This window comes from Typha angustifolia, chromosome 7 (genome assembly GCF_048772165.1).
Source record: "Typha angustifolia cultivar Huaian chromosome 7, ASM4877216v1, whole genome shotgun sequence".
In the NCBI taxonomy this organism is placed as follows: Eukaryota; Viridiplantae; Streptophyta; class Magnoliopsida; order Poales; family Typhaceae; genus Typha; species Typha angustifolia.
In genome coordinates this window covers 6,009,992-6,141,806 of record NC_133245.1, presented here as the reverse complement: position 1 = coordinate 6,141,806, position 131,815 = coordinate 6,009,992, and the positions used below count along the sequence as shown (strand labels likewise).

General features: G+C 36.1%; 6 protein-coding genes across 11 annotated transcripts; 3 read left to right on the top strand and 3 right to left on the bottom strand.

The window, feature by feature from the left end:
* The first annotated feature begins 21,322 nt into the window (after positions 1-21,322).
* On the top strand, positions 21,323-44,518 carry LOC140764003 (uncharacterized). The gene is made up of 13 exons (XM_073102407.1): positions 21,323-21,568; positions 21,654-21,781; positions 25,308-25,428; positions 26,840-26,921; positions 26,993-27,063; positions 28,820-28,861; positions 29,441-29,565; positions 35,478-35,571; positions 39,997-40,175; positions 40,269-40,356; positions 40,445-40,550; positions 42,210-42,296; positions 44,005-44,518. The coding sequence occupies exons 1-13, from the start codon at positions 21,411-21,413 to the stop codon at positions 44,110-44,112; spliced, it is 1,389 nt and encodes a 462-aa protein (XP_072958508.1). The 5' UTR covers positions 21,323-21,410; the 3' UTR covers positions 44,113-44,518.
* Positions 44,519-51,492: 6,974 nt separating this feature from the next.
* On the bottom strand, positions 51,493-56,913 carry LOC140763011 (uncharacterized). Its single transcript, XM_073101032.1, has 5 exons — positions 56,500-56,913; positions 54,502-54,798; positions 53,667-53,885; positions 52,992-53,120; positions 51,493-51,905 (listed from the first exon to the last, which is right to left on the bottom strand). The coding sequence occupies exons 1-5, from the start codon at positions 56,764-56,766 to the stop codon at positions 51,684-51,686; spliced, it is 1,134 nt and encodes a 377-aa protein (XP_072957133.1). The 5' UTR covers positions 56,767-56,913; the 3' UTR covers positions 51,493-51,683.
* A 16,589-nt stretch (positions 56,914-73,502) lies between these two features.
* LOC140763591 (transcription factor E2FB-like) lies at positions 73,503-79,960 on the top strand. 3 transcript variants are annotated; one of them, XM_073101853.1, is made up of 14 exons: positions 73,503-73,831; positions 74,961-75,153; positions 75,343-75,399; positions 75,472-75,557; positions 75,743-75,831; positions 75,912-75,960; positions 78,417-78,469; positions 78,547-78,597; positions 78,684-78,732; positions 78,829-78,894; positions 78,969-79,045; positions 79,138-79,369; positions 79,446-79,512; positions 79,643-79,960. In XM_073101853.1, the coding sequence occupies exons 1-13, from the start codon at positions 73,607-73,609 to the stop codon at positions 79,509-79,511; spliced, it is 1,293 nt and encodes a 430-aa protein (XP_072957954.1). In that variant the 5' UTR covers positions 73,503-73,606; the 3' UTR covers position 79,512; positions 79,643-79,960. The 3 variants fall into 3 exon arrangements, with proteins under 3 accessions (XP_072957954.1, XP_072957951.1, XP_072957953.1); XM_073101850.1 differs by having other exon boundaries at positions 73,504-73,831; positions 74,958-75,153; positions 79,643-79,957; XM_073101852.1 differs by having other exon boundaries at positions 73,504-73,831; positions 74,958-75,153; positions 79,446-79,960.
* A 3,842-nt stretch (positions 79,961-83,802) lies between these two features.
* On the bottom strand, positions 83,803-95,077 carry LOC140763362 (putative HVA22-like protein g). 4 transcript variants are annotated; one of them, XM_073101522.1, is made up of 7 exons: positions 94,958-95,077; positions 94,443-94,493; positions 94,223-94,321; positions 94,057-94,113; positions 93,911-93,974; positions 93,625-93,843; positions 83,803-84,438 (listed from the first exon to the last, which is right to left on the bottom strand). In XM_073101522.1, the coding sequence occupies exons 2-7, from the start codon at positions 94,472-94,474 to the stop codon at positions 84,025-84,027; spliced, it is 885 nt and encodes a 294-aa protein (XP_072957623.1). In that variant the 5' UTR covers positions 94,475-94,493; positions 94,958-95,077; the 3' UTR covers positions 83,803-84,024. The 4 variants fall into 4 exon arrangements, with proteins under 4 accessions (XP_072957623.1, XP_072957620.1, XP_072957621.1 ...); XM_073101519.1 differs by having other exon boundaries at positions 83,803-84,444; positions 94,958-95,066; XM_073101520.1 differs by having other exon boundaries at positions 83,803-84,444; positions 94,939-95,044.
* A 10,617-nt stretch (positions 95,078-105,694) lies between these two features.
* On the top strand, positions 105,695-118,975 carry LOC140762863 (uncharacterized). Its single transcript, XM_073100837.1, has 7 exons — positions 105,695-106,046; positions 108,189-108,589; positions 109,448-109,526; positions 111,059-111,150; positions 111,232-111,407; positions 116,523-116,603; positions 118,660-118,975. The coding sequence occupies exons 1-7, from the start codon at positions 105,878-105,880 to the stop codon at positions 118,706-118,708; spliced, it is 1,047 nt and encodes a 348-aa protein (XP_072956938.1). The 5' UTR covers positions 105,695-105,877; the 3' UTR covers positions 118,709-118,975.
* A 5,420-nt stretch (positions 118,976-124,395) lies between these two features.
* LOC140761982 (protein SPA, chloroplastic) lies at positions 124,396-128,118 on the bottom strand. Its single transcript, XM_073099559.1, has 5 exons — positions 127,855-128,118; positions 127,681-127,764; positions 127,508-127,559; positions 125,530-125,686; positions 124,396-124,634 (listed from the first exon to the last, which is right to left on the bottom strand). The coding sequence occupies exons 1-5, from the start codon at positions 128,014-128,016 to the stop codon at positions 124,613-124,615; spliced, it is 477 nt and encodes a 158-aa protein (XP_072955660.1). The 5' UTR covers positions 128,017-128,118; the 3' UTR covers positions 124,396-124,612.
* Between the last annotated feature and the right edge of the window lie 3,697 nt (positions 128,119-131,815).

The window sequence follows — 131,815 nt, the reverse complement described above, 5'->3', positions numbered from 1 at the left end:
GCTAGAGTCCTCTTTGTTGCCGCCCGAGATGATGGTGGTAAAGAGTAAGATGGCACCGACGATTAGTGCGGCTAAGATCGAGCATAAATTGTGATGTGTTGAATATCCACTTGCTGACGCCCTGGGCAACGTCCTCATGCTCTATCCCGAAGACTTCTCACTTAATCGTCGAATTCAATTTTCATGATTATATCATAAACTATGAAAATTAATCATAAAAATGAAGACATACTTGTATGAGAACAAACTTGGCGGTGATATAATTAAAAAATATAGGAGTCAAATTGCATCTGAAGAGCTTTTCTATGTATACTCCAAGGACTATCTTAGCTGAACTTATAGAAAAATATCATTAGGCTGATATCACGACTTCTAATATATTTTTCGGGAAAGTCATTTATAATTTTTTTTTATAGAAAATAATGATTTATATCTCGGATAGTAATTTGCGTAAGTGATGGATGAGCTACCAGAAAGTGTAGTAGCTTTGGAGTAAGTGAAATTATAGTAGCTTCTTAATATACTTATTTCTGGTACTGGAGATTTTGTGAATTTGGGGAGTGACTTTTCAGGCTCTTCTATTAGGCTTTTATAATTTTTGACTCAATATATCCTTCAGCACAATTTACTATTTTTAAGAGAAATATAATGAAATTGCCCTTACATTAATTGATTCAATAAGTGATGTGAGTAAAATTGATAATTTTATCTCTCAAAGGTGGATTAAAGATTCTGAATTGGGACAATTAAACTCCAAAGATTAAGACTTAACCTTGGTTTAGAATGAGAGGAAAAGGATATGCTTTGCCATTGCATGTTTGCATCCATGACATTTATACACATTTTCAAATAGGTGCATAATTTTATATGTATATATATACATAGGGTTAGTTTGTTTTCAGACAAATAAAGTCTTTCAAAACTCAAGTGGCAAGAACTCGGTGCTGTTAATGATCGCCTCGTCAGAATGACAGTAAATTGGATGCTGATAAGAATTGCATTATGCCTTCGGGAATCTCCAGATGTTTGCCATTTTATCACAAGAGAAACTGTTATTTTATTTCATCTTATATCTCATTATCTGGAGCTTAGACATTCTACAGATGTCTACTAAACTTGAGTGATCCAATAATATCTGGGTAAATTATATATATATATATATATATATATGATATAACATACCAAAAGTACATTTGCACCAAAATTGAAATTTTCTCCCAGCATTAAATGCACAAAGTCTCGTATCGTTTGTAGAATATATATTATTTATTTGTTCTTCTCCTCCAATAACATAGTTGTACTTTATTTTGATTTTTATTTTTTAGATTCAACAAAGAGTGATTCATTAAACTCTCTATTTCTTTTTCACATCTCCTTTGAAAATATTAGCTAAAAAGTTTTACCCTTATTCTGTCATGCTCCAATCCTTTTTTATATAGAGAGTGCTTGGATGAGTATAAAATATATATATATATATATATATATATATATATATATATATATATTTTGTTATAAAGTGGAATTACTCATCTTTTATACACTAAGAATAAGGAATAATTTTGCTTAAAACCCCTAACTATCTATCATCACGCTAAAAGTGAAGATAAAATTTTATAAGTCTCTAAAGTTAATTCTTTTATGAACAAGGTTAAAGAGGAAAATCTCTTATTAACATTTATGGCAAATGTATCAAAAAAATTATATATTTTTTTGATAGTAAAATCTATAACTTAGTGATGGATTAAGATAATATTTATAAATTTCATATATATAATTATAGATTGTATAAATATTCATCTTTAGATTATATAAAATTTCATCTTTGGATTCCATAAATATATTTAATTGCGGATTTTATAATATATTTGTGGATTACTAATACGATTTGATCCATATTTGCTCCACGTGTGACATTAGGTTCATGGAAATGAGCCTATTTTATCTAGTTAAATAAGTAGAAGCAATAAAATCAACTTTTGTCAGGGTGTGATCGAACGTAAAGACCGCGTTCGAACGGGGTGGTTTGAACGCCTGCATTATGTTCGCATCGACAGATGATGGAATTGGCGTGTTCGAATTGAAACGGGCACGTCAAACGCGACCAATCGAATGCCTGCATCATGTTCACATCAACAGAGAACGAAAATTCTACGTTCGAATGCAATCGGATGCGTTTGAATGCACCGCGGTGAAAATGTGGGTTTAGTTAGGAATTGTTATGATTGTTTGGAGTGTTTTTATGTTAATTAAGGAGTTCTTATGGTGAGTCTCTATATATATGTGGAGAAAATCCTAATTGAGATATCATCTTGTTATTCGAATTGGCTTTAGCCTTATCTTCTTCTATCTTGACTCTAGCCATTGGTGCCTTCTCCCACCTCCCTTCTTTCACCATCCAAGTCTTTGGTTGGCCTATTCCAACCTCTAACCTCCCTCTTCCACTTCTCCCCCTTCACCCCAAGAACGAAACCTAGCATCCATCTTGTAACAATCCAATCCCCAAAAAAAAAAAAAAAAATCATGGGCACGACGCGACCGGCCACACTGTGGCCGGCCTCGTGCCCATGCCAGCTGCTCATGCAGCTTGGTGGGGCGCCACGCGCCTGCGGCTAGCTGGCCGCGGTGGGCCCCGGCGGGTCCCGGCGCCGCCACTACTCCTCCTCCACCGCCTTCCCTCTCTCTCTCTCTTTAAATCTCTCTCTATCTCTCTCTCTCGCCGAGGCCGGTCGTCGCCGTCTCCACCTCCACGAGCGTCGGTGAGCTCCTCTCTCTCTCTCTCTCTCTCTCTCTCTCTCTCTCTCTCTCTCTCTTGCCCGAGGGTGGGCTTGTCGGAGCCGAGCCACCGGCGAGAGGCCGGCCGCTGGCTGGCCAGCAGCGGCCGGTGCCCTCCCCGCCGGCCCGGGTCTGCAACCGCCTCCCTCACCTCCCCTTTTTCTTCTATTTCTCTTCTGTTCTTCTTCTTCTTCTTCTTCTTCCTCTTCTTCTTCTTCTTCTTTCTTTCCTTCTTTCTTTCTTTCTTTTTCTCCTCCTTCCTCATCTCCTTCTCTTTCTTTCTGCGCAATGTTGGGCTCGGCCCAGCACTGTAGCAGACAGTGCTGGGCCGAGCCCAACACTGATGGCAGATGTGATTAATTTATTAATTAATTAGTTTATTTATGTTATTTATTTAGGTATTTTTCTTCTTAATTAATGCAAATAGATTATTTAGTTATTAACTATTTTAATAATATTATATATCCTTCAATATAATTTTATTAATGATAATTTTTATAATTAATGATTAATTAGGTATAAATATATGTAATTCTTATAGTTATTTATTTATTTACATATCTATTAGATTAATAGATAGATTTGTAAATTATAATTATTAGATTTATATTCTAATATTCTTATGATCTACATTTTTAGTAATTCTATTAATTTGTTATACATTATTAGTTTGTAACAAATAAGATAATGACTACATAATCCCCAATTAATCAAGATATAATTTAATTATAATTAGGTTTTTATCTATATTTATATTTTATTTATAATAAAAATCTAGCCAATTATAAAATTAAGTAGAAATTCTAAAATCTAATAAATCATCATATTTTACTCGAACGGATTATAATGGGATAAACAACTAACTTTATGTTACTTAAACATTTTCAGATCCCGAACCCCTTATTTGAGACCCCGTTGTCCTTGCTAGCGAGAAGTGTCACACGGTTGATGGGCGGATGTAAGGGATGCGTGGTTTGTATCTTCTGATCAGGGTGAGTAGTCTTATCCCCTAGATCCCTTTCTCAAATTAGGATATATTGTATATTATGTACATGCATGTTTTGGCCTCCAGCATGATTATATGACTTTATATAGAGATGATTTCAGTCGAGCATATTTTATCATGCACTTGATTAGACTGATCTGGGATATGAGTACATTGGTGATATATAGAGATGATTGGAGATGATTATGCTGTTATGGTTTTATGTCGGGATGATTTCTATCATGAGTATGCATGTGTTAGATACATGGTTGGAGTTTGCATTACATCATTTTGCGCTTGATTCCTATTCCACCTAAATTCTTGTTATGCATTGACTTGTTATTGTACTGGATATATGCATATGATCTATCATTTAGAAGGAAAGCATGAAATGTGATTGATAGGATAGTTGATAGAAAGCGTGAGGATACCCGAGTGGGCGCGAGGGTTAGGACGCACTTGGTGGATGATTGATCGCTCGACATGGTCGCGATCCTATTGGCCTTACGTCCGAGGTCGTTAGTCTGTGTGCGCAGCAGACATTCGGACACATGCCGTTCGCCAGGGCATATGTGGCGAGTTATCCTCACGAGATTTCTATCAGCTAGAAGGGTGCCCAGTCTGGATGGATGTTGATACCCTAGCGGATGGCAGGGTATGGTTATATTTGAGATACTCCTTGCGGATGGCAGAGTATACTCTGAGCCTTCGGGCATGATATTGAGACCGGGTACCGGGTGTTGACTGTGTACACTGGTCTAGTATGATGATATTATATCGAGATGTCGGTGATGATTATGATGTTGAGAAATGCATATGATTTCATTATCATTCGGTTACCTGATTATCGAGTAGTCAATATTAATCATATATGATTGCATTTGATTTCATAGTATTGTCATGGTCGGCATGCATCATGTGTCATATTTGAGAGAGAAAGTTATGATGATTATATGATGATTATATGATGTGTTGACCTATTTATTCATTGTCGAGGATTATGTATTCGTATCAGTTATGACATGTTATCTTCTTTTCATTTATGTATTATTGAGGATACATTCATATACTCATTCATGACATGATACTTTTTCTGATTCATATTATCCAGTACATGATTTACTCTCTGTTTGGCATCACTGATTCGGGGTAAGGTCTATTCATTGAGCCTTTTGCTCATGACTCTCTTTATTTCTTTTCTAACCCCTCAGATTTGTGATACGTGATAGCGACTTGAGAAGATATTTTAGAGCGATGATGAGGTGAGCTATAGATGCGAGATGGTATAGATGATAGTTTATATAGAAATTGAGTTGTACCAATATTTGATATTTGTACTCTTTTGTATTAGACGATGATTTGTATAATACAGGTCAAATCATAGTGTACCCTTGTATTAGTTATTTTAGTTGTATCTTGATGGTTTGTTGTGGCCTGTGTGGGTCCTGCCAGATTATGTGACGGTCTAGTGTATATTATTGTAGACTTTGATATTCATATACTAACAGGTTTATTTGGTTAAGAGTATGATTTATTTGGTGATGGATTATGTAATCATGGATATGTTAGCATGTGTTATTTGATGATGTCATGATTGTTTGTGCACAGGAGTGTATCTGTACGTGACGGGCCCCGCCCGACCTGTCGCGTGCGCCGCACGTGCCGTGTGGGCGCGTGTGCGTGCACGTGCCCGTGCCGGGCGGGGGCGTTACACATCTAGCTATTAGAGGGCTATCAAGTTAGGATTTAAGTTTCGGAATACTTGCGGATCGGATTAAACCGGTTCGTAGCAATTACATAGATATATTTTAGGAATTCATAGTTAAAAATTAGCAATCTATAGTTATAATTAGTAACTATAAAAATTCAAAATTAATATATATAGAATCTGAATATATAAACTATAGAAACTGATGTTAAGTATCTACGAAATACGTTATTGGTCACTATATATAAAATTAAATTTAATGAAATGTACAACTATGTTGATGTATATTTATAACAGAGTTTATTTAGAGTTATTTAAAATTTATAATTAGTATCTCGAGAATTCATAACTATAATAATCTAATTTAAAGTTTGTAATTATAGAATTTAGAGTTAGTATATATAAAATTCGAAGATATTAACTAAAAAATTATGAATTTAGGTACACTTCGATATTAACTGAAATAAAAATAAGGATTATATTCACTTTTTTATTAAGAGATACTCCAAGTCTAGAATTATTTCATATATTTTTTTATTGTTCAGTCACTCAAGCATGCACTTAACTAGTTTGTATGTTAGACTTGTGCCGAGTTGTGCACTCCAATATTCTAGTATGGACTTTATAATTAGTAATTATGAAATTTGAAATTGGTTCCTATATAATCTATAATCAGTATATAAAGAATCTAAATACACTAATTATAGATTATATAGATTGTATGTTAAAATATTTTGTTGTTTTACATATATTTGAGAAAATAATATAGGTTGTATGTCAAAATACATCGTTGTTGAACACAAAAAATATATATTGAACTTTATTTCAAATATTCAAGTGTTGTGTATTAAAATAAAATTTTATTATCATGAGATTTTTATCTAAAATGAGAAAAAGAAAAAGAGAGAAAAAGAGTTTGATGAAAATGAAAAAAAAAATTAAAGTTATGCACTTGTAGGAGAAGAATATATAATATATATTCTATCTTCATACAAAAAAAAATGGGTGAAACTGTTAAATAAAATTAGAATGGATAAATATGTAAAAATATAAGTTATATTGATTATGTATTAAATAAGTGAGTTACAAATTTATTTTTTCTAATGTAACTTTTAGTATTCATAAATGTCTTGCAGGTACATCAAAAATAAACATTTGATGAGTGAAAATCGTCAACTTGATGAGTGATTTTAGGTACTTTTAGCAAATTAAAATGCTTAAATAATCACCCATTAGAATATAAAATATTAATGATCTTCTAACTATGGGTACCCAAAATTGCTTAGCATGTAAATATAATCATACATTTGTCATTTAAAATGTAATAAACATCTACTTATTTAACTCAAATACATTTTTAGGCCCATCAAATACATCAACCTAGAAGTGAACAGAAGTATTAGAATATAAAAAATGTATCCTTCTCTAATAACTTAAGGTTTGCACTGAAGGGGTAGAGGCCACTCCATTTACACCATAATTTCCTTAAGAGAGAGATTAGAAAACCTTGAGTTTTGTTTGCCTCCCTATATAACATCCACCTTTCCACTCCTATAGAGAGAGATGAACACATCCCAAGCTAGTCCAATATTTGGACATACTCATACTTCCTCCAGATCTCCCAATAGGCTAACACAGCATCAGGCTTAAAAGTCCAGCCTAAGAGGCCCCTGAGAAGTGATTAAAAAATATCTCAAAGCTTCAATCAATTAAACCAATTGGAAGCTCCAGAGATCCACTATGTCTTCTAACTGGGAACCAATTTGAGCTTTCAGATCGAATCTGAGCCTTCACAAAGACCACCTTAATTTTACAACTCATAAAAAATAAATATTTAGCGATTTTGCATGTGTTCTGTTAATCATTGAGCACACGATCGAGACTATCAAATACATACACGATCAATATATTAGCATACATCTATCAAACCTACTGAAAATTCTCTAACTTAAAAATGACTAAAAGAGAAGAGAAAAGAAGAGAAAAAGAAAAACCACCGCTCTAAATAATTATTGTGGAGAAAATTATTTAGTAGTTTAGTAGAATTTAGCTCTGTTTGGCTGATGACTCGATGGTACGATTGGCTTAGAAGAGGTAGCGTGACAGCTTGAAACAGGTCTTAATGATGTTTAGTTTGAAGCAAATATTCGTCTAAGTATCTCTGTATCTATAAAAAGTTAATCTTTTGTCTAACTCATAATTTAATTATCGGGCTCATAGAAAAAGAAGAAAAAAAAAGAAATCTTACTGCATAACAGAAGGCTAGGAAACTACCAACAGGACCAAATGGCCGGCCAAAGCTGCAACCGACCACAAGAATAAGGTGATGAGTGGGATTCCCTTGTGAACAGAAACATCACAATCTACAGCCACTGCTTTGTTTGGTGATGGTGGGGAATAAATATTTTGTATTGCATGGTCGGCTTATTCACGATATGAATAAGGGGGACATGGGCTTGGCATGAAAGCCATTCAAAGAGCATTAATTGGCCATGCACATGTATCCATGTGAAGATACAAGCACAAGTAAAGGGAGCTCAATACTATAATAATCCCATCTATGCCTCAGCCTCATTACGTCTAATTACCAGCTCCAAACTTCCAAGCCGCATTGCTGAGTCACTGTTTTTCTTTTGATAAAAAAATTGATAAATGTACTGATTTATATATCCATATATTGTTGAGGGGATTAGATTATTAGAATATAATAAAAAAAATTTAAAGTTTTTAGATAAATTAATTAGGTGAGTTAGTATAATATTAGAGCTTAAGCTTTTGAAGAAACTGATATATATATATACGTAATTGTGGTCAGAGATCCAGCAAATGAGGCAGTTCCTGCTCCTTATTTTGGACTTAGCTCTCAATCAATTGCGTTGTAATAAAGATAGGAGAGATTATGTTAATTAATTCTACCCATATATATATATATATATATATATATATATATAGGACTAGAAGGCAGAAACTAAGCGTGATTTGCCGCAATAATAATGTAGGATTCTTTCCATAAAACATGCCCATCAGTCAAAACCAAGCAAGAATGCTCCGAAATCTTCTGATCACCATCCAATAAATTTATGTGTTGACTTGACTGGTAAAGTGTTTTATCCCCAAGAACGATGCGATGATGGCTTTGTGCGAGAATCATGGGAGAGTCTTATGTTCAAATCAAATCTATTGATTCATTAATGGAGGATTTTCCTTTAGGATATGTAACAAAATATATAAATATACATTAGTGGCTTGTCACATAGCAACTTATTTTTTAGTCAACTTAGTTTTTTTTGTTAGATCTTTAAACCTCAATATACCACTTTTATTTCTTATGGTGGCAATTTGCCTATTCACTATAATAGATGATTAATTGTACATCAATATTCTAAGAAATATATGCGAAAACTACATGAGACCAAATTTATGATTCCTAATTACACATTTCCTGGCTTAATTAAACCATGGGGCACATGGGTAAATGAGGCACTAGTCCTTTCAAATTTTAGGTCAACTAGAGGCCCAAAGTACTTAAGTTATGAGACCAGGGCTTCACATGCTAAGATTGTTAGATGGAGGACCACAAATAGATAGAATACTAATACCTAACATAAATGATCTTAAATCTTAATCTCTTAGTTAAGCTAAACCGAATCTAACCAACCACAATTAGTCTTTAGGGCATTATTTTTTTGAAGCTAGCTGCAGCATTTTGTGCCTATTATTACACTATTGCTACATTAGTGATGGTCAAGAATAGTCCAAAGTATCCAATTAACAGCCAATCATTTTGTTGGCTTGGAATAGTGACTAGATTCACTGCAGCCCAGACCACTAAATGTCCATAGATTCCACTACCATAAGCAAATAATGTTCTTATATATATATATATATACTTATATAGCCAAGCCACAAGCCAAGCCAAGCCATTAGCCAAGGCAGGAGCAACCCAAAAATTAAATTAAATTAAATCTGAACACTTAACTAACGGCTATATAATAGTCCAATCCTGAAGGAGGTGGGGAGGGGGGATGTTGTGAGAATGGAGGGGAGAAGCACCAAGACGACTACCACATGCATGCCAAGGCTACGGGGCCGCCGGCCGACCACCGCGGCTGCCGCCTCGCCGATGTCGATGCTGGAGCGGTTCCGCGAGGTGGTTCTCCGGATCATCATGCTGTCCGCGGTCTCAAAGAGCCCGCGGACGCGTCAGGACGGAGCGGAAGCGGCCGCAAGACGCACGCATTGCTGCCCCGACTCCTACCGGAGCGAGGCGGTCGAGGATTGTATAGAGTTCTTGAAGAGATCGGCTGAGGGGGAGGGAGCGAAGGGATCCGGAATTGGTGAGGATGATATGGAGGTGAGCCAGACCTACATGGCTTTGCCCGTTATATGATGATCCGATATAAATATATATATATATATATATATATATATATATATATATATTGATCTAAAGTTCTTTTATTTAATTTTTTTCCTTCTTTTTTGGTTGTAGAAAGAGTGGGTCTGTGTGTGTGTGTAATTAATTTACACGAGTGTAACGTTCAGTAAATCTCCATTGCGTAATGAGAAGCATAAATCGTCTCAGTTAACTAGATTCGTCGTTTCAGCATTTCATCAAACATGGGATAGGCAACATGCGGTCAAACTAACAGCAATATATACAAACATAATTAGCATAACAAAAGAAGAAACAAGAGCAACTCAAACAACGGCTAATAGAGAAAGATTATTCATACGAGTTATAACCTCCTCCCAGTAAGTACAACTCCTTGTCTCCATCGATCTTGTTTAACTCTCAGTTCATCATCTACAAACAAAACTGGCTCCGGTTAGAGTGGCAGGGCTTGAAAGTAAATTTCTTCTCTTTTCTTTTTCTGATTATTTTTATTACTTCTTGAATTTTGAACTTTACTACTATTTTTCTTTTGGGATAATTATACTTTTATTTTTTTCTTTCAGAAAGATAAAATATTATTTTTTGCCCCTTTTTTGAGGAAAAAAATGCATACAGGAGTTAGAAACTCTTTAGAAGCCCAAATTTACCTTGATTCTGATTCATGTTATGTCTGCATATTATATACATATATTACCAAATTTACTTTAATTATGTTTTCTAGCAAAATTAGTTTAATTTAAATTAGGATCAAATGACTGTCTCTAATTATATGGTTAGAATACACTAGGGAGAGGGATTTAGTGAATACTGCAGGAAAGGTTATGTGGAGGGGGATGTCTCAATATGTAGAGTTGACTTAGATTTGGTTTGAAGTCAAGGATATATTGAATATTTTGGGCTGTTGCCAAAGAGAAGCAAAGTCTACCTACAAGCTTCTAGAGGTTGATTTTTACAAATGGGCTAGTGGAGTTGATTTCTGACAAATATGTGATGGAATTGTTTAATGTGTCTAATAATAAAAGATATTAGAGTTATATGTCCATGAATATTATGTTAATTCTAATATTGATAGAAGTGCTTAGGGTGATGATTGTATAACTGATGCTAATATCACAACAACTATTAATTGGTCAAAATACTCATGGATCCATTTGAGGATGATGATATATTGTTGTGAAAGGGAGTGGGATAGTGATGATTGCAGCTTGAGTCACATAAGTTTAGGAGTAAAAACGGTTGTGTCAATTATTTTTACAAAATGACATAATGATCCTTAATATCTAATTATTCTATTTTATATCTTAACGTTATTTTAGTCTTAAAATTTTAAAAATATGTAATATATAACATATTTGTTGTTTTAAATTATTCTTTTTTTTTGCAAATATATTCTATATATTTGCAAAGTCCCTTATTTGTTTGTATATCTATCTAAAGTTCATAATTATATGTATATCTCTTAAAATATAATTTTTTTTGCATCTATACCTTTTGAAATCCTTATTTTTTTTGTGTGAATACTACTTAGAATAAACCACCATAAAATTTAAACAATTTAAATATAAAAAGATAAAAATATTCTTATTCTTTTTTAAGTATTTCTCTTATTTAATTGTATTTTTAACTTCTTATATTAAATAACTTAATTTAAAAAAAAAACTTAAGAGTATCCATATCAACGATGGTCGTGTCGCGGCACTTGCTAGCTGTGCTGTAAGAGGAGGGAAAAAAAAAAAGAGATACCCACCTTTGCCTTCACCTCCGCCGTCACCGATTGCCACTCGTCGATCGCCGCTCGCTAATGGCTGCTTGCCTTCGCTGTCGCCCGAGCACTTCGAGAGCTCTAGCCCGAGGGGGAGAGAGAGAGGAGTTGAAGATGCCATTGTAAAGTGATGACAAGTTTGAGGAGGGGGGAGGCGGATCTTGATAACGATGGGGAGGTGATAGTGGTAGAGAGCCAGAGAGATGATGGCAGTGGAGTCAGAGAGTTGATAGTGATGGAGGAGTTGAAGATGCCAAAAGTGTGGTGATTTTGGGATTTTCAGTGGCGGCTAGATGAGTAGAAGATAGTTTAGATGACTTATGAAGATAAGAAAAATAGGTAGTTGATAGAGTTTAGTTAGTAACGGGTTAGATTTAGGTTACTAGCAGGTAGGATATGTAATCTAAGTATATTATTTAAAAATTAGGATAATAAACGGATATCCGATAATCGTATCTATATTTGAACAATTTTATCCAACCTGTATCCGAATTTGTATCAGAGCTTATTGTCCAGATAGTCTAAATGGCAATTATATTGGCTCGAGCTAGTTGAAGTCTGTCAAAGTGAGACACTTCTTCCATACCAAGTCCATTAATAATCAGCTAAACAAAACAAATATTGTCCTTATTCCTAAGAAAAACTCTTCCACTATTGTGGATGAGTTTTGTCCAATTCACCTCTACAATGTCTTACAAAAACATATCAAAGCTTCTTGCCTCCTAAATGAAACCTTTACTAGACATGATTATCTCACCCTAGCAAAACACCTTTGTTCTAGGTAGACAGATAGTGGATAATCTCATTGTAGCCTATAAAATAGTTAATCATTTGAAACTCTCCAAAAGTAATTTCATATTGAAAGTGAATCTTCCGAAAGCTTTTGATTATATGGAGTGAGATTTTATATAGTTTGATGATGTGTCTATATCCACGGGCGGAGCAATCTTCAATCCACTATACAAATTCAAGTACAATAAGTTTTTTCAACTCTAATCTCACTCAATATAATGGTGGCTTTCTTTCTTTCTAAAAGCCCACTCCAAACCCTAAAAGCCAAAATTTGTATTTATAGAGCTGATTTAAGGCTGAAGAAAACTCGTAGGGGAATCCGAACACCCATGAGCCCATTTGAACGCTTATGGAATGCCAAACTAAAATAAAAGAAGGCGTTTGAATGATTGTGGGGTCGTTCAAACGCTTGTAGAGTGCAAATCTTCTTGGGTTTTGGCCTTCAAAGACCCCTAAGGTCCGTTCGAATGCCTCGGCAGATGAAGCTTGGAATGCTGATCTGCAGCAAGGTTGTTCGAATGGATTCAACCCCGTTCGAACAATTGTCTTGATTCAAGCCAAACTTTAATAATTGTCCATCTCAGTGAGAACACTACAACTTCAAATAAATTCCTCTCCACCACTATAAAGTGATTGCAAATCCCAAATTGCACCACCTACAAATTCTCGTCGAATGACGCCAAATCCAAAACAATCAAATATAGCAAGAATTCCAAAAAACTTCAAATGGTCTTTATCATTGTAAAGTGCGTATGCATCACCCCAAATATAAAAAAAAAACTATGATGAGACTTCAAAGATGCCAAAAAACTGTCTTCACCAATGCAAAATGATGAATGCACCATACTAATTCAAAGTAATCAAATATGTAAATAATTGGTCAAGTTCAAACAATGTTAAACCTTAACCCCAGTCATAACTGTACTGTCACCGTGAAAAACCGAAAATGCATATGTCATCCTGTTAGTATATCGTGCAAACTTCTTAGTCTTTCTTCTCAGCTTACTAACTATAATTGATTTTTCTTTTTGTAAATTTTTTTGAATTGAGGTCTCCTTTTTATGCAAAACTTGAGTCTTCTAAATTCGGATTCTTTGCTTCCATAGACATTAGTGGAGCCACAAGGATTTCAACCTCCACCTACTATGAAAAGTCTTTACTCTTACCATTTTTCAAATGCTCATGATTTAAGTTAGAAGATTCCCTAAGAGTTACAACTCTCCTAGAAACCATATTCTTCAAAACTAGGCTTCGTGATTTATGACCCTGTCTACCTATCACAGTATTGCCCTACAAAAAATACAAATTCTTTTTCCGAAGGCCTTTTATCACAACCAAAGTACCAAATGCAATTTTCAAAACTCTATTTTTCATTGTGATTGTGAAGCCTTTGAATTATAATGCACTCAATAAAATGAGATTCTTCTTCAAATCAAAAACATATTGAACACCTGTCAACTCTCTCACTAATCCATCAAGCAAATGTAAATGAATTATATTAAATCCTCCAATTTTGCAGGTATATTTGTTACCCATGAAAACCATGCTTTTGTTCAATTCTTAAAAAGTGCAAAACTTGTTACAAATCCGATCTGGACTAAACTGGACGTAAAAAAATTATGAAAATTTAGATAGCAGTAGCCTTGAAACTTAAGAGTTCTAATGGTCTTAGTTTCATATATATCGGAGGTCAGGATGAAAAGTTATAAATAAAAGAGTGGAGCAAGGTCAGAATGAGGCAAAACGGTGAATATCAAACATTGTGGCAATCATTACAGGGTAGTGGCCAACCAAGGGTGGTGATGGATGGCTGTATGGTAGGGTGGCTGCTGGTGGAAGGTGGTGGCTAGGATTTGGGTGCTTAGAAGAGTTATCTAGTTACGATCTATTCCTATGAAGATAAAAACGATTTAACGGCTATAACATAAATAATAAATGCGATAATAAGAAAATAACTAAACTCAATTAATACTTAATGCTTGGATGCTTGGATGCTTGGATGATTAAATCAAGAAGCTCAACCCCTCTTATATAGACATCGAGTATAAGAAGTCCTACTTAGACTTAGCGATAAAGTCTTATATGACTCAGATTAGGATTTGCCTTAAAGGCTTACATGACTTAATTAAACTTATCTTAGTGGCTTACATAATTTAAGGGCTAACATAAGTATAAATAAATTAAGATATAAACAGGTTTGATCTATCGAGCCCAATGTCCTTATAATGTGATCCGATCTTACCCGGTTTGCATCAAAATCAATCATGATGAGGACATATATGATAAGTGCAATCCGAATCCAAAATCTACTTATCTGTATGGCATAATACAGATGAATTGGTAAGTGCAATATTTAAATCCAAATTATCAACCTCATATTCAAGATCTGTTATATTTACTATTTCGTTATTCTAATCCCAATCATTCAATGCCGAATAATCTTTTTTCCAATGTCTTTTATTGTGACAATATAAATATTCATCTTTAGTGGGAATGTTTCTACTAGACGATGCACCCCGTTTGTTAAAATTTTTAGTTTTTGATCTATCACCCACTGTCAAAGCTTCAAATAGAGAGTCTATATGAATCTACTTATCTATCTTGCAATATTCATTATTTATCAATGTATTTGCAATATAATCATAACAAATAGATTCTTTTCCATACAGTAAGGTAGTAATCAATTGGTCATATACACCGAGCAAAGAATTCAACACAAGTTTTGTCTTCATCCAATATTTTCACATCCAAAATTTGTAAGTTTGCAAGTAACTTATTGAAGACATTTAAATGCTTAGCATAGGTGTCTTAACCTAGTACTAAAATCGGAAGAATTTTTTCTTCAAACAGAACCGATTCTTAATGCTCTTGGTCACAAACTTGTTATCCAATTTTTTTCCACAAGCTTTTTGCCAAGGTCTCCTTCATCATAAAATACTTTTGATCCTTCGCAAGACAAAGTCGAATTATACTGCAAACTTGTCGATTCATTTTCTCCTAATCCTTATCTGTGATTTCTTCAAGCTTTTTTTTTTCCAATTTAATGTCCAAATCTTGTTAAAATAAGATAACCATTACTTCACATTGCCACATCCCAAAATATTTGTTCCATCAAATTTCTCTACTTTTAATTTTGCATTTGAAATAATTTTTCCTAATTTGGATGATCCCAACATATTTGCAAATTAATACACCAAATCCAAAACTCTTAGTTTGAACCTTCAACTCCGATACCAATTTATGGTGCTAAATGCCAAATGGGTGAAAGATAACGAAAGCGATTTTGAATATCTACAAACAAATCCAATATAATAGCAAAAGATTAGGGTAAACCAAATATTAGCAAAGCTAATATCAATACCAAATGGGAAATCCACAATCAAGATGCTAGATGTAGAGATCTACAAATACTCAAGTTAATCATAAATAAGAACTCCAAAACATGCAAATCACAAAGAGTAAAGAGAGAAAGAGAGAGAGACAAGGTTTACATAATTCGGTGATATACCTATATCCACAGACAGAGCAATCTTTAATTTACCATGCAAATCTAAGTATAAAGAGTTTTCTCAACTCTAATTCTACTCAATACAATGGTTGCTCTTCTCTCTTGCAAAATATCCACTCCAAACCCTAAAAGCCAATATTTATATTTATAGGACTGACTTAAGGCTAAAGAAAACCTGCAAGATGTTTGAATGCCTATGGAATGCCAAATTGGAACATAAGGGTGCATTCGAATGTTTATGGGGCCATTCTAACGCTTACAAAGTATAAATCTTCTCGGATTTTGGCATTCAAATGCCCCAAAGGATCGTTCAAATGTCCTGGCATATAAAGCTTGGAATGCTAATTTGCAGTAAAACCATTCGAATGGATCCAATCTCGTTCAAATAGTTGTCTTGATTCAAGCTAAACTTCAACAAAATCTAAAGGCCATCGTTGATCTTTATTGCAAGATATATGGGCAAGAGCTTAATAAATCTTTAGTGCTTTAGTGCTTTAGTGCTTTAGTGCTAAAACTAGTCAAGACAACAAATTCTTTGCTCTCTCTATTCTTAAGGTCCGACATCAAAGCTTGAATGAAATGTATTTAGGCAATCGTTTATTCACCGCTGGGTCCAAGAGTAACCTTATCTCTTTATTGCAAACAAACTCAAAAGAAAACTTGAAAGTTTGAAAGGAAAGCATCTTTCACATGCGGGAAGGCTTGTGCTAATCAAGTAGATGTTAAGCTCGATTTCTATCTATTACATGCCCTCTTTCATTTTTTTTGCAAAACCTTTTGAAGGATCACTCTAATATTATACGGGACTTCTGGTGGGGTATTGTATCTATCTTAAATCCTAGGACTCTTACGGCAAACTATTGATCACGATGCTCTAGGCATTCACAGATTGGAGGTTGTAAACCAAGCTCTGGTGGCCAAACTAGCTTGGAAGATACTAATTAATCTAGCTTTGCCATGGGCCTTGATTCTTAAAGTCAAGTACTTTCCAAGGGTCTCTTTTTGGTTTGCTAAACCGAAAGCGAATGGGAGTAGGATGTGGAGCTTCTTACTCCAAGTGAAGGAGATTTTGATGAATGATACATGTTGGTCTATAGGAGATGACACTTCTATTTCAAGTAGGGAAGATTCATGAATCCCTTAGCTATAGTTGGATAATCTTTTCATTCCATCAGACTTAACTAGGGTGGACCAACTCTTGCGTGATGGTAACTTGAATTGTGATATGGTCTCCTCGGTCTTCCCCGAGGTGGCCAATATTAATGATATTTATTGGCCTAGCCTCTTACAAAACTCCTAATAAGCTAGCACGGTGCTTCGTGCCATTTAGATGTTTCTCTTCAAAATCAGTCTACAAGGAAATTTTCTATGCTAATTGGGCTTCTTCTTCCTCTTTTTAAAATTACTCTAGTAATAATCTATGAAAATTAGTTTGGAAAAATAATAAGGCTATTCCCCATGTCAAAATTGTCTAGAGGGGCATAGGTGGTGTTCTACTAGTTCTTGATGTTTTGGGAAGGATGATGTCACACTTGGATGGTCTTTGCCTCGTAGAGGGACCAAAAAATAATTATGCATGTATTATTCCGATGCAATTTAGCTAGAACTAGTTTAATTCTATTCCAAGTTGGCCTTGTGAATAAACACCTACTTGTTACAAATCAGAATTGGACTTATACGGATATAAAAAGATTATGAAAATTTAGGTGATGCTAGCTTCATGAGTTAGGGTTCTAATGAATCTAGTTTCATCTAAATCGGAGGTCAGGATGAAAAGTTAAAAATAAAATAGTGAAGATAGGTTAGAATATGGCAGAATGGTAAATATCCGACGTTGCGGCGGTCGTCAGAGAGTGGCGGATGGCAAAGGGTGGTGGTGGACGGCTATAAGATAGGGTGGCTACTGAAGGTGATAGTGGCTATGAGTTGGAGGTAGAATTAGGGTTTCTAACTTATATCTACTCGTAAAAAAATAAAGACGGCCTAACGACTATGATAAAACGATAAATACGATAATAAGAAAAATAACTAAATATAATTAATTTTCAATACTTGGATTCCTAAACAAAGAAGCCCAGCCCTCTATATATAGATGTCGGATATAATGAGTCATACTCGGACTTAGCCCTAAAGGCTTATACGATTCGAAATAGGATTTGTCTTAGAGGCTTACATGACTTAATTGAACTTATCTTAGTGGCTTACATGATTTAATTGAACTTGCCTTAATGGCTTACATGACTTAAGGGCTTACATGACTTAAGGGCTTATATAAGCATGAATTAATTAAAAGATAATAGGCTCGATCTATCAAGCCTAATGTCTTCATGATGTAATTCGATCTGACCCGATTCGCATCACTGCTCCTCTCATTTGAGCTCTTGGATATAGAGATGCATCCTCATATTTTGTCGGAACTACAGCCTTCGCTTTGATGTGGGCTTTATGGAAGGCCAAAAATGATTTTGTCTTCAACAATTCTAGGAAATGCCATTTGGAGGTACTTTGTGAAACTTAAAGATTACTTATCCACTCCCATGGGAATGAGATATGTCCTCTCTCAAACATCCTATTTCTATTTTTAAGAGTCTTTTAACTATTTTGGAAGGATTGAAAGAATTGGCTAAGATTAATAAGAAGCAGCCATCTTGGCCTTACTTAGATTCACAAGTTCTAGACAAGGTGATCGAAACGGGGGATCACAATATCAATTGGAGAATTAGTAATGTACTACTAGAATGCTTCTGATACTCATCCTTGTATCCTCATATAAATATTTGTTACAGCAAGACAAACAACGTCTATGCTTATTCTCTAGCCAAACTGGCTAATCCAAAGTATCCTTGTAAAATCTAGACTGACTCATGTTACGATTCAACCACATGGGTTAAGTTGATCGAGTCGATTGAGTCGAGTCTATGTATATTTTAATTAATTCATGTTTATGTAAGCTACTAAGATAAATCCATTAAGTTAGGAAAACCCTTTAGGCAAGAGTCTTAGTTGCCTTAAGGTAAGAGTCCTAGTTGAATTAGAAAAGCTAATAAGATAAATCCTAATGAAAGTCGGTCTAGGGTTAACCTCTATAAATATGTGCAGTGTAGTTTTAATTATTTATGCTTGGAAGAAATATTGAATTAAGCTAAATTAAATTTATTTATCTTGCATTGCTTTTAATCATAGCTGTCTATTTTTCCTAGGAGTAGATCTAAATTAGAAACCTTATCTCCATCTCCAAACCCTAGCCATCGTCTACCTCCATGAGTCACTCACTCATACAGTTTACCACTACCATTCCACAACGGTCCACCACCCTCCAACAACCTCTGCAATGTCGATTTTTCCTATTTTTGTCCCGTTTTGATCTTGCTCCATTATTTTAGCTATAATTTTTCAAAGTCATTAGATCCGAAACTTTCAAGATTACTATTTATCAAAATCTTAGAATCATCCTACGAACGAATCGTTTTAGATCTAGTTCATAACAACCCACCTCTGGATAAGTTCTGTACTACTCAAGCTTAATGCAATCTTTTATCTACAGACATTTAAATAAAAAAAAAAGTGACAATAATCTAGGTAACATAAGTCCTAGCATTACTTCTAGTGCTGCACATGAATATTTTGCAAGCAATTATGGAAGAAGTATCTTTCATAGTACAAATTTTCATGCAGTATGAGTTGCAAAGAATTTTACTATGCACTAGTTAGGACAGTCAATTGAACTTGTTATTTTGCAAATAAAATTATATTTTGGCTTGAAATCTTACTGTAGATTGAGTTTCAAATATCTGAAACTTATTGAATATGACATGCAATTTTTAGCTTAAATGCAAATGGGTTCAAGTCATAGATATATTAGATCTGTGTAGCCTGATTACTAAATAACTTAAATTTTATATTTTTGTTTAAATTAAACCATTCAAGTTGTTTATCACCCGTATAGTCTGTTTACGACATAACTGACCTAGTTATGACTTGACTGGCTTATACAAACCTGAATCAACAAGTATATTCATTTAAATCTAACATATTTAACCTATTTATTAATAAATCAAAGGATGAGCCATGTGGCCTGTTTAATAAATATAAATGGATCATGTTGATGGTGACTTAAACCCAATCCAACCTAACTCAATCTAACAGAAATCCGATCCAGTTGCCAACCCTAGTTACCACATAAACTCAATATCTATATGTTTTAGCTTTATCTTTGTTCCTACTTGAAGCAAGCCTACCTATTAGAAAGTTGAGTTTTTGACCAAACTAGCTCTCTTTCGAAACTTATTTCTCCAAATAGACTATATCTGAAACTTAACATTAAAATGAGTCTCTGTCATCGTAGCCATACATAAAACGTTAATAAGTTTTGCATTTTATTAAGCCAAAACTAATAATTTAGAAACTCTTCATTAAAAAAAAAACTAAAAGTAAAATTTGGAGGAGCTATAATTTTTCTATTTGATTATAAGCACAATTGGCTGCGATAATGATTATGATATCCAACATATTGATTTTTTTTTCATATCTTTATAATAAAATATTTTAGGACTAAATTAAATAACCGAGCGTAAAGTTACGATGCAACAAACTTTTCTTTATGTTTTTACTTATAACTTTCTCATTTGAGGTTGGATTAAGCTTACAAATAAAATCATTACATTATTTTCTTTTATCTTTATAATGATATATTATATGTCTAAAATAGACTATCGGATAGAAAGTTATAATTTGTGGAAGTGAGTAATTCAATATCTTAATAAGACGATGAATATTTTTTAGTGTTTTTAAAAATAAAACACTTAGCTTTTCAATATTTCTTGTGATCAGTGTTTTGACTAGATAAAATGCTTAACAATTTAGCGTTTTAGTTAGGATAACAGTAAAATAGATATTTTACTATTAAGTTTGGGTATAATCTATTTTAATAAATAAAATTCAAAAGAGATCTAGTTTGGTCAAAAACACTTTGCCTTGTTTACTCGAGTAATAATGTCAATTTTAGAATTTTTTTTATTATTCTCAAAATGAGGTAATTATTCTAAGAATATCTATTTTTATATTCACTTTTAGTTTAGAATAAGGGTGTAGTAATTATCTTGATGCGGTATAAAATAAAAAAAATATGAGAAAAATATTTTTTATTTTTTAATAAATTATTATAAATATTTTTTGATTTGATATAAAGTAGGTCGATTGAATAGATATTAAGAATAAATTAGTAATTGAGTTAATGTATAAGATAAAATATAATTTTAATAAATAATCTTTGTAACATAGAATAATTTTTAAAAGTTATTTAGAGAGTTAAATAAAAAATAAAAATAAAAAATTCCTGAAGTAAAGTGGGGCTTAGAAAGTTCACTTTTTTAAGTAGGAGACCACTCCGTAAACCTCAGCCCGCCCGCCTCCGCGCCAGGGTTTGGCCTCCTCAACCTCCTAAAACCCCACCCAAAGAAATCCTACCAAAAACCTTTCAATCTCATTATGGAGGCAACGGCGGAAGACGGCAGCACCGCCGCTCCCCTTCACTCCGAGACGCCGCGTCCGGCCCCGATTCCCCGCGTGACGTGGGAGGGCTGCAGCGTCCTCCTCGACATCAACGACGGCGACCGCATGGTCTTCGCGCGCCTCTCCCCCAACGCGTTTGTCCTCTCTCATCACAACGCAGTCCTCTTTGTTTGATTTCTTTCTGCATATTCTAACCTTTTGGGTGATTTGGGGGCGTAGGACGCTCAAGATTGGGAACAAGAAGTGCTCGCTCCACTCGCTTCTCGGATGCCCCTTCGGTTCACTGTTCCGTGTTGAAACCGGATCGAGTGGGCCTTATCTGTCTAGATGCGTTCCCTCTTCTCGTGGTAGGATTTGCTTCCTTGTGCTGTCTTGCTTTATTGTTGCATGAATTGATATAAGGAGGGATAGGAACGTTAGTTTATATTCAACAAAGGACATGAAATTAGAAAAAGGTTTAAATTTTTGACTGTTGCATGCTTCAGGGAGGCAATTGGACTGTAGGGTTCCTTTTAGATTCTTCAATAGAGGATGGAACACGAAATTTTTTTCAACTTGTGCTAGTTGAATCCTTGAATATGGTGGGTGATGCTTGTATCTCTTATTGGATTCCATCCAGATCTATTCAGATGGAGAACCAAGAAAGTTATGAACTTGTGATGGTTGAGTACATCATTATGGTGGTGATGCATGAATTCTCTTGCGTTGTCGCATGAATTGATTCGGGTATGCGATAAGATCGATGGGTTTCATTTAGATTGTTGGATAGAGGATGAAAAACTAAGACAGCGGTAAACTTGTGATTGTTTAAATTTGGATACATTTCTATGGTTGATGTTACTTGGATTCCCTTGTTCTGCTGCATGAAATAATTCAGGGAGGCAATAAGAATGTTCGATCATATTCATATATCTGAATGGAGGAAAGAAAAATATTTAAACTTGTGATGGTTAAATAGATCACTATGGTGATACTTGGATTCTCTTATTCTGTTGCATGAGTTGATTTGTGTAGGCAATAGGATTGTTGGGTTTCGGTTAGATTTTTGAATAGAGGATACATTACTATGGTTGGTGATGCTTTGATGTTCTTGTTTTGATGCTTGAATGGAGGAAATAGAACCAAGAAAGATTTAAACTTGTGATGGTTGAATACATAATTATTGTTGGTGATGCTTGGATCCTCTTGTTCTGTTGCATGAATTGATTCAGCGAGGAATATGAATGTTGAGTTTCAGCTTTGTGGATACAGGATATAAAGCAAAGAAACTTTCATAGTTATAACTTATAATGGTCAAACACATCATGATGCTTAGATGCCTCTGCCCACAAGCTTATAATCTCTTTGGTAGCATGTTATATGCTGCATTGTATCCATTTGCCAGCCATTTTTGGTACCAATGATAATGCATTGAAATCAACATATAACAAGCTTCTAGTGCTATATTGTTGCTTTCTCCTTGACAAAAGATCTTCTAGTTCAATTCCCAAGACTATGACTACCTATATTGCTTAGATGCGAGAAACCTGTAGTCTTTTTTAGCTCCTATTCTCAAGTTAGGGGAGCCCCAGAAAATGGATAGGAATCATGGGAGGAAAGGCTTCACATTTCTGTAGGTCATCTTTCTGACCTGTTGCTAGAATATGTTGATAATTCCAATACCTAAACAACCAAATAGTACATTATTAGACTTAGTTTGTAGCACTTATTTTAGACTTTAGAGTATCATGTGACAGTGTAAATAATAAATCAGCACGTAATAGACTGTTATTTCAATTGTTAAAATCATGATTAACTTGAAGGCATATAATATGTAAAAACCACTTCATCAAGACTGCTTTTAGCAGTATAAGATTTGCAAGTTAATCTGAGATTCCAAATGTATTATTGTGGTTTTATTATTGGAGAAAATAAACATATCATATATTGTGACTTATATGTAACTTTGTGCTCTGCCTTTTATTTGGTAATAAATAAAGTTGCTGGCACTGTTTTTTTTTGTGTTTGTCAACGTAAGCTTTTGAACAAAATTGATTGCCTTACAAGGAACCAAAGCAGATTGTCTTGTTTCAAAGCCTTTCTCGGCCTCCAATCTTAGTTGACTTTATCCTACTTAATCTCTAATTTCAACTGCTTTGCTTATCTTCAAATCTGTCAAACTCCATACACTGTCTTGTGTTTATGTCCTCTTACAGATTATTAGAGGTTGAGTATACATTAATATTACCATTTTCTAGCATCTGAAAATTTGGAAATCAGTTATTTAATATTTTTATGTATTCCCTTTTTCTAATTGCAAATTTTATTAAAATTAAATAGAAGCTGCAAGGGAGTTTGGGGAAATATCAGACCAAGGTTGGTGCTGAAGGTTCAATTAGAACTACGAGGAGAAGTGTCCACGGTGCTGGAAATAATCCAAATTCCTATATTAATCCATGTAGACTATAGTATGGAATATTAAGGGATTAAACAAAAAAAGTGACAAAAGAAATGAGGTTGAACGGACTGGACATTGTGTGGACTGTAGAAACTGAAGTTAGTGGTTAAAGCTCACAAGATTAGTGTCATCAATGGATACTTAAGGGTTAGACATTTTCCCTTTATAATTGCACTTTTGGGCAAGGTTCTTAGTATTGAGGTCGAGATCGGCATCATATATATATTGGCCATATTGGTCGCTCATATCAGATTTGACTATTTTTTAATTACGTAAAATTCTAAATATTATTTAAAAATGTAAAATTTTTTTTAAAAATTTAGAAAAAAGATGAGCGGAAAATAAAAATTACTCACATATAAAGCCTAAAAACTTTAAAAATATATTAACTTACTCAAAATTCAAAACTTTGATAAATATCGAGCTCTCTCTCTCTCTTTCTTTTCCCCTCTCAACATTCAAAATTTATTCAAAAATTACTCACATAGATAAGGTTCCCATTTTTCCTTTACTTCTTTCCCTTCTTCTCTCTCTGGCTCTCAGTAATTGGTGCTGCTGTTGTAGGTGTGGCTCAACATTTGTTGCTGCTTCACAGCAGTAGCAACAGTAGAGGTCGTTGGATTCACTCGGTGCAGGAAGAGAGAGGGAATGAGATAGGAATTAAAAGTAAAAAAAGTAATAAAAAACTCACCTGAGGTTGCTGGAGGTCAAAGTCGCCAAAAATCTACTCGGTCGCCGAGGTGAGAAAGAAGAAAAACGAGAAAGAGAAGAGAGAAAGAGTGGCAAGTGGGGGGTGGGGTCCGGGGCGGATCCAACCCGTTTTCTCCCATTTCAAGCAAGATTGGCCTTATCCGAAACGGATCGGGTATCAGTCGAAACCAGCCAATCGGTTGGTTTCGACCAGGTTTGGGATCAGCTAGGGTCGACTCCGATTCGTTTCAACTGATTCCACTCAGGATCGGCTGAAACTAGAAACCTTGCTTTTGGGGGCCTATAGTTTTACATGACAAATTCCTTTTGTTAGTTCCATTTCTCTAAATATATCAGATTCTATGGTAAAGAATAGTCCTATGCCAATTCTATGATATGGATTGAACTTTTGGTCGATCCTAATCTATTTCGGTGAAACAGATGGGCCTATATGGCTGATTTAGCTAATCTCCAATTCGAATCCTCCGAAACGGATGGTTCTCAGTGATATGGCCAATATGTATTATTTTTTTTTTTAAACGGCTAATCCCAAAACCAATACTTAGAACCTACTATGATTTATCATTTCTTTAATTATTGACAGATGCATTTAATCAATAAAGCTTTATTCTTTGTGTTGTCAGCTGAAGTAAAGATATGTGCATATAGCAAAATAATCTTCGTAACATTCACATTTTTTGGCCTTATCGTTGGTGTTGATATTTGATGACTTTTGCTACTTGCAGATGATTGTGCACAAGATGGTGTTGACGGACAAGTGATGGAGGATCTTAGAGACAATAGGTCATTGCTTGACAATAACACAGCCCAAAATCTATCCAGTGATGATATAGATGCAATGCGGAGGTGAGAGCTCAACTTATTTAGTCCTTCAATTCAGGGCAAATGTTTTAAGTCTTCTTTTTTTGGAATTTATGTTTGAACCAATAATGATTGCATAACTATATCTTGTTGTTGATAAATAAGGTTGTACCAATGCACAAGATTCCTACTAATCTGGGATATGAGGAAGGGTAGAATCACATAGCCTTACCTCCATTTGGGTGGTTGTTACCATGGCTTGAACTCATGATCGCTTGTGTGCAAGTGTGCAATGAGACAAACATTACCATCATTTTTATATATTTTTGATCTCAACGATAAATTTTCTGTTCATATTTAATAGACAATTGGTGCGGTTTGCTTGTTTTAAAATTATCATTTAAATTTGTAGTGTTGCTAGTGGCGAGGTTATGTATTCCTATGCTTGGGATGGTAAGAAAGGCTCAATGACAAGAAAGTAAATATAGGTACCTGGTTGATTCGGAAGGAGATTGAGGTTCCATGAAGTCAAAGGATAATTAGTGGTGGTTGAATCTACTAAGTAGTACCTCAATATTTCCACATCTTTACAGTCTTGGCGGAAAATGTCTCATAGGCATCTAAAAATCCTGATGTATTGAAGTAGTGTCCTGAAATGTTTTTATATTTAACATTTCTTGGTTTTAATTGACATCTAACTTGTTACCACTGATTCACTGGTATATAACCATAAAACTCATAGATAAGCTTGAATCTTTTATGATTTTATTGATGTCTTACCTCTCAAAATGTGAAGACTCATGCTTATGCATGATATTTACTGATATTCTTGATCTTTTTGTGCATTTTGTTATACTTGCTTTTCATACATAAAGAAATCTTAACTGCCTTGGCCCGTGAGCTTATTAAATACTTCGAAGGAAAGTTAACTAAGAAACTGAGAAAGCCAAGTTGTGAAAGTTAACTAAGAAACCAAGAAAGCCAAGTTGTACATTTGATTGGAATAACTGACTTGTTGTTCTCCAGAACTAATGTAACAAGGTTTCACTTATTGACTTCCTCAAAGAAAGTTATTCTTGTTTGCGACTCTTAAAGTTCGGGATGACAGATCTGTATCACGGTTGCTGAAATGCCTTTTTGCATTGTAATTTTGATTCTATATATTAGTAATCTGACAAGAACAAAGGGGTTGAGTCAATTATGATACATAGTAGATGTTCTCTGAAATAAGCTTAGGTTTGATGCGCATTGAATTTTTAAGAATGCTTCGGTAAATTTTACTTCTTCTGCCAGAGAAGCTCCTTTAATTTTGTTGAGACTGTTATTTTTGTCAGTTTTCTTACTGGGTAGAATAGGCAAGTGGATTTTCTAACTGTATCAATTACTCATTTATTTGTGATGATTAATATCCTCAACTTGGTCTGCTAGTCCATCTAAGTTTTTTCTCTTGATGCAGGGATGGTGCAACTGGAGATGAAATTGTTGAAGCTCTGATAGCTAATAGCTCAACATTTGGAAAGAAGACTGTGTTTTCACAAGTGAGTGTAATATTTAAATCCTATGCAGCTTTTCAATTTTGATATCCTGCTGATCAAGGAATTGTCATCAGGAGAAATACAAATTAAAGAAACAAAAGAAATATGCCCCTAAAGTACTTTTGCGGCGTCCATCTACACGAAGGTAATATAACTACCTCATCTTCTGTTGTTTTCAGTAGTGATATTTCATTTCTTTCCAGCTGTAAGATATTTACATGATTAGACTTTAGTAGAACCTCGGGATATGCAGTGTTATGGCACTATTAGATGAGAATCTGATATTACTAATACCTATTAAGGATAATAAGTGACGCTGTCATAGATTTTTGTTTTAGTTTATTGAAATTTCTTCCTGATGTTTATAGTTAATAAATTGATGCTTCTTATGGAATTTCAGATGAAGACTTGTAACAATGCTAAGTATACAGAGTTCATAATGCATGATGATATGTTGAATCAAGAAGTCTCAGCAAATTATTTCATTCTATTAATCCTCATTAAGTACCTTTTCGTGATTCGATGTACATGATGTTTCTGTGTTGTTTTATACTAAACTAAGTACAGTTATAGCATAGTTTGTGACGTAACTCTGCCTATGTACATTCATTTGTGTTGTCCTAAATTTTATGGTTCTTCTTAAGCTTAACATGTAATAGTTATTGCATTTATTCTTAAAAAGAGGTCGAAAAGTATTTAAAGGAGATGTAGATAGATTAGGTTGATGATATGCCGAATCAACAAGTCTCTGCAAATCATTTCATTCTATTAATTGGTCTACATTAGTCCAGAACCTGACCCATTTATTATTATGATTGGGAAAGTGTTAGGTCGAGGTACTTGCTACTCAGAATCAATGATTGATGGTATCCATGACAGTGGTGGAGCTAAAATATTATATTCATTTTTAGTTTATGTCACATCAAATAATTATAAAAATCTAGTAAATAAAAAGATATGAAAAGTGACATTCAAGTACAGAAGCACATGGAAATGCATAAAATCTGAATATGTTTACCCAAAATAAAAAACAAAGAATAGAAATATAAAATATGTTTAATCTAGTTAAAGGTGATAGACTCTAAGAGCTAAATAATCTAGGCACACCTTAAATTCAAGTATTACAATGTGCACAGTTCGTGGTTCTTCTCATCTAATGACTACAAAACTTCCCACACAACAGTTAGTTAATTTCTTTAACTTAATCTCTTTTGGTTTACACTATATTACCCATAGAAAACCCCAACTTAAACCTTTAAAAACTTACCAGCAATAGCTACTTATAATGAGTGGAATATGGATGACTTATGTAACATAATTTATCTTGGGTTTTTGGCCATCTAGCTTTATTTTCACTATACTTTGAGATCTCTTTCTCAACTATTTATGATTGTTAGAAGTTGGGCTTTTGTTGGCTTGGGAAGAGAGGCCAAGGAAGCTAGTTTAAAACTCATAATTATATATTTTTTGTGTAAATTAGGTATATCTTTTAGAATCTCAATATTTTGAAGACTTGTTATACAAGATAAATATCCCATCTCTGTTGGAATTTTGAATTCAAAACCTTTAAAATAGTATAGGCCAACTATTCTATAACATAAAATAAAGATTGATGTCTTCATAGGAGGCAACATAACTTTTCTAAGGGCGCAACCACATGATTATCTAAGTGTATTAAATAAAAGTTTCAAATGCAAGGGGGGTTATGGTCCCTTCTGGCTCTTGCTGGCTCCGCCAATGTTTCCATCTGTTTGATTTGGTTTACTGGCTCCACCTATGTTTTCATCTATTTGATTTAGTAAGTCAATTAGATGTAGTTACATTTTTTCTCATTTGTTGTCTTGTGAAGAACTTAATGGAATATATTACTTACTGACTCATTCTCCACTTTCTTTTTGCAGCATATGTGAGACATATTTCAAGAAATATCCGACTCGAATAGGGTAATCTATTTTGAGATCTATAGTTGATTATTCTTGTTATCTGTCTTAATGTTATTCTCAATTACTTTGTGGACATCATAATGCTTTCATTTTCACTATGATATTTCTTGAGTATTCGGAGATTTTGGTGTTGATTAGTTAGAAAAACTTCACCACCATATTGTCATTCACTTCGTTTAGAGTACTTCTTTAATGATCTTTGTACATAGAATTGAGATGTAATTCCATTTGATTAATTCATATATGCTGCTGTTGATAAAGTTGGGTTAGTACATCTGATATGAATTGTGTGTATATAATTTATTAGTAGTTGTGTGATAATAATTAAATCAACCAATGATATATTCTTTTGTTCTTTCAAACTAAAATCTGTTGCCAACATCTTATCCTATTTGTGTCTGTGCATAGGTTTCCCAATGTCTTGTTGGTAGATGCTGACCAGAAAGATTATGATTCATATTATTCTGCATGTGGGAATAGCAAATATTGTTTTTAATAGGCAACTATTCACTGCATATAGGAAATGTTTAATCTATGTAAACTATTTTTTCAATTTTGTTTTTCTCTCATTGTGCCTAGGTTTTTGCGAGTCGACACATTATCTCTCTTGTTGTCTATGGCCAACATCGGCGCATATTCAGATGTTCTTGTGGTTGATATGGTTGGAGGTTTAGTTACTGGGGCCATAGCAGAACGCTTAGGAGGTGAACATTATCTACTTTCAAGTTTCAATATGCTTTTGTTATCTAGAAGCTTCCAAAACTATACAGGATGATCTCCCTTAAACTTTTCTTTAGCCCTTTGTTTGCTTCAAGGATGTGCTTTTACTACTTAGCACTGATGACATTCATGGAGGCTTATTATTTTTGTTTGTTAAACGCATGAAAAATATTGTTTGCCTAACAACTTAACTTTTTGGGTCAATACTCAATAGGTAATCTAATACGCTATCATAGCCAACTTTTCCATGACTTCAAACCTCTACAGAATTCAAGGTACAAGATCATTTCATTTTAGAACTTATAAATGATACTTCAAGAACCATCCCAGGCCTTTTCAATGTGCATAAAACATTGAAAGGAGAACAATATTTCCTAACAAAGCAGGATTAGTTTCTTTTATGATCATTAAGTGCTACATAACCAAAAGATGCAGTGGCCACCTAGTATCCAAATGTAATCTGAATCAGATTAAAGAAAAGTGCAATACAAGATTCTCTATAGAGCATATTGTTGTTTAGTCTTAGGTACACATATGTCAATGTGAATCTTTTATTCGGAATCAATACAAGCTTCCAAATATTAAGCAATCAAGTCCCCCCAACATCAAATAGTCAAACATTGTTAGAATAAGATGTCCAAGCACTTCGTTGAACATCAAACTTTTCACACGACCATTTGTATCACAACTCACAAGTATGCTTAGGAGAACGGGAAGCAAGAAAGAATAGCCCAAGTTGTTATTCATTCTTTCCTATGATAATTCTTGCTACCGAATAACAGAATTCTAAAATTCAATGACCATGAGGAATGGAGGACAAAGAGTCACCTACTAATAACATAACTACATAAGACATATTTATTAACTTTAATCAGTTCACAACAATAGTGTAGATATCTTAATACACAATTCCAGAAAGGTGTAATAAAATGCATCACAGATTTTGAGTAACATGAAACTAAGAGAAACATTTTTAGTTCAAAATCTATTAGGATAAGCTATTCACAAAATGATATATACGTTGAATTCTAACAACATCACCCAAAACTATATACTCAACAATCATGATATTTCATTTGATAAACAAAAAAGTGCAGCTACTTCATAAAATATTCAACAACAAGCAAGCTATAGAACTATCTAAAATGAAAAGAAGAATCACATGTAGGTAACATTTTTTGACCTTATATCTTGATGATCTTAGTAGCTATGATCACATGGTTAGCCCTCGCGATCTCCTCCCTCCATGCAGCCTTGTAGTTAAAGGAACAATCGTGAGTATCAGAGTATCTATGGAGACCGTAGAAGAGATTGTTGCAGTGGAATTGAAATTCGGTAATTTGAGAGGCAAGAGGTGACGGAGATAGGCTAGATATGAGAGGTGGTGAAGATGGGTGGAGATGAGGCAGTTGGCTGGGTAAGTTGATGTGAGAGTGAGGTAGAGAGGCAGCTGGGTGATGTGAGGGTGAGAGATTGTGTGAGACAGTGAGAGGTAAAGTTAGGTTTAGACTTTAGTTTATATAGTCAAGGTTGGCGGTTTGATCCGGTCCGACACGATCTGTATACTTAAACGGGTTAAACGGGACAAAACATGTCAACTATTAAACTTGAACTTAACCCAATTATTAATCGGGTTAGGCGGGTTGATCTATTTATGACCCAAACCCGATTAGATTAAATCCAAATCCGATTAAGAGGCAGGTTATCATGTCGGTTCAAAATTTACCACCCCTAATTACACTATCCTATGACTACGTAGGATTTACTAGCTCGAAGTGTATCTAGCTGCAAATGCTTAATTATCGGGCTCCTCCTATATATTAAGATTCTCCTTGTATGGTAACAAATCTACTATGTTATGAAAGTAATCGAAGCATAAGTATATTTAAATAGTTAAATATGTCACAGATTGCTGTTATGGGGTTCGGGTAGATTCAATAGTCCAAAACTACATAAAAAACCTAAACACAATAAAATAAAAGAAAATAAAATAAGAAATATTTGAGCTGGTATGCGACCCAAATAATTGGGAAAATAGGAAGAAGTGGGTTGGGTCTAAGGGGCCAAACCGAGCTAGCCATTGTTGGCTTATAGCCTAGGGCCCACAAGGACAGGTTGGGCGAACTGAAAGTTTTGCTAATGGTATCATATAGTTGTAATTTTGTAAATGCATCTTATGTGAATCTCAGGTCTCAACGCATAATGAAATCTAGCAATGGTGTTACTCTTCTCTGTTAAATCACACCTAATCATCAGTTCATCAGATTGACTCATGTACTTAATTACTGGCATGTTGCCTTGACACAGAGAAGTCATCTGCTTCATTACCAGTCTGGCCATTTGTCAAGGCCTCGGAAATCTGCTAGACATTTGGTGGATATATGATGCTTGTATGTATCTTTGTTTTAGATATCCTTTCATTTCAATCCTATGCTTAATTGGCTCATGACATGACCTTATTATATATGTCTCCCACACTAAGCCAATATTGTTTAGCTTGTTTCATTAACTTGAATTTCATGAACATAGCCCTATGCTTTCAGACATTATATAAACGAAGGGATTGGTCCATGTTACTGAGCATGTCTTGGAAAGCCTTAGGGTCTAGGCTATTAGAAACTATTGCCTTGTTTGTTTTGAGTTTAGCGGAGGTTCTTTAATTGGGTTAGGAACCCCTAGCCTACTTTAGTAATCAAACATCTTTTTAATTTTTTTTCTAATCAAGTTCAGTCCCCAATCAAATAAATAAATAATAATATATAAATTTAAATACTCTTTTAAATTGTTTTTTAGTTTTACCCTTGACATGACTTAAATATATCAATTTTAGGCCTTGTCAATCTTCTCTCTTCTCTCGATTCTCTCCCTCCTCGCTTTCCTCTCTCATCCAAAAATAAATAATTTTTTATTAGAAAAGACCTCTTTCACCATGGCTCACGAAAAACGACACTAGAAAAAAAAAATTTATACATAGGTGAAAAAAATTATTATTTAATATTATTTACTGATATGCTTAATATTAGTTTAAAATGGCTAACTTATAATTATATTATAAATTTAATAATAATATTTTAGTACTATTTGCATGACACTCAATTTTTCTTAAAAAAATAAATATTTTTTTACTTTTTTATGTCACATCCAAGTAATAATTATGTGCTGATTTCAAATCTACTCTTTATCTATTTATAATTTTCTTCCAAAATAAATATATCTTCCTCTAATATTTTTCTTTAAAATTTACCAAGTCTAGAATAAATTGTAGAGTGGTTTCAGGCTTATGAGCTTTTAAGCCCGCAATAACTCACTTTTTTAATAAAAGTCTGGAATACGAACAACTTAATATTTAAAAGCTAAATTGTTAAAAAAATAAATTATTAATATTATTACAGCCTTACATGTGGGCTTTAAAAAAAGAAAATAAAAAACAGTAATAATATATTATTATTTAAAATATAATATTAACCTTATATTATTTTAGAAAAAAATCAATAATAATAATAATATGTAAGCCTACGTAGTAGTGATTGTGGGCTTACATGCATAAGCTTGCAAAATGGGGCCTATAAGCTCACAAATCATCAATTTAAGAACTTATTATCGCTAAAATGATAATATTTTAAATTTTATCATCAAAGTCATATGGCATTAGTCCATTAACTTTATATATCATTTGTTTTCCTCAAAAACTAATATATTTTTCACATCACATCAAAAGTAATAATTACACTTTAGCTTAATTCATAATTAAACATTATATTTTCTTGAACTAGTTCAAGATATTTAAATAATGATTAAGAAATATGGTTAGCTTATCTAGTTTGGAGCTTAGCCGCAAATCAAACATGGCCTAGGTGGCTTGATACTCACTTCCTTGTACTATATCCTCTAGGTCGTAATAATCACATCCATTTTGCACAGGGACATCAGTATGCGTATCATGCATAATCCTATGAGGTTCAAGATCAACATATCATTGTGCCAGTTCTCTCATATTTAAATGCATGTTTTTGTTGATATTATCTTCTAGTTATCTAGCGTCATGACAATTCCTTTGTGGATCATCCTTAACACTATTCCCTTGGTGGGCAAGTGTCATGGGAAGCTCAGCGGTGTCATGCTCACTTCAATGTGTGATTAGCTTGGAGGGTAGGATTATCTCTAGGTTCAGAGCATGTAACCTAAAGACTATGCTTTAAATTATTGAACCTTTCATTCCAATTCTCTAAGCCATTGAATAATCTTTGAAATGTGCCATCTCTTGATTTATTGGCCATATCACTGTTGTGAGGTTGTCCAAAAGGAGTGGTCTGGTAAACCCAACCTTGGATTGATACCAAAGATGATGTAGGACAACCTAGGAGTCAGACCCATGTTTGACTCAATATGTACACATGTATATGATTCTATGCCATGCAAAGGATAAAGATCTAAAGTCTATATGAAGTGTAATATGTGTAACTGAGATAAAAGGGAAAATAATTTCAGTAATAAAGAATTAAAAACAACACGGTAGTAGATAATTCCAAATGAAATTCAGAAATCAGAATAGTCACCATCTTTTCTAATTAACTCCATACTAAATAGTGCAGAATCCCCTGATTGAACACTTTGTGAGTGCTCGAGATCAGTTACAATCAGAACCAACTCTTAAGGAAAGCTATTAAGGCTTCAATAATTTGAGTTTTAAATAGTTTTCAGGTTATATATGCAGTGGAGTTTGATAAGGTATTTTGAGAAGGTTAAAAGGTGACATTGAGAAGGTTGTCATTTTGCTACCATTTTCTTTTGCTGCCATTATTATTTTCTGCAAAAACTTGAAGCTCATCACACTCTTATTGTCTCAAAGTTCGCATACCATGTCATATGTTTTGCAATTCCAAGACAGCCCCAAGTCCTCTGGTACACCTTAAAGCCTTGACCAAACAACCTCAAGATCTACCTTACTACCTTAGAATTTGAACCCTGAAGCCATTACACAATGGGCTGCAGAAATATCTGCTGCCTAGTATAACCATCCAAAAGTGAAATTTTCTCAAAACAGCCCTATCAAACCCGCTGCAAAATACAAACTGCAATCCAAATAAAAAACCCAACTATTGAAGCCTTAAACCCTTTACTCTTCACAACAGCTGAATTGAATTTCATTGTAATTTATTTTGAGCGCTCACCAATTGTTTGATGCAAGGATTTTGGATTATTCCTTGGAAGTTAATAAAAACGAATAGAAACAATATTCATTGTAACCATTCTGGATTTCTTTTGGAATGATTGATAACTCTACTACTCTCTTTAATTCATTATTGTTTTTTTCTCTTTATCTTAGTTATGTACATATTAAATTTCATATAGGCTACAAATCTTTTTTCCTTTGCATGACGTAACATCATATATCCATGTGTGCATTTTGGGTCAAACAAGGTCCGACTCATATGTTCTCCTACATCACTTTCTTTTTCACCTCTTCTCGTTTTTTTATATGACTCGACCTCAGCAGTCTGCCATTCAGTCTCCTCTCTCTATGGAAGATGTTGTTTGGGTTGATGGGTATTAGTAATTGTCAGGCATATTGGTTACCTATGTCTGAATGCCTCCTTCCACCACAACATCATCTACTGCCTGTCTCTATCTCTCTCTTAATTATATTGCAGGATGACAGAGAATGCAGTGCTGTTTCTCTTCTTACAAAAGTCATGCCGCCCGACATGCACATTGCATAGTTGCACTTGTAACTTGATGTGTAATATTATTCTAGACTTAGTACATGGTTCTTTGAGGCTCTAACATTTTACCAAACTGGACTTCTTCTTCTTCTTCTTCTTCTTCTTCTTCTTCTTTAACTTTTACACTATATTCTGTGCATTATCCAAATGGAACCTTATGTTGCTTATTACAGGGACTGGATATGTTTGTAGCACCTACTTTGGATCAGTACCCAATCCTATAGACATTAGCCGAATGTTCAATTTCAGCAGTGAAGAATGCAGCAGGTATAAATTTGGTTTCCTCTTTGCGTTCCACTTTTTATGTGAGTGCAGTAAATGACAAGAAAGGATTTTCAGTTTAAATTACTCGATATGGTAACCAAATAAAACTCGTGATTTGGTAGGAGTTGGGTCTGATGTTGTTGTCACCATGAATGTTAAACCAAATACTACTATAGTAGAAATATTAACATTAGTATACAATTTTGAGCTTAGCTACAAGAATCCTTTGTAACAATTCCAGGGACACACCCCTTTTCGACATGAAAATCATCTCCTCTTTTTAGTTTTTACTAATTTTGCAAGCTCCATTTGGGTTCTCTTGTCATTGTGTCACTACCAAACTGGATTTAATTCTCCTTAGTGCTTGTGTCTTACGTATGACTTATAGTTGGACCTAGCCAGCCCAAGCTTAGTTTCTGTTATGGCAAAAAGTGAATCAGGCAATTCAGCCCCAAATAGTGCCCCAAATAGTCATCAGTCAAGCTAGTCTAGCATCGATCTTGGTGTTGTTGGGGTATGTTGTCCTATAGACTTTTACAATAGTTGGAAATGTGCTTAGCATGAAACTTGTGAATTTGGCTGCTAGTGTGGTCACAGTGGATTTGTTGAGCCAGGGGGCTGTAGTATCACGTTATCCCATTTTTGGGTCCTATACCTTGTACTTCTAGGTATGAAATTTGTACTTTTTGGTCATCAGGGCAGAGAGCAGGTGGCCATTCAGCCACATAACTCTCCCTCTACGAGCTACATTTTTTCCTTGGGAATTTCTGCATTCAGTTCTCCATTCTCGAAAGTATCATAAGGCAGTCACCATCTCATCCTCTTCTTAGCCATGTTATCCCTCCATCTTTAGTTACAAAAGATAGCTGTAGACATTGATGATTCTGAACACTTTTTGACTTATTCCATTTATATATTTTCTTTTGACAACTTGATTCATTCCTGTACTTAAGCTACTAACTAGAATGCCACGTTTTGACACACTCAACTCATGGACGTTGAACCGTGGTGCCTTGGCATCTAGGACAATTTTTAACAACTATAATTACCTAAACTAATTAGCCGATCACCATGGGTGTCATGAGACTGGTATCTTACAGAATTCATATCTATTATTCTCTCTTTGACACTTGAAATGATAAGAGAGGTGAGCTGATCAATCTTGTAAATGGTCCAATTGTGCATAACATAATAATACAAAGCCAAAGTTTGGAAATGCAGCATGAATATGAATTGATAGCATAACATATCACTACTAAGACTAATGTCAAGGAGCATTACATCTGTGGTGCTAGAAAGATGATCTGGTCAAGATCACTACAAGGTGCTATTTTAATGGCAACTGCAGACTTGAATGATTACCTAGAGTATAGCCACCATGGAGTGTCATTAAGATAATTTATCTCGATTCTCTTTCCCATATGGCTGTTGTCGATACAAATACCTTGGGGTTTTCTTCAAAATTTGTTGACATGTTTTTGATCTAATTTGCACGAGTGATGCATTCTAGTTAGGGCTATCAAAATAATTGAGCTGGCTTGAGTTCGGCTCGAGTTTAGCTTGCTAAGGCTCAATCAAATTTGGCTCAAATTGAGTGATTCAAGCTTGATCAGCTGAACTAGGCTCTAAATTAATTTCGAGCCAAGCTTAATCATGAGTCGGCTCGATCAAGCTCGGCTTGGTATGGCTCAAAAATAATTATTTGATATTTAAAAATTGTATAATATATAGTACATATAATTAAATTGAACCTTTAGATCAAGATCTAAAGGTTCATAATATTAGTTACTCTAGACTATATTTTTTAGCCATGTTATGGCTGCAATAGGAGTAAAGGTTGGTGCACTTGTACTTTATTTATTTTTTTGTTACTTATTAATTTAGGTTTTATAATCTCTATTTTATGTAGTTGAAATTATTTGCATACAGATTGTTGATTCAAGTCTATTTCAAGCCTGATTTAGGTTTCAACTAAATAGGTTTGAATCTGCAATATAGTTGATCAACTTGTTTAGGAGCTCGAGATCGAAATTGGAGCAAATGGAAATTGAATCAGTTCAAGCTTGACTATGAATTCAGGCTCAAAATTAATTTCAAATCAAGCTTGATTAGAGCTTGACTCACTTACACCCCTAGTTTTAGTTAGTAATTACTATATATCAATAGAGTATTCTAAATAAAACATGCTATCTTGTCACAACTTCAACTTTTTTCTCGAAATGTGGAATGTATGAGTGATACATCAAATGATATATGCTGTTTGCTATTAACTATTTATAAACTTTTATGGAATTAATGTATGTAACATTTATATTTGGAAGATAGTTATTAGACCATGTAGAATTATTGTTCTAGGAAGATGTCATCAAGGCGACAATGGCGGCTGGCATGGTTGTTTTTCCCTGCTATCTGTGAGTTTTGCCTTCTTTGGATGATGTCCAAGCTTATGACAGTAGCGATCTTGAGCTAAATGAACTATTGGTGTTGTGTTTCAGACTATGCTAGGCTACAATAATACATGGTAGCTAACGAGTTTGGTTGGTCTTATTTTATAGGTTGGTGTTGCTTCCCCTTGTATTCTCTGATGATTGTACCTTTCTATATAATTTTCTTGCTTAAAGCCTTAAACTATTAGCCACTTCTGCTTATGTTTCTCTCTACTTGTTTAAAACTTAAATTGCTCCATTCTACTCTGATTGGCACATTTAGTGTTTCAAGATTGATGTTGCCTGAGTTATAAGTTATTATTGACTATACTTGCAGAAGATATGATATTAATAATATATTTAATGGGGTTAAAAGGCCTGATTTAGGCTAAAGCCACTCAAAATGGTGCCTACCATCCTTTGTGTTGTAAACTCTATTGGCCACCATGTACTTGTGATATACTTTTTGAAATATTGTGCAGAATGCCCATGACAATAATAGTAATGGATTGAAGTTTTGGCCAATCCGATTTAGATTGGCCGAAATGGATTCGAATTGGCTCCATACCCAAAACTAGTATCGTTATTGGTCTTAGGCTAGAATTGCCCTTATCAGGCGAAATAAGCAGGTTTCAGACCTGTTTCAGCCAAAATGTATACAAATGAGCAGATATAAATGGGTCAGATCTGACCCAGATCTGAACCCATATTAATACCTTTACCTTCTCTCTGCGCTCTCATCTCTTCTCCCATTTCTCTACTCTCTCTTGATCTCTCAATGCACCTCTCTCAATCTGGCGAAGTTGAGTGAGGATGAGTAATTTCCAACAATGTCGACCTCCAACAGGTAGTTCTCCGGCGAGCAAAGGAGTTTTTCTTTCTTTTCTTTGGTTAGGTTTTTTTTTTCCCATTTCTTTCCATTAGGGCTTTTCCCCCTTTTTCCCATTAGGGTTTTTTTGCCCTTTTTCCCATCTCTCTCCTTCTCTCCCTCTCTCCCTCTTTCCCTTTCTCCCTTTCTCCCTTTCTCCCTTTCTCCTTACTGCTGGAACAGTTCTCCTTCGCTGCTACAGTAGCACAGAGAGAGAGAGAGAGAGAGAGAGAGGATGAGTATTTTTTTTTCCTATCATTTTTCAAAATTTTTAGGATTTTTTTGACATTTTATACAATTTTAAGATTTCAATGTAATTAAAAAATATTCTAATCCCTAGATGCTCGGCATGACAGCCAATATAATCAATACCAAGGTTCCAAAAATCGGTATTGGGATCGGGATCGGCCGTCCGAAAAAACGATACGTATCGACTGTATTGGCCGTATCGGTCGTATCGGCTGCCTGTATCGGATCGGATTATTTTAATTAAATAAAATTCTAAATATTATTAAAAATGTTAGAGAAATTTCTAAAAATTTAGAAAAAATTATAAGAAAATAAGAAATAATAATTACTCACATATAAAGCCTAAAAAGTAAAAATATCTTTTTCTCCTTCTCTTCTTTTCTATTCATTCTCTCCCACATTCTTTTTTTTATCTTTTTCTCTCTTTCTTTCTCACCTTTTTTTTAATCTTTCCCTCTCCCACACTCTCTCTTCCATTTTCTCTCTCTCATGCCCCATTTTTTTTAATCTTTCCTTTCTCTCCCTCACTCTCTCTCCCTCTCTCTCTACTGCTGCTGACAACAGCAGCTGGCTACAGCAGGCAGCAGACACCTGCAGTGGTTTCGGCCTGGATCGGGATCGGCCGAAACTCAAATCCTTGATCAATACATATTGCTTTTTTGGGGTGATTGTTTTTGACTCTGAAACCGATACTTAGAACCTTAATAATAGCACTAGAGCAACTCACCCCATTTGAGATAGGGTTTTCTTTAGCTAATTGGAGGCACTGTTTTCATTTCATGGTTTCTGTCATTTGTACTTTTGGTCCCTGAGGAGTGAGGGAGGAGAGTTTGTTCTTTAGCTAATTGGAGGCACAATTTTGATTCTAGGTTTCTATCATTGTAGGATTGTTCAAGCACCTTTTACAGATCTCTGCTCTTCACAGAACTCTGGCGATGAATTCTCAATATTGCAGGAGAACATACCGACTACAAAGATGGAGGCAAGTTTGGCAGACGATTCACTTCTAGCTGAATTTACTTCACCAAATGAGTGTTCTCTTCAGGAAGAAGGTTCTTTGTCAGGTAAGTAATTTGTTAACACTAGAGTGCATCTGCACCCTTTCCATAAATAATGTTCTTAAAGTTCAGGCTATTTATGTTCTGTTATCTTTTTAGAGTGCAGACAGGTCCTCAAGTCAGTTAAACCAGGAAGGAGGCCATCATCAGAAATCATAAAATTTTGGAAGGAAAATGGCTTTACCAAGTAAAATGAATCTCAATGGAGTTATACCATAGCAAGAGCTTATTCAAATTCCATAACAAGAGCTTATTCTCATTAATGTTCTTCGCAGTTTGATAGTTGCTGCATCAGAACTGGACGTGGATCGTTTGCTCATAGATCTGCTTCCCCTTTTGTCATATTCTGCACCATTTGCCGTTTATCACCAATATCTTCAGGTAACTTACTAACTTTAGAATCAGGTGATTCATCTTAACATGTTATGGGCAATCTGCATGAATACATCCAGAATTTTCTTAGCCACAGAAATTCTGCATAATGTTGCGCATATCCTGTTGTACCATGTCACTTTTCAATTTTGTTAATTAGTTTTCACCCATTTACTTAAATATTGTATAACCTCTGAGTTTGTGAAAATGGTGGTTTGATATAGGTGGAAATTGGATAATCTAAATTTTTATGTTTCTTTTATCTAGAGCTAAGATTGGATGATCATTGATAACTATCCTTGAATTAACTAGAAATGGTAGCAACTATAAGGTGGTAACAAGTTTTGAATTTTCTTGGAATCATTGATTTACTGCTGTTCCTTTACCCCAATTACTTAGTGCAGTTAATTTTCTTGGAATCCTTTTTCACAACATATAATCATATCTCTGTGTGCATCTTGAGTTAAACTTAGATCAAACTTGTAGGTTGTTTTCTGTCACAAGATCCTGGGACATGATGAAAGATTAAATAATTGTGAAAGAGTCTCTGCAGAGTCTTTGATCAGTATCTCACATATATCCAACTCTGACTAATAAATGTTCCTTTTAAAAGGACTTCTTTCTGGAGATAAATTTGTCATCAATTGAAATCTGGAAAATCTCCACCGTATGTGAAGATGGAAATATAGAAGATATCTAAATGAATATGAAAATACGTATCTGTGGTAACTTCAGCAGTATTAATACTGAAGGTTTGAACAGTACTAGCACAAAATTAATTTGTTTTGCATTAGAAATGCATGACCAATGATTGAGAAGTTTAAGCTCGTATATCTAGTTATATTCAATTGTGGCACCTCTGAGAAACAAATTGGACTATTCATGGTGATTTTCTATAGCAGGCTAGCAGCACATAAAGCCTAACAGAAAATGAAAGAAATGAATATGGAATATGTAAAGGGTTTATGACTTATCTATGTGGATAAGATGTGATCCAGGAAGTAACATGGTTATATCATCAACTACTGTTCATCAAAGCATCACACCAGTATAGTGATTGATCTAATGTTCAATACTTTCTTTTGTTCCTTACAAAATGTATATTTTGATAAATTTCTTTAACAATTTCTTTTCACCAATTTGAATTACTGATTGGATAATTATATTTGTTTAGCATCACTAATGAATCAGAAGATATGCCAGCAATTATTCTAAAGTTATTAGAACATGGCACGTCTGAATTTTTATTACATAAAATTTATATAGTACTTATTTAGTTAACCTTGCTTCTCCTTGATGCCTGAACCATTTCATTGACCAATGGCAAGGGTTGGCATACTTTTAGAGGTCATTATTTCTCTTGGATTTTAGTATAGATACGCTCATCTTATATGACGCTTTGGCATTTTGCTGGATAATTTTATCTTATATGAAACTTCAGTGTTTTGCTGGATAATTTTGATCAATTAGTTTGCCTTGTCATATTTAAAATTTTCTGTCTGTGTGCTTATAAGTTAAAACCTGTGATTCTATTGCTAAGTATAGTTTTCTTGTCTGACTTGTCATATTTCATTCCTCCAAGCATTGTGTTAATAGTTGGACTATCAGCATGCGATTTACAGATTCTAACTTTCTCTTGCTGATAATTTTGGGTGTTGAAACCTGCAGCCTCTTGCTACATGCATGCACAAGTTACAGGCTTCAAGAATGGCTGTGGGTTTGCAAATTTCTGAGCCTTGGCTTCGTGAATATCAGGTCTGTTGTGTTTATTTAGTTAATGAATTCAACTGTGTTTTGTTCTAATATATACCTGTGTGCGTGTGCGCACGCGCACATTAAGTAGCAACATCACATGCAACAATGTATTCAATATGCATCTGTATTGCAAGGTATCTTTTTCTTTGTTGTGTAGGAAGTAGTGCATCTTTCAGACTGAACTAGTTCAATGGCAAGTTTGTCTTCCTTTTCTTGGTTTTCTTCTTTAATTATTGATGGATCAGTTTGAGTCTAGCTCATTATTTGATGATTTAGCTTCTCCTCATCATGGTGGAGACCTTGTTTTCTTCAACCTCGTTTGTACACTTTTTGATCATAATTATGCTCCAAATCATTTGTTAGTAGTTGCTCATGTGATGTATTTGTATCTCGTAAAGAGATTAATACGTACAAAAAGAAAATTATACCAGAACAGATAACTGGTTGTTCCATCTTAGCTTAAGAAATGACAGGCAAAATTTGGTAAAATCAATGTACATGTGCTTAGGATGCAAATGACATTGTAATGGTTATTATTACATCAAACATTGGATGATTTTGTATGCATAACAATTTCATGATTCAAGACATTACTTAAAAAGTAGCAATGTATACTAAGTGAACTTATCCAAAGCAATATTTTACATTGCATTATTCAATTCAGAGATTCTATATTTCCAAGCTTGATAATCTTTCCGTAGTGAACTTACTTTTTTAGTTACCCAGAACCAAATAATAAATATTCCGGTTTATTTTTTAGAGTGTCAGGTTACCTTTCAGAGCATCCTAACTTGTTTAGAAACCCATAATTTAGGATTTTGGTATATTAGTTCATTAGAGTTAAGTTTACTAGGAAAGGTTTTGGGGATAAATATAATCTGAAAAGGTGTTATTTTGATTGTGATTATTTGAAGAAATTTATGTTATGGAGAGTTCCATGTGTACCTTTTATTTTCCTTCTTGTTTATCTCACAGTGCTAATAAGAGAAACATACTTTGAGGTGGGAAAAAGATCTTTAGATTCACTATCTTTTCTCCTTGGGCATCTTTCATGAATCTCTTTATTGTTTCCTTAAACTAGCATGCTCGTTGATTGCAAATTACATCAGTTCACTTATGAGTTTTAAGGTAGTTAAGACATACTAGAGTTCATTGTGTTTTCAGATGTTCCAGTTCCTTGTTTAGACTACAACTACTATTCATTGATGTATTTTCTATAAATTCTATCAAAAGAAAATTCTTGAACATAATAGAAACAATTAACATATCACTGCTTTCATGAATTGTCTGAGATCACTCGAATATGTGCAACAGAAAGGATACAATGAACCACTATAGAGGGGTGATTTTATTCATGTAGAAGATTTATTGACATGGAGTAGATGACTAAATTCATGTTGGAGGAAGTAGAAAGAAGAAGAGATATTAATACATTATAGTACCTGACTTGATTGAATACCTTGTACTAAATAAAGTTGAATGAAGAAAAATGATCCTTGCTTGCTCCTAATTTAGTTGGAAGTATAAGTAGGGTATTCATTTATAGTTGTTGCACTTCCATTGTATTTAAGATATGGCATTAAAGTCCTATGTGGATTTTCTTTTGAACTTAACCAAGAGATGTCCACTTCTTATTAGATTTAGAAAAGGGTTTGAGGCATGGAGTCTTTAAAAACAATATTGTTAATTGTTTTAATTGCTGATGCAGGTTCTTCCATCCCGGACTCATCCGCATATGCAAATGAATGCGTTTGGTGGTTACATTTTAAGTGGGGTTAGAGTCTGCAGCAATGAAGCGTGTGATGGAAATAAGTGACCATATGATCCATTAACTTTACCTCTGGGATACAGAGAAGTTGAAAGAATGCAACATGGCAAGTATTTCGATGATGGTGCTTGGCTTAAGTAACAATCAGTAATAATCAGCATCACATCCCATCCCCCCCAAGGAGAACTTACAGTTGACTATTACGTGGACAAGTATAAACAACTTTACTGTTTTCCAACCTACATATAGCAGGTTATCATCTCTGGTAATTTATATTTCATCCTGAAATCCCAAAGAAAGTTGTGGTAATATTGTCAATTCAGACCGACCCATATGATATCTAAGCAAGAGTGTAGAGAAGATTTTTGACAATTTGATGATAATTTGATACTTGTTCTTGTCCAAAGATCATCTATTGACTGTTGAGTTTGCTTCATGCTGTTATTTTTATATTATAAAAAAATTTGTTGGTTAGAAGGTTCAGGAGCAAAGTTTCTTTTTTGTTTGACAAATTAGGCTGCAGCCCCTGTTTCATTAGAAACTCAAATCGAGCAAGGTTTCAAGTGGCTATAACTTTAGTCTTGTATCGGAAGGAGCAAAAAATGAAAAGAACTTAGTCATGTATTAGTGACCATTATTTTCTTTAATAAAAGTCTCTAGATAATTCATTCATGAACCAGAAGTACAATCAAAAGTAGAAGTACAATGAGGAATATATAATAATCTGTTCCAGTTAAAAACTTCAAACTTCAAAATGTTATACTAGCAATATTGTGAGCAGAGTTGTTCATTCTGCTAGTGAATGAAACCCTAATATTGGGTAAATTAGTCAACCACCTGATGCAATCTTTAATACCATTAGGGTGTTGTAGCAACTCTCCACATAAAATGCCATACATGCGTGAGAAAAATGAGCATTAATGAGAACGCTCAGCCTTGCAATATTACTCCAAAGCCATGCAACACTTGATCCAGTAGAAAAACCTACACTAGAGAATTATCCTGGCAAGTGGAGCCATAAGAGTGGAAATGCCCAAGATCAAGAGGCTACTTGAATAGCTGCTACAGGTAAAGTATGCTCCTTGTAGATAGGGCTATCTGGCTTGACGAGTAGCTTGGGCTCAGCTTGGGTGAAGCTCGAGTCCGGCTTGGCTCGGTCCTGACCGAGCCCGAGCCATCATAATAGGCTCAAAATTAATATCGAGCCGAGCCTGAGCTGGAGCCGGCTCGCTTAGGCTTGTCTCGATAGGCTCAATAGCCTGACTAGCTATAACTAAGGACACGTGGCATAAAGAAATGTTGCTACGTGTCCCTCACTAACTCATCCTCACCCGTAACCCATTCAATATTCATCACCCTCACCTACCCCACCTTCATCCATCACTTCACCCTGCCCATCACATCACCTTCCCCATCCTCAATTCCCTCACCCACCCCACCCTCACCTTCACCCTCACTCTCACCCTCACCCTCACCTTCATCCACTCGATCACTACTCCTAACCTCACCCCACGCGCCGCCACCTCCTCCCTCCCCGTCGGCCTCCATCGGCAACGACGGCAAGCCACCACCACGGCACCACGCCTTCCTCTCCGTTGGCCTCCTCCTCCTCCTTCTCGTCTACTCCGTCGGCTTCCTCCTCCTCCTCGTCCACTTCATCGGCTTCCTCCTCCTCCTCGTCCACTTCATCGGCTTCCTCCTCCATTCACCATCTCCTCGTCGTCGCCGCCTCCTCCATTCGTCTCCAACTCCTTCGGCAAGCCACTGTCTATGTCGCCACCGCCCATGCTGCCACCACCTCATCCTCTAATCAAGCCCGAACTTTGCTCGGGCTCGGTTAGGCTCAGCTCGAGCTCGGCTCGAGTTGAGCTGAGCTGAGCCTGAGCAACATTATAAGGCTCGAAAGTAATTTCGAGCCGAGCCTGAGCTAGAGTCGGCTCGCTCAGGCTCGACTCGTTTACACCCCTATTTGTAGATGAGGCAATTATTCCTCACCTTTTAGATAGTCTAGAGAAGAGTAAGGGTCAATGGGAAGAGGTTAGTAAAGATAGTTGAATGCTTGTGGAGAAGCTAATCAGCAAACCAAGTGGGCCTAGCAAACTCACAATCGAGAAGGAGATCTCCCCACAGACTCATTGCAAGGCAAGCAAATTGGACATGAGTTCTCCAAATAAGTAAAGCGCCTATTAAGAGGTTTGAGGACCGGAAGAGCACCAATGACGCATCTCCATAAGAAATTTTAAACTCTTGGGATGATATTTTTGCATTTATGAATAAGGTTCCAATGCTTGCCTCTCTTGGGATTGTAGTGAGAGCTAAACCAGTTGCCATTCAATAGAGTATTTAGAGCAGACTTAGTTGAGAAGAGTCCAGTGGACAAAAGAGACTAGACCAGATGATATGGATCAACAATGGAGGTAGGGCTAATAAAGCTGCTATAAATTGCCAATGATACCTCCTTTGGAAAGATGACATTGTTACGAGCCAGACTAAAGATAGTTAGATTGGACATAAAAAGTTTAAGCCAATGTTCCTCGGCCGATGATTAGCACGAGATCGAAGAAGATGAATGAGGAAGGAGCAACTTTAAAGGACAAGGAACTCATCTTTGTTCCTATGGGTGTTTCCCTAAAGTCGCCACCACTGCCAGCAATCGCCGGCGATGAGCCACCGCGTGGGCGAAGACGTTGATAGAGTCAACTAAGAAGAACTTGAGAAGATCGAGAAGGCAATCCAAGCCTTGACGGCTATTCTCCTATCCAAACTCGGCCAAACCACACCGTCTAGCATCACCAGCCATGGCGGAGCAACCCTCCCATGACAAGAAAACCCAAGTCATAAGAGAGGGGATGAGTCGGAACAATTACCACCGCAAGAGTCGAGTTCTCCTTCCTCAGCTACAGTGGAAGCTAGAGTTGAAAACCATAGCTTTTCACCGGCGGCTATCTAACCGCTCTCGGCCCTCGCGCCACATCTGGTCCCTTTCATGGGACTATTTCACCCAAGCCATGCTAGTGGCAGCTGCAGTAGAAGGCTGCAAGAGTGTCATCAATGACCCTTTTTGCTGTAGCCAAATAGTGGGTCGTGGTTGCGAATTCGACGTTCTGACGACCATCGATGGCCATGGTCAGTCTTCTTAGGTTGACTTCCATCTAATAAGGACCACCGCAGCCATCGGAGACGACCACATGGCCAAACCCGACGGCCACGCTCGTAACATTATTGCCCAAGCGAGGCACGTCAAGGTGGCTTCTGCAAGCCTTGCCGTTGCCTCAGCTCCATGATAGTGGGACTACGGCCACCAGTAGCAACAACCGAGGGCCGAGGGACCCATCGACGACGTGCCATGGCAGGCGCTGCATTAACCTTAGACCAAGCTCGATTTTTAGCTATCATAGTGGCTTACCGTCGCAAGGACTTGTTGGACGCCAACTGCCACCACCAGCAATCTTGCCTAATCACCGTCAGTGCTCATGTAGTCCACAGCAGTGCCCCTAGGTCGAAAAATAATTTCAACCATAGGGTTAGGATTTTGGCTATTAAGTGGGAGAAATAAAGTGCACGTATCATGCGTGTTGAATTTTGTGATCCGACTCAACCACCATGTGTGAACTAGTTTGAGACTTATTTGTATGACCTTGAACTTGAGTACAAGTCCAAGAACAACTAGTGGAATGATTTGGTGGACCCATCTTAGCTAATTGAGTTGTATCTGCATGTAGACCCATGGACCTACGAGCCGACGTAAATCGAAAGATCCAGCTCGCATACTAGACACCTTAAGGACAAGGATGGTGTTTGGGAGGATATCTTTATGGATTTCATAAAAGGGTTACCATTGGTACGTGGGTATTCAGTTATCATTGGTACGTGAATACTTTTCAGCCTTGGCACACCCTTTTTCCACCAAATTGGTAGCCGAATGTTTCATCCAAAATGTCATCATACTTCATGGAATGCCTCGCTCAATTATTTCGGATCATGATCGTATATTCATCAGCGAGTTTTGGATTGAATACTTCAAATTGCAGGGCACAAAACTAAATTATAGCTCGGCATACCACCCCTAAACCAATGGGCAAACGGAGGTAGTTAATTAGGGAATTGAGCAATACCTTCGATGTTTCGTCAATGTTCATCCTAAACGCCGATTGGAGTATCTTCCATGGGCTGTGTGGTCCTATAACACTTCTCATCATAGTAGCACCGGCATAACCCCATTCGAGGTAGTATATGGACGGGCGGTACCGACATTACGGGAGTATGATTTGGTGGCTTCATCGTAACGGATTGCGGTTGATATGGCATTGATGGATCGTGATACTACTCTTAGGAGGCTGCAGACGCATATAAGAGTATCCCAGAATTGGATGAAACAAATGTATGATCAACATCATCATGAGAAGGAGTTTAGTGTGGGCAACATGGTGTTTGTACAAGGTCAGCCTTATCATCAAATCACCTTGCGTCCCATTCAGAACCAGAAATTGGCATTCAAATTTTTTGGTCCAGTTCGAGTTTGTTAGCGTATTGGACTAGTCCGCTTACAAGCTTGAGCCATCAGAGGAGTCAAGAGTACACATAGTGTTCCATGTTTTGTTACTGAAAGCGAGGATTGGGCCAAATCAAGTTGCGGGGTTGGTTCTACCTGAACCCGAGGAGGGTTTCCAATAGGTGGAGCCAATACGAGTACTAGCACAAAGGCAACATGGCTTGAGACTAGAGATGGAGATCTTGGTTGAATAGTTAAGCAAACCATCCGATGAGGCATCATGTGAGCTTGAGTCCGAGGTTGTTGATCGATTTCTTAACTTCACACCTTGAGAGCAAGGTGAAGGAAGCGTGATGGGCTGTTACAATTCAGCTAGTTATGACTTTTGTTTATTTTTTATTCTAGAAATACCTTTTATTCGGAAAGAATAGGATTTCTGAAAATCTTGTTAGAGCGTGACTATCAAATGCCCGCATACATTCGCAAAAATAGAGAACGTGTTTAGTGCATTCGAACGCGTTCGACCACGTTTAAATGTCTACACACGTTCGCAACGACAGAGAACGCGAAATCTACGTTCGGCTACATTAATCGGCGAACTGCATTATCTTAGAGTTATCTTTTAATTATTTTGTTGATAGGTTAGCCTCTAAATATATAAAAGTCAACCTAATTGAAAATTATTGATAAAATATTAGAGTTATCCTTCCCCTCTCTCTCTCACTCTCTCTTTCTTTCCTCCAACGGTATCCAATCTTGGATATCGTCTTCTTCCTCCCTCAAACTAACCGTGCCCCCTTGCCTCTCAAGGATCGGTCTACTCTTTCCCCTTTCGTCTAGTTTAATGTTCTACCTCGCAACCATGGCTACCATCTTCCACAAAACCCAATCAATATTTCCTTATTCCATTACCCACATTTCTCACGCCACCATCTGACCTACGGTCACTATTTTCTCTGTAACTTTTGATCTATAAGTCCAATCGACGTGATCTCAGTTGCGTTGGATTTCTTACTTCAAGAGAAATAATCTTTCCTAGTTACAGATCTATTGGATGGTCAGATCTCTCACAGATCTCCTCGAAAGTTCTACCCACCCTAAGAAGAATTTGGACTGATCTTTGGATTGTTGCACCCTGATTATTCTTGAACCTATTAATGAACTCTAATAAACCTTGACCACATAGCAACATCCAGAGGGTCAGTCAGTGGGCGTCGACTCTAGCAACAAAATATTGCCTCATTTCAATTTTCAAGAATTACATCCAAAATTCACTAAAGTTGAAACACCAACATTTCGGTGGAAAATCTGACCGAAAATAGGCTACAGCAAATAGGTCTCTATTGCAGGACCAGTGACTGCCATATTGCGCTTGCCATTTTTCCACTTCTAAGGTGAAGGAGATGAGAAAAATATTCGTGGCAACTTGCAATACCTGACCTTAGACCCACCATATAGAAGGGCTAAGCTTCCCCACAAGACTGCGAGTTGAGTTGGAAATGCTATTCTCCACCTTTGAAAGGTATTATCTCTTTCATAGTAGTCTTTAAGAAGATTTAAAATTAGTTATAGATTTCAAATGATCTTAACAACGCTGAGTAAGTTTTTAAAGGTCGAGAAAAGTAGAAAAATGAACCCATAGGGGTGAAAATGGTTTCACTATCTGCATCTTAATTTAAATCCGAGGAAAATAATAGGGAAAGCTTATTTTTGAGATGATCAGTAGGTTTCATCTACAATAACAAACAACCAAGTAGACATGCCTATTTACTACTTGCTGTATATTTTAGATAAATGAATCATCTCTATGATCATATGCTATCAATAAGATTTGGTATTCTAATTAAGCATCATAATATGTTTTCAAAATATCTTCTCAATATTTACTTAGTTTAATTTGGCCATCTCTCTAGAATCACTAAATGGAGACAAATATGAGAAATCCTCTAATTTTATTGTGTCATAATGAACATGACATATATACATATATATACTCAATAGTCAATGCATGATTTCTTTCTTGAAACATTTGGATTCACCAAGAATCAATAGATACGATGTCTATGCTTTCTATTCATTCCTTCTATATATAATTTCATAACATCTGTATTATATTCCAAACTGGAAGCTCCAAATGGAAAGAAATCCTTAAATTCATCTCGCTCCATAAGAATTTCAATTATATATAATCCTTTCTAACATCTCAAAAATAAAATAAAATAAACAATAAACAAAAGAAAGAAAACAAATTGACCAAGGAGATAAGAAATGTCTCGAGTTGGAGTGTCAATCTTTTTAATCTTATGTTTTATGCTTAGTATAGCAAGTAAGTCAGTTTGAACTCTTTCAAATCCTATTGTTCTTGTTCATTCCCTTTGGAATTATTCAATTTTTGATGTTTATATATCTTATTCTATTTGATGGTCAATTAGATCCAAGTGCTGCTGTGGGATGTTGCAAGGATTATCGTCCCTGGGGTGATAACAATGACATTGATCATTGCTTGGGTGATTCAGATAATCAGACATGCAATTCTTGGTGCTCGCAGTCATGCAGAGGAGGAGAATGCAAGCTCCGAAGTGGATTGCATAAATGTCACTGTTATTGTTGATGTACTTCCATTAACCATTTAAAATAAGACATAAATAATAAAATTATGGGACAAAAATAAGTTTTCTCGGATTATTATAATATATTGCTACTGAAATGTTCATCACTTAATGGTTTCAAACTAATATCCTTTGGAACTCACCATCACCACAAGCAATTTAGCTTCTGTCCTTTTGTATTATTTATTTATATATTTCAACAACCAAACTAGCTTAGAAATCTATCAAGAGAATTATGTGATGATAGACACCCTCAGAACTAAACACCAAACATAGGCCAGCTCTGGCTGCAGTGGGACAAACAAAAAAAAGAAAACATCTTAATTATGAACAAGTAAGCATTTCCTAGTATCTGGCAAATATATCTGCTGGTAGGAGGAAGAACAAATTAAACATCTAGAGAAGCCAACACCAGTACTAAGATCAGATTATAGCCTTCTGAATGCTGGTTCTTGGTCTCTCATTCTTTTGTTCATTATCACTCTCCTACATCTTTTTCTTCTTTTCTTGGGGGTTAATCACTCAGTTGCAGAAGTTGGAGGCAAAGGCAAGAGCGTAGATGGAGAGGCAAGAGGCTCATGAACGACTGAGTTGGATGAGACGAAGATTGGATTGCCCTCCAGCTGAAGCATGATGCTCCCAAGAATCTCAGTCAGCAATTTCTTGAACTCAGCTTCGTCGATTATCTTCCCATCGTCGGCATTCACGATCCTGAAGGCCTCGTTGATGACGGCATCGACCTGCATTTACACAGCACAGATAATTTCATCATTAATTGTTTCAGAGAAAGAGTAAATTTATCCCTTCAATTATTGGGTAAATAACATTTCCTTGTTCACTTACAGTAGCTTATCTGAAACGTTAATATGTATAACATAATTTTACATCTGCAGTTTCCCTTAGGTCTTCATAACATTGAATAGAAGAAAGTGTTGGAGAGTATAATTCATATTGTCAGTAGTTAGGATCAAAAAGAGAGAAAATAATTTCCAGAGAAGGCGGTAGCTAAGCTCTTAATATTGATAAGGAAGCTGTAGTTGTTTCAGTGGCATAAATAGGTTGTAGTCCTATTGTTCTGTATTGTGTTCCCCTTCAGGAATAGTGAGACCATGGTTCATTATTCCATCTTCAGCTTCCTTTGGCTTTAGTTCTGATTCTAGAATAAACGAAAAAACTATACGTAAAAATGATCAGTTTCAGCAGATAGCGGTCAAAACCTAATGTTAAAACCATAAATTTTTGCTGGTTTTGTCCTTGAACACTTTCGCAAAAGTTCCGTTTCATCTGAAACTTCAAAATCGTTCGACAATGAGTGAAATCAAGTTGTATAGGTTTTGAATAAGTTCAGACAAAACTGTTCCATTTCAGCTGAAACCTCAAAGACCTTAGACCATAAGTGGAAAACTGTGACCGCAGTAGGCAAGTAGCTAAACCATACATCTGTATGATTTATTGGTGTCAGTGTATCCAACATAACAAAAGCCTAATTAGCATCAGCGACTTCATGGATATCATGAGAAAGAAAGGTCTAATTTCATGGAGATCTTGAACAAGGAGTAGCTATTTAGTTCTGGAGTCATAGAAAGCCTACCATTAAGTCATGTCTTGATTTATCTTGCTCTGGATAACCTAGATTTTCTGAGAAAGTATGAGCTACATTTACGAATATGTCGAAACAGGGAGGATTTCCACAAGAAGATTAAAATGTAGGAAGTGACACTCCTCTATTTTCTCGTTCATAGATTATCAAACTGCAACATCTCAAGCTCTCAGTAAATAAAAGTAGACCATAACAATAAAATTAAAAGAGTATGAACATGTAGTACCTTGTCAACTGCACCATAAGGAGGTAAATCTGCCGATGCAGCTATCCTGTCTTGTGCAACACGAAGATAGTCCTTTGAGGTTTTATGATTCCGATCCTTTGGTAAATCTCTCCAAACAGAATCCAACAACTGGCATCCAAGAAGAGAATAACAGATGTTACTCTTAAGTTGTTTGGTTCCATGATAACATACTATGGGCATAACATCTCTACTGCAGGAGAGGGTCGATAAGGGAGTTAAGTGGCAACCAAATATGCCCTAAAGAAATGCAGTATATTCTTGTCAAGATAATATTCGAGAATGAGTTGCTTAGATTGCAATTCCTGGTGTCTTCTTATTCAACTGAGTTTCAGAATATGATGCCTTAAAATAAAAAGTTTTCACTAGGCACAACATGGCAATGCATATTCATAATACATAAGCATCTATTAGGCATGCATGATGTTTTTCAAATGCTGAAAATTTCAGATGATATGCAACATTTAGCGGCTTTTATGTACCTATATAATTGCAAAATTGTTCAACGATACGGAAGTATGCATATGAGAATTTGCGACACAGACAAGAGTACTTAACTGCTCACTCAGTGTTTTTTATTTGACACAATGTGGAGAAAAAGAACAACGACGGAAAACAATTTGGATAGAGTGTGAAAGAAAGAATAGAACAACAAACCTTATCCAATTCAAATTTGTTAGTTAGCAATCTTTTGATGCCACTTCCATCAAAAGTGTTCTCATTGTGGGCAACGATAACATGGTGTTCTTGAAGGCGATGAACAATGTTTTCCAGAAAATCCTTAAATTCTTTTAAGAAGCTCTCTTGAGAAGCAGGTTGTTCGAGTGGATCAGTAGGAAATGCTTCCAGAGCAGGTTCTACAATATTGCTCACAACCTGCATTATGAGAGCAGCCATTAATAAACTACGTACCTAAGCATTTGCAGATACATAGGTTCATGTTTCAATTATACCATCTACTAAATCCAGCAGGGATAAACACCCTATCACCAAAACATAGTAATGATACTCAAACATATGATTTCATGCATATATCATCACCTACATTTGATGCTTACCACAGAGACCCTCTGACCTTTCGTTTTGAAATATTTGCAAATTAGCTTCATTTTTCAAGTACATTCGAGAAAAAATATCATCTGTTTACTCATACAAATATGCTTAGAATATTATAATTTCCTGACTAATTTTTTCAAGTAATTTTTCATAAAGAGGGGAAATAAGGAGTGAAGGAAGGAAAGTTTGGTTACGAATTAATTCAACAGGAAAACTCTGCATGATTTTCTTTAACTGCGGAAACGTGAAAGAGGAGGCTTTTCATCAGCAAGGTGAAATGAAGGCAGTGATGTGCATGTTCTAATACGAAATATAAGGACCACTATTTACTAAAAGCTTAAGATTGCCTTTCGTATTAGAAATTTTAACTAATTTTACTTGTTTAATATGTATATATATAAGGATTCATGGTATTATAAGTGTTAATGTTCATTACCCAAGAATCGGAGGAAGGTGGCATTCCATGCTCAACAGTAAGTTGTCCAAGGCCCCTCAACAAGAAGCTTCTTAAGGTGGCATTTTCCGACTCCATTTGCGAGAACATTGCGACTGCCTCCGGCTCAAATCTCGGGCCTTCCACAAATTCTTTGAGATCTTCTCCATCTATCCTTAAGATCACTATCGGATCCCTCTTGAGTCCAGCCGCCATTCCCAACAAGATGTCAGAGAGCACCACTTGGAACTCAGATTTGCTCACCTCTTCTTGCTTGCCATGCGTGAACTCATTCAAAACCTGCAAAGATTAGTACAAGTACATCACAGTAATGCACAGGCTTTGCAGTACATATCAAAGTCATCTTTTCCTGATAGATTCATGCAGTACTAAGTTAAGCGATGTAACAGTTATTGGTCTCCAACTATTGTAAAACACTCTGTATAGTAATACAAATTGTTCTTAAAATTCTAACAGCCTGCCTACGCATATGTTGCTCATGCCATTTAAATAAATGAACATATGTTGTCAATTAACTCTTAAGGTATATGAATGACTAAATTAATGACCACGTCTTACAGATATATAAGAAGGCCCTATTCTCAATTACCTCTCTAGTAATCGAAGATGTCGACAATTCATTTTTAGTGTTGTTCATAAGATTAAGAAGTACATCATAATTAAACTCACCAAGTTTAACCAATCCAAGCATCAAGATTTGTACAACTAAAATTCATAAACTAATCATTAGCTAGACAGAGTTATCCATTCTCATATATATATATATATATATGAGAATGGATTTAATAACTAGACCTTTTTCTTCTCTATATCTCATATTACAGCCTGACGTTATTTTGACTAACAAATATCGATCAAATTACTAAAATACTCTCACCACTATTTTTCTTCCTCTTTGTCGTTCTCTAAAGAAAGCATGGATAATTTAAGTATTTATAAATTATTTTATATTATAACGGAATATTTATTTGCTGATACTATTTAAATTAACGGACGGTATTAATGAGAATTATAAGAAAAAAGTAGAAGTCGGGTATAAAAACCTCAAAGATAGAATGTGAATTATAAAATAGATAAAATATAGGATGTGATTTATAAAATTTTCTATATTTATATATATATGTGTATACACTGAGCTAACTCTCTCAAGAACGAGTCACAAGCCTAAATCGTACATATGAAATTTACTAAACATCAACTTTAACGTCAACAGGGAAATCAAACCCGTAACATTTTTCGTGCACCAGTAAAATCTAACGATCGAGCTACAGTGGTGGCCGGTTCATAAATAAATTTGGTTTCAGATATCACTAAACTGATTCGATTCTCAGGCTATCATGTTAGTGCTGGACGAATGTTAAAAAGATGGGCGTGAGCTTGAAGCCAATCCAAAAGTTGGAAGGTAAAGTGCAAGATTTAGCGACACTTCTTCTCATCAAACATGTAACACGTGCACATATCCAATTACCTACTCCCTCTCCGGTGGGACCCGCACCACAACAACTTGCCACGTCAACCTTTCATGTTGTACACATTTGATGCGAAGGAGACCGTCTAATTAAATCCAAGGGGAGGATGTCATTATCAATCCTGTATCATCCAAGTTGTAGGAATTTTCTAGCATATACGGTGGTCCTCTTATAGCGCACCAATGGAATCTCGCCATGTATTTCCTTTTCTTTTTTAAATAACTTTAATTGACAAAAAAAGCATTTAAATAATACTAAGGGTATTTATGTTTTTTCTATAGTATATTGATGAAATCTTAGCAGTTAATCAGGTTTGAGAGGTATTATTTTAACGAGTATTTATGCAAAAAATTAAAAATCTTAGACGGGTACTTTATACATGAAAACAAAAGAAAACCAAAGGGATTGCTTGAATCAAATTCCTTCATCCATGGATGCAGAGAATCTTGTGCTTCTCCTCGAGGAAGGCTAATTAGAGACCAAGAAAGAATCCCAAGACAGTAAGAGTTACCTCCGAGTAGATGTGGTCGGACTTCGGCGACGACCCTTGTGCCGGGAGGCCGAGGGCGGCGCCGATGTCGGCGACGGCGGGCTGGAGCTCCTTCACCGAGAGCTTTCCGTCACGGTTGGCGTCGAGCTCCCGGAACTTATGCTCCACAAAATTGTCGAACGCCTCCTTGTTCTCCACCAACTCCCTTATCTCACTCCCATCCACCACCACCTTCCCGGAGCTCCCTTCCCCTCCTCCACTCTTCTTTCTCCTAGACCTCTCCTCCATCTGGATCTAAATATATATTATCTTTCTCCAAAAGCTAAGAGAAAAGATACACCAAAGTGTGTGTAACCTGTGATCTCCCTGTGACCCTTCTCTCCTTTTTTCCCCCCTCTCTCTCTCTCTCTCTCTCTCTCTCTCTCTCTCTCTCTCTCTCTCTCTCTCTCTCTCTCCTCTCACTCCTCTATCTTCTCTCACCTCTCTTCGTTATATAGTCTTTATGGTGTGTGTGTGTGTGTGGAAAAAAAGAACCAATTCTTGGGTTCTTTTGCACTGTACTTATAAAAGCATCCAAGATGTCCATATGACAATTATATCCTACCCTTTTTCATATACTTGTGGTTTATATTTTTAATATTCACATCCTATATGTTTATCAAAATATCTACAGAATAAGCCCAGAGTTAGGTTAAGACTAATACAGTTTAGGCAGATTGTATAGAAAAGATAATATTCTATATAGTTTATTCTATTTCTATATTAAAATAACCAAAATGCTCTATTAACTTCTCAAGCATGATGGTATGATGATACTTCTCCTAAAATCTAAAAGCTAAAGAGAAGGAAATTGGGAGCTCTTAACCCTCTCTTCTCCTCTCTTGTTTATTAGAAAGCTACAATGTATTTGAAATTCTCAATTTTATGTTATAAAGGAGATGAAATTCTTATTGTGAATTTGAGTTTTAGATTGGATAATGATATTTTAGTCACATCTTTACTATAATTAAGTTAAACTATGAATTTAGTTAAGTTTAGTTAATAGATGGTATAATATCAAACAATAAGGTAGAGAGATAAACTAACCCCTACAACAACTTGTGAAATATAAGTTACAACATGTAAAAATATGACATTGGCCCCAACAGGAATACAAGAGCAAATATTTATTAAAATGTAAGGTAAATAAAGTATAAATTGTAAATATGTGAAAGATAAGCTGTTTTATATAACAAGATATTATACTCATTCTACATATCTAAATTAGATAAATTTTAAAATTATACCCTTGCGGATTATATTTCTATTAATTTTTTCATCCTAACTTAACGAAAAGGTATAAATTAGGATACTAGTAATCTCATTGTTTAATGAATCTTCTCTTCATATTTTTTTTTAAATTTAGAAAAAAAGGTTATTCATAATTATGTATTTAATATGAGGTATATTATGCTAGTCAGATAATAACTAAGATTTGATGCTTATAATTCTATACAGGAGAAGCTAAGAAGAGGTTAAAAGTGTATTTTTGTGGTAAAATTTTAGGCATAAGAAAATTTGGATAGGAAAATTAATAGCAGAAACACATGGAGTAATTTGTAAAACTTCTGCATACAAGTACTGGTAGCACTACCGGACAAAAATGATTTGAAAGAAAAAAAGGGGCCAGAATGAAAGTTGCAACCGCCGAAGGCTGGCCACAAGAATTATGGGGCGACACGTGGGAGTGGGCGGTGGAGCGAATCGCTTTATTTTTTTCCCTCTGGGGTTGGGAAGGGAGAAGGGTGGGGGTGGAGTTTTTGTCTTGCGGATCTACGCACCTCGTCTCGTTGTCTTTATCCTTTTGCCGGTGTCGTATTCATGGGAGATGTGTACGTGTGTGGGCTGTGGTAGTCGGCGCGTGACGTTGATTATTACGGTAGGGTGTGGACCAAACGATCGAGTTGAGGGGTGATTGATAGACACTTGGATGGTAGAAGGGAAGGGAAGAATCGATTCATTAGTATGGTGTTATTAGTGAATGGTTGTTGCGTATCAATAATCTCAGGCAGAATATTTCTAATACAAGTCACGTGGACGGTGGATCTATCTACATCTCTCTGACACGAAAGAAAAGAAATAGAGTTGATTATACTTTTACCTCACTTTATTTTTTTAGTACTGGGCTTTTTTACACTTTTTTTTTTCTAAATTTAAAAGTTTTTTTATTTAAATTTTAAATTTTGTTACCAGTTTGGATAAATGTTTATTTTACGCTCCTGAATTTTATATTTTGTATCACTAAGTTATCATGATATTTTTCTCTAAATATATATTTGTTTATTAAAAATAGAGTCATTTAAGTAATTTTGTTTAATTATATATGTATGTATGTATGTATTTTACTCAAAAAATGTAAGGAAGCATAGTATTATAAAAATATTCATGATAATATCCTAATTTGGCCAATTAGGATAGATGAATTATGAAAAGTTGCTTTCTAAAAGCGACTATGATATGGTCCAATCCTAAGAGTATATTTATAGTGATGGGGTAGGTGGTTTGGTGATGGTATAGAAGATTGATGGTGTTGAGAGCGAGGATAATGGTAACCTCACGAATAAAGGGAAGAGGAGAGAGAGGAATGGACCAGCCCTACGAGAGTAGGGGGATCAGCAGACAATAGATGGAGGACGTGGCATCGACTTAGTGGAGACATCGGCCTTAGCTTCAGAGAACGTGAAGGAGGGAGATTGAAAAAGATAGGAGGTAGAGAAAGAGGCAAATCCAAATAATCCTTCATGCCCTAGGTTAGGTTGCTCCCCACATATATAGATGTTAATCCTAAACTAAATAAACTCTTATAGTAACCTAAGTCATACTAGGAATCCACATTGGATATTCGAATGCTCAAGCCCGAAACTAGGATGTCTAAAAAAATGACTAAATCGCGGGTTCGACATGGCAAACCCAATGTCCTCTATGAGGTGATTCGATTGTGTCCAAACCATATCATTTCATTATGCTTCAACTTACTTTGCTCTCATTGAGAAATTGAAAAACTGATCCATGAAGTCCCCCTCAAGTTCCCGTCGCTTCGTCTATGGGTTGGCCAAACCATTCCACCAACACTTCTATCACCCATCCACCATCTCATCGAATCCGTCTCATTGCCAAGACCTTCATTGGATTGTATTTGGTTGGATCTAGCTCTATATCAAATAAGATAGTTGCAATCGGCTCAGTCGATCTGACTCGAGCTCTTAGGCTAGAGATATGAAAGAGTGGGTGTATACTCGGCTTCTCGAGCAAGCCTAATCAGTATACTATGCCCAATCCTCTCTAGGATTTGGTATGGCCTGAAGTAACGGTGAGCCAGCTTTTGGCTAGGTACGAGTCATACCAAGACTTGCTGATACAGTTAGAGCTAGATATAAACCCAATCAACTTGAAAGCTTCATTTGGTTTTGAGCCACTGCTAGTGGAGCATGAGCCACTTGAGTAGTTTATCATGGTCCAATAACACCAACAGACTTTGCTGCTATCTGATGAGCTAGACCAGTCATAAACCCTCAATGTTGGTGATGCATGCCCATAAACTGCCTCAAACGTTGTCATACTCGTGGTCGTATGGTGCACCGTGTTATATAGTCTTTTGGTTAATGGAAGATAGCTAAGCTACTACTTGTGTTGGTCCCCCACAAAACAGGCGAAGGTATTGCTCAAGACACCGATTTAGCACCTCCAATTTACCATCCATTTATGGGTGATAGATTGAGCTCATTTGGAATGTGGTTTCTTGGAAGGTGAAGAATTATTGCCAAAATGGATTCACAAAGACTAGATCCCTATCTAAAACAATCAACCTTAGCATCTCGTGCAACTTAGCCACGTCTGACATATAGGTCGAGTTCACTCTGTCGACTGGTACTACCTGATTGTCATGCCCTCTAAGTGAAATGATGTGACCTAGACCTTCTTGTGATCAAGCGTGCCATCGTACATGACTGTTCCACCAGGTATGTCTATTCTAGCAATCTCTTCTAGAGAATTTTGAAAAATTAAACTTGATGGTCCGAACTTGAATTCCCAAATATGGTCCATAATAGTGAATTGGGTGATCTCGTGGTGGATATTGATCACATAGGTCATGTGCCCATAGGTTTGGCTCCAATCAACATCGAGTTGCATGTAGGTTAAGCATAGTTAATTGATGCGGACCTACTAAGATGTTCCATTAGTCATCCTTGGGCTCCAAGTAATGCTTACGAGTCTAGAATTGAGTCGTGCGAGATGGTCAAATCGATTCATGAGAATTCAGCTTAACTCAGAATTTATGCACTTCATATCCCCCATAGAATCATCCTAACCTAAACCTAACCCTAAGGCTGAAAATATGTTTCGATCTAGGGGCGCCAGCACAAACCTCTATAGCTATGATGGCTACTAAGCAGGGTCGCTGGTCAGCAACAAGTCCACATGGTCACGAGTAGTGGTGGAGGAAGAAAATTGGGCTAGGGCTCGACTTGTTGCATGAGCGATCACGGTACATCTCCAACGGTCTCAACAGCCCCTATGGCTACGAATGGTGCCTAAGGCCCCATTGCAATGGAACCACAATAGCGTAAAGCCCCAATGAAATCACTTAGATGAAAGGATAGCTCATAGGGAGATAGATGTCGTGTTTGGGCACTGACGGTTGTCGATAGCTATGGTGGCCACCATTAGCTGGCAGTCGGATAGAGGAAGCTAGTCATATCAGTTGGGTAGAGGAAGCCAGTCATGATCATTGGTTGTTGTGGAAGCGTTCGACCAAAAGCCACTAGCTAAGGATTTACTGTAGCATGACAGACCATCAATAACGGTCTTTAGGCCACCGTTGGTGCAAATGGTGGCCATGACTCGAGTACAATGCAAAGTCCTAAGGGAGAGACTGGCATCAGTGGTTTGGACTAGGAGGGCTTGTATTATGGCCGATGGAAAACTAGGATTTCAAGCCCTAGCTTCCACCATGATCTTTTCATCAAAAAAGTTGTATATACTTCTCATATCGATGAGGATATGGATTACATGCTTCTTTATAATACCTTCCACCTGTAGGGTCTTGGGTGTGATGGTCTCGGAGTAGGCATGTAGTGTGATCTTAGCGTGACCTCAAAATCCTCATCTTGCTACCCCCCGACCACAACGTCTTCAACTTCATTCAACTCCATTGGCTCCTTTTCTAACACTTCATCATCCTCTTCTAGGAAAATGATCATTGCTGGAACCTTCTCGCACTTATGGCCAAATATGTATCGCTCGTCGCAGTTGAAACATAACCCTTTGGAGTGATGCTTCTCCACTTAGGCAGGGGTAAGTCTTTGATGGTTGCTATTGAGGGCATTAGGTAGCTGAGATCCTCTTGGTTCAATAGGGAATAAAATTGGTCTCAATTGAAACCGAGTCTAAGTAGCGCACAGTGTATCGAAAATACTATAGTTCAATAGGGACTAAACCTTTTCGCACTTAGCTTAGAGAACATAGAGGGAGATCGTGTAACATCCCAAAATGAAAAAAAGCGAGCGCGCGTGTTTCTTCCCCTCCATTTCTTTTTTTCTTTTTCTCTCTTCTTCCTTCTTTCCTTCCCTATCTCCCTATAGCAGTTTCCCTCTTTAGCATCTCGCCGGCCTAGTGCGTCGCTAAAGCTATCATTGTCGCTACGGCAGAACGACTCGTTGATAACCCCCCTCCCCCGTCGTGGAGTTTGTAGTCTGGTGAGGTCTCTTTACCGTTGTGGGTGTCGGTCGGTGCACCAACCTCGACTGTCGGCAGTGGCGCACACCGATCCTTGTTGGTCTTCTGTTGGGTGAGAGAAAGGAGGTGGTGGTGAGGGGAGGGAGGGTGTTGTTGGGTTGGGCTACCTAACCCAACTTGGGCTTGGTTAGGCTGTTGTGGTGGTTGGGCCGTAGGCAGCCCAAACCATGTGGTGGGTTGGGCCACTGGTCGCCCAATCCAAGTTGTGTTGTGTTTGGGTTGCAAGTAGCCCAACCCAAGTGTTGGGTTTGGACTGTTGGTAGCCTAGCCTAAGTTTGTTGGTGGGTGGGCTGCGGCCTAGTCCATGAGACCTTTATGCCTAGTTTCCTTAGGGCTTTGGGCCCATTTTCATGGGTTTGTGCTTGGCCTTGAGCTAGCCAAGTTGATTAGTTGCATATTAATTTTTTAAATTTATGCTAGTCATCTTATTCTTTTATTCTTGTCAATCTAAGCCCTAATCATTAATCATTTTTAGCAGATAGTAGTGTTCACTTTATTAATTATTTTATAAATTAATTTTAATGAATTAGATTGTGGCCTAAGAGTGTCGTTATAAATAACACATAATGGAAGCTAATTTTTAATTAGGATTTGGTGTGGTTGTGTATACATGGTTAAATTGATTTTAGCAAATTGAGTCTGTTATTTTGGTGTATCTATATTGATTGCTCCTGCCGAAGAATTAATATAGATTACTGTAGGGAAAGTACATTAAGCAGATTATCTTAATTAGCAAAGCGGAGTAATTTAGTATTGCCCATATGATTTACCTAAGTGATAATAATTAGTGAAACAAAAATTTGAGGTAAATTATTTTAAATTATTTTTAATAAGGCACCAATACAACTATACTAGCTCACCTAATTAATAAATATAAAAATCCATAGATGGACCTACCCTAGCCTATAGTGAACGTCAGTAGAGTTATTTAATTAATCAGTGGAAAGTATTTGTATTTATACTTTTATCAAGAAAGCGGTTCAAGCAAGTGAAACTTCTATAATTTAGGAGTGGTATAAAGAATGAAATAACTTACCTTATAACATCATCTCATTCATAGCATGTATGTGCATACGTTTTCCTTACTTTATGATTGCATGTCATGCATGGTAAGTTTAATTTTGCTATTCGATAAAATTTTATATACCATTTTTCTACGCATATTTATTAGGCTTGAACATGTGTGTTAGCACGTAAATCATGATAATGATGTATGTTTTATTGTGCTTGTTGTACTGTATAATATCATGCCACTTGCCCATATGCATAATCATAAAGGAGACGACTAATATGTCTCGGTAGTACCTAACACTTCCCCAGCCAAAGTTAGGGGCAGGAGATATTATTATACTTATATATATATTATAGCTCATGCCTAAGGTCTCAGTCTGTTGATCCTAGATAATCAGGTCATCATTTCGTTAGGCGATGAGCGATTTACTATCGATCGATGAAAGTCATACTCTTTAGGGTATTTAAGATAGAAAGAAAAGGGAAGGATAACATAGACCTAACGATACCCGATGACGCAGGGTGAAGGCATCCGTGAGTGATGTCTCATGATTTTCGTATAGTGGTACGATAGTGTAGAGCTAAGGGCTTAGATGGTAGTATCAATATGCGATACTAACTTTTGTGATGGGTTTACGACTGCGGTCTTTAATTTGCAACGGCGAACAATCAGTCATGTTGTTCACCAGATAATAGGCTAGCGATTCTAACACTAGGGTCTACCTTCTCTTGGAGGTATGTGAATGGTCGGGTGTGAAGATTGATGTGGCTTACGAGCGTTGCTCTGCATGAGCCTATGTTATAGACTTGGTAGTCTAAGATGATACATATTATATGGTGTAGTATTGACATAGCCTATTGGCGGAGTTTAGTACGACCTCGAGTTTGAAGATTTAATAGTCTGAACTGATGCATTGATTTGATCATGATGTGCATCTTCATATTTACTTATTGTTGCATCATTTATTGCACTACTTTTAGACCATAGAAGTAGAAACATATTGAGCTTTATTCTCACCATCTTTTGGTGGAAATATTTTTAGATTAGTTCGTAACGAAAATAACAAAGAATTATCATTAATTTCTTCTTATTTTATTCTATTCATATAAATTAAGCTAAATGACGTGTAGCTCCTACGTGAGCATTGTCTTATTTTATTATGAATATGTATTTTGAGCTTGTTCTGGCCTTGGTGATATAAGCTCTTTGTTTATATTATTTATGAAAATGTAGGTTTTTCGCTTGTATATTGTGTTGAAACATTGACCAGTAGGTCACGTGGTAATCCATAGGTTCTATCCACGTGAAGGGCACATTTTTGGTGATGGGTGTTACAAATTGAGATACAGAGATGAAAGATAGAGGAATAAGCAAATCCAAATAATCCTTCACATGTCCTAGATTAGGTTGCTCTTCGATATATAAAGGCTCATTCTAAACTAAACACTATAACCTAAGTCACATTGGAAATCTATGTTCAAGCACTTGAACGGCTTGCTGGGTGTTTGAATGCGTCGACAAAGAATGTTCTAGATATTGGGTGCTCGAATGTCATTCAAATGCACCACAATTACGTGCTCTGATTCTATAGCGTCATGAGGTTGTTTGAAGGCTTAAGCCCAAAATTAGAAAGTCTTTCAAAATAATAAAGGACTAAACCAAGATAGGTGGGTTTGACCTAGCAAATCTATCCCTCATGAGGTGATTGAATCAAGTCTGAACCCTAATTTTGTCCAGACTAATATTGTCCACTATTATTCCTCCATAACTGCAGCAAATGTAATCTTCCAAATGATAAAAGACAACACTTACTTCAAATTATTAAAACTCTTGAAAAAAAAATAAAGATATTAGAAACCTCGGAAAAGAAATCAAATTGAGAAATGATTGACAAATTAAATCTAAAATCACTTTTAATTAGATGAACTTCAGGAATGTTAAAAAAAAAATAAAAAAAAATCCTATTATTGAAATTTATATACTTTCAAATAATTTGAAATACGCTCCTAATACAAACATTGAAAGCCAAGCTTTTTAAATATGAAAGTAAACTCCAATATCTATGAAAGATCAACCATAATGTCATGAAGGACATGACCGATAAATTTCCAATCAAAATTTAAAAGATTTGCAATATAGACGTAATTTGAACCAAGTCAAACATGTCAAGCTATGAGACAAACATTTAAGAGAACAGTAGAAATGCCTAAGATGAAAGGAGAAAATCTCTCAAAATAATCAAATTGAGATCGTTTTGGACATCCCCCAAAATTTGGATCAAAATTTCTAGCATAGCCTTCCAAACATCCTAAACATGATGGTTCTCAAAGCCCCAAAAGTGATAAAATGGTCAAACACAATGCCAAAAAACACGTTAATCACAGTATCCAAGTTGTTTAAAGTTTTAAATTTTTATTTTTAAATTTTTAGGATCATTTTAAATTTTTAAATTTTTTATAAATTTCATACCTTTTAAATTTATACTTTAGTTCAAATAAAAACACGTTAAACTTCGATTACTAATATCAAAATCGATCAAAGGATCTGGATCAAACACTTACATATTATGCATGATTTTAAGTGCTAAATTCAAAAAAATTCTATCATGCAGTAATATCTTAACATAGGCCGATATATGATTAATGCTAAAAGTTAAACTAATTATGCATTTTCCTTAAATATTTTCAAAACATGCTTCAAATAATTTTTGCATACTACAGTGAGTCAAGATTTTTCTTCTAAGTTAGTGTTAAGATGGCTTCACTCTCAACCTCAAAGACAGTCATTTCCAATATAATTTTAATGATTCTCTATAACATTATCTTTTTTTGTAAAGGATCTAAAGCAGACCAAATGTAACAACCTTAAAAGAAAATTTTTTAAAAAACATTATATTATGGGCACGACGTGGCCGGCCACAGTGTCGCCGGCCTCGTGTCCATGCGTCTTGCTGGGTGGGGGCGCCACGCGCCGCCGGCCCGGCCAAATGGACCAGGGCAGCTGGCCGCAGCGGGCCCTGCCGCAGCCGCAGTCCTTCCAACCGCCTCTCTCTCTCTCTCTCTCTCTCTCTCTCTCTCTCTCTCTCTCTCGATATCTATCTTTCTCTCTCGCTCTTGCCGACGCCGACCCGCCGCTGCTGCCGCCAAGGTGAACTCTCTCTTCCTCTCTTTCTTTCTCTCGGGTTGGCCTGCCCCTCCTCCTCTCTTCTCTCTTCTTTTTCTCTCTCTTTCTTCCTCCTTCTCTCGGCTTAGTCGGACCCAAGCCGCCGGCTAGAGGCTGAGCCCCTCCCCGCCGGCCAGGCTCCCCTACCTTCTCTTCTCTTCTCTTCTCTTCTCTTTCTTCTTCTCCTTCCTCTTCTTCTTCTTTTCTTCCTCTTCAGTCTTCTTTTTCTCCATGCTGCAACAGTGCTGGGCTCGGCCCAGCACTGCGGCAGTGGAGTTTTTATTTATTTATTTTCTTTTAATTTATGTATTTATTTTTAGTTAATACAACTAGATTATTTAGACATTAATATATATACGTTAATATGATTATTAATAATTATAATAACTCTTTTTATTCTTATTTTATAACTATCATTTTATGATAATATTATATTTATTGTATCAGAATTATATCTATAATATAGGTCTAGTCATTTAATAAAAATAAAAAAAGTAATTCTAAACTTAATAAACAATTAGCTTTTATGAGAATAGAGTTTAATTGGATAAATGACTAACTCTATATCACATAAATATTTTCATATCTCAACCCCCTTATTTGAGATCCTATGGACTCTATTTGCGATGAGTTGATATTTGGTTGCCGAATATGAGGGATACATGATTTATGTCTTCTAAACAGATTATGAGTAGTTTTATCCTGTAGACGCCTTTCTCGAATTAGAATATATTATACATTTATACATATGTATTTTTTTTTAGTATAATTATATGATTCTATATAAAGATGATTATAGTTGAATATGTTTTATCATTAACTTAATTAGTCTAATCTTGGATATGTATATATTGATGATATATAGAGATAATCGAAGATGAATAGATTATCTATATTTTTTGTCAAGTTGATCTCTAGCATGAGTATGCATATATTAAATATATAGTTTAAGACTTCATTGCATCATTTTTCTCTTAACTTCTTTATCACCTAAATTCCTAATATGTATGGCTTGTTATAGTACTAGATATATGCATATGATTTATTATGTATAAGAAAATTATGAAAATATCTGTATATGTGATGTGATGGCTAGAATGGTATCTGGTTCGGATTGGTATCGGATATACCCTTAGTGTATGAAGTATGGTGATAGCTAATGGTTATAGTTTTAGCGTATGACAGAGTATAATTATTATTGATATACCTTTAGCGTATAATAGGGTATGATTATGATTAGCGTATGGCAAGGTATGATTATCTTCAAAGATATACTTAACGTATAGCAGGATATAATTATCTTCATAAATACCCTTAGCATATGGCAAGTTATTTTTGAGCTTATGGCATAATAACTTGATAGATATCAAGTTTGGGAACGAATGCCATGATCCAACATTGTAGAAGATATTTAGAGTTGAAACTATTAACTGTGATAGTGAAAGAGATATATGGATTGTATTTGACTGTAACATATATGATTATCGAGTGGTTGAAATGTATCATGCATCATTACTCATGAGACTATTATCAGTCGATCATAACTGTTATGCATTATATATTATTATATTTGGTGATGTTATATTATGATTTCATCATGAGATATATTTTTGGTCAAGAATATAATATACATATTCATGAAATAATATTGATTACATTTAGATATATATTATTGAGGATACATATAAATAGACTCATATATGACATTATACTCTCTTTTTTATTCATATTATTCAGTATATGATTTCCTCTCTGTTTGACATCATTAATTCGAGATAAAGTCTATTTACTGAGCATTTAGCTCATGACTATTTATTTTTTTTTCTAACCCCTAGATATGAGATACCTGGTAGCAATTTGAGATATCGTGAAAAGATAGTTTAGAACAAAAATGAGACAACTTAGATGTAAGATAATATAGAAGTCAGCTTATTTAAAAATTGAGTTGAGTCGATATATGTTTTTGTGTTCCATTTTATATTAGATCGTGTCTTGTATAATAGGAAATGTTGTACATATTGGATGGTATTGTATTAATTATATGTATTGTATCTTGATGGTTCGTCGTGGCTTATATGGATCCTGCGAAATTATATAATAGTCTAGGATGATTTTTGTGGATTTGGATATTAATCTATTAACATGTTTGTTTGAATGATAACATGATTTATCTTGAGATGAATGATGTGAGCACATTGTGTCCAGTGTGTGACGACCTCATTCATCCTGCTACATGTCGCGCAGCACATGTGAGCGTGCACATGGCCGCCGGACTTTCTATCATTATACTATAGACATCCATCATTCAAAAATCACTCATCTAAAGAAGCTTTAATTTTAGGAGCTTTAACTTTCTATCATTATATGACGAATTATTTAAGTCTAAGTGTTAGTTAATCACCAACTACAACTTGTAGCACATCAACACGTCTAAACCAAAAATTAGAGAAAGGATCCAACTCAAAAGAACTTTAAGTCAAATCATCTACAAGCTTTAGGATTCCTTAAGGAGCATATTCTCTATCAATTGTGAAAAGAGTCATCTCCATATGTCTGAGTTCTTGTACGTAAACAACAGATGGTTCAAAAGCATCAGAGAAGCTAAACCGATGTCATCTACATTGACAATCTATCTAGATACAAGGAGTTCTAAGAGATCAACATGTGGGTTGGTAAAGAAATAAATCGGAGGCTTTCTACATCATAGAGTAGTTAGTCGATAAGGAGTTTGAGCAAGTGGTGGACTTCAATCAATAATTGTTAGTGCGATAATAGTAATTGTAAGTAAAACTTGTTTATACAATGTGAGTAGATCAATTGATTTGGATGGATCTATAATTTTTTTTCTATGCGAAAGAGGTTTTCCACGTTAAAAAATATGTCATGATATGTTTGACATGTTTTATTTTTCTTATTCATTCTCGACTTTTTATTCCCTACTCTTATTTGATTTTTCACTCACTGACTTGAGTTTGATTTTCTTAATTTGAGCAATATTTCAATTTCTATCTTTTACTTAATTTTAGTTTTGAAAATACTATTCATAATCGGTTTTCTAGGGCTACTAGAATTCGACTTTCCTAGCTAGTTGAAATCAGATGTGATCTTTGACTTTGATTAGAATTTTAATTTTCATATCTCTAAATCTAGTTTAATTAGCTATCTAATCTCCCCCAAAATTTAAAGTCTTGTTGTTTAGAAATAGTAGCAATCCATTTAAGTATTTCTTATTACATTCTTTATCATCAATATGATTGTGCCAATTATTAGACCCCGTTTATCCTCTTCAAGGTCGCTTGAGAACATGATGTGGGATGGGTGGCGCTTGTATTTATGACTAGGGTAAAATGATCATCATGGTAAAAATAGAAGATTTTCTTTCTGCATTCCTCCAAATTATTGGGTACAAAATGATGAGATATCTATTGGTAGTTGGGCTAAGCAGTCTATGCAGGCTAAGTTGGAACAAGAAGAGTTGGCTCAAGTGAGTTCTAGGTGTGAGTCGCCTTCCTCTTTTCCTCTTTACGAAGCCAATTGAGTTGGTCAATCTTTAACTCCATTAGTATAGCTAAAGAGAAGACCTCATCAAAAGAATATGTCTAAAAGCCTTGATCTCAATTTGAATGTCAGCCTTGAGCTTATTAATGAAGGTACTCTTCAGGGTCGAGTTCAACTAGTTAATGATTCAGTTGAGATCCATTTGAACTCCTCTCGATAAGCTTGAACTGTTGTTGACTGAGTCAGCTTAGTCAATATAGTCTAGAAGTCCTCATACAAGGTCGAACTAAACCAAGCACAAATCATATCAGTAAAGTCTTGCCAATACTCATATGGTCGAGTCCACTCTACCAACTAGTACCACTTTATCACCACATCTTCTAGGTGAAATGATGTGAGCTAGATCTTCTAATAATTGGGTGTGCTATGGTATGTGAAAAATTACTCCACCTGAAAATTTTGAGAAATTAAGCTTGATGGTCTGAGCTTGGATCTCAAAATTTGTGGTGGCCACCATTAGTCGGCTGTTGATGTGAGGAAGTCAATAGTGATTGTTGGTGGTTGTGGAACCATTGGACCCCATGGCCACCAATCTCGGGTTTGCTATAGTAATAACCATTGTCGGCAATAGTCTTTCGTCCGATGCTGGCACAAACTACAGTTATGGTCAAGTACGACTGATCTGAGGAGGGGAGTGGACATAGCGGTTTAGACTAAGGAAGCCTAGATTACCACAAATGGAAAAATAAGGTTTTACCTTAGTTTCCACCAAGAATGGGGAAGACAACATCGACCGTTGGTTTGGGTCTGCCGTGGTAGGGGCCCACCATCACGGTCGAAGGAGGGGTCAAGATTGCGGTTTGGGCCAACTCATCCTCTCCCTCACATTTTAAATTATTCTCGTTGAGGGGGGCTATTTCGATCGTGGTCGATGATATTGGCAACGTAGGACAATGGCGAGTGACTAATAAATAGGGCCTCTATAAAGGCCTAAATCGAGTTCTTGAGGAAGGTTTACATATCCTTCATTGATTCTCTCAACAAATCCGTAGACTCTACTAATGCCTTCACCAATGTGGATGGTTCATCACCAATGGTTATTGGTGGTGGAGGTGGCATTGGAGAAACTCTCACAAGGATAGAAATGAGTTCCTGATCCTCCATAGTTATTACTTTCTCATTCATCTTCCTTAATTTTGTGTTAACCGTTGGATTAAGACTCTTTTGTGTTCTGTTGGTTTAAATTTTCTTTTGTTTTTTTGTTGCACTATTAGCTCTTTTTGATGCGGTAGTTTTGGTTTATTTGTATAGTAGATGGATGATTTCAACCCCTTCTTTTTTATGGGGTTTGCTTGCTGACCTCTGATATCTTCTAGTGTGGTTTAGATGCTGAGTTAATTTCAGATGATGGATGGAGATTAGTTGTTTTATGTTTCAATGAAATAAGACTTTAGTGGTCTTTTTGTCATAAAAAGATTATATTTTATAACTACATTATTATTCCAAAATATCATCATAGATCTAGACTAAAAAAAAAAAAATTAAGAACACAACAATTTTCATTCGCCAGCACGAAGCATTCCTGCCATTTATGAAACGCTTCCAAAGGAAATTTATTGGTATGTATGAAACTCAACAATTGCCGGCTTTTACGAAATATTATTGGTATTTAGAAATTGCCAACTAAGCGATGTCTATGAAATGACGGCTCTGTAATTGCTGATATCTACAAGCTGCAGGTTAAGGCCATTGCCGACATTTACTATATAATGTCGAGAGAAATATTTGCGCTGGCTTATAAACTGCTAGGTGAACACTTAATGTCGACATTTATGAGCATCGTTATTGCTTTTTCTTATACTTTTTAGCTCCTGAAATTTTATTATTTCTCGCTGAATGATATTGATGTGTTATTATGCTTCACTTTGATACATTTTTAGTAGTTTTTTTTTACATTGTTTTTCTATTATGTAGTATTATGTTATAGATTTAATGTTAAAATTAAGTTGAGCAGATTATATATCTATTGCAATTAATCTTTAGTTAGCATATTTTGTCACATTTTCCATATGCTTCTTTATATTGTTATTAGATTATATATATTTTTCAAATATTTTCTTTATTAAATTTAATAATAATTTGATGTGACATAAATTAAAAATAATTATAATATTATTACACCACTATTTCATAATATAAGTAAACATAAGAATAATTATTCATCTCATTTTAAAAATATTAAATAAAAAATATTTATTTTAAAATTGATCATATTCTTATAGTAAAAGAGGCCTTTAACACAGTGTTTTTTTTATTATCATTATTTTTTTTTATCAAAGGAGCTGGATCCAGCTTAGATTAATGCAGCCCGACTAGTTGTAATCGTCACACTGTCAAAATTGAGGAGATTACATAATTCGAATGGGAGCTCCTCAATAGGCCCTTTCTCAAAAGCTTCTACTACTAATTTACCCCTTTTGGCAACCTAGTCCGCTACCTTATTACCTTCTCGGTAGGTATGCTAGATCTTCGTTGCAGTAAAGCTGGCCAACAGCCACTTGTATTTACTTACTATCCCACGGATTCTCCACGGTCATTCTGTGTTCTTGGAGACCAACTAAACAAGGGTGGTAGAGTCAGTCTCTACCTCAAGCTTATCCCACCACTTGGCCCGCGCCATTTCTAGGCCCATTTGGAGAGCCCATGACATCGAGCCTCCCTGGGTTGGCCCCCAAGTTATGGCTAAGACTCTTCCTGCCGCGTCTTGCAAAACTGCTCCAAAACCTCCTTGACAGCTCTCAAGTGACCACGCCCGATCCACATTAAGCTTGGCCCATCCCAGGGTTTGTGACTTCTACTTGGTGTTACCAACCCTTTGTTGAGTAGGAGCCCTAGGGGCCACCCTTCCATATTCCTCAGCCAATCGAACCGCCCAGCTAGCCACCGTGCGCGGCGGTATGGATTCGCCCCGAAAACCTTGCTGTCCTTTTTCATTATTATTAATATGCTTCCGCTTCTCTCGGTTAAGATCTCACCACACTGCTGAGGAGTAGTACATGAACATCAGTACAGCACACCTTGTGGTTGGGGGTAAAATAGTAAACCAGCCATTATTACTAATCCGACCACCCTCATAAACATTATATAAAATATCAACTTCACCTCTGACCACGTCAGGAGATCCAAGTCAGCAAACACTTGTCTGTACTTGGTGGGGTCACCCTTGGGTCCATCTTAACGTATTGCTGCACCAGAGTTGCACGTGAAACGCGTACCCCTAGGAGGCGGCGCTTAGTTAAAGACTTAATAAAAATCTTAAACGCGGATTCGAACTCGCCGAGTGCCGTCGTTTCCTCCCGTCACCCCCTAACCAAATGTATCAGATCCTCTGCAAAGACAATTGCACATGCTGCTATATTAAATATTTCATCCTGCCAATGATATTTGGCCCAGTAGATAATCGTATAAACTTCCTGTATTCTAATTAGCAGACGATCTTGGAAAGGACGGGAATAAAGTTAATAATAACAGAAATTAAAATAATTAAAAAAAAAGAGTTCTCTTTATATTTTTCCCTCTCTCCTCACCGTCCCTCTTCCTTTCCCTCCCTCTTCTCCCCTTCAAAACCCTACCTTGTCTACCCTTCTCTTCTCCTCTTCTCTCTTCTCTCTCTTCGTCGCGATGTCGCGATTCGAGGGTTCGAGCATCCTCCATATGCCGCATCCCCGCCTTCAATCGCCGCCGGTTCGCCGCGCGCCGGCACATGTCTTCCGCCCCTCCGCCGCCGCATCCACCGAACCAAGCCCTCCCCTCTCCTCCTCCTCATCCAACGTCATCGGGATGCGCTCCTATGCTCCGAGATTCCTTCCCGATGTGGATCGTCCCGCCCCTCCTCTCGAGCCTTTCGTGAGTTCGTGATTTTGTTGCGATATTCTTGATGTTGATTCCTTCTTGCCTATAGTGATGATTTATTTTTTTTTGCTCCTTGCTTAGTGCTTGGTGGTGGTGTTGTCGGTCTCTTGTTGGTAAATTTAAGTTTTGTGATGTGGGGTTTATTATATTCAGGTAGGAAGATTGATAGATATTGGGAAAATTGCAATGTTTTGCTGAATCTGCAATTGAGACACTGGAAATTCATTTGAGATCATCAAAATTTAACTTTGATACTTAGCGTTTTGGTAGTCTATCTGCACCTGTGAGCTCTTGTCAAATTTAGCACATTAAAATGAAAGGGTTTTGATCGACTTTGCAGCCTGGGCGATCGAAGCAAGTGAAAATGGGACCCTTTTTGTTTGTAATTTCTTTCCTCTGATTTGCCGTTCTGGCTATCTTCTTTTTGCTCCATAAGGGCCACTGACTAGCGAAGTTTCCACTATATGGTTGAACCCTTAATGGCTTGATTTCTTCTTGTATATTTGCAACAAAGGATCACACCTCTTTAACATTATTGATTGTCTGAGCTAGATTTTAATGCACATGATTGTTTATTTCTTTTTCTGCCTTGTACTATATTTTTCTAGGAGGAATTTGTATCTTAGCTTAAAGAATCAAATCTCTTACGTATCCACAGGAATATCTGTGTAGGGAACTTTCTACTTTTTCTACTTTCTAGTTTCTAGTATCATGAGACAACTAGATCAGCTTTACATATATATATATATATATATATATATATATATATACAAACATAGATAATTGTGGTCATGCATACACAGTGCACAGTTTTACTAATTCTTATCTGGATCTTTTAATCCGTTCTCAACTGAATCCAGCAGTTTAGTGTCCTATTACCCTATACATATAGTTATATAGTTATATTGTTGGCAATCTTTGAGAGTTTATGCAAGACGTACTGCTTTTTGTTGGCCAATTCAGTAGGACTAGGCATCTAACAGTAGAAGTTTATCTTTGAACACTAGCATTCATGGATTTATAATATGTCTCTTTTGCCATGTACAAGGTATAGGCTTTAATGTTGTTCTATTGGCATATTTATTTTGCTTTTCATTTTTCTTCTGTTTCAAATTTCCAGCAGATAAAGAAGCAGAAGGATGGACCAGAAAAAGTCAAAGTTGAGGGTGGTGAAGGAGCAGGCGAAGAAGGGCATAAAGAGGAATTCAATGTTGAGATGCTTCCAACTCCATCAGAAGCAATTTTTAAACGTTCAAGGAAGCTGAAACCTTCAAAACCTAAAAATTTTATGCCAGAAACACCTGGATTAACTGAAGGTAATTTTTTAGAATATGCCATAATGCACATTTGCATCTATAACAGTCTGTCGGAGTAGTTCTTGCATTTAACATTATTTTCCATATGCATAGAGTTAACAGCTGCTGCTGACCATGAGTATATGTGCTTATTCAACCAAGAGAATGCAATATTTATTTTATTGACCACTGTTTTCCATGTGTTTTCAGGAGACCACAAAAATTCTATTCTGTCAGCTAACAATTGTCGTTATGACAGTTCTCTAGGTAATGGAGAGTTCTTCTAAAAGTCTTCTTATGTATTATTCTTGAATGTCTGATTGTTATCATGCTTTACAGGCTTGTTGACAAAAAAGTTCATCAATCTGCTTCAGCAAGCAGAGGATGGAACTCTTGATTTGAACAGAGCAGCAGATATTTTGGAGGTATGACTCAACTAATCATTAGAAGCTGAGCCCAAATAGTTGGAAGTAAAAACTTGGTTTTTGCTGTTGTTGGCTTAACTAATTTTCCAATATTTCTTATATCTTGCTTTTCTATGTTGTATTCTCATTGTTTAGGAATGAACGATCTTATGTACTCACTACTTTTAAGTCCGGTTCTTTGACAGGTCCAGAAGAGGAGGATATATGATATAACAAATGTTCTTGAAGGAGTAGGGTTAATTGAAAAAACCTTGAAGAATAGGGTCCATTGGAAGTAATTCAATAGACTGTTGTTTTTTTTTCATATTGATTAAGTCAAAATGCTTGAGTTACTAACAAGAAATCTTTGAATAGGGGAATTGATATGTCACGGCCAAAGGATGATCAAACTGCCATGTTGAAGGTGCATTGTACGCTTATTCTGTTAAATACTATGTTGTATTCTGTCTTTCTAGTGTAAATTCCTTTTATGAGTTGTTTCTTGACTAGAAAAATTATTATCACATTATTGTAAACATTTTCTTCCACATCTTTATAGTTATTAAAACAGTGTGTGTACTGCCTGTTCCACTATCTTAATGCAATCTTGATTTTGAAATTAGGAAATGATGAAACTTTGCCTCAATACATCGGAAACTTAATGTCGACATCTTAAAGATCAGAAAATTGTCATTCAATAATCAACTCTTACGGTTACGACTCAGGCATAACTTGAAAATTTACTAATACACTAATCAGTTGTTTATCTCTTAATTGTTAAGCAAGACTTCACAGTGCTGAGGTAGCACAATCATTTCTTATATATATATATTCACTTTTCTAGCGTGTGACTAACTTGGATCCTCATCACAAGACATCCAATTTATTTCAATGTTTCATAATGTTCTGCAAAGAGCACAAAAAGGAACTGTATACAAGAATTCATGTAATAGTAAATAGAGTTAGAGCATCAATTGATTTACTGATTGCTTGATCCACAGATGACATTTCCAAAATGCTTTAGATGATGCATTTGTGCATTTTACATATTCCAGATTACAATGGCCAGTGCAATTCATCAATTTATAGATATGCATATGTTTTGTCTATTAGGAAACTGAATTAGTTGTTCTCTTGAATTACTAAACAAGTATACATCATATGTAATATATATAATTTCTTATTATTTGACTTGCGGAAGAATCAAAGCGTCAACAGAAATTACAGTGTCATGCCTAAGATCTTTATTTTATGTTTACTCTACCTTAGTATATAAGGATTCTTTATAAGGAGAAAAAGGGGCCAGGTTCTTTCTAGAGATGTAGCTGCAAAAATCCTTTGTGAGGAATTTGTATTTTCATAATCAAATGCTCTATGTCAACCCCTAATGAAAGTAGTCGTAGCTAAGATTGTGATCAGGTGAGGTAGGAGGAAGAAGTGAGATCCGGTCCTCAGTCTTGCTTGGACCTACAGAACTTGCGTTTAAAGTTTAAACCATTGAACAGGAAGAAGTTTTGATGCTATTCAGATTGTATTTTGCCTACCTGACCTGTATTAAGTTAAATGAGTCTCGGTACAGTTTAGTTTGTATCTGGGTTTAACTGACCCATATTGAAACTATTTATTTCAAATTAAATTGGTTCGTGTGCTGGTTTAATCAGCTGACCTGACTCAATTTGGTCTTTCCTTTTTCTTTCTCCCTCCTCAGCAGATCTTAACCCTAGCCACCGCCTTTTTGTCTCCTTGAACAACTCTCCTCCTTTGTTCGGTAGGCAGTTCAGTAGGCAGTGCTTAAATTGATAAATATATGTAAAGCAAGTCAAAAATGAATGGAAAAGAGATCTTGAAGAGAAATGCAGAACATAGGCACTTTACTCTAAAACAAGGACTTCTTGTGCATGTCTAGGCATCATTGGGTTTTAAAAGACAAGATACTAAGACTCCAATAAGTCATATATGGGTCCTATGTGTGTCATATTAGGGACCACAAATGCATGTGGAACCTATGCTGGAACATGGATCACAGTTTAGAACAGTGACTGATTGTGCCAACAGTTACCTGCTCTACTGAATCTAAATTAGTGAATCATGAACTTCAATTTCTCAATATCTTATTTTTCAATCCATTCTCACCTTTTCTTTCGTACAACAATTTTAGAGTGAAAAGAGACATCATCCCCAAGACATTCGATCTTACTTTCCTCCTTTTTTGTATTCCTTTTACAAATTCCCACCCTCTATGCAATGTAATTGAATTGACAAGTACATGTGAACGGCAATGATTAAGAATATGATCAGGTGAGAGGGTGAGAAAATGAAAGGAAGTCCAAAAGGAAAGGGTGTTGATGGAAGCATTCTCTTAATGTTGCATATGAAAATACTGTAAGATTTTTGAAGTACAGTAGAGGATAATGGTGGTAGCCAAGAAGTCTTGAACCTGCAAAGATGGGGTGAGGATGAAGGAATAGAAGATAGTTTGAAGAACATAATGTGAAATCAATTGAATTTTGATTGCAATAGATCTCACTTATAGTAGGCATATTGTTGTACGCACCACTGCTTGATCTAGATAATTAGTGGTCAATGATTGTTTTAACTCAATTTGTTAATTTTAACTAACTGGGCCCTTGATCCTGCATTTACAGTGTGACGAGTCAAATTCTTAGAGTTGCAATTATTTTAAATGAGCTTACTATAGCCCACTCTTTAGGTATGGATTCTGCTATTAGTGTCAACCAATATTCACATAATTGTTCGTGCATTTTGTCTATGTAAGCCTGAATTAACCAATATGAGCTTGATACCCAAATGTATAAGTATTTCTACTCTTTGTACATTTTTTCTATATCTCTGTTTTTCATATGAGCAAAATTGTCACAGGCTGAAGTTGAATCTCTTTTTAAAGAAGACTGCAGGCTAGACCAAATGATAAGGTGAGTTCTGAGAAAAGACAAGAAATGATTCTGCAATCCTTTCCTTGCCTTACTCAAACTTTTGCTTGATTTTGTAGAGATTTACAAGAGAATCTACAAGTTTTGACTGCAGATGAGAACACTCGAAAGTAAACTCACCGGACTTTGTTTTTTCATCTTATGCTTAATTATTTCATCTCGTAAATTGAAACCTGATGGGTAGCTATTTGTTTAGATTGCTCTATCTCACTGAGGAAGATATTAACAATACTCCAAGATTTCAGGTTTGGCTTTTCTTGTATTTGCGCACCTAGTTAAATTGCTCCTTATTTGATGATGCTTTGTAATTTTGTGCTTAATCATATCAACATTTATTTCAGGGTGCTACTCTTATTGCAATAAAAGCTCCTCATGGAACCAGTGTTGAAGTTCCTGATCCTGATGAAGTGAGTATGGCAAATAAGCTGGGGAGGTAAGACTATTGGCCAAAAATGGTTACTGACATTACTTTTCTGAATAGGGTATTGACTTTCCACAAAAGCATTACCAAATCCTCTTGAGAAGCTCGATGGGCCCAATAGATTGCTATTTAATCAGGTAATCTCTTGTTTACAGTCATGATAATGGAACCTGAGAGGATTAGGTCTATTTGTTCAAAATTCTAATCCAGGTTGCTCATTTCTTATCAGTAATCATGAAGAAAGAGATGACACTTCAAATCAGAACCAGCAGCCAGCAGCAATGGAGTTGGACGTTGAGAGATGCAATAATAATGCTGCGCTGTTGCAGCCAACAGATTGTGTTACAAATGGGACATCCGAACGAGGACAAGACTATGCTGCGTCCAAGAGCTCTCCAGATTCACCTGTCTCACAAGAATCCATGGCTGGCATTTTGAAAATTGTACCATCTGATCTTGATGTAAGTGTAAAACTGCTGAATGGGAACTTAAAAGTACTCGGAGGTTACTGATAGTTACTCTGCGTTTTCGTTGCAGGTGGACGCTGATTACTGGCTTCTATCGGACATTGGAGTCAGTATGACAGATACATGGGGAAGCTGATGTATCCTTAGCCTGATTTACTTGGATGGTTTTCTAATTCATTTGAGAAGAACTTATCATTTTGCTTGACCCTAAGAAAATGGAAGTGTCATAGAAGAATCAATTGGTTTTTCCTTTATTGCCACTTTCAGAATTACAATGCAGACGGCAGCTCTTGTACATCTCAGCTTGATAGATGAGAATTACACCTACGCTCCAAATTAGTCAGGGTCAACACCTGGAGTTTCATACAATTTCTTGTGTATCCATTCCCTGGGTATGCATTAGCTTGTACAGAGCATAAAGGTTGGATAGTGTAGGAGAAAAAAAATAATAATTGGGGACTGGGGGTTTTTATCTTACCTATCCCTCAAATTTGTCTATTTGTAAATTCTGACAGTTAATTCTTATTATTTCGGAAATAATAAGGCCTTATATTTCTTTTAATGTCTATTTTCTTGTAAACTCTTTTGCTTGTTGCATCATATATATATATATATATATAGGGGTTTTTTGGCCTATATATCCTTCAAAAGAATTCGTATATGCATGTATGCAAAAAGTGATATTTGTACATATATACACCCTCAAAACACATCTTTTACATGTATACTCTTTAAAACTCTTTCTTTTCAGTGAAAATTCATTAAAGTCAACTTACTGCTAAAAAGTTAAATAATTTAAATATAGAAAGATAAAGCTAGTTTTATTTTAGCTTTTAAGTATTCATTTAGTGCAGAGTGTTTTTGTCTTATTTTCTATTAAGTTATTCAAGCTTAATTTGAAAAATACCCATAAGGGTGTATATGCACACAAAAAAAATCCTCTTTACACATTGTGTCATATTTTGTAAAGTAATGTTTCCTTATGATTTCATAATGAATTGTTCATCAATTTTTTTTTGGTGGCTAAATTACAGTTTAACACCTCTTGGTGACTATGACCGAGAATTATTTATACCCCTGAATTTGAGAATCAGAGACGTGGGTCGATTGAAATTAAAGCAATTCAAGACCCCAATTTGTTTGTTGTTTCGCTTTTCGTCTAAGATACTTTTAAGTATGTGATTGTGACGTGAGCAATTGTAACTCTCATATTTTCCTAAGTAGTTTGTTGTTGGAGAAAACTTATACATAGACAACATTACCCTCTAATTTAATTTGAGGGACACTCATTCACTCTCCCCCCTTATCTTGACCTAATTACATATTACAACCCATCCCTACTCATTTTCTCCCATTTCGTTTAACCTTCCTCATCTCATCTGTGGATAATCTTTAACTTCTCACCTTCTTTCCCAAGCAATTTCTCTTTGGATAATTGAAGCCACATCTCTATTGAAAGCATATTTACACTTTTTTTTTTTTAAAAAAAATATTTAGGGGCTGTTTGGTTGGAGATTTTTATAATTGTTGCATTAATAGATATAATGTCTAACTCAACCATTATTTGGTTTGGTGTATCAAATTTGATCTAAGTGGATGCCAAAAGATTACATTTAGCCTAACTTGACCCATCATCTTTTCTCATTTCAATTGAAATTTAATTTTTTATTTCAACTGAAATTTAATTTTCTTTCGATTGAGAATACAGTTGCAATCTTTTGATTCTAAGAAATATAATTAAATACTTAAAATTATAATGTCAAAATAGTATTATAAAATACAACAACTAAATACTTATTTATCAAATACATTATTATAAAATATAACAAACGAGACATGTGTTTAACAAATACAGCATTATAAAATACAATCAACCAAATAATCTATTTGTTTTTCTAGATGCAACATCTAGAGAAACGTGTATTTCAAAATAAAAGGTAACTGAGATCGAAAAGACAGACTTAATGCATATATGTATTTCTAAGTACAAGAAACCAAACAACCCCTTAGGTTGATCCAACTAAAGAAAAAAAAAAATAGATGTAAGCCCCAATAAGGCGATTGGATCCGATCCACTACGGCTCTAATTTTATAAATAGGAGAAATCCTCGGTTATTTTTATGTGTGGAATAAGTACTGAGTTAAGTTATTATTATTTATCTTGTATTTACTATTTATTCGTAGCATTTATATTATTATTTATTTTCCTAGGAGTATATCTTAACTCTAGAAACCTATAAAGCTACTAAGCCCTATCCACCATCTTCTCTTACGAGCCACACTATCCTACGACCAACCTCTACCATTTCACGACAATATCAAATAATCTATTTCAACCAGATTCTAACATTCCTCACCCTTTCGGTTATAACTATTTTATCTGAATTTCAAATACACTCAAATCAGAGCCAAAAAGAACTCTAACTCGTGAGACTATTATCCTTTAATTTTTATAATTTTTATAATTTTTATACTAGCGAATTATTCGATATCTAATTCTAACATCAATACATGCAGTGCCAAGTGAGATGTTTATAGTATATCTTTCATATCCTAGGATATTACAACTCATCCAACAAAATGTATCAAGATCTACATCTTTTAGAAACCTTTCGTCTCACATACCTTTTCTTGTTTAATTTACCTCTATTTACTACAACAATCATAACATAGAGAGACATAGACAATGTGCGTGCATAATATACAATTAGAGAAAACGCCTACATTTCTTTAAGAACAATTTTATCACCGACCCACAATAATAAAGTAAAAGTGTAAAGTAGTACATATTATCTAAACACTAGGAGATAACAACAGACCAACCACATTAATATCATTTGTCTTACAATAATATAGTACACATCAAGAATAGAAATTTATGATTCAGAGAAAAATTGTATGTATTCAAACTCCTTAAACCTAGGGATTATTCAAATAAAAGGTTTGAATATAGAGAATATAAAAATCACATCTTTTGAAAAGATTAACAAAAACAATGCTCACAATATTTAAGGTTTCATTGTTTTACCTTCGTAATCATCCAATCATTATTGTGTAGTGTGGAGTATAGGAGATAACAATTTCAATGTCGTGAAGCCTCACAAATTTCTCTTCCCCTATGCTAAAATGTAGCTATTCTTTTATTATGTTTAGGTTAAGAAATATGACAGAAGAAAAGAGACTGATTTGAGGAAAATTTGTCTTCAACCTAGCTATGGCTATTCTTTTATTATGTTTAGGTTGAGAAATATGACAGAAGAAAAGAGACTGATTTGGGGGGAATTTGTCTTCAACCCAGCTACAACAATGGACAATGTAGTTACTTTCTATTTTACATCTATCAGCCAATACCATCCCACATATTCATCAATATGGGAGGCAATTTAGTAAAATTATTTTCTCGTGGATGTCCACAACGTAAGATAAAATTTCCTATTGTAATATGATAAGTCTTTCTAATTTATCTCTACTTTATTTAAATAACACATAAATCTTCTCTTTATTTCTTTTAAAATAAAAGATAAATACATATCAAGGAATAGTCTTCTCTTTTTCTTTGTGTCTTTAATAAGAATACAGCGTTCGACGTTTTATATTTAGATTAAGCTGATAAACTTTTCAGGGCTTTAGAGTCAAAACTTTTCAGCGCTTTGCAACTTAAGTAAAAAACTGATATATTCAACCTTTTTTTATTTAGGATTATGAGGTAGCAGGTAAGGTGTCTAAAACTGATCTTTTTGTTATTGAGTTTGAGGGGGCAAGCTAATTCAGTAAGTTTGTAGGATGCCCATTTTAGTTTTTGAAAATATATATATATATATATATATATATATATATATATATTCTTTTGATTCCATTTAGAAAACAGTTTCTTCTTTTCAGACCTAACCAGTTAATTTACCTAAGACAAAGGGGAAAGGTGAATGATTTGCAAATTAATTCCACTTTATAATCATATTAACATGTATGGGCCAAAAATGTGCATTGCTGACACAAAATATATTATGTATTTATATATAAAAAGTGCACACTATTTATATAGAACGAGTACGCACGCGCTGTTTATATAAACGTAAGCATTACGCAAAATGAACGCCTGTAAAGCTAATTTTTGCTAGTGTTATTATAGAATGGAATGTCTTGCAAAAACATTCCCTAGAAACGCTAAAATGTCAGAACTTTTGAAAGCATAAACACCACGGAGTAATCCCAGTTATCAACTAACTTCCAATTGTCCCAAGAGCAGCTACTTGCACCCATTATTGTTCGCACGCTACAACAAACTTTTTTACAGCTTCCACTAATTCTCAGCACCAGATATCACAATCAACCATAGCAGCTCAAGTTTCTTTTCGTCACCATCATCAAATCAAGCTCACAAAATCACCAATTTCAGGACCATTACAGGTCCTTCCAGAAACCCAACGGAACAGCAATCACAGTTTCTTGCATTAAGATCATAAAGGTTGCAGCAACTAAGCATCAATCAATCACTGAGATGATTGCGCAATCTAAGCTACTTTTCTACAGCAACCTACACCCAACAATATCCACATATTTCTAATATTTACATTGGCTGAGATAGGTCAAATTGATCTCTGCAAACTAATCATCAGCCATTTCTTTATCCAAACAGATATCAGGTTGAGCTAACTACTTGGAGGAGCAATTGTGCCAGCTCGCTTCCGCATCCTATTTCGGGTCAGACGGATTGCCTCCTCCACTGGTATCTCTTGTCGGGGAGGCCTTGGGTCTTCTTTATCTGCAGTGGTGGTCACACTAACATGCACCATTTCACCCTCAATAGTGGCGGTTGGTGTTGGAAGGACAACAGGTTGAGAGTTCGGTAGACCTGCAGATGCTGTAGGTTGGTCACCTGGTGCAACTGACTTTGTGGGTTCTTGCAGATGGATTAGACGTGTCGATGGACCTGCTTTTACAGATTCCTGCCGCTGGATCTTGGGGCCAGAAGGTTCAGAAGGGGGTGGCTGGAGGTGCTGCGAAACAGCTGGTTGTTGAGTTGTTACCATTGATGATGTTCGGCGAATTTTCTGTAATTGTTGCTGTTGCTGGATCAATAGAAAATAATCAAAATATACATGAGAAACATTTGAACTCTTGTTCGAAAAGCATTGCTAGTTAAAACACAGCCTCAATATGATTAGACGATATCCCTGGGTAACATCAGTGTGTAATGTAAATATGATTCTTCTTTTTGTGTGTATGAAATTCTGCTGCATAAACAATAGCATCAAGATATCCCAGCAACTTGCTCATGTTATTTACTATCACTAACGACATCCTCACATAATCGATACTATTTCAAGTTTTCAACTATCTTTCTCATCTCACTAATTTGCAGCTCCAAACCTCATGTAAGATTGTCACAGACATTCCACAGAGCTCTAAATGAACAAGCAAGAGAATAATTGCAACTCAATACATTGCTTGGCAGCCTATCATTAGAGTTCGCTGCAGAATATGAGGAACTAGCTTTCAGTAACCACTATATGTGCTTTAGTAATGATGAACTTGTAGAAAAATCTCTAAGAGGAGAACCATTCATTTCGTAGTCACAGGGGCTAAACCTGTGTGTTGTTAATCTCAGTACATAGTCCAAAACAGCAAATGATGTTGTAATTTATTCCTGTAGGACTCTTTAGGTAGATCCAAAATATCAAGATAGATTAGTAATTTGTTGGTTTTATTATTCAGAGTTTGAAGTATGTAATGGTCAGTCAATTATGATGATCTAATGTTTTCTCCTTTTTAGTTTCTAACACTAGTTCTATAAAGCCATCTTCTAGACTAGAGTCTTCCCTGCTTCTTAGTGTACCTCTTACACTCTTTGTCAAAATGGTCTAAAAGCAAATCAAGCCCATAAAGCTTACTTAAGTAACACATACAAGTTCAAGTTCAACCACTAATAGTTGGGCAGCATTTGACGTTAACAATAAATTAGGGGTGGCAATCGGGTCGGGTTAAGTGGGTCGAGTCGGATTAGTCAGGTCAACTTTACCTTGACATATACACGATCCGATTAATAAACGGGTTGTATCTGATAAACACAAACACAACCCGATTAATAAATGAGTAACATGATCTGACCCGCCTAACCCGTTTAATAAACGGGTCAGGTTAACACGACCCGTTTAACCCGTATACTTAAATGGGTCATGTTAACCACCTGATACGTTAACACAACCCGTCTAACTTGTTTATTATAAACCTATACAAGAAAAATATGCTTGTATTTAATTTAACCAGAAAGGACAATATTAAAGAGCAGAATAACAAGTGTACAATTAGCACAATGGACAATAGCTATAAGAATTTAGAACGAATAAAAGTACTTAACAATGGCAATCCAATACAATACTCTCTAAAGCAACAAAACTAGATCCAATCAAGTGAATGGATCAAACAAATTATCAGGATACAAACATCAGAATGAGGATGACTTCTAGCGCTTAAAAGCCGATATGCTCTACAAATCAAAGCATTAAACTATCCAACACCAACAAACGAACATATTAGATACATTAGAGAAGGCGACATGATCAATAGAGATTATACTATCGTAGAAGGGGCGTTTGGGGGGGGGGGGGGGGGAGGGGGCGAGGGTGTTCGAGCCGGGGCAACAGCGGTGATGAAGGCAGCAGGCAAAGGCGATGAAGAGATTCGAAGAGGGTGAGAGGGTTGGAGAGATTCAAAGAGAGGTGGGAGGCACCCGGACTGAGGTGGAGACAGAGGTGGGAGCCGAGAGGCACCGCGAACAGAGGTGGTTGGAGAGATTCGGAGGCACCGCAGGCAAACACCATCAAACTCTCGAGGTAGACGGCAGGTGGAGACTAAGTGGGAGGCACTGCGGCAGGCAGCAGACGGCAATCGAAGAGATTGGACAGAGATAAGGGAGAAGAGGACGGTGTAAGTGAGGATTTTGGAGTAAGGAGTAAGGGGCAATCGGCGATGGCTTAAGGACCTCGAGGTAAGGGACGCCGACGCTAGGGGTGAGAGGTAAGGGGCAACGGCCGACGGCAAAGTGCAATCGGGCAATGGGCATGGGTAAGGGGCAACGGCACTTGCCTCTTAGAGTTGGGAAATGGGGATTTAGTCAAATGTGTTGGGTGTAGGGTTAGAAAAAACTTTTATATATATAGCATATTGGCGAGTTAACCCAACCCGTTTACTTAAATGGGTCAAACAGGTTAGAAGTATAAACTCGAACACGATCCAATTAATAATCGGGTCAGGCGAGTTGATCTGTTTATGACCCAAACCCGATTAACAACCGGGTTATCATGTCGAGTTATCGGATCAGATTAATTTTTGTCACCCCTACATGAAATTGACCTATTTAAAGCTAGCTCCTTTCACCTAACATTTCATAGTTGAACATTGGAAAAGGCCACCTAGCAAATATGGAAGAAATTGTATTAGGTTGTTATGACTCTGTCTCAAAAAATGAAGGCCATTTATATCTTTTATCATAGTAGGAAGTACTAGGAAGTACTTAAAACTTAGACTTGCAGAACATGGTTTTAGCTGAGGTGAGAATATAAAAGTCCAATTGGAGGTAAGACACAAATATACAGCTATTAAACCATGGCTTGATGACCTCTGTAATAATTCAAAAATAAAAGTTACTCTTTTCCTAATGGCAGTAATACATCATTCACAAAATATGAGATATTGTACCACTGGTTGCTAGTTTGCTACAAATGTTGGAGATCATATTTGTTCACCAAGAAAGTGATCCAAGGTAAATTTGTACATCCCAACAAAATAGAAAGAAAAAGAAAAAGATGAAATATCAACTCTCTCCTGTCTAATAATAGTAGCAAGTTGATTCATGTTGGGTCACGACACCTAAGGTTTAGGTATTTTAGTGTAGGCACTTCTGAACTTGGACATATGGTACTTGACACAGGATGATAATCCTTACCACACTACCTTAAAGTGTTTTGTGAAAGTGGAAATGACTTATAGTTAAAGGGGTCGACAAGTAGTTATCCCTTTTTAATTCTAGTTGTGGATCATTCTATGAAATCTTCTTTCAATATGATGGTGTTACGATCTGACCACGTGGGTTAAGTTAGTTGAGTCGGTTGAGTCAAAACTATTTATCCTTTAATTGATTCATGTTTATGTAAGTCACTAAGGCAAATTTTATTTAGTTAGGAAAACCGGTAAGGCAAAAGACCTAGTTGAATTAGAAAAGCTAATAAGCAAATCCTAAAGAAAGTCGATCTAGAATTAGCCATTATAAATATATGGAGTGCAACCCTATTTGTTTAGACCTGGAATGAATATTGAGTTAAGCTAAGTTAAGTTTATTTAACTTGTATTACTTTCAATCGTAGCATTTTATTTTTCATAAGAGTAGATCTAAATTAAAAACCCTATCTCCATCTTTAAACCCTAGCCGCCATCTACCTCCACGAGCCACCCACTAATACGGCCAACCACCACCATCCCACAGTCGTCCGTCACCCTCCGATGACCTCCACAACGTCGGTTTTTCCTATTCCTACCCCATTCTGACCTTACTCTACTATTTTAGCTCTAATTTTTCATCCGAATCTCCGATTGATTTCATTCTAAAGCCATTAGATCAATGAATTTCAAGGTTACTACCCATCAAAATCTCAAGATCATCCTACAAATGGATCGTTCCAAATCTGATTCGTAATAGATGGAGTTTGAACACAAGATGAAAACCCAATATTTCATCCTCCAGTAATTTTCCCTATAGTTGCTACACCCAGACAGTCCACAACTAGCAAAAGGAAGCCCACCAAAATTTTGAGCCATTTGAAAAGCAACTTAATAGAAATGAATAAGACGAAATCATAGATACAAGGTGATCTTGAAGATATTAAAATAGTAATTGAGAAAATAATAAATATGATTCAACATATTCTTATCATTAAGAAACGAACAGCATCTCCACGTGTGTACAAGATGTGGCCGAAAGGTAAAAGGCTTCTTTTGGATTAACAACCGAAGCGGAGCTCTGCTGATAATAGGTTAAAGATAGCACTCTACTGGTAGTATGTTGAAGATAGTAGTTAAATATAGGACTGCACTAGATGTTACATCTCCCTAACATCCCAGAGAACGAAAAAAAAAAATCCTACAGAAGCAAAATGAGAAAATTTCGAAATATTTAAAATCATTTATAAGTTTTAGTGATAAAACTAGTTCTCTTTCTACTACTAATTCTTCTATTGTTATGCAAGCTTCTATACACATTCGCATAATGTTGAACTTTTAACACTTTCCAAAAACCGTACTTTTCTCATAATTTGAGAAAAAGAGATCAAAAATTTCTTAAGATGTAGTGCCTTCTAATGCAATTACTATTATTACGAACAGTTGGTTAGTTTGAGAAGAAAAGTTCAATAAAAACAAATACTCTATAAATAGTTTTTGAAGATGAAAACAATTCTATGATGTCGTAGGCAAGATCATGATTATCCTCATATATAGCACTAAATGAGTACATAAGAGCCATTTTCTTCCATTCAAGAATCAAAAACATTCCAAAGCAAATAACATATGCAATTGGCTCAAAATATTTAGAATATCTGGTTTACAATTTTCTCATAACATCAGAAAAAACAATGGGCATCTTGAAAAGCGTTCAAAAAGACTAATAATATTCAGAACATGGATAAGATCTTATCTAATAGCAAGAGCCTAAATAGCATAAAGAGTGGTTGCATCAGGAAAACATTTTCAAAACATCCTCTTTTTTGGACTTTTACCACTCTGCTTATGTAGGACATTTTAATCGTCTAACAAAATTTAAGGAGACACAAGTGTGTTCTTATTCTTAATAACCACATCCAATAAATTTAAGTGGAGTTTTGCCTATTTGTGCATCTAAAGAAAATTATTTACATTTTAGGTAGCATCTTCTATAAACTTGTCAAAAAGCTCCTACTCTTTTCTCACAAGCAATTATATGTCCAATATATGTCTTATTTTCCCGATTACTATTTTAATATCTTCAAAATCAAACCTACCTTGCTCTATAAGATTAAAATCTTATGCAAATGCATCTATTATGAAAGAAATCACCATGCATGATAAGTATGTAAATATTTGAAATCTTGGATAACTACATTAATTGATGCATTGTCTACAGTAATAAAGAAAGTGCTATTTTGAATATTTTAAACTGTAGGTTTTGGTTAATTAGTTCACACTTCACCATAATATTCTCCTTTGGCCTTCTAAAATCAACAATTTGTTCTTGGATTACCCATTTTTATCAATAAAATGTAAAAGTACACAACTAACCAATTGTTTGATAAAATTCAAATAACAAAAGTTAAAAGAAATTTTTTACTTAAAGTTGCAAGACATAAATTGATTTTGCCTCACTCTTCATATAATATTCGATATAGCCTTTTTGATATTTGTATGGTGAGAACCATTTAAAATAGACTCAGAGCTCGCTGCGATATATTTGACAAAATGAATACCATAAATTAGTATAAATAGTAAGGCTTTGACAAGAAGCCAAATTCTTAGCATTTTTAGATCTTTTTATCAAAAAATTTAGATACACTAAGATTATCAACAGACTGGTTGAGTATAGTTTGTCAGATGTCTTAATAATTTAAGGAGTTGGTCCTAAGATACCTATGAAGCTGATTTGTGCCTAACCAAGCTGATGAAATATTAAAATTACAAATTCTACATTAAGCTTTTGTATCTATAATTTCACTTCATTCATTTTAATAAATTGTTTTTTCAAAATTCTTCCACACTTAGAAGGTCTTCCTCTTGATAGTAAAGGGCTATTCAGTGTGGCTGTCCTGGATGAAGCCTCTAAAAGGGAAGAAAAAGCCTAGTAGTTTATAAATATACAAGAGATTATGCGGATAAAATAGAGAATGAGAGAATATGCATGGAATTTGGGATGGAGAATGAATATGATTGGTCACTATTTATAGGAAAACAAGCACCTAATTAACAATTCTATCCTTGAAAGATTAATCATTTTTCAAGGTCAAATGAGACTTTGCTCCCAAATTACAATTTTTCTCTCCAAATTAGCCAGTTTTACTATTGGGTTTGGGGCAAATCTAAATGACCTAATATCTTGTTTTATAGACAAGACAAGACATGTTCGCAACTTAAACCAGCTATTTGGTCCCCTCTCTATCTCGCTAATGTACAAGCGGAGCCAAGATCTAACAGTCACACTTTCAATCATTAATTGGCTTCAAATCAATGCATGTTGCTTGCAGCACTAGAATCTAGGAAGTCAAAAGCGAGGATGTGCCGACTAAGCAAGCTTGTGCTTCAGGCTTTGAGCCGAGCTCTAGGCTATCAAGCTAGAGCTCAACCCCTAGGGTTAGCCAACTTCAGGCCTAGAGTAAAGATCTAAAACAGCTCAAATTGGGCCAAGGCCTTTGTCCTATGAGCTTTTCTAGGATTCCTACTTCAAACTCCCCTTTCCCAACCAAAAACTTAGCATCCCTGACTCATTTCTTCCTCTAGCACCTAACCTTCCCTCCCCATCTCTTGCTCCCAATCCTCCTCCAATTCTGCCCCCATACCAGTCGACAGTAGCTCGCACTACCACTGTGAACCTTGTGATCACTTCATCTGCTCCTTTGTTCAGACATGACGAGCAATGGGGTCAGCTAAGTAGGCAGGCAGCAGTGCGGCAATGGTCAGAGACAGACAGTACAAATGGTGATATAAGGTGGTGAGTATAAATGGTGACATCAGTAAGCAATCTTCTCCCATCAGGAACAATTTTTCATAACCAAAGAAGTTTAAAAAAAAAAAAACTAATATAATTTGTAAACCCTAACCAATGCATATACCCTGACCAAATTCCATATATCTCTCAGATGATAGGCGAGTTCTATTTCCAAAATACGGAGTTCAATCTCAACCCAAAGGGTGGGTAGCTAGCCTGACTGTCTCTAATAGGTTCCAATCTGATTTGGGCATGAAAAACCCCTCTCACACTTATGGACACCCTAGTTAGGCCAAAATCTCAGCTTGTTATTTAAGAGCCAAGGAATAGTTTTAAATAAAAGAAAAGGGGACTTAGAGGAATGCAATAGTGAAAATTGTATAAAAAAGAGCAGAGAATATTAGCTGAAAATTTTAAACGAAGAGCTCACGATGCCAAAACCCTCAGAAGTCAAGAACAATTCTTATTTTATCTTATCCTAAACCTTGATCTGATAGAAAATTCATAGGAGCATAACTGACATGCCCTTGCAAATGTAAACCAAGAATAAAGTCTAGGAAGCCAAGACAAATTGTAGGTGTGGTAGATGGACATTCAATCACAACTCTCAAACATGCCATTAATGGACAATTGAACCCAAGGTCTCAGAATGCTAATGGGCCTCAGGACAAACTCTAATACTATTTTGTGGCCAAATGATCCAACACTTTGGACAGTGCTCAAAAACTTTCTTAAGTCAATAATATCAATAAGATAACAAACTAAGGATCGTTCACTTGTCCTACAGCATATTACAAGTTCTCTCTATCAAATTGCTATAAAGCACAGATACGAATACGGATACGAATACGAGATACAGCTATAATAGGATACGGATATGGATACGAAGATGCAACAAATCCTTAAAAAACAAGAAATAGATATGGCAAAGATATGACTAATAAAAAATATATTTGCAATCTATTGTCAAGCCATACAATATATGGTAAAAAATGCATATCACTCCATCCACAATAAGCAATTCATAGCATAACTATCAAAATCAGACTGGACGTTGACTTGATTAGTGGTCGGATTACTGAGTGGTTCAACATGTGGGTCACCCAATCGGACTGTTGGTTTTACTTAGAGTTATTTTAAATATTTAACTACTATACTTAGAGTTCTAGATAATTATAAAAACTAAAAGCAATCAATAAAAGCAATGTATTAATTACACTTTTAATTATTTTAATTAACTAAATTACTATAATAGTTAATAATAAGGACGACTAGGTAATCTTTTTATATAATAAAAAAGAGCAACTCGGTCAGTTCGCAGAAACATGTTCAAGTTGCACAATTCCAAGTCAACCAATTTTTACTAAGTCAAGTGCATTTCCGGTCTGACGATAAAACCAAACCAACTTGGTAGTTAGTTCACCAATTTGACCACCTAGTCCAGTCCGATTCTAATAACTATGATTCATAGTGTCAAAAGTTCATCAAAAACCTACTTACCAAGTACCAATAATTAGATTATATATATATATATATACATACATACATACATACATACATTGATACATAAATATATATATATATATATATATAGTTCATGCATCATGCTACCAAATAACCAAAATGGTTATATTTAGAACAAAAAAAGTATGAAAAATGTCTCTGTCCTTACGTATCCCTATATTATCAGGACTAAAAGCCATATCCAACAATTAAATTAATAATTTTAATTTGGATACTCTTTTTGGCATATTTCAATGGTCTAAAAGTATCTCTCTACTATTTATAAATTTTTCTCCGACTTACAGAAATAAACTTCTAGACTTAAAGAAGTGGACATCACAAAATGAGTAACCTTAATAAATATAGAATAGCTTTTTTCACAATTATATTAACTCATATATAGCAAAACATGTAGTGTCAATAGGTTTAGCCATGAGAAGTAATTGGATGCATAGACCGAACAGAACTAGTGTATGATTTCACTACCATTTGACAAACTAGAAGTAGAAGTATTGGTGCCTTCTTGGTACACAAGAAGAGGTATTCTTGGATGTGATGATGGGTTTTATGATTTCATGAAAATATTTGTACAACTAAAAGTTTAAAACACTACATAATGTAAGTCTTTAGACTTTCGTAATCAACATTTCCATGCTTATGCTTTTATCTAGGTTCAAGAAATCTGATATTATTACCATAGTGGAAAAAAGATATCTTGGTTTTACGACTTTATCCATTAGCATGTGAAAATTGAAAAGTTATGAACCTATTAAGAGGAATTTGCCAAGCATTAGGAACAGATGGACATCAAAGAGAAACATTTCACGGCAGCAAGTTTGATGTGGCAATTAGATGAATCATTGAGTGAGGAAAAAGTGAGCCAATGCTACTCACAGATAGTTTAGATGTACCTTCATTAACCCAGGTAAAGGTATTTATGACTAAGTTAAGTGTGTGTGTGTGTTCGTTATATCAAGTAACAAAGAGACCACACGAACATGTATCCACAATAAAAGAGCACCTGGACAGGGCGTGATCTTGTAGACTGTGATGGTGACTGAGAAGCAATATACTGCAAAATTTCAAATATAATTGTATGTCCATAACTGGCGACCTTTTGCCAATAGTGGATGACAATATCCCCAGCCCTTGCTCTCAGCTCAAGTAAGTTACGATCAATTTCATTCTCATGCTTTGCGACATATGGACGAAAGAAGGTTTCATAGACATATGTTGTTCCCTGCCATAGCATCATATAAATCATTAAATGCAAGTACTCAAGATATGACTGGAAACACAAATTTTACCTTTGTCTTCGGACACCACATGTAAACCAAGAATGCCAACTTCGCCTCATTGTACATCGGCAACCTTCAACAAGGTAGACAAGATACAGACTTGTGAAACAATGAAAGGAGAACAACCCATAATGTGAGCCAGCTGTTAAGCTTACCATGATATAAAAGCATCCCCAAATCTCTCCAGGACAGTTACCATGGCAACTAATATCCTGAAAAAAGGATGAAACAAAAGGGTACTAACAAATCTGTAGCTGCCACATCTCAGATACCTTAAATAAGGATCCAATACTTCTTAGAAATGTCCTAGAAAGAGCATACCAATACTGACACCAAAATATAAGCTGCTCGATCTCCGGCTTGTTCAACTCCACAGTTTTATAGCATTCATAAGCCGGATAAGCATAGCCGAGCACCAATCTGCAGACACAAAGAACATTTCAGATTTTGGGTCAAAGGAAGACTAATCAACCAAGATCAACCTCCCTATTAGTTGCCTAGAAATGAGTGGAGAGGGATTACAAGATCAGCAGGTGCTTACACAAGGTATCTTGTAAGAAAACCTCCTATCATCTCGACTCCTCAGCAATAACTGCAACAAGATCAAGGAAAGGCAACATAAAAACAATTCATCAAAAAGAAAACAAAGTTTACTATCCTCTGACGGCAAAAGCAAACGAAATCAGCGGGCGTCCTCATTCCGAAAAAAACCACACAGAAAAGGTAGAAGGAGAGAGAAGAAAAGGCAGCATATTATAGCTGGGGATTACTCAAGAAAACCAAGAAATCATCAGAGTGCGACAGAAGAGCATCCTTACTGCAGAAATTGGAGGTAAAGATCGAACCACCTCAAATGCTCAAATGCTTACTGGCGGAGATGGGGAAGGAAAGAAAGGAATCGATCAATTTATCTTAGACTTGAAGCGTACGAAATCTATAGATCTCTTTCTTTCTCCCTTTCTTTTAATTTTCGCATATATAAAAAAGGGGGCGAGAGAGAGGAAAGAGGAGTCCGACGGCGAGAGAGAAAGAATTACATTCGGGAGAAGAAGATACCGGAGGTCAGAGTTGTGCCGATGAGGTCGGACTCGGACCCGCTTCTTCGCGGAGCGTCGGTTTTGAATTGTTTCTTTCCATCCATAAGAGTTTGTTATTAAATATCAGTACTCTCACTCGGTCGAGGCAGCCGTTGTAGATATGATATGCCCTAGTACTGTTTAGATCTCCAGACAGTAACAAATTAATAATTACATTGCTCACTCAGTCGAGGCAGCCGTTGTAAGGGGGGCCTATACTTTATAGAATAATACATTGAGATGACTGTCCCCTACTTTTGCGGCTTTGCCTAAAACTTTTAGGGTAGGTTGGTTCACTGAGTTTTTGGACGTTTTGACAAAACTAGCACTGCTCTAAATTTTTTTTTTTATCAAAATAGACTATTTCTTAAATTTATTATCAAATAGAATTTAATTTATTATAGTCCTAATAAAAAATATTGATAGGTTCCTAGGCAAAAATACTGATCAGTATTTTTTTTTGGTCCTAAAACGCTGAATTGATCAGCGTTTTATATATATAAATTTTTTTTAATTTAGTCTTTCAGTAGCAATAAAAACGTTGATCAGTTCAAGATTTTTATTAGTACTACAGTGAATTAGATCTCATTTGATAACAAGTTTAAGTGCCGATCTATTTCGGTAAAAAATATAAAATTGGTCAAACTTGTTCTAGTTTAAAATGTATTTATCAAAATTGATAATACCTAAACTTAGAATCTATTTTACTAACTAAAATGTTTAATAGTTATATTTATCTAAAAGTGAGAACAGTAATAATATCAGTATTTTTTTCTTAGTAAAAACTAAAAGAAAGATCCCATAAAAGTGTTTTAAGAAAAGCATCGATTAGATTAGCATTTTATTTTTTAAAAAAATGATACGATTCGATCTATATTGGATCCACTCACGGGGATGCAACCGTCTACACATGTTCACAAAAACAGAGAATGCAAATTGTGCGTTCGAACGAAATCGGGCCTTTCAAATGCGATTATTTGAATGCTTGCATATGTTTATATCGACAAAGAATGAAAATTTCGTGTTTGAACGCACCACTAAAAGTGTGGTTTTTGTTAAGGTTTGTTAGAGTTGTTTAACTCAGTTGATGAGTCCTTAGGGTGAGCCTCTATAAATATATGAAGGAAACACTAATTGAAGTTTATCTTAGATAATTGAATTGGCTTTGGCCCTTATTTTTCTCTTTACTTGTCTCTAGCATTGGCGTCCTCTCCTACCTCCCTTCTTCCATTGCTCAAATCTTTAGTCGGCATCTTCTAACTTCTAACCCCCTCTTCTATAATAACTTCTCCCTCTTCACACCAAGGAGTAAACCTAGTATTTATCTAGTCATTGGAGGGCTATCAAGCTAGGATCTAATTGACCTTTAGCAACTATTTGATTGATATCTTGAGATCTAACCATCCAAATCATGTGATCTTAAATTCGTTAGAAAGCTCTCTTCAAGAGTAACAATATATCTAAATTTTAAGAGGATCCGTCTGTTAAATTTTTCGTAGATCTTTTTGGAAGTTACTAGCTTCATCGAGTCCAAAATCATTGCGGATTAGATCAGGCTGGTTCATAACAACTAGTATCAGAGCCAATGTTCCTCGGATCGTCATGGCTACCACAAGATCAAAGGCAATAAAGCAAGTAAGCGATCAAGGCTTGGAGATGGACCATATGGTTATGTCAATATCTCCATCCCCTCAGAGTTCAAGAGGACAGACGTAGGGCCCTCTTGATCTCGTGCAAACCCTAACGCTCATGGCCCAAACATTGTTGGAAATGAAGGCCATCCTTGCTGATATGAACCATCCTCTAAGGTGTACCCCTAAGCATCATCGAAGACATGAAGAACGCCCCTTACCTAGAGGGGAGAATCGACAAGGACCGATCTTGGAGGCACAATGGCAACAACGTGATGAACCGTTCGGGCACCGCACCAACTTACCTCCCTTGCACTCGAGGAAACCTATGGCCCCACATCCAGAGGAGAAGCCTTGGGATGAGTGGGAGAAGCCCCCACGTCAACCAAGGTTCCAACAATCAGAGTCGCTTCATCAAAGACGTAAGAACGGACACAACCAAATGCTACAACCCTGCACCGTTCGAGTTGAATTTCCTAAATTCAGTGGTGGTGACTTATTGGATTGGATTTATAGAGTGGAGCAATTCTTCACTTATCAAGGGACACCTAATCACCAAAAGGTGCTTCTGACCTCATTCCACCTTAAATACGTAGCAGTGAGATGGTATCAAGCAGTGTATCGCGCACGTGCTTTCGCCACTTGAGAGGAGTTTGTCAACGCGCTTTGTGTGTGTTTCAGACCTTTTGACTACGAGGACTTCCAATCCACCTTGACGAAACTAACACAAAAGACCTCTATAAGAGCTCATCAAGAAGAGTTTGAAAGAATTAGTAATCGAGTCCACGGGTGGTCGAACTCAGCCATCAAAAGCACTTTTATCTTCGGGTTTCATCGAGATATTCAAGCGAAAGTTAAGGCGTCTCGTCCTACTACCTTGTTGAAAGCCTTCTTAACGACTCAAATGATGGAAGAAAAGATAAAGGAGTTGAAGGTTACTCATCGTCCAACATGGAGCATTAGCGACCCACGCGTTAAACCTAGACCACCGGTCTCAAATGTGGCACGTTTGGGGTGGGTTCGACCAAACCTCAATTGGCCACCCCCATCACAGACAGGCCTTGACATTAGGGGATAGCCATGGATGATAGGACGACACCTCACACCAACGGAGGTCAAAGATTGGTGCTCAAAGGGTTTATGCTTCTATTGCGACGAGCGCTTCATACTAGGCCACAAATGTGCCAAACAGCCCACAATCATTATGCTCATAGAAGAGATGATAGAGGATGATCCCTTCGAAGATCCTAAGGAACAGCAAGAGGAAGAAGTGGGCCACACCGAAGGAAACAAACCGCTTGAAGTTCAAACCAAACTCTCCTTTTATTCTCTTGCCGCCGAGTCAACTCCGAAAACTTTATGGGTCAAAGGTATGATCAAGAAGAAAAAAGTTTTAATTCTTATTGATTTAGAAAGCACCCACAATTTTATGGATTCACAGATGGTGAGGCAGTTCAGATTAGAGTCGGAACCTTCTAACGGCTTTGATGTGATCATCAGTGATTGCACCATATTGAGAACGAAGGGCATATATCGCAAGGTCTAGCTACAAATTCGAGGCCATGTCTTCTGAATTGATCCTTACCCATCAACTCTACTAGGAGCCGACTTGGTACTTGGGGTGCAATGACTTTGAAATCTTGGACCGATCACCTTCAACTTCACCACCATGGAGATGGAGTTCAGTCATGAAGGCCAACCGATCCAGTTATTGGTTGCATCAAACAAGAAAATAAAAAGGGCATTGCAGTCCCTAGAAGGGTTGCCAAAACCTAGGTGTCGCAGGTTCCTCATGCAACTCATCGAAGGGGCCAAAGACGTGGATGATCTACCACACTTATCTGCTGATTTAAAGGCTATTTTGTAGGAATTTAAAGATGTGTTCTAGTAGCCACATGGATTGCCACCACCTAGGGTGCAAAACCATCGCATCGAGATCATGCCCGGGGTGGGTCTAGCAAATGTGAGGTCATACCGTTATCCATTCATCTGAAAAGAGGCTATAACAAATATGGTCCAAGAGATGTTGTCTAGCGGGGTGATAAGATCAAGTCGAAGCTTCTATTCTTCACTAGTCTTACTTATGCGGAAAAAGGTTGGTTTGTAGCGATTTTGTATGAACTATCGAGCTCTTAATTTCATCACCGTCAAAAACCGATATCCCATACCGGTGATTGAAAAGTTGCTGGATGAATTGATGGGTGTATGTTACTTCTCAAAGTTAGATTTGAGGGTTGGGTACCATCAAATTAGAGTCAAACCATTCGATGTGCACAAGATGGCATTTAGAACTCATGATGGGCACTACGAGTTCCTCGCTATGTCTTTTGGTTTTATCAATGCTCCCGCCACCTTTTAGAGCTTAATGAATGATTTCTTTAGACCTCATTTGAGGCAATATATGCTGATATCTTTGATGATATATTGGTATACAGCCGTACATGGGAGGAGAATTTCTAACATCTTCAAACTGTACTTGACCTATTGCGGCAACATGAGTTGAAAAGAAAAGACTCTAAGTGTTTATGGGGGCAACAAAGGGTTAACTACCTAGGCCATATCATATCTAAAGATGGCGTGGAAGCTGACCCTAAGATAATCCAAAGTATGGTGGATTGGCCGTTGCCCAAGACTACTAAGAGGCTACGCGGTTTCCTCGGTTTAATTAGCTACCGTCGTCGGTTTATGACGAACTATGGCAAGGTTGCGGCTCCCCTCACGGCCTTGATGCGGAAGGGTGCATTCACATGGACGGGCAAAGTAAGGGAAGCATTTGAAGTGTTGAAGAAGGCGATGATCTCAGCCCCGGTCCTTGCTTTAGCAGATTTTACCAAACCGTTCATCATTGAGTACGAAGCATTCAGAGTCGGCATGGGGGTTATTTTAATGCAAGAAGGCAGACCCATGGCTTATATGAGCAAGGCTCTTTCCGAGCGATCACAACTACTATTTACCTATGAAAGAGAGATGCTCGCTATCATCCATGCTATCACTTAGTGGAGGCCTTGTCTCATCGGGCGTCTCTTCACGATTCGCACTGATCAAAGAAGTTGCCATACTTCCTTGGGCAACGCATACACACAGCTCAGCAAAGGTGGGTGTTTAAGCTACTTGGATACGACTACCAGTTGGTGTATAAAATAGGGATCGAAAACGGTGTCGCCGATGCCTTATCTAGGTGCTCGAATCCAACTGAGTTAGCGGCGATTTCAATACCTGTTTTTTTTAGTAGTTGCAGGAGGTCTACAAGAATGATTCGAACACCATGAAGATGATGGATGACCTTGCTGCAGATCTCAGCTGTATGCAAGGAGTGGTGGTGAAGGACGGACTCTTGGTGGACAAGGGCAAGATCATTGTTCCAGCTGACCATTAAACTTGCGCTTGGAGTTGATGCGCCACTTCTATTACTCCCCCATGACTGGATATGAAGGGGTGTTGCGCACCTACAAACAGTTGCACATGGACTGGGATGAAGAAAGATATACAAGCCTATATCAAGGCTTGTGAAGTGTGTCAAAAAGCAAAGACGGAGTCGGCAAAACCTACTGAATTGTCTCAACTGCTTTCGATTCCAATGAAGGTATGGGAGGATGTCGTCATGGATTTCACTGATGGTCTACCTAAGGCCAAAAGATATTCCGTGATATTAGTGGTAGTAAATCACCTAAGCAAGTATGCATATTTTTCAGCTTTGGCGCATCTTTACACGGCAAAGAAGGTCACGGAGGTTTATGTGCGTGACGTGGCTAAGATGTATGGCATGCCGAAATTGATTATTTCAGATCTTAATCCTATATTTGTGAGTCAATTTTGGTAGGAATTCTTTGCGCTCCAAGCGACTACCTTCCATATGAGTTCAATCTATCATCCTCAAACGGATGACCAATTCGAGGTACTGAATCGTTGCTTAGAGTAGTACTTAAGGTGCTTTGTTGGCAAGCGACCGCGATAGTGGTTATCTTATTTGCTATGGGTTGAGTGGCCATACAACACGATCTTTTATTCAGCCATTAGCATGGCCCCGTTTGAGGCCATCTATGAATAGCTACCCTCGACCTTGCATACATATTTGTCATCGGCCAGAGCCAACCAAACTAAGGTGGATATAGTTTTGCGAGATTGTGATGAGGTGTTGAGGAGACTTAAGATGCACTTAGCGACTGCTTAAAATAGGATGAAGCAAGTCTATGACTAGAGTCACCAAGAGAGGTCCTTTTTGATTGGAGACTAGGTTTATATCAAAGCTCCAACCATATCAACAAAGCTCGATTAGACTCATTCCCAATCAAAAGTTGGCTTCAAAGTTTTATGGACCGTTCTAGGTGATCAAGAGGATTAGACCTGTGGCGTACCTCCTAGACTTACTTGCGAAGGCGCAAATATACCCAGTATTTCATGTCTCAAGCCTCAAGGCTCGAGTTTCCCCTACTGAGCCCATTGGAGTTGTTCTACCCAAGCCAACAATGACTAAAGCCGATGAATCTGAATCCGAACCTAGTATTCCTATTCCAGTTATCCTAGCTGCTGATGCACTTGAGTTTAGGATGAGTGAGTGATTGAGATTTTGGTGGAGTGGCAAGGACGCATAGTGGACGAAGCAACTTGGATGCCCGAAGCGGATTTCATAGACCGATATCTTGAGTTGACACCTTGAGGGCAAGGTGAACAGAAGCGTGGTGGAGTGATACGATTCAATCCATATTGGCTCCACTCGTAGCATTGGGTTTATCGGGTTGAGCCTATTTATCTACTTGAGTTTGTTAGAAGCAATAAAAGCATTTTTGTTAGGGTGTGTTTGAACGCAGGGACCGCGTTCGAATAGGGATGCGAACGTCTGCACACGTTTACAAAAACAGAGAATGCAAATTATGCGTTTGAATGGAATCGAGTCATTCAAACATCTGCATAAGTTCAGATTGACAAAGAACGAAAATTCCGCGTTCAGACACGATCGAACGCGTTTGAATGCATTGCGGCGAAAGTATGAGTTTTATTAGGGTTTGTAGAGTTTTTGAGTTAATTTAAATTTAAATATTTTTATTATTTATAAAATGAGTCTAATTTTTTATTTACTTATCAAATAAATATTTTTATTAGTATTTAAAATTGTGTCCTAAAATATAATTACTCAAAATTATTTTCCAATGTAAATATTAAATATTAAAATATATTAGATATGAAATACATCAAATAAAATTACATTAGAAATTATATTCTTTTATTTTCGTGCCTCTGCCATAAGTGTTCAATCATTGCATTTTTGTAACGCCCCCGCCCGGCACGGGCACGGGCACGCGCGGCGCACGCGACAGGTCGGGCGGGGCCCGTCACGCACAGATACACTCCTGTGCACATACGTTCATGACATCATCAAATAACACCTGCTAACATATCCATGATCACATAATCCATCACCAAATAAATCATACTCTTAACCAAATAAACCTGTTAACATATGAATATCAAAGTCCACAATAATATACACTAGACCGCTACATAATCTGGTAGGACCCACACAGGCCACAACAAACCATCAAGATACAACTAAAATAACTAATACAAGGGTACACTATGATTCGACCTGTATTATACAAATCATTATCTAATACAAAAGAGTACAAATATCAAATATTGGTACAACTCGATTTCTATATAAACTATCATCTATATCATCTCGTATCTATAGCTCACCTCATCATCGCTCTAAAATATCTTCTTAAGTCGCTATCACGTACCACATATCTGAGGGGGTTAGAAAAGAAATAAAGAGAGTCATGAGCAAAATGCTCAGTGAATAGACCTTACCCCGAATCAGTGATGCCAAACAGAGAGTAAATCATGTACTGGATAATATGAATCAGAAAGAGTATCATGTCATGAATGAGTATATGAATGTATCCTCAATAATATATAAATGAAAAGTAGATAACACGTCATAACTGATAAAAGTATATAATCCTCGACCATGAGTAAACAAATCTCCATGTCATCTATCATCATAACTCTCTCTCAAATATGATACATGATGCATGCCGATCATGACTATGCTATGATATCAAATGCAACCATATATGATGCATATTGACCACTCGATAATCAGGTAACCGAATGATAATGAAATCATATGCATTTCTCAACATCACGATCATCACCGATATCTCGGTATAATATCATCATACTAGACCACTGTGCACAGTCAACACCCGGTACCCGGTCTCAACATCATGCCCGAAGGCTCAGAGCATACTCTGCCATCCGCAAGGAGTATCTCAAATATAACCATACCCTGCCATCCGCTAGGGTATCAACATCCATCCAGACCGGGCACCCTTCTAGCTGATAGAAATCTCGTGAGGATAACTCGCCACATATGCCCTGGCGAATGGCATGTGTCCGAATGTCTGCTGCGCACACAGACTAACGACCTCGGACGTAAGGCCAACAGGATCGCGACTATGTCGAGCGATCAATCATCCACCAAGCGCGTCCTAACCCTCGCGCCCACTCGGGTATCCTCACGCTTTCTATCAACTATCCTATCAATCACATTTCATGCTTTCCTTTTTAAATGACAAATCATATGCATATATCCAGTACAATAACAAGTCAATGCATAACCGGAATTTAGGTAGAATAGGAATCAAGAGCAAAATGATGTAATGCAAACTCCAACCATGTATCTAACACATGCATACTCGTGCTAATCTACCACATGCATACTTATGATAGAAATCATCCCGACATAAAACCATAACAGCATAATCATCTCCAATCATCTCTATATATCACCAATGTACTCATATCCCAGATCAGTCTAATCAAGTGCATGATAAAATATGCTCGACTGAAATCATCTTTATATAAAGTCATATAATCATGCTGGAGGCCAAAACATGCATGTACATAATATATAATATAACCTAATTTGAGAAAGGGATCTAGGGGATAAGACTACTCACAGTCTGATCAGAAGATACAAACCACGCATCTCTCACGTCTGTCAGGTAACCGAGTGACACTCATCGCTAGCAACGTCCACGGGGTCTCAAATAAGGGGTTCGGGATCGTCTGAAAATATTTAAGTAACATAAAGTTAGTTGTTTATCCCATTATAATCCGTTCGAGTAAAATATGATGATTTATTAGATTTTAGAATTTCTACTTATTTTTATAATTGGCTAGATTTTTATTATAAATAAAATATAAATATAGATAAAAACCTAATTATAATTAAATTATATCTTGATTAATTAGGGACTATGTAGCCATTATCTTCTTTGTTACAAAATAATAATGTATAATAAATTAATAGAATTACTTAAAAAAATGTATATCATAAGAATATTAGAATATAAATCTAATAATTATAATTTACAAATTTATCTATTAATCTAATATACATATAAGTAAGTAAATAAATAAATATAAGTATTACCTATATTTATGCCTAATTAATCATTAATTATAAAAATTATCATTAATAAAATTACATTGAAGGATATATAATATTATTAAAATAGTTAATGTCTAAATAATCTATTTGCATTAATTAAGAAGCAAAATACTTAAATAAATAACATAAATAAACTAATTAATTAATAATTTAATTACAACTGCCATCAGTGCTGGGCCGAGCCCAACACTGTGCAGAAAGAGAAAAGAGGAGCTGAGGAAGAAGGAGAAAAAGAAAGAAAGAAAGAAAGAAAGAAAGAAGAAAGAAGAAGAAGAAGAAGAAGAAGAAGAGAAGAGGAAGAGAAGAAAGAGAGGAGGTGAGGGAGGAGGTTGCGGACCCGGGCCGGCGGGGAGGGCACCGGCCGCTGCTGGCCAGCCAGCGGCCGGCCTCTCGCCGGTGGCTCGGCTCCGACGAGCCCACCCTCGGGCAAGAAAGAGAGAGAGAGAGAGAGAGAGAGAGAGAGAGAGGGAGAGAGAGAGAGAGGAGCTCACCGGCGCTCGAGGAGGTGGCGACGGCGACGACCGGCCTCGGCGAGAGAGAGAGAGAGATAGAGAGAGAGCATCCAGAGAGAGAGAGAGAGAGAGAGAGAGAGAGAGAGAGAGAGAGAGAGAGAGAGAGAGATTTAAAGAGAGAGAGGGAAGGCGGTGGCTGCGGCGGCGCTAGGGCCCGCCACTGCCAGATGGCCGCAGCCGGTTGGCTGCGGCGACGCGAGGGGGGGGGGGGGGGGGGGGTGCGTGGCACCTCCCCCACGTAGCCCCACTGCATGGGCACGAGGCCGGTCACACTGTGGCCGGCCACGTCGTGCCCATGCAAAATTAATTTTTTTTTTTTTTTGGTTGGGTTGTTACAATTTTAAAGCTCAAAATGAACCTCTCTATTTTGGATCTTCCTATGTTGAGCAAGTGATCGTAGTTCAATCAGTATCATAAGTATTCAATTAGTGATATTTTTAGTTAATGATATGTAATGCTTATTTCGATGTTTATTTCGTGTAATATAATTTTGATATGTTTAATTAAAAAATTAATAATTTAAAATTACTTCTGAAACTATTAGATATTAGTCTTATTTTAAAGATCTCAATGAGAGTTTTCAACCATATATTTTTTATTAAAAAATAATAACACTAAGATGACATAATAAGTAATTTAAAATAGATAATATAAATATATATATAAAATTATTATTTTAATAAATATGGAGCCCGGTGTGTTAGAGTGCACCGAGCTCTTGGCTCCATATTGGCTTCATATTTGAAGCCTTTAGGCTCTAAATATAGAGCATCTGTTGGAGATGCTCTCCGAGAATCATAAGTAGCTTATCAAGTTACAGAAGTTATTTAAATTTATATATCAAGTTACAAATGTGTTTAGTTAGGTTAGAAACGAATTTACTCGCATTATAAATAAAATCCATTTCCTGTTAGAAATTAAGACTATGAATAAGTTACACAAATTAAGATAATAAATATGAATAGTACTCATTTACATATCAATCACACGACTAGAACTCCATTATACCCATTTAACACCTTCGGGTAGGATCAAAAATTGCCAGAGTTAGGGGTAAATTTGGATTGCATTGGTGCGTAATACTGAATTTTGGCCTCCTCTTCTTCTCCGCGGGTAATCGTACCATCAGATCAGCGAGCGAATATGCGACTCAACTGTTTGTTCTTTTGCAAGGGTTTTTCTCCTCCTCTCCTCTTTGCTGCTGCTGCTGCTGCTGCCGCCTTCTCTCCTTCTCTTATCTTTTCGGTAGTGGAGGTGGTGGTTCTAGGGTACCGGTGATCCGGTGGAGAGGGTAACCGGCGATGGCGAGTGAAGGGCGGGAGGGTGACTGGGACTGCAGCGGTTGCCGGAACCGCAACTACGCGTTCCGATCGTTCTGCAACCGGTGCAAGCAGCCACGCCTACTCGTCGACACCAAGACTCCCAAAGATTCGAAATGGCTCCCCCGCATCGGTGATTGGATCTGCACCGGTAACCTTTAATTTCCTCCCAATACGAATCTAATGCACAAAGAATTTAGATTAGTTTTTCCTCTTTTTCTTAGTATCTTTCTTGATGCGAGTGAACGAACTTGTGATGGGTGATGTTGATTTGCTGACTTTTGGTGTCGTGGAAATCTGCAATGATGCACGTAAAGTAAATCTTTTAATTTCTCTCTTTTTTTTTCCCTCAGATTTTGATAACTTTATTGCGACGAGTTTCTTTTTCTAATTTTTGACGATATTAGATGTAACAAGCGTGGAAGGAAAATAGCAAATTTAGATCCGTGGAATTTAAAGCAAATAGTGAGTTGGGTACGAATTCACAGTAGCAGTAACAACAAAATGGACGGAAACAGCTTATAAAGACAAAACTCCCAACTAATTATCTACTTAGGCCATTGAACTCCTCCTTTTATCTGTTCCTCCATCCTTTGGTGCAATTGTTCTTTACTGGTGAGCTATTTTCTTTTTGGAGACTCCAGGCCTAAATAATATATCTGCCGTTCTAATGGTTTTACTGGATGCAGTTACAGAACGCCTGTCATATGAACCCATTAAATTGAGCTTGTTCATGAAAGGCAGTTACGAGGAAAGTTGGACATAGATGTAAATATATGAACTTTAACCAATTTAATCCCTAGATCTGATTTTGATTCCTTTAAATTGACCATGAAATATTCTCATCTGCCAAGTGCGTCTTATAGAGATTTCTGATGTGTGCTCTCTTTGGAAACTTAATGCAACTCAAAATTTTGAACAAATGGTGGAGAACATGTGATCAAATGTAGATTCAGCAATATAGATAAAAAAAAACCAGTAAGTGATCATAAGGTTTTCTATTAAAATATAAGTAAGATTAAATCCCATTCAGTTTAAACTTAACAAACTAGCAAGTCTGAAATTTATAGTGAAAGATATGGCCAAAGGGAATAGTATATTGATTACTATACTTAGATTAATCAAGAGTAGGCTAAAGATAGGTTGGGCCTCACCCAATGTGAAAGTGTGTAGGGCTGTCAAAATAAATGAGCAGCACGTGTTCGGCTCGGTTACGGCTCGGCTTGAGCTCGGTTTGAATTGAGTTGAACCAAGCTTGGATAAGAATTTTGAGCTGAGCTTGAGCAGAAGCTGGCTTGCTTAGTCTCAACTCGATAAGCTCAAAAAATATTATAGATATGTATCAATTTGTATTGCCAATAGTTTATAATCATGGTTTCCGAGTCGGATTAGCGGTAATAGATCTCGATCTGTATCTAAAATCAGTGATTGATTTTGGTCTGGGATCGGCTAGTTTTGGCTGTATCAGTTGATTCGTCTTGGTTGAATTGGCTGAAATTTGGTTGAAACTAATTTTTTTAAATATTCAATTCAAATCTAAAATATATCTAACTATGTCTTCAATTGCATTCTTTTCAAGTTTTCTTGGATGGCCGATTCCGATCCCAATCCCAATCCCAATCCCAATCCCAATCCCAATTATGATACTTGAAACCTTGATTATCTTATTCTTTTATTTTCTAGTTGTTTAGTATTTAGATGAACTTCACCTAATTCCATTTATTGTGATACACATTTAAAAGAGCTCATTTGCCCTGTGGAAAGAAAAATTGACTAAATACCATCTGAAAGTTAGATTTTTTTACTTTTGCCTACATTTGGCTCATGAAGTTCAGTTGGTATTGGATGTTGTTGGTAATGTTTGTACTGAACTTCTCAAATATTAATGGAGTATGTCCTGCCTTGAGGTAGGTTTTGCTAGTTATCATAATTGCTTGATTAGAGTAGCAAATGTTCATTTATGAAATAGTACTAAGTGGGAATTGGCAATTAATTACGTCTGGAATTTTGGTTCTACAACTTTGTAAGTCACTAAGTGTCTTTTCATGTTCTTGTCACATGAATGAACTGGATTTATCCAGAAACCGTATTTGTAGTTTAGTGCTTTCTTGTAATACTCATATTATGTAGTTGAGATTAGGATACTCAATTGATTGTTGGGTGAATGACCAGCGTGCGTGTGTTTATCCTTTTGTGTGTGTTTTGGTTGGGAATGGCTGGTTGGTGTGTTACTTGGCTGCCTTCTCTCGCTATCTGCACTGCTGGTTGGCGTGTGTGTCAAATGGATGAGTAGGTTGCAGTAACAATAATTATGCATCCAGAAAGAACTGCAAAAAGTGCGGCAAATCGAAGGAAGAAGCAGCAATGCCAGCAATTGCAATGCCTGGAATGTCTCTGCCTACTTATGCACACTATGTAGCAAGAACACAGGGACTGGCAGGATTAAAGATGAATTTTGGGATGCCTGGCAATTTGGCTCTGCAACAGTCACTTCTAGCAAATCCTAACTGGTCATATGGGGGACTTGGTAGATATGGGCTTCACTCATCTCCTAGTTGGCCATTCACTGGAAGTAATACCAGTGGAATTTCGTATGCTAGCAACACAAATCAATTTCCTATTGTTCCAAAAGATTGGCGTGATGGTGACTGGATATGTACCTGTGGTTTCCATAACTACTCATCACGTTCTCAGGTAATTATATTTTAGTTAATTTCCACTTTGTAGTATTTTTGCAGTTCCTACATTTTGTCCATGCCTCATTATGGTGTCAATGTGAGCTTGATTTTCTGCGGCCTCCATGTTGTACTACCCAGTTGTCTCTTTTTTCTGTCTTTACAGTTTAAAAATTAAAACATGAAAGTACTTACTATATTTAATAAAAAATCTATTGGACCCATTAAGATGAAAACAGTCTCTTTATTTTTACTATACAATCATTTAGGGTATTACTCCTAGCCTTAATTGACTTTGTCGTAAGCTGATTTTCAATTAGTTATTCACCTCTACAATTGACGGACCTTACGGTCAGAGATTGTCTTTTTTCCAAGTCTAGGTAATTGTTTACATGTTTACTTTGATTTCATTTTTGTGTACTTTGAATAATTTTCTTGTGACTCCTGTACAGGCTGATTTCTTTTGAGATGAGACTCCTATACTCACTAGTTATTCCTCTATTTCTGTTTTTCTAGCCATTTTAAAACTTATCCATTTCAAAGTTAGTCCCTAACATGCATGAAATGCAATATGTTGATTGATACTTTTTGTTTGGGTAAATTTCAGCACCGCTTTGAGCTTTTCTCTGCCACACAGAATATGGATTTTGGTTTAATGAAATTTAACAATAAAATATAGTGGATGTAGCTCACAAAAGATGTTGGAATCTGCTGTTATAATTTTTTTTCTCGTTAGATTTAGGTCTAGTTATCTGCTTATCTTCTGGAAATGCATCCCACCTATTCAAGATATTTTTCTATTCAATCTTCTCCTGTAATTTTGCACAACCTCACTTTTATAGGAGAGGATAAAAGTTCACTTTTCATTTCTCTGCAGTGCAAAGAATGCAATTCACCTATACCTTCTGATGCACCCTCTGCAACAATGAAGACTACAGTTTCAGATATTTTTCCAAGTAAGAGAATCTTCCTTTTGCTTGTTCAGTTAACTTCTTGTTAAGATAATGATCTGGTGTTCTTATATTAGAGCTTTTATTTCCTATATATTTTGCTCTAATTAAAGGCACACTGCAGAATATGGCCACCTGGATACATTTCTATATGACTGATCGGTTGCTCTTGGTGTCCCTTTGAATTTTTTTTGACCAATCCTATCATTTCTTTAATTACCTTGAGTAGGTATAATTGAACCTTAAAATGAAATAATACTTGTAATGCTTTTTCCTACTCAAAAGAATATGGTTTTTTTAATGTTATGCAGTTATAAAATGACATCTAATAAATGAGACAATATGTAGAGATTGAAATATATTTCTAATTTCTATGCCAAGAAGAGTGAGAGACTTGTACAGTCTTTTGAGACTATTCTGTACCTTCATAATTGATGTAGCCTACCTAGATTCATGCCCAAGGAGAAAATATAGGGCCTCAAATCTCAATGAATCTCTATTTCTGTCTCCAGATACCTTTTTCATACTAGTATGGTTAGATAGAATGATAGATAGGAGTAAAATAGAAAATAATCCACCAAACCGTGGAGGAAAGAAGATAAAAAATCACCTAGTTGTGGGAGATAGAAGATTAATCCTCCTGACTTGTGAGGGAAGAAACATTACCTAGATTGTGAAGGATAAAGAAAGTGTGGAATCCACTATGAAAGAGAGAAGGGAGGAGGAGAAGAGGGAGAAAGGAGAAAGTGATACATGGGGGCAGCAGAATCCTCCACAAAATAATAATTTCTTTTTTTAATTTTCTATGATATTTCTTCTTCATTTGTCGGAATTCCCCTGACCTCCATATATAGAGATGACAACATTACATCAAATTACAATCTAAATTTATCAGAATCTTTCCTAATGTAATCGATAACTAAACTAGGATTTTTTTTTTAAAACTTAAAGATCAATTAAATCCTAACAAATCTTATCAGAAAACAAACTAAAAACCAAGTCTCCTAGATATTTGGAGTTTTAACCAAATAAGACACTCTAAAAACAAATCTAAATTTAAGATATAAAATGCATCCGAAAATTAAAAACAATGAAAATCTAGTTCTCATCAGTAATTGTCATAAGTCATTGCTTTATGAATGTTATGAACTTATAATCTGCTCCAAATTTTTATTGCACAAGTTTTTGCTACATTGTATTGTGATACTCATATCATCTATACTCTTTGCGTATGCAATAATTCCCTGATCATTCTTCTTATAATTTTAAATCTCTGACCAGATGGCATATCATTCCATTGTCATGATAGTTTTCCTCTGGTGTGCATTAATTATTGATAATGCTCGTATCTTCTTCTAGCTAGATATATTATTCCTTGCGCTCGTTATTATCAGTTGCTGGTAGGTAGACAATTGTCTATATCCATGTATCATGTTTCTAGTTAGAATTCCCATATCTAGCTTTATGTTCATTTTCTAAGGCCACGGCAGACCTCATTAGACTTTTATTGTGAACTCTTTGTCTTCTGCTGCTTTCAGCCTTGGGTACAAAAAGATTGGCATCCGAAGAGTTTGTCAATGACTGGGATAGTAAAAGGCTTAATGCAGGGAATATGCATCGTCAGTTTTCGGTATGTTTTCTTGGGCAATTTGTTGTAGTATGTCGCTTATTAAAATTTAACTTAGTGTTTCTTTTTTTTCTGGAATCCAAGACAAATGACCAACACCACTTGTTTGAGGGTTTTGAGGAAGATGCAAGATGCAGTGATGATCAAGCACCTGAAATGTATTCTAAGTATGCTAATGGGAACTTGGCTGCTTTATCCTCTGGACAAGTAAATGCGCAATCTCCACAAATTGCGGGGATGCCTGCACTTCTAGGAAAAGGGTATATTTACCTTTTAATACTTACAGTCAAGTTATCCTATTCCTAGATACATGCATCATATACATATATATGTCAATGCATATCTACACTATATGAAGTCACAAATAAATTCTGTCAAAAGCTTTTGTGCTACTGGGTCCATAGGCTCAATGTGTTTGTGGATGTAAAATTCTCACAAGTTTTGTTTCTTCATACCTAGAGATATATTGAGGCAAGATAATTGTCTTCATGCGATACACGATCAATGTCAGGACTTCAGTCTTTCTTTATTTCATCAATGTATAACATGCTTTCTAGAGAGCACCAATACTGGACTATGGAATTATGCCCTCAAATCATCTACCTCAGTACTCTAGCTCTATTTATTTTGCATATATGTAAAGTAGAATTGTCCCCAAAAGTGATTGTGACTGCCTCCATGGTGGAAATTTAACTTACACTGCCATGCCATTGGCTTGGCTTTTGTCAAGGGAGATTGGGTTCATAGTGGCTGGGGCAATTAATGGCGGGTGCTAAGACTGCTGATTGGCGGTGTGAGCATGAATATATCAATACATGCATAATAGGATCTAAGTCAATTAAAACATTGTAGGACCATTATTAACTAGTAGGTAGCCTACCATTGCATTTTTAAGATTCTCCCCACATCGAGCCACCATGAAGACCTTGTACTGTCTATGGGGAGAGAATGAAATGGGGGGAGAAAGGTCAACAATAAAAAAATAGTCATCAACACTCAGTTCTGTCCTAGTGTTTACTTATGTTTACCAAAGTATAGCATTGATAAAATTACTATCTGTAATTTATCAAGAATTTACAAAATACATATTATTCATGTTTTATCTACCTTTTCTCTATTAATTCATTTAATTGTATTCTTCTGCTTCTGCTTTCTTTCTCAACCTAATTTCATGTCTTCCTCAATTCTTTCTTTATAGAGAATAATTTTATTGACGTAGATACTCTAGCCATGAAATATAAGTTAGTACGGAAGGCTTGAGATCTGCTTGGGGTCATTTTTCATAGTTCTTGCCATGGCGTCTACCCTCTGGTGAGCTCCATGAATCTTCTTATATTTAGGTTAAAATCAAGCCAAACCATAAGAGTGTAAACTGTAATTTACTAAGTGGAAAATAGTGCTGATATGAATGAAATATATCCATTATTTCTTATTGAATACTGCAGTCGAGGGGATTTAGATGTTTCACTGCTGGCGACGAGCAACACCAAAATAAGTTGAAGAGCAAGTATTGTCTGTTGGTTCTAGTTGGTGGGATGGTTCCTTTTGCATAAAGAATGAGTTTAGATATGTCTATTGGTTATATCCTATGTCCTATGGATTGAAGGAGATTTAAATTTGTAGCTTATGCAACAGTAACAACTATTGTGATGTATAATTGCAATTTCTTTTTTCTACATCCTAGTGATTAACATTCTCTATAATTTTTTGGATGTTTGTTTGTCACCAATGTTTTACTTTTCTTCAGGAAATGATTAGATTGGAGATGCTTCTTCATATTCTTATTTTATCATCTCCTAACTACAATTCCTATAATAAATAAGATATATATATATATATATATATATATTATGCAGACACATATATGTAAGTATATATGGGTGATTCCATACATACACATTATTTTCCTATTGTATTTGATGTTTAAGATTTTTGTATCCTGTACTTGTGCGGTGTTGTGAGCTATATATCATACCGAAATATACAAAATTTTAGTATAAAGTGTTAGTCCAACTCTAGCTTTCTCTCATAGCATCTATATATACAATTATATCTATTATATATATGTATATGCATATTTGGATAATATATGTTGGTAGTGAAATATACAAATGGAGAGTTTGCACGAAAGTTCTTGGAGCCACTATGAGAATGCTTATGTAGAATGTTGAAGGGATTTTGGGCATTATGTGAAGGAAAAGATTGGAACACGGTCTGAACTTTGAAGTATCGAGTCGATAATGATATGTATTGGTACCGGACGTTACTGATCCGAAACTGGGATTGAAATAAGTTTTTCCTTAGTTTCACCCCAGTATCAGTTGTATTGGTCTAATATCATTCGATATGTCGTATCGTCTATAACTTAAAAAATTTGAATTTTCTTTTATGTGGACTATATGTTGATCACATCGTAAGTTGCATCTAACCTGAATATTATTCGAGACGTTAATTATTGATCTCTTGATGTCTCCGGCACCACATTCTTACATTTCTTTTCTATTTTTCTTTCTTTTGCTTTTTGTTGGTTTCTTTTTTTCATTTGCTCCACCTTTTTTTAGCTTTTCTATTAACGCCCCTACACTCACCTTTTACCAAGGTGGTTATTAGCCTCATCTATCGGAGGTTTTTTACCTCCATTGTGGAGGTGATGAATTCATCTATAATTTGATATTATGCTTAGTTTTTTTTGACTCTTTGAATTATGTTACTATCTTACATGAGTAATCTAAATTTTCTTATCTTTGTTTTTCTCGAACTTTTAGGATTTTCTTTGTTTATTTCATTTTTTATAATTTAAGTAATAAAAAATAGTTTGAAACTGAAACGGCTGATACAATGGTCAAAATGGCTAATACATATCGTTTTCTCCGGCAACAAATATCAATACTGATATGTAGAACTTGGATTGGGATGCAAGATACATTAGGTGAGTTGATAAGGTATGCGCTCATACTTTAAGACTATGTTATCCTAGACTTGGCTCTAGTTAATTGCTGTTTATCATTTTAAGTAGGTCATGAATTGCATATGTATTTTACTATTGATGTTGTTTTGGGTCGGGGAGAGCCACTTGCTTCTAGGATTCTATGTGAATGCTTATATTGTAGCATTTGATTTAATTTTTTCCTACCGTCTTTCTCATTACTTGTTTATACTCAAGTAAGGAATGTGTTTCATCCATGGTTCCAAGTTTCGGCCGATCCCGAGTGGGATCGGTCAAAACAGATCGGGATCGGCCATAGCCCTACGGCCAAATCCAATCTAGTGACTAGTTTCGGCTAGGTATCGGCTGATCCTGCTTGATATGGGCTCTCCCTCTCTCTTCCCTCATTCTATCTCTCCTCTCTCTAATTTTTTTTTCCATTTCTTTTCTCATCGGTGCCCCATCTCTCTCATTTCTCTCTACTCTCTCCCTCTAGCATCTCTCTCTCTTCTTTCGTTCTTTCTTTTCTTCCATCTCTTTCTTTGTCTGTCTCTCCTTCAAACTTTGTTACTGCAGCAAAAAATTTGCTGCAGTAACAGAGAGTGGGATAGAGAGACAAGAGAGAGTAGAGAGAGAGAGATGGGGAGGAAGAGATTGGGAGGGAAAGGAGAGAGAGGGAGGAAGAGAGAGATTGAGAGAGAGAGAGAGAAAGAAGAGGGGGAGAAAAAATAAAAAAAATAAAAAAAATAAAATTTACCTTGTGGTAATAAGAGAGAAGGTAGAGAGAAGAAATGAAACAAAATTGTAAAAAAATAATTTGCTTTGGCAGTAATACAGAAAGGAAGGAAAAGAGAGAGAATGTAAAAGAGAAGAGAGAGCCAATTTGGTATTAATCAAAGTTCTTAATAAATTATGTAATTTTTAGTTTTTAGACTTTATATATAAATAATTATTATTTTCTTATCATTTTTCAAAATTTTTAGAAATTTTTTCGTATTTAAAGAATATTTAGAATTTATATAATTAAAAAATAGTTCGATCTGATACGGATAACCGATATAACCGATATGTCCGATATGTATCGTTTTTTTGGATGACCGATCCTGATCCTAATACCAAGCTTTGGAATCTTAATTTCATCATCATGGTTGAACTTAAATTGTGTGAAATTGAGGAAAATGATAATAGCATTTGTGCAAAAATCCATGAGAAAATTAAAGATTCAGCAGATTTAATTGGTCTTTCAGGTTTAGTGGGGAAAAAATTCTTCCATGTAGTGTCCTCAACATGTGTTTATGTTATAGTGGATTAACATTTAATAACCTGTGTTTTTGTGTTATAAATCCTCAGTAGTGTTCTCAAGTTCTCAGTGATCTCTGTTCTCTCCTTGACAAGGATTTGGTAGATCTATCATCTAGAGATTTTTTTGTATAATAAAGATGTCTTTTCTGATTACCTAACTTCTGCATATAATTGTTGAAGTTTATTGTTAGGATTGATAAATTTTGGTACATTTGTAGTAAATTGTTATCATATTTTTGTGCTTCTAATTATTCAATATGTTCTTAGTTCATCCCTTGTTTTTTTACTTGAGAATAAGTGGGTTTAGCTCTGTTAAATTTATTTAGAGGAAAGGAAGAAAAACCGTGCAAAATCCCTAATACTTAAAGAGAGAAGAGTGAGGAGTCAAATTCCACAAAGGAGACTGAGGAAAAGTGCGAGCTCCATTAGTGCCGTATCTCAGAGAGAGATCATAAAGCCAGAGGAAGTGCATGCGTCTGGCTTAAAAAATCTAATGCCCTCTTGAAGCCGCAGCAGGGAATAGCTACCTTGTGCCAATCCAGCCAATAGGAAATTAGCAAACTCAGTTTTAACGAGGTCCCTAAGTTCATCCCTTGTTTTAAGTCTATTATTTGATCCTTGATATGTTTTAGTAAGTTCTCAAAATAACTGAACTTATATGTCTAAGATGTTTGTCTGGCTTCCTTCCTAATTCACGGAGCATCTTTAATTTGAATTGCTGAAACTTGTGTCTACTGAGATCAAAACTTAAATAGGCTGGATGAAAGGTTAATCTTGGTGGAAGTAGTTTACATTTGAAAGTATTTAACTCCTTATCAAGAGATTTACTATTTAATTTTTGATTTCATGTTGCCATGGGAGAATTTTGGAGCTCTTGATATGTTCACAGATATTTTAAAATAATATGCTTTGCAGTTATTATTTGTAAAGTTTCTGTAGAAGTACTTTAGTTTAAACTTGAGGTCGTCTGCTTCTGGAACAACATTTTTTTTTGATACTATATCCTAGTTAGTAAGTGCAATGTAGTAGATTGGGTTTACAATGTCAGGGATCGCCTGACACAAGTCACACAACTACTCTTCTCTTGTAGAACAGTTATTTCTTCCTTTCTGATTATGACCCTCGCCGTGTTATTTTATTTTATCAGAGCAAAACAATGGCGTGAAGGAGACTGGATGTGCAGTAATTGCAACAATCATAATTTTGCATCACGGACATATTGCAATAGGTATGCTTATTTACCTTTAAAATATCTTCGTGGATAAGCTGGCTATAGAGCAAGTGATATGTCTTCGTAAAATCTGATATATACTATTGTTCATGGATCCAAATATACTATTCTCCTTCACTGCATCAGCAGCAAAACTTTTCTTTTGGGTTAAATATATTTTACTATTTTGTACTTATGCCTAAAATTATTTTACTTTCTTATATTTCAAAAAGTCTTAAATCAGTCTTATACTTACAATTAAAGTAAACGATCAGTTATCCTGTCAAAGTTTATGGAGCGCGCCCAAATGACCAAAATGCCTTTTGTCATATTTATTAGACAAAATAGATGAGTTTTTTATCTGAATTTTTAAATTCATATTTATCTTGTTCTTAGATGTGATATAAGTATTAAACTTCATAAAAACTTAGGTTTAGTAAAACTTACTATATAGTTGGCATAATCTAGAAAGTAAGAAAATACAACATGTGTGTATTTATTGAAGAGAAAAAAACAAAAAGCTTATGTAAGAGGGGATGATATTTTTGTTTATAAAAAATAAAAAATGGAGACAATGCTCACCATTTAATATTTAAAATTTTTTGGGTGCACTCCGTTAGTTTGAATGAAAAAACTTAACAGTCTCACTTTAGTTGTAAGTATAAGAATTGGTTTGAGATTTTTTAAAGTAAAGTAATTTTAGACATAAATACGGGGGTTAAAATATATTTAATCCTTTTCTTTTCATTTTTTTCTTTCCTCTCTCTCCTTCCTCTTTCTTCACTACAAAGCAATTTTTTTCTTTTTGGTTCTTCTACTCGCTCCTCTTCTTCATTGCAAAAGAAGTAGTTTTTAATTTTATTTTTCGGTTCTTCCACTCTCCTTTAATTTTTTTTGAGTGAGTACTTTTTAAATTGTTTTTAGTTTTTAGGCTTCATATGTGAGTAATTATTATTATATTATTTCTAAATATTTTAAAATTTTTATATATTTTTAAATAATATTTAGAACTTTATATAATAAAAAATAGTCTGATTTGATACGAGCAGCCGATTTCGATCCCGATCTCGAGTTTTGGAATCTTGCTATTGTTTACAATCTCGAGGTTTACTTGTTTCTTGTGCTGAATATTACACCACTGAGTTTTGTGCTATGAAGCACGAACACTTTAAATAAGCATGTCTTGTCCGTGTCCGATACTTGTATAATGTATTTAATATTTAAAATTATTGAATAGATTTGAACACTTTTGGACACTTTTCGGACACTTTTTGGACATAAGATATTATATGCTATAAAAGTTAATAATATAAATTATCTATTGTAGGAATTTCTTGCCTATACTATAGAAATATAGTGTAACAATCACAAGTTAATGCATCTAAGAAAATCAATAGTAATACAAGTTATTGTAAAATCACATGTTCGCCTATGGTAGTTAAGTAATGATAATGAATTATTTTATTTTCATTATATTGAGTATTGTTACGCATTAGCGGTATCATTTTTAAAATTTATGGTATTGTGTACATTTTGTGTTCTCGCATAAATAATTTATGCATACTTGTGTATTTATATTATAAGTTTAGAAATATTTCTTTAAATATATTAATAATATATATAATGCTTTTATTTATTTATCTTGCTGTGTCTTAACTATATCGTGTCCTATTTTTTTAAGATTTGTTGTATCCCCGTGTTTGTGTCGTGTTGTATCCCTATCCCATATCCTGTCTGTGCTTTTTAACAATCTGCCTTTGGGAATTTAGGATGAGTTGATTTTCTCCAATAAAAGTGGTTCTTGTAGCTTGGAGGTGTCGTTTTAAACACCTATTTAATTTGACAGTTATAGATTAGTTTGTGAGCTTCCATCTCTTGCATGATTTTGACTCCTATATTATGTTTCCCTTTGAAGAGTTTTAACTTTTTTAAAGTTGCACCTATTTTTTAGAAGTAGAATTTCGGTAGTTCCATTATGCATCTACAGCATTCTCCCATAGCCATAGCCCATAGTATGACCAGAAGTGGTTCGTTTTATGACTTGGAATTAAGCTGTAAGCATCTTCTGTTGCAGGTGTAAAACTCAGAAAGAAGCTGCTGTCCACCCTGTTGGTGCTCTATAGCTTTTATAATGTAGATATTTTGGTTTGCGAGCCTTCTATGGTTATATACTTATATTCCTTTAGATCAGCAGTTTCTCTGTGCTTTGATGTAATTTTTGATAAGACAGCATTCTGGTACTGTTGAAGGGCTATGTTGTAGTTAAAAGATTGGTCAGAACTGGCCATTCTTAAATTGTTCTTTTCTACCTCAACGACTGAATAAGCCAGAAATTTTGTCGATGCAATTTGCTACATCCGGGTTCTCTATCAAGAGGTGAAAATTTTCGACCCTTATTATCTTTCTTGATGTGAGTAAGTTAATGTGGGCTAGTAGATTTAGAATCAGTTCAGCCTGAGCTACTTTATATTTCAGCATTTCCTAACCTATGGTGATGCATTAAATCCAGTGCAAGTTTGTTGGGAAGTCTATCAACTGCCGTTTCTTGTTCTCCAGGCTGAAATGGGAGGTTTGTCTGTCATATATTGCCCAATTTGAACAACGAGAAAGGAAGATTCGCTTTGAAAGTCTTTTGAACCTTTTATTTTTAATCTTTTGATAAAAAAGGGTGGAACCCAGTTATGCTTCATTGAGGAAAAAGGGAGAACAAGGAGAAGAGGGAGAGAAGATGGGTTAGAGAGCGACTAAAGCTGTGCCTTCGTTACAGGAAACCGAGAAGGCAGCAGAGAATTTGTGGAAAGGAATCTTTTGAACCTTCTAACCTAATGGGAAGTGTTTTTGCAGTTGTTGGTTGCCAACTTCGAAAAAGATAAAGTCAGCTTGGAAGCAATTATGAGTGCAGAGGCAAGTTTAGAGAAAAAAAAGTGTTGCAGGAATTGTAAAAACAATAGAATCTTCTACTATAATAATTTATTTACAATCAAATTGACGATTCTATGCATATAAAGGGGTTAGGGCTTCATATAGAAGCTAAAGGGATATAAATATAATGGGATATTTGAGATCTAGAAAGTTAGAAATAAAATTATTTATTAATTGATTATAATTTCTACACATAACAAAAGAGACAAAATGTTAGAGGACCCAAGTCACTTTCCTAGTTAGTGAATGCAACACAATTGAGTTTTTTTTTTTTTTTTTTGGGTGAGAGAAAAAGAGAGAATTGAGAATTTAATAGTGCCCCGCTAAATATCAATGCCGTAGGATTCAAACTCGAGTTGCTTTTATACAATATGAGTCTCTTTAATCAATTGAACTCTATCCCATTGGCACAAGTAGATGATTTTGTTGATGTTGTCACTTTCTTTCTTCTTCATTATTGTAGTAGCAGTCCAGCAAAGGATAATGATATGTCTCTCCAATTTAATGTGATGTTATTTGAGTCTAGCTTAGTCATGATGTAGTTGAGCACTTTAGCTAAGGGTTGGAACACTCTAGAGCATCATAACTACAATCTAAAGTATCTCTGCCGCATTTTTGCGGTGTTCAGCAAAGAGATCACAATGTCTCTCTTAGTTGTCTTAGTTTTTCTTGAGTCTATCTCAGTCACGATATAATTTAGATATTTGGACACCATAAAGAATTGAGTTTTGGTCAAATTTTGATTGGGCCATGACATTCGTCCCTACCTAATATGTAAGTATCTTAGTTACGTGCTTGTGTTGAGAGGTCTTCCATGAGCTCCTTCTCAAAGTTGTTCATCTCCTTAATCTCAAGGCAAACCATGTGGCCATTGGCCTGCGACATAGTCCTCTTGCCTTCAAAGTGTATGGCATAAATGGTTGTCGTTCATCCTCTCTAACTAGTTGTAGTGCATTATTTTACTGCCCCTTTGATCCGTAACTTTTTATAAGTTTTTTTTTCTATGCCAACCCACTTAGGAATTAATGATCACAACTCTTTGCTATAAATTAGCCCTTTGCTCATTTAGACATGTCGAGTCTCGCCTTCCAAGGCAAACTTTGCCAGTTTTTAGACTCATACCATCGCCTTGCGCGGTGCCTTGGTTGGATGAGGTATGTGTCCAGTAGTGTCTTTAATATTTTCCATAGCTCCTGAGCTCTAGAGATATTATTTTGTATAGTATCCTTATTGTTGGTTACGCATTGAGCTTTGCCTCAATGGCATGATTTACTGTTCGCTTTGATGACCTTGGCTTGGATCGCTCCTTCAACATTGCATCATTGTACTCATTAAAGGTGTCAATATCTTCCACTGAGATAATCGCCTTCACAAAGCTTTCATCTTTATAATTGTGGGCAACATGATGTATATTCTCACCTTGTTCCTTATCACGCACACTCTTATGACATATGGTTTAGGTCCTCATTCGCGAAGCACCCTAATGTGTAGTAGACTTTTCAAAAAAAACACTCCCGTTAAGATTGTTGATCTCTTCATCAACTTTGTATTATAGCTTTTCAAAACAAATTTTCTCAACCACAACTAATGTATAATAATCCTCTCAAGAAGAGTATTTCAAAACTTGAGATTGTCAACCTCCTCGTCGACTTTGGACTGCAAAGTAAATCATATCACTTGCAACTTGCTTTTGTTCCATTGATCAAGCTCCACTTTGAACTCATAAAATTAGATTTTGAAGGTGCCCATCTCAGCTTAGAAGCTCTCATATATAGCATGCTCTTTAAGTTAATGTAGCGGTTGTTTTGTGTTTCTTACAGATTATCTATGTGTCAAAGATTATCCTCGAGTGAGGACATGTGACTATTCAAGGAAACGACCTCTTTTGTAGGATCTTCGCACTTGCCATGCCTAGAAGACTATATCTTCTCAGGAAGAATATTGACAACGACTGCATTATACGATGACACTACAATAACAATTTCTAATCACAGCAACACATGGCACTTGCAGGCCGTAGCGGCTCTAATACAATTTATCATGGACTCAACCTTTTGCTTAGTTCGCTAATCCGTGTGCACTCTACCTTCTTCGTAGGGTAAGATCAGTCTTAAAGCAACTAGAGTATATATGCAAGTTTAGAGAAAAAAAGTTTTACAAAAAATATAAAAGCAACAAAATTTATATATACTTAAGTTAGAAATCATATATGTAGAGGCCAAGGGATAGAAGTACCGTGAAATATTTGAGGGCTAAAAAGCTAGAACAAAATTATTAGTTGGTTGCCCATAATTGCTGTGCACATCAAAGAAGAGTGAGCTTCTCTTCTCCTTCTAATTGTGGTTGAAACATTGTCAACTATAGATGCTGCGTTTTCTTCTTTTTATTAGTTTAGCAATAGTACAATAAAGGATAAATGTGTGTTTCTTTAAGTTACTATGGTGTCACTCGAGTTTTGATTAGTCATAACGTAGCTTAAGACCTTGGACATGTCGGCCAAGGGTTGGAATACTTTAGAGCATCGCAATTGCAATCTAGCTGCGCTTTAGAGTGGCTATAGTGTACAGCAAAGAGATCATGGTATTTCTTCCAATTTCCTAAGTATTCCTCAAGTCTAACTTAGTCATAATATAATTTAGGTCTATGGACATTCAAGATAGTTAGGTTTTGGTTAAACTTTGATTAGGCCATGAAAAACTACTTACTTAAAAAAGCGGATTGAACATTTGCATGTAAGTTTATTTATTATTTTTTTAAAAAAAATTTATTTTTATGAAATAATGTAGAAGAAGGCTTTACAATAATAATCACGATTCATAGTATCGATATTATAAGTAATCAACAATTGAAGCAATTAGTAGAGACAAGAATCATGGGAATAGTATGTACTAATAAATTACATATATCTTAGAATGTACTCGGTATCTAGTGTATGACTTTCCTCCACCCCCTTATATTGCATTTCAACTATAAGCTTCAAGTTTTCCTTTTCCAAGTAAATAAAATGAAACAATATCTTTATTTGGCTTGTTTTCTCTTGCAATAAATATCTTGCCATGTATTAGTTACTTTCGATCTAAGGGAAGTGGGCCAAACCTAGTTATATTTATTCAGAAGGAAATGGAACAAAGAGAAAGAAAAAAGATGAGAGAAAACAAAAATGAAAGAAAATGTCCAATAGAGAGGCTCCATGAGGCCAAACACAATAGCTCTACAAGGTGGCCAATCATGAAGCTCGCCTCCATTAAGCCTCATAAGTCACAATTGATGGCGGCAGAAAGAAATTGCCCAATAGAGGAAAGAAGGAATCTTAAAAGGGTTAGATGAATTCGTAGTTTAATAGAAGGTAGTTGAGGGATTTTGAAATATTCTCATCCAAAAGACAAGAGTAATGCCCTACAAACCCTTTCATAGCCAAAATGTCCTCAGTGCAGAACCCATTGAGAATGGTTAATTAGAGGAAGATCTTCATTTTGTTCGATAGAGAGCTCCTAAAGATTGGAAGCCTAATTAAGACTAGTTGAGGGAGGGAGGGGAGTAGGACTTAGAGGAGGAGAATCTTTAGAAGATTTTGTTAGGATTGGAGGAAAGCCCAAGAGATGAGAGATTGGCATAGACGAAGATGATTTGGTTGACCTTGACAATGATGTCCAAGTCCAAGCCATTGGGCCATCTTAGGCTAGGAGCATTTAGAAGAAAACATTTTGCTAGGAGGCCCAAAAAGCGAACAAAAACCCAGAATGAAGGGAAGCCTCACAGTTTAGTGATTAAACTAGAAAATCACTCATATTCCCTTATAAGAGAGAAAGGAGGAGCTGATGGAAAATAGGAGGGCCATCTTGAGAGTGCCCTTCCATAAAGTTAGACATGATCATCGGGCTAGCTGGGCTGAGCTTTTCGGGCTAACCGGGTTTAAGTATTTGTTCACGACCTAACCTACCAATCACTCGGGCTGAGTCGGGCTAGTCCGACCCACCAATTACTCGGCCCAACCCACCTTTTAGCTATTTTTAGAAATTTTTTTACCATTAGCTTATTTTTAAAAAAATATTTTTGTTCCTCCATTTTAAAAAATAATAAATTAAAATTTTTAAAGGTGTGCTTAAAAAAATATAAAACGATACAACACCAAAATTTTTGTTAGTTTTCATTGTAGCATAACAGGCAAGTTACTGTAGCAGAAACAAGCGGGCTACTATAGAAAAATAGGCGGGCCTAGTTGTGGGCTGAACAAGCGGACTGAACGAGCGGGCTTCTGGGTTGGGTCGGGCGAGCAAAGGGCTAGCTCGTGCTGCCCATAGGTAGTTCGGGCTCTGACCAGGTCGGGCCGAGCACAGGCGGGCTAGGCCGTTTGATCAAGTCTATATAAAGTAGACCATCTAGCGGATACATCCTTAAAGGGAAGCCTCCCCCAAAGTCATCAAGACACTTCTAATAGATACGAAGGATGTACTTGTTCCACAAAGTTGATGGCCCCAATTCTAACAACTTTCACCCACCATTTGCCATAGGATCTTCAGATGTCTTGATGCCTAGCCCCCAAATCTCTTTAGGAGGCAGACCTTAGAGCTGAAAGCTTAATCCAAGCCTCCCCCAAAGTCCAGAAATATTAGTTCGACCTCTCTGGGTCATTTTTATCTCCCTTCTGACCAAGTGACCTCGGTAATTTATGTCTTTTTTTTTTTTAATTTTCTTCGAAACGAATCTTTCTTTTGACCCTGCTTTATCATTTGATGAGTAATTGATTCATTTCGAAGCAAGACAGACTTCCGAGAAAACACATATTACTCCTTTGATCGATGTTTCATTTAAGCAAATTACCTCCGTTGGTTACTATGGTGTGAAAGAGGGGGTCACATGCCCAAGAAAAGTTATCAACACCAAAGACTGTAGGAAGAAAAACAGAACTGTTATTATAGGAACACCACAAGATGTTGAGACTCATACATATTTACTAGAAAAGAATGGTTAAACAACAACAGGAGATTTCAGTTCGTTTTTATCCCTTTTTTGTTTTAAGCAACTGGGGAGCTTCCTTGGCTTTTACAGGTACTCTAAGCTGCTTGCCGTTAAGCCCAGAAGAATAACTCTCAATTACTAAGGCTTCAATCATCGTCCTTGAACTCCCTGTTTTGGTGAAGAAAAATTGGAAAAAGAATTAGAATGTTTACAAGCTAAATATTTCCTATGTTATTCAAAAGATAAAGAATGTAATGTTAAAGTCATCTCGAAAAGGCCAAATTATGACACATAAAAGCAGACAAAGACAGAATCAAAAGATTATAGGTGATGTTGAAATCAATTCTGGTGACAAAGAGATTGTTTGCATTTGGAAATAGTAGTTAGTAGTAGGAGGGTAAACTAAGCTGACCGAGTTTGAACTATTTATAAATAGTAATTAATGTATTCCTAGAACATATTTACGTTGCATGCATATTTACATTAATACCTGTTTGACGAAACAATGCTGATTGTTATGAAATTTAACCAATCATTCGGAATAACCAAATGCCTTTCATATATGTCTCTTAGGTTGGCAATGAGCTAGTTTAAGATGGACTTGTAAATAACGAATTTATCAAGCATGTATGTCAAATGGAGTTCTATACTTTCAGGACCTTTAGGCATGCCTCTATCCTTCATCTTTATTTGCATGTACTAGTTGATTCCACATTTCAATTGTTCAATTATAGCTTGCTATTATCCATGATTCTTAGTCCTTTGCAGTGCAACATTGACAATGTAAGTTTCACCTCATTTTTTTTTTCACAATGTTCTGCAAATTAAGCACTAGCAGATAGCCCATATGCAGTATGTTGGCACATAACTTGCTAGCCCAGGAACTAGAGTAAGTTAAGAGAAACAGTCATACATGTGTAAGCTTTTTTTAGACTTCATCTATTTGGTTTTCTTTGTCATGAGAAAAGGAATGATCTATCTTATCTTATAAATTTGTCTAATTAATTGATCATATATCTTATCCATAGGAGATGAAAACAACAAATTGTTGTTTGACTGTTACCTGCGGTCGAGATAGCGTGGTTGGATCCCAGAGCCTTGACATGTAGTGCATGTTAAAGAGCCAGCTCCTTCACAGTTGATACATTTTGACACCTCAGTTTCGCCTCCACCAAGTACTACAGTCACGTTGCCTGTTCCCGTGCAAAACCTGCATGTCTCTGGAAAATCAACCATTTTCTTTTAATATGGAAGTCCTTAGATTGCATCATATGATAGGCCATTACAGAATATTGTAAAAGAAATAAAGCTGCAAGCATGCAGATAATGAAGAAATGTCTTCATAGCTACGTATTTATTTATCATCAATAATTATCCTAGTAACTAGTTCACAGAACATCAAATTTTTCTTTATCCATTTCTTGAATTTTAAGCATTGTATGCAATCTCCTGCCATCTAGTCTATCAACATATTACATAAATAGAGCAGCATAGAGTTCACAAAATTTAGATTGGAAATTGGAGATCTTGATTCTTGAAAGCTACTTATTCATAGTCTGAAGATGTGATATGAAAGTGCAACATATTCCTGCATCTGGCAATTAATAAAAGACATTGCCATGAAAATCTCTCCAAAAGTCCAAACACCTTTATCTTGGGATACTTTTTCAATGAATCTGGTTACTCTGTACAGATTACCACAAATAAGCTTTAAAATTATATTAGCATAAGAAATTGAGTATGACTATAAAATTAACATCATCATATATGAATGATTTGTCTATTTGGCCCAACGGTCTTCAATTCAACCAAGGTTCCAAAAATCGGTATCGGGATCGGGATCGGCCGTCCGAAAAAACGATACGTATCGACTGTATCGGCCGTATCGGCCGTATCGGCTGCCTGTATCGGATCTGATTATTTTAATTAAATAAAATTCTAAATATTATTAAAAATGTTAGAGAAATTTCTAAAAATTTAGAAAAAATTATAAGAAAATAAGAAATAATAATTACTCACATATAAAGCCTAAAAAGTAAAAATATCTTTTTCTCCTTCTCTTCTTTTCTATTCATTCTCTCCCACATTCTTTTTTTTATCTTTTTCTCTCTTTCTTTCTCACCTTTTTTTTTTAATCTTTCCCTCTCCCACACTCTCTCTTCCATTTTCTCTCTCTCATGCCCCATTTTTTTTAATCTTTCCTCTCTCTCACTCTCTCTCTTGCTCTTTCCCTCTCTCTCTCTCCTTTTCTCTCCCTTCCTCTCTCTCCCTCACTCTCTCTCTCCCTCTCTCTCTACTGCTGCTGACAGCAGCAGTTGTCAGCTGCTGCTGTCAGCAGCAGCTGTCTGCTGCTGACAGCTGCTGCCTGCTGCAGCCACCTGCAGCAGGCAGCTGTTTGCTGCAAGCAGCCACCTGCAGCAGGCCAGGCCGAAACCGCTTGGATCGGGATCGGCTATAGCCGATCCCGATCCGTTTCGGCCGATCCCACTCGGGATCGGCCGAAACTCAAATCCTTGAATTCAACACCATAAAATGTTGCGGAGTTCTACTCACCATGGTGCATGGACTTCTATTTGAATTCAACTTCAGCTATAACATCACAGTAGGATGGATGAAATCATGAAATCACTCCATAGGTAAAAAGGTTAGGCAATTAGTGCTAATAGTTTTTTGTGCCTCTTCTTTAGACTTTTCATCAGAAAATTGCCCGAGAAGTTTCAGATGATCTTTCTGTAACCTCTTATGATTAGTGAATGTGTATTCCTAGTATCATCTCTTCTTTGTCAGTTTATTTTACTTGTTGATTCTGCTAAGCTCAAGTCCAACTTCGTCATAACAATCTACACAAACTAAGGAACTCCAATTAGACAACATGCAATTCTTCCAACTAGATTGTTAATCACCAACACGCCACTCAAGTAATTGATGAAATTTCTCATATACCAATATAATGCAGTAGAATTAGCCAGTATTTTTACATGTACAAATTCTATGAGCTCCTAAGAGAACATGAAAAGTAGTCTAAAGCAACAGTGACTTACGAGCTCCAGAGCCACTACAAGGGAAGCAAGATTGTGTGTTCTCCCGTTTAGCCTGCACCAAGAGAAAAAGCCCAACGCTCCACAAATCAAAATCTCGCCTTTTTGCCCCCCAAAATTCGCACAAAAATCCGAACCGAGAGTAACGGGAAGAACAAATCCAAGAAGCAACTTACAGCGCTATCTATCTGAGTCTCATAGAACACGGGAATCCCAATCCCAACCGCGACGCTGACGACCCCAACCGAGATTGCCACGAGCTAAGAACCAACCCAAGAGCCATTAATCGAAACCCATCACCAATTTTGGTGCAAACTACGGGAAAAAGGTATAACGGGTGAGGATAGTACCGTGCTCTGGTCCAGCTCGATAGCTCTGACGCGAGGATAAGAGGCCGGTCGACGTTGGTTGTTGCATCTGGGAAGCTTCAAGGAAGAGGTGGGGAGCTTCGGGAGAGGAGGAGAGAGGAGGAAGGAGGAGCGAAGGGTGGGAACGGAAGGCGCTATGGCCATGGCGATGGTTGGAGATAGGAGAAGCAAGGCTGAGAGCTTCTCTTTTGCTTGGTTTTTAGCGGAGGTACGGGTCGGAGTGGAGTAACAGATTCGGACCACATATTATCTATTTCCTTGGATGAGGAGGGGAAATGATCCGATCGTTATGCATTTCTAATATGATAGTGATAAGTATACAAGTTAAATTATTATTGTATCTCAAACAAGATAGAATAATTCGCAATAAAAAATATTGCATCTTTATGTTTTTTTTAGGGTTAAATATAGTTTACCATCCTCGAGGGAACCTAACCACACCAAGGACTTTGTTGGCGCAGGCTAACCTAGAGGCTACTGTAAGGCCAAGGGAGAAAAGGAACTTGTTCGCCTCTTGGATCAGGGTTCAACCCCAATGTCGTAAGGGTTGCTGCCCTGTAGGCTATTCCTTGGAGGGCCAGAGTAGACAGTTGATGGCGACTTGACACAGCAACGGGCTAACCCTGCTCTTGCCCTACCCAATGGTAACCCTAATGGGTCGGATCCATGCCCCCTTCATAACCGTCCTAATAGAGCATGGCTCAAATCCTACGCAGGTCTTTTCGTGCGTCTTTTTGGCTACTCATCGAGCCAATAACCTTATCAGTCCCTAGTCCACCCAAGGTCGTCCTGGGGACGTTGGGGGTTGCTCCCTAAGAGTAATCTAAACCATGGATGGTCCTATCGGTCGGCACGCCCCACGACGACCAGCACTTACCACGGCATTTGGCACCGGTGCATGTTGAGTCGTGCTCAGCTAGAATGGTTGTGTGCCATTCGGCACGGCCCCGTGCTAGTCATTGTGCCATGTGGAGCTATTTTTTTAAATTTTTTTTTCTATTTTCATCGATCATTATCAAATCAATTGATCAATTGATCATTTAGAAGGCTTAAATAAAATTGATGATAATGATGATGGTGATGGTGATGGTGATGGTGATGGTGATGGTAATAATAACGAGACTTAGTTTAGTGGCAGTGATAATGGAGATGAGATATGCGTCCCTATTGCACAACCTTTTTAAAGATGTATTCTTTTTATAGAGAATTTGAGTTTATAGGTAGTAGGCTATTAGGAGAGGTGTATCCATAGGATGATGTAAGTTTATCATAATTATTATCATATCAATTATACTCAGCAAAGTCAGAACACTATTATTATACTCTATATCTACAATATGCATATACTTACGGTGTGTCTATGCTTGTGCCAGTATCGTTCATTCCCATGCATGTTTAATATTTATATCATATCATATAAGAATTATAAAATTTTTATTTGTATGAAGACTATGTGAGACGTTACAACGAGCAATACTATCAGTGATTGAGTTTTGAAGAATATCGACAATATTTAATGCAACATTCTCGTATTATTCTTGTGTTGACAACTAAAGTATTTGATTCTCATCATCATTTTATGTTCAACTAGATATAAGTTTAATTATTAAACTATTATTGATTAATATTATGTGTTCAATTATATTATGGAGTGTTTAATCATTAATATTAGTTTTAATGAATATCTTCAATCATAATATGTGTTGAATAATATTTATATTTAACTGTCGCTTTATCTTTAATAAAATATGTTATTTATAAAAATAATATAAAGATAAAACATTATAATGTAGGTTTTAAACTTTTAATACATATATTTAAACAAAAAACTAAAGATTGACATATCGAAGACCGAAAAATATCTTTAAACATTCTAAAAAGTTTATTAAAAATATTTTAAATACGTGCCAGTGGTACGCAGGGGTGTGTTATTGGCACGACTATCGTTGATCTAAACATCTCTATGCATAGGGGTAGGTGATTGGCCACTTGTCTCATCATCCTAGCCTTGTCACGTGTAAGGCCAAAATTCCTACTTCGCCTTCCAATCCTATGGTGGATACTAACACTGACAATTTGGCCAACCACATTTGCTTCTTGCATGATAGAGTCTTTCATGGATCATACTCTTGCAGCTCTCAAGTATACGCAGGTGAAGGTTCATGCGAAGGCACTTGAGATTCTCCTAGAATCAGCTAATCCAAATCTAGTGGCTATTATCTCCCCTCGACGTACTTCAAGCAATGAAAAATTGCACCTGCCTTCCCTATCAAGATAGCAGCCTTGAATAGACCGAAGGCTCGGGGCCCAAAAGCCTCTAGAGGTAAGGAGTCTATGTTCATGGGCAAGAAGAGGGTTTCTTGTGAGGAGGCTAGAGAGGCGAGCAGTTTCAAATCGCTCTCCATTAATCTTGAATCTAGGCGCTTTTAAGAAATCTAAAAAATATTTGTTTTGTTTTGAATGGTTTTGTTATGAATACTTGAGGTTTGAGACATAGTGAATAATGTTCGGGCGGCTTGTAATAATAATGTCCCTTCCACGAAAAGAGGTCACATTTATGAGAAACTTTTCCTACCGTCTCAGTTGCTTACCTACTAGAATCGCAATAGTCTAGGCCGTTTGGAGGTTAGCTTGCATAAGTCTAGAGCCACAATTGCGGAACTGAAAACTAGAGAGGTTGAAGTTACCCTCGGGGAGGATCAAAAGCTATGTCATGAACCGGAGGTGCGTGGCCTTACTTAGATTCATTAACCTAAAATAGCAAATCAAGGCTAGGATGAAGTGGGCCACTTAAGTCAGGGGATAGTAATATAAGTTTCTAACGTGATTCAGATTATATCAGATCACCTCGAAAGACATTGGGCTTAATAGATCAAGTCTAGTTATTTTATTTATTATTCTTATATGGTTTAGTCAAAGTTTTAGTATGTTAGGATTTTATTTAATTAGCTAAATTCAGCTCTGTGCAGTTTCAAGAAAATATTTATAGAATATTCTATAAATATTCGAATAATATCAAACTAACTGGATAAGATCGCTAACCTCCAGATCTACAACTTTGGTATTCAGACTTCTCCAGATTCAGAATCTATCTATGGCAAAATGAAAGGTTAATTTGAGAAGATAAGGAAGATTGGTTTAGCTAAATTTGTTTTAGACCTTTTGATTTAATCTCTATACATAGGGTCTTATGACTTGTATCTTAGGCATGTTTGGAATAAAAGATTAATTGGCTTTTGCCTTGGCATCTCTCTCAACTAGGCCGTCAAGCTCCAGCCTCTACATCTCCCTATTCCCTCTTCACTAGCCATTGCCACCTCTTTCGTTGGCAAAGTCTCGTCTAGCTTCTAATCTCCTTCTGCCACCGATCCCCTTAGTCCCCTGGAGCAGACCTACTTCTCCCCCTTCTCTCTCTATCTTAACCATCTCTATCTTACCATAGTTGTAGGCCAATCATAGCCTTCAACCATCTATCACAACTGTATCTGCAAACCACCATCACCATCATCTATTACTGAGCCACCTCCATCAACTACTCGGCATCCTCTCTATCATCACCTCTATGTTATACCTAGGAATATGTGCCTCCACCTGTGGATTCCAAATCCTGTACAGAACTGCTACGAATTAGATCAAGCCGGTTTGTAACAGTTTCTTTCAGCTCTCTTCGAAGATCTGTAACTAGAGGAACATTATCATCTTAATCATAGATTCGGATGGTGCCACCTCCTCTAGGTGTAGTGCTATTATGAAGTCATTCATGGGCTTTTATGGGATTCTTTGGAGGTCCAGGACCTCTATGGGTCCTCAGGCTGACTGACCCAATCTCTCATCCATTAACAATGACTACTATGATGGCCTCGTGAAGCCTTTCTTTAATGCAAAGACCAAATCGGCGGTGTGGTCTACACTTGCTCCTTCCCTTTCCAATAATAACCGGATC

Excerpts from the sequence above, each read along its gene's own strand:
- LOC140762863 (XM_073100837.1), top strand. The coding sequence starts at position 105,878 with ATGGCGAGTGAAGGGCGGGAGGGTGACTGGGACTGCAGCGGTTGCCGG. Across the intron at positions 108,590-109,447 it reads ACTACTCATCACGTTCTCAG|TGCAAAGAATGCAATTCACC; the intron begins GTAATTATATTT and ends ATTTCTCTGCAG. Across the intron at positions 109,527-111,058 it reads AGTTTCAGATATTTTTCCAA|CCTTGGGTACAAAAAGATTG; the intron begins GTAAGAGAATCT and ends TGCTGCTTTCAG.
- LOC140763011 (XM_073101032.1), bottom strand. The coding sequence starts at position 56,766 with ATGGAGGAGAGGTCTAGGAGAAAGAAGAGTGGAGGAGGGGAAGGGAGC. Across the intron at positions 54,799-56,499 it reads CCGACCACATCTACTCGGAG|GTTTTGAATGAGTTCACGCA; the intron begins GTAACTCTTACT and ends TAATCTTTGCAG. Across the intron at positions 53,886-54,501 it reads CACCTTCCTCCGATTCTTGG|GTTGTGAGCAATATTGTAGA; the intron begins GTAATGAACATT and ends CTCATAATGCAG.
- LOC140761982 (XM_073099559.1), bottom strand. The coding sequence starts at position 128,016 with ATGGCCATAGCGCCTTCCGTTCCCACCCTTCGCTCCTCCTTCCTCCTC. Across the intron at positions 127,765-127,854 it reads TCGAGCTGGACCAGAGCACG|CTCGTGGCAATCTCGGTTGG; the intron begins GTACTATCCTCA and ends GTTGGTTCTTAG. Across the intron at positions 124,635-125,529 it reads CCACGCTATCTCGACCGCAG|GGAGTTCAAGGACGATGATT; the intron begins GTAACAGTCAAA and ends TCACCAAAACAG.
- LOC140764003 (XM_073102407.1), top strand. The coding sequence starts at position 21,411 with ATGGAGGCAACGGCGGAAGACGGCAGCACCGCCGCTCCCCTTCACTCC. Across the intron at positions 21,782-25,307 it reads ATGCGTTCCCTCTTCTCGTG|ATGATTGTGCACAAGATGGT; the intron begins GTAGGATTTGCT and ends TGCTACTTGCAG. Across the intron at positions 25,429-26,839 it reads GATATAGATGCAATGCGGAG|GGATGGTGCAACTGGAGATG; the intron begins GTGAGAGCTCAA and ends CTCTTGATGCAG.
- LOC140763591 (XM_073101852.1), top strand. The coding sequence starts at position 73,607 with ATGTCGCGATTCGAGGGTTCGAGCATCCTCCATATGCCGCATCCCCGC. Across the intron at positions 75,832-75,911 it reads AAGAATAGGGTCCATTGGAA|GGGAATTGATATGTCACGGC; the intron begins GTAATTCAATAG and ends ATCTTTGAATAG. Across the intron at positions 78,598-78,683 it reads GCAGATGAGAACACTCGAAA|ATTGCTCTATCTCACTGAGG; the intron begins GTAAACTCACCG and ends CTATTTGTTTAG.
- LOC140763362 (XM_073101519.1), bottom strand. The coding sequence starts at position 94,474 with ATGATAGGAGGTTTTCTTACAAGATACCTTGT. Across the intron at positions 93,975-94,056 it reads GGGGATGCTTTTATATCATG|GTTGCCGATGTACAATGAGG; the intron begins GTAAGCTTAACA and ends ACCTTGTTGAAG. Across the intron at positions 93,844-93,910 it reads TGTGGTGTCCGAAGACAAAG|GGAACAACATATGTCTATGA; the intron begins GTAAAATTTGTG and ends ATGCTATGGCAG.